The sequence below is a fragment of the Sciurus vulgaris genome, assembly GCF_902686455.1.
Source record: "Sciurus vulgaris genome assembly, chromosome: 8".
Classification (NCBI taxonomy): domain Eukaryota; kingdom Metazoa; phylum Chordata; class Mammalia; order Rodentia; family Sciuridae; genus Sciurus; species Sciurus vulgaris.
The window spans coordinates 16101192-16208170 of NC_136468.1; the positions used below are offsets into that span (position 1 = coordinate 16101192).

Genomic DNA, 106979 nt, shown 5'->3' on the forward strand with positions numbered 1-106979 from the left:
TAATTAGTACTTAGAATGGCATAATTTAGTTTCCTGTTCTCTCAAATTCATATTCCTGTCAAATAAAACAAACATTACACAGAAACAGTTCTTGAAAGGTGACCTTAATTATACTCACAGACACTAATTTTGGCTAATGTATTTTTTTAAATTATTTTTTATTTTTTGGCGGTACTCGGGATTGAACCCAGGGCCTTGTGCATGCAAGGCAAGCATTCCACCAACTGAGCTATATCCCCAGTCCTTGGCCAATGAATTTTGTTCCTCATACTTCCTTCTTTATTTCTTTTAAATTCTATCTTCCCTTAAACTATTTTTTATGTGGTGCCTCAGCCTCACATGTGCTAGGGAAGCCACAATCCCAGTCCCTGTGTTCCTCATACTTTCTAGAATTACAAGTGATACCTGGCAACTACTGTTTAAGTCACTAATGGGTACACTATTTATAGGCAGTGTTGGAGACTGAACCCAGGGCCTCACGTTAGGCAAGCACTCTACCATTGAGCTACATCCCCAGCCTTTAAAAAAAATAATAAAAAATACATATATATACATATTACTCTGAGACAGGCTCTAACTAAGTTGCCCAGGCTGCCTGAGACTTGGAGTGGTCCTGCCTCAGTCTCTTGAGTAGCTGGGTTTGAGGCATGCATCACCACACCTGGCAGTACACAGCTCTTTAATGCAGAAACTGTTGGTTTCATTATGTTGGTTACATACTGGTTTTATTCAGGTTTATTGAATAAGAAAAACAAGAAAACAAGAACTCCCCCATTGTGCCTGCAGGTCCAGTCCTTCTCTACAGCCCTGAGCAGTGCAATACAGTCAGCAGGGGCACAAGCAGGGTTTTCACACTTCCTCTGCAATCTTCGCAAATGTATATTGACTTCTTTTGGTTCCCTGCACAGTAAGGTCCTGTTAACCATGTAACAGAATAGAGGAAATACCCACAGCAAATAGTTCTAGTGACGATTTACTAGACAAGTTACAGTTTAATGAAGGTGGTGATGATTGTTTCTTTCATTTTATTATTAATATTTTTTACAATAAGGGTGTAGCCTTTATACTCCACACACACAAAATAAAACAAGTGCTTATTATGAAAGAGTCCCTGCCCCCACCCCCCTCAGAACATCCTGAACATAGCAATTTGATGGAACAGAAAAATCAAGACAAGTCTGATTTCAAAATTTCAATAAAAAAGCAAAAGTATGTAATGCAACAGCTGTTCAACTTCCAACTCTAAATAGGCACCATCCAACAAACCCCCGTATTTTAAATTTCTCCAGCACACATTCCAGTATAAAAGCTCTGAACTGTAATTAGCTAGTAATTAATAATGGGAGGAGAACCTTAGAACAGAAGTTATATTGCTTCCCTGACCCTTTCTCTTACAGTTGGAGGGTGCAGGTATTAGGGGATACAAAAGTCAGAGAAAGAAGAATTAAAAAGAAAAATTCCCAAAGCTGCTGCTTGCAGTAGAAAGGAAGACAGCGTCTTACAAATGTTCAAAAACTCCCAAGGCAAGTAACACAATTCATTCACTATCACTCCTACTTGAAAGAATAAAGAGATCAATGTCTTATTATATAAAACTGCACTCTCAGAACTGTATTACAGGTTCACCAGAAACTATGGATGTAGTTTTAGGCTTCCTCAAGGAAAACAGGTTCAGTTCAGATCAAGTTAGATGCTGTACATCTAGCCTGGCTGGATCAATGTCTGGAACTGCTCACTGTCGCCCTGAACAGCTGTAAACTAAACAATAGTGTGTGACTCCATAGGAAGCTTAAGGGTTGAAGGTATGTACACAGCTAATTAGATCTCCCCTGCTTCGCGCTCTTCAGAGCTCCTCCTGTCTTCTGATCTGCCATTAGCACTCTCATAGGACCGCTTCTTATCTTTTCGATCTCGGTCACGAGGTGATCTGTCTCTTGAACTCCTGTCTCTGTCACGTGATGCTAAGTCTTGGTCTCTGAATCTTTCTTTTGAGGATCTGAAAAATATTAATTTGAGGAGCAAAATATGTTGGGAAACCCAAAATCCAAATTAAAGAATAGGATAAATATAAAGCTGAAGAAATATATTAGAATACATCCAAGACACAGGAGTCAGTTTACTGACAGAAAAGAGCACTATGGTCATTGATAAGGGCTCTAAAACAAGACAGGTGGCAACAAAAGCTAGGGTCAAAAAGCATAAGCTAAAATGACAAGATATTCTCAGTATCTTGGAGACAACCATAAAGCATCTCCAATTCATAAAAAAGTATTTAATATAAAAATAATACATTGATAATAGCTTTAAAAAGTAAAAGGTATTACCAAATTTTAAAAAAATATATAAGAGAACATGATTCCAAACTGGATGGAAATCAGTAACTTGGTATGGGGGTCAGCAAATCTGTTTGTTTCCTGTCTGGCCAGACAGTAAATATCTGAGGTGTTGTTGTAGGTGACACACAGTCTCTGTGGTAGTAGTGTTCTTCCCCTTCTTTACATCTACCTTTAAAGAATGTAAAACCATCCATAGCTTGCTGGCTGTACAAAAACCAGGACACAGGCCTCATGTGGCCTGTAGGGAACAGTTTGCCGACACCTAGATAAGAGAACTACTCAATAATATGGCTTTTAAATAACCATCAGTTAACTTAAAAATCTGCTTTATTCCTCCTGAGTAAGCTCATTAAAACCAGAATGGAAGACATAAAAAGATGATCACACTATAATAAAGTTTCTTATTACCTTCTGCTTTCCCATCCCCATCCTCAGTTAGATATGTCACAAATATGTTCATATCAGAGATTCAGAAGAAAAATGGAAGGATATTATGGGATTGGAATAGTCTTCTATACTCTCAAAATCTAAAACAACCAGTAACAAATATTACTTATTTGGTCCTTTACAGATGATGCAGAACTTTTACATAATTACCTCACCTAATCCATATTCAAAATTAGGTTCTGAGGCATTGGCAAGATCTGGATAATACTTTTTTCAGGTGTGCCGGCATTTGAACCCAAGGCCTTGAGTATGCTTAGCTTGTGGTGCCAAGCTAAACCCCCAGCCCAAAGTAAGGAGACTTTCAGGAAGACATAAGGCAGGGAAAAACTACTACTATCCTCAGTTTTACACATACAGTAAAGAAGGGTTTAAACAAAAAGGTTGAAATATTCTATCATATCAACATTGAACATTCTACTTAAGAAGGTTTTAGTCAGCTGAATTTCAAAATGATGTGTTAAAAAAAAAATCGCAGAATGCAAATCAAGTGATTGCAAATTTAAGTCTTATCCATAGTCTCTGGGGAGAATGAAATATGAAAAGAGATGATAGAAATGATACCTAAGAATAAGGACACTAGATGTTGATAAATCCCAGAGGTCAGTGATAATAACTGAAGGTAAGCATCAACTAAGGCTTTCTGAGAGATCACAATGTCCCACACAGGAGCAATTTCCAAACACTACTTTATTCATACTACCAATAATCCTAATAAAGCAAATAAATACTTACTATCACTACTTAAGAGATGGGGAAAAACAGAAGGGATAATTAAGGTATTGGCCAAAGCCCCAGACCCAAGAGTCTGCCTCTGAAGTCTACATTGTTCATTTCTACAAAGCAAGAGCAGAAGGCTACAAATGGTCCTCGCTGACCCATGGGAAATGTTGCCAGGGAAAGATCACAAAGACAATCTACAGAGACCAGTGCTTCACAGCTTCACAGCAGGGCAAGGAAACAGCACAATGTCTAAGACTTTTAAAGGGAACTTTTACCTTCAAAAATTAAATCCACATTGGTAGTAATAAATTCATGTTGTAAGTAATAACAAGTAGGTTTAAGGGCAATTATCTGAAAATTTTGGGTTAAAACCAATAACTTTTTAAGAGTAACTTGAATTCAAAGATGAGAAGTTCTCTTGAGAAAAGCAAAACTTTTAATAGTTTTACAAAAATAAGCCTCTTTATGAACATGCTGAAAATCTTAGATGTGAGGGGTATCATGTAGTATGGGGAAAATTTCCTATACAACTTCACAAATGCAGGAAGCATCAGGGACTAAGATGACACAATCTCAGAGGAGGAGACTTCACACCCAACCCTCCCATCTCCACCACCAATAAGGACATTTAAGAGTTCACAAACACCAGAAACAATGACAGTTGGGCAGGTCAACACAAGAAATTATCTAGATCTTCCACTGCCTAGCTGCATGATTTTCAAAATTCCATGTGCAGGTTAAGACTTGTGGAGAAATGTTTTTTTTTAAAAGCCTATTTCTAGACACTGCACTGAGGGTGGCCTCCAAGAAATCCAGTTTCAAGAGTGTGAGAGAAGTGGCCTTATTATAAGTAACTTTCCTATCTGTTTAAATTACATCTGCTTTATTCAAGTTTGATTACCTGAAGCTGTTTATTACTTTGGCATTTTCCTCATCTAAACTTAGATGACTCACCCTATGATATCAAGGTTAGCACTTTTATAATCTGTGGTCAAAGATGTCAATCCTGTGTTGTCACACAGAAAACTTCTTAGAGCAACTTAAATATGGTTGCTCAACTATGTTATATTATTTTTTACTAAGCATAATGCAGTAGAAAGTATATAATAATTCTTACTAAAGTCACCTTAAGGATTACTTAGAACAAGGTCAGAAATATTATAAAAATATTGATTGAGAGCGGATTAATCACTCAACTTGTGAGTGACTTCAAGGAAGGGGTAGTTGAAACAAACAAACAAACAAAAAAAACCAAAGGGAAATATTTTTAACAGCTTTCCATGGTTCAGTATGGTTTTAATGAAGAGTACTCCATAGAAAACGTGAGATTAGTAAGTAAACTAGGAACACACAAAATATTCATCCTGTATATACTTAAGAATGGTTAAGTCAAAAAAAAAAAAAAAAAAAAAAAGAAAGAAAGAAAGAAAGAAAGAAAGACAGACACAAAGAAAGAAAAATTTTCAGTATAGATTACATTCCATAGAAATTACCTGGGTTGAGGGCTGCTGTATGACCTGAGGTTTTGGAAGTTTAGTCTATACAGATTGTGAGTGCTAAACTCCTCTACCACATTCTAATCCTTTGTCTGCTCTTGCTAAATATTCAGGTCCTTAAATATACCTTAAATATGCCTGCCCTTCTTGCACCTTTTGACTTGTTTTTATTTATACCAAGAAGTTAGCTTCCTTAAAATTCTAAATTTGCCCTGCACCAAGCAACAGTGTATACAACAATGTATTGCCTACACTTTAGATTAAACAAGAATATACTAGAATGTGTCTGCTCTGAAAAAGTATACCAGCTCAAATAAGTTTGGAAAACAGTAAGTCAAACAAAGCTAAACAACTCTTTTAATGAAAGGACTTCTCAGAGTCCCTAATTTGTTAATACATACTGAAAAAAATGAAGAGTATTAGTATCTAAAATTATTTGCCTGTAAAATACGTTTTTTTCAAGACATACTAAGCAGAGAAAAGCAATAACCTCTGCACATATCAGTTTCAATTTCTTACTCTGGCTCATATGTAAGTCTTTCTGAACTACCCATATAATCAGAAAAAAAATGTATACACCCACACACAAATGTGTACATATCACCAGGTGCAAGTTTCAAACCGATAATCTAAAGTCTAAACATAAGTAACATAAGTAAACAAAAGGCTAAACCATCAAGGTAGCTCCATATCCTCTGATCGGCACTTCAGTACCTCCTCTTGGATCGCTCTCTGCTCCTATCTCTAGAACTGTGACGACTTCTCTGGTGACTACGGCTCCGGCTGCGGCTGCTGGAGCGGGATCTGTGGCGATGGCGTTTCTCCCGGGACTTGGACCGAGTCCTCCTCTTGCGTTCTCTCGACATGGAGCGAGACCGGTGTCTGCGGTGTTCTCTGGACCTGGATCTACAAAAAGACAAGATTTTATTTCATTTTTAGTGTTGTCAGCAAATATTTAGCATTTACTAAAGTCTTTTTTTTTTTTTTTTAATTGTAGATGAACACAATACCTTTATTTGTTGATTTTTATGTGGTGCCCAGGATCGAACAAAGTGCCTCATGCATGCTAGGCAAGCACTCTACCACTGGGCCATACCCCCACCCGCCTAATGCCTTTTTTTTTTTTTTTTAATTTCTTAGTTTAGATGGACACAATATTTTTATTTATTTTTATGTGGTGCTGAGGATCAAACCCAGTACCTCAAATGTGTGAGGCAAGTGTTATACCACTAAGTCACAATGCCAGTCTCCAAAGCCCTTTCCTTTTTTCTTTTCTCTTTTTTTCCTCAGGGCTTAGGACCGAACTCAGGGCCTGCCACTGAGCTAAATCCCCAACCCTCTAAAACCTTTTCTTTAAAGAGAAATTATTCCTTAGTAGCCTGTCCTTACTGACAATTTCATTCCCAATCAACTCCATTTATACCAAAATTAATTGCCATATGTTAACAACTGCATATAAGAATTTCAAAATAAAATACTAATTTTGAGAGGTCAATCAGTATTGTGTAAATTTACATCAGGAATATTTAAAAAATGAAAGCTACAATCTTTACAACTATTACCTGCTAGGAATTATATTATCTAAATGCTTTAGGGACTTAATTTCATTTAGACTAAGAATTTTTGAAATATGTTAGAAATTAAATATGTACCTGATGGACATGGACAAAAGGAAGGAGAGGCATGGGAAAGAATACTATCCAGGATAAATTAGCCTCTCTGAATTAGAAAGGTTACAGAATCACAGAAATAAGTTTTAAATGCTCACAGTATACCAAATCTCAAGGTAATTAAAACAGTGAGACAGTTCTCTATTCAAGTAGCACATAACTGGGGAGGGAAAAAAACATGAAAAAAAAAAAAAAATCACTTTGAGAACTTTACCTAAATTGGGAGGAGAGGGCAGGGAGTGTTACTAAAAAGTATTTAAGAGTAGAAGGAAAACACTTCATATTCTCTAACAGGTCACTAATTTGTGTGGAAGGGTGGAGGTGGCATGCCCAGAACAGAAATACTTGAGGAAAACAAAGAGGAAAGAAAGGTGTGTGGTTTCATTTAAAATGTTGCTTTCAGAGTGATGGGGTTGTTCTAAACTAGCAGGATATAAAATCAACAAGCATCAATCTAAAGCATTTTTATTCATAAGTGATGAAACATCTGAAAGGGAAATGAGGAAAACAACTCCATTCACAGTAGCCCCGAAAAAAATAAAATACTTGGGAATCAATCTAACCAAAGAGGTGAAAGACCTCTACAACGAAAACTACAGAACATGAAAGAAAAATTGAAGAAGACCTTAGAAGATGGAAAGATCTCCCATGTTCTCCAACAGGCAGAATTAATATTATGAAAATGGTCATACTTCCAAAAGTGCTAAATAAGTTTAACACAATTCCAATTAAAATCCCAATGACATTTCTCATAGAAATAGAGAAAGCAATCAGAAAATTCATCTGGTAGAACAAAAGACCCAGAAGAGCCAAAGCAATCCTGGGCAGGAAGAGTGATGCAGGAGATAGCACAATACCAGACCTTAAACTCTACTATAGAGCTATAGTAACAAAAACGGCATGGTATTGGCACCAAAATAGACAGGTAGACCAATGGTAAAGGATAGAAAACATGGAGACATACCCACATAAGTACAGTTATCTCATACTAGACAAAGGTGCCAAAAATTTATAATGAAGAAAAGATAGCCTCTTCAACAAATGGTGCTGGCAAAACAAAATCCACACGCAACAAAATGAAATTAAACCCCTATCTCTCACCCTGTAAAAAACTCAACTCAAATGGGATCAAGGATCTAGGAATTAGTTCTGAGACCCTTCACCAAATAGAAGAAAAAGTAAGTAGGCCCAAATCTCCATCACGTTGGCTTAACCAGACTTCCTTAACAAGACCCCCACAGCGCAAGAAATCAAAGCAAAAATCATTAAGTAGGATAGATTCAAACTGAGAAGTTTTTTCTCAGCACAGGAAACAATAATGTGAAAAGAGAGCCTACAGAGTGGAAGAAAATCTTTCCCACACACACCTCAGACAGAGCACTCATCTCTAAAGTTTATAAAGAACTTAAAAAACTTCACACCCAAAAATACAAAGAACCCAATCAATAAATGGGCTAAGGAAATGGGCAGACACTTCACAGAAGAAGATATGCAGGTAATCTCAACAAATATATGAAAAAGTGCTCATCATCCCTAGTAATTAGAGAAATGCAAATTAAAACCACCCTAAGATTTCATCTAACTCCAATTAGGATGGCTATTCTCAAGAACACAAGCAATAATAAGTGTTGGTGTGGATGTGGGGAAAAAGGCATACTCATACATTGCTGGTGGAGTTGCAAATTGGTGCAGCCACTCTGGAAAGCAATATGGAGATTCCTCAGAAAACTTGGAATGGACCCATCATTTGACCCATTTATCCCACTCTTCGGTTTATACCCAAAGGACTTAAAATCAGCATACTACAGTGATGCAGCCACATCAATGTTCACAGCAGCTCAATTCACAATAGTTAGATTGTGGAACCAACCAAGATGCCCTTCAATTGATAAATGGATATAGAAACTGTGGCATATATAAACAATGGAATATTAGCCATAAATAAGAATAAAATTATGGCATTTAGTGGTAAATGAAGTTGGAAAATATCGTGCTAAGTGAAATAGGCTAAACCCAAAAAACCAAAGGCCAAATGTTTTCTCTGGTAAGAGGACGACGATATATTACAAGGTGGGGTGGTGGGGGGAAGAGAAGAATGAAGGATCTTTGGATGGTGTAGAGGAAAATGGGGCGGAAGGGAGTGGGAGAAGAAAGATAGTAGACTGAGACAGACAGAATTACCCTATATATATGTATATATATATATATGTATGATTACATGAATGGTGTGAATCTACATTGTACAACCATAGAAATGAAGTTATACTCCATTTGTGTACAATGACTCAAAATGCAGTCTGTAAAAATAAAAAAAATTTAAATAAAAAATAAATTTTAAAAAAAGTTGCTTTCAGAGTGATGAAGCTCTTCTAAATAGTATGTGGTGAAAGGTGCATAGTTTTAAATTTACTAAAAATCACTGACATGCAAATTTAAAATGGGTAATTCTTATGGTATATCAATGATACAGTGGTTTAAATTTTTAAAGTTGCCTTAAGAATGTGATGTTTTCTCCTATTTTGATACCACATTGAAAAGCACAAATTATTCAGATGATATACTTTACAGTGTTCCTTTTCAAATGATTATTTTTATATAACAAATGAAGTTCAAAAGCATTCCATTTCTGTCATTATAATCAAAGAACGGTAAATAATGTGGACCTAGCATTAACCACAGCTGAACAAAATATTCTCACAACTGAATATTGTATTTCCAAAAAGGAACATAGGGAAAGAATTATAAAATTCATTAAATAAAAGTTTTATCAAAGAACACTTTGTTTAACTACTCATTTGGAGGTACGACTCTTTTCTTCCAATGCATAATTTTATAAACTTTAAAATAAGTCCAGGTCAGAAGCAATAGCATATGACTATAAACCCAGCTACTCAGAAGGCTGAGACAGGTGGATTCCCAGTTTGAGGTCAGCCTGGCAACTTAAGTAGACCCTATCTCAAACAAAGTAAAAAGGGAGGCTGGGCATGGTAACACATGCAGGTAACTCCAGTGACTTGGAGGCTAAGGAAGAAGGCCCACAACTTTAAGGTTAGCCTCAGCACCTTGGTGAGGCCTTCAGTGATTTAGTGAGAACCTGTCTCAGAAAATAAAAAAGGGCCTGGCACAGTGGTACACGCCTGTAATCCCAGCAGCTCAGGGGTCTGAGTCAAGAGGATGGTGAGTTCAAAGCCAACCTCAGCAAAAGTGAGGCTTTTAAATTTTATTTTGAGACCCTCACGCTAAATAAAATACAAAATAGGGCCAGAGATGTGGCTCAGTGGCTGAGTGACCCTGAGTTCAATCCCCGGTACCCAATAAATAAATAAGTAAGGGTTGGGAATGTAACTCACTGGTAAAGCTCCCCTGAGTTCACCCCCTATTACTAAAAAAAAGGAAAGAAGGAAGGGGAAAGTGGGGGAGGGGAGAGGGGGAGGGGAGAGAGGGGGAGAGGGAGAGAGAGGGAGGGGAGAGGATAGGGGGGAGAGAGAGAGAGAAAGAGAGGGAGAGAGATGGATGGAGGGAGGGAAGGAAGGTAGATGGGGAGACAGAGAGGAAGAAAGGAAAGAGGGAAAAGGCAAAACGGGCTGAGGACATGGCTTAGCAGCAGAGCACCCTGGGATTCAATCCGGTACTGCAAAACATATTCACTCACACACACAAACACCCACACAACTCCCTCCCCGCAAGACCTTGACCTCTAAGAGTTTATACTCTAAAAAGAGTGCTATATAGATCTCTGTCTAGTATAAAGAAAGTAGGGTAAAGGTGGGTAGAGAAATGGGGTAGTAATATTTTATTTTATAAAGAAAAGGCAGATGGGCTGGGGTGTAGCTCAGAGGCAGAACACTTGCCCGGCCTGGGTTAGATCTCCAGTACTATTAAACAAGCAAAAACAAAACAAAAAGAATATGGAGAGGCTTTTCTGATAGGATGGCACTTAAGAAAGACTGAAAGAAGGGAATAAGCACATCAGTCATCTCAGAGAAGAGCACACAGATGCAAAGACCCTAAGGTGGCAGAAGGCTTGGCATACTGCAGGAACCAGAAAAGACCTGTTTGGCTGGAATGAAGTAAAGCAAGGGTAACTTCAGGGTCTTACAAGCACGATGACCAAATACTTTATCATTTAAACCAGGAGACCCTGAATGCAACTATATAAAGGGGGTTATTAATAGATATCTTGAGACATAACTATTCACAGTCACCCTAACTTAAAGGCTGTAGTAAAAACTTTTACTTCTGTGAATGAGATGGAAAATCTTTAGATGATCTTATGTCATCTACCCATCTACCCACCTACCCACCTACCCACCCACCTACCTACCTACCTACCTACCTACTAACCAACCAACCACTGAGCTACACCTCCAAGCCTCTGGAAAATTTGACAGATTTCTTTTTAAAAGGCTCATTCTGGCTGATGTCTGAAAAACAAACTCAGGTGGAGAAGGGGTTCTGAGCAAATTCAGAAGTGAGGCAACCACTTAAGGGACTCCTGTAATACTAAGGTTAGAGGAGGCTTGGACTACAGTGGTGGAAATTAAGTTTACAGCCCAAATATCTAAAGATGTTCTGTGTATAAATAAACACTTTAGATAGCTTTTCAACAAAGGGATTAGTTTTTATCAATCAACCAGTAACAAGAGCATGATCATAACTTAATGTTTCTACTTATCATCTTGCATCTGGGAAATCATAAATTAGCTAATACAAATGATTCCTTTATTAATATCTTTTGACTTTCTGTGCATTGTTTGTTTGTTTGTTTAGTGTTGGGTCCCCACCCCACCCCCAGCATGTTAAGGCTAGTAATTATCCACACTGTCCACTGAGTTACATCCTTGGCCCCACCCCCAACCTTTTTGAGACAAAAAACGGCCAGCTGACCTTGAATTTGTGATCCTTCCACTTCACTACCAAGTAGCTGGGATGGACAACTATTCCTGGATTGTTTTAGGGTTTTAAGGAAAAATACCACTAAAAGGCTCTAAAAAGTACTAAAGGGTAACTAATAGAAACATAAGGTTTTTATTTCACAGCAACAAATGCTTCACTTCTTTAGGAAAAAGTTCTTGGAAAATAGTTACTCTCTGAAGTTTAAGACTTTGCAGGTTTCCAAAAGGTGATGCAATATGAATATACAACCAGTGTAACTCTACATCACGTACAACCACAAGAATGGGAAGTTATGCTCCATGTATGTAAGATATGCCAAAATACATTCTATTGTCAGGTATAAAAAGAACAAATAACAATTTAAAAAAAAGTTGATGTAATCTGAATAAGAAAAATGGTGGGATCTGGGAAAGAATGAGAAAGGGCACTATAGGTGGGAAAGGTTCAAAGACAAAATGAGCATGGCAAGAACCAAGAGAGAATGAAGAAGTAAAGCACATTTCTCCACCTTTCTCAGACAAAATATTTTTCTGTTAACTAAAAAATTATAGACTTTTAAAAAACACCCCAAATATCACCACAGAAAATCAAAGTAAGTATTAACTGTTCCCTTCCTCCTTAGGGCTGTTAAGTGTCCCTCTCAAATTTTTTTGTGCTCACAGTTCAAAGGGGAGAACAATAAACTTACAAGAGACCAAAATGGGGCACGGGGTACAGACTGAACAGTTTATTTTCCCTTCTAGGGATCTCATTCAAAAATTTATCTAATCGACTTATTTCTATTTTCAACAGGTACAACCTCTTAAAATGCGGTTTCTTAAATGTACCACTCGCACTGATTTTTTTCAAAAAAATTTTTTTAGTTGTAGTTGGACACAATACTTTTATTTATTTTTATGTGGTGCTGAGGATCAAACCCAGTGCCTCACATGTGCTAGGCAAGCACTCTACCACTGAGTAAAACCCCAGCTCCACTCAAACTGATATTTAAAAAGTTATATATTTACTTAGCATGAAAAACATTTTAAAGATATATTTAGGAATATTTTTAGCTTTCCCCTATAATTCCAGAGTACTATATATAATTCTACTCTGATAAACTTTATGATTCCTGAGTATTTTTTTTTTGAATTTTTTTTTAGTTGTAGATGGACACAATATCTTCATTTATTTTTTTAATGTGGTGCTGAGGATGGAACCCAGTGCCTCACATGTGCAAAGAAAGTGTGCTACCACTGAGATACAACCCCAGCCCTCATGAGTATCTTTTGACCAGTTTCTCCTAAAATGAAAATGTTCAAAACTGAACCCAAGAAACAGTAATAATTTAACAACTCTCATTAACTTTTATAAGATAGTTAATTTATAAAACTACCTTTGAAAAACACAGCTTCGCTACTTATATCTATACCTATTCTTGTATAAATACCTACCTTTTAGGATTCTTGCTATGTGATCGGGACCTAAAAAAAGAATATCTATTTTTAGAAAAGTGACTATAAATTAACAAACAGAGCGATGTGCTGTTAAATTAATTATTCTTCTTGATTCCTAAATTTTTTTAGTTTAAAAACATAAAAGTGTGTACTTATGCACACACATTTTTTCCAAAATGCACCACCAACTATAGATTTCCCCATCTTGCCATACAGGATCTCTTAACTGGATGGCTCTTAAAAAAAGAATATGTTCCTGGAGACTAAAACAATAGTATATTACAACTCCTTAATTCCTAGGTAACCATTTGCTAACCTAGGAAAAATTATGTTATTTATACCTCTGTCATTTTGTTTCTCCCTTCTGGGAACAGAATAAAACTTCTATGATTTAAATACATACCTTTGGGGGCTACAACTCATATTATAATCCCTAAAACACCCAGCTCCTTTTTATATATCTTCACATGACCCAGCATACTGTTAACACACAATGTGAGCAACTGTGTGTGTGTGTCTCTATGTGTTTTGTGGTGCTAAGGACTGAACTCATGGCCTCACACATGCTTATTAGGCACTCACCCAATTTGCTACATCCCTGACCTATATTTTTATTATTATTATTTTTATTATTTTTTTTTTTGCAACTTAAACATTTATTATTCCACATACTTTCTATGGGTCAGGAATTTAAGATTGGTCTAGTTGGGTGGTCCCCTTTTTTTTTTTTTTTTTTTTTAAACTTTGAGATAGGGTCTCACTCAGTAAGTTGCCCAGGCTGGCATCAAACTTGCAATCCTCCTGCCTCAGCCTCCCAAATCACTGGGATTATAGATGTGTACCACTGTCCAGCAGACATGAGTTTTAATTCTGGCTCTACCACTCACCAACTATATAAGCTGGGTAAGTTATATATCCTCCCTTAACTTAGTCTGTCAGTGAGAAAAGAGGGATAATAAAAATTTCATTGGGAGGTGTATATGAGGATTAGGCAAACCAATTTAAGCAAATTTCTTAGTACAGTCAATTTCTGCAAGCCTCCCTTTTATTTTTTGTAGTGCTGGGGATTTGGGCATGCTAGGCAGGTGCTCTACCTCTGAGCCACAGCCCTGGACCCAGTATAGTGAATTTCTTGGTACAGTACGTGGCATACAGTAAGGACCCAGTAAATGATAAGGACTTTTTTTTTTTTTTTAGTTGTCCTTTTAGTACCAGTCAGAATCTCATCTTGTATAATTTTTACACTAGCATTTAATTTCATCTTCCATACTTAATTACAATACTTCTCTCAAAGTCATAGAGAAAAATATTCTTAACATTTCTGAAAGAGAGGTACTTTTTTTTTTTTTTTATTTTTTGTTACTGGGAATTGAACCCCAGGGTACCTTCCCATTGAGCTACATCCCCAACCCTTTTTATCTTTTATTTTGAGACAGGGTCTTGGTAAGTTGCTTAGGGCCTCACTAAGTTGCTAAGGCTGGCCTCAAACTGCAATCTTTCTGGCTTGGCCTCCCAGATCACTGGGATCACAGGTGTGCATCACTGCACCCAGCTGAAAGAGGGGTATATTTTATAGTCAAAGGAGGAAAAAAAAAAAAAAAAAAAAAAAAAACACCCAGCAACCAAAGGAGTTGGTGATAGTTTCTCATTATTTACAAATGTGCAGGCACATTCTTGCAAAAAATTTTTGTTCTTTACTATCGTCTTGGTTGAATCTTGAGAATTCCAATGTTACATAAAATGCTATTTATAACATCCTAAATATTATAATACTTGGTAATATCTCCATTAGAACTTAATGTACACCAAAGAACAAAGATATAAAGGTCTGAGGTAAAATTTACGGTAAATGAAAAAAATACATATCCTTAGCTGTGTGTTTGTGTGTATATATATATACATACACACAGAGAAAGAGAGAAATGGGAAGACTGACAGCACTTCCCCTAAAGAAACAACATCCACACAGCTCCATTCCATTTTGTCCTTAAAAATGCAAAAAGGTTACCTGGTAAAAGACATTTAACACAAATGAAGTCGGTTTAAAACTTCTTTAATTTTAATATGCTCAAAGCTTAGAAGCAGTGAGCATGATCTACTCACATACTATAAAGTGTCTTAATTAAGTCAGGTACATCTACTAACTCTGAGGGTGTTAAAATTTCAGAGATATCATACTCATTATGACTAAGGAAACATCACATATTACAACAATAAGTAAATCACTTGTGGCATGCCTGTGCATCCCAAATTCATTGAAAGAAACTAAGAACACAACTCACAAAACAGTTGCCACAATGATGCTATGCAATTTTAGTTGCCAATGACTCAGAAGAATGTTTAAACACTCTAAATATGAAGAATTATAGATGTCACCAATTAATGAATATTAATTTAAATAGAGCTGTACATATGTAACTTACTATTAAACTAATGGAAATTTATCATTTATGGCTCTTAAAATTGTGAAAAAAAAAATCAAAGCTTAACATAAAATAATCAATGAAACAAAAAAACTTTTGGACTGGGATGGAGCTCAGTGGCAAAGCATCTAGCTCACATTCACAAAGCTCAAACCCCCAGTTAAAAAAACAAAAACAAAAACAAAAATAAAACAAACAAAAACAATATGAAAAACTAAAGAGCTAGAAAAGGATTTTGTTATAAATCTTACAAGACCTAAAGACACAGAGCATATTTTATTCACTCTTCTAAACATTCTGGAAATCATCTTCAGTTTAGTGGCTAAAAGTTAATACAGATTGAGTGTCCCTAATCTGAAATTTGAAACTTTTTCAGCACAGATATGATTCTCACAAAGTTTAACATTTGGGAGCATTTCAGATCTGGAAGTAGGGATGTTCAACTGGTAAGGTTTATGCAGACATTTCAAATCCAAAAAAGAACTCCCACTCTCAAAGTCCCACAAGAACACTTCTTGTCCCAAGCACTTTGGAGAAAGGGTACTCAAGTCTGTATGTGTGCATAGAAACTGCCTTTCATGTCTAACAGTTCTTAAAAGTAAACAGTAATTTCCATGTCCCAGAACAGATTTAATGTCATCTAAAAACATGTATCAATCACGTTTCTTTTACAAGAAGATTTAACTTCAAATATTTGGATTACTTATCAGGCCACCATACCTCCTCAGCTTCTCCCTTTCTTCCCTCTCCCTTTCTTCTCTTCGTTTCAGGCGCTCCTGGTTTCTTTTCTCTTGCTTCTCAGCTACAACTCTCTTAAAAACAATAAAGACTATATTTACTAGGTCAATTTTTAATTATCTTTACCATATCTGGTTCCCAATATAGTACAATTAACTTCACAATCTGTTGAAAAAAAAAAAACAATAAAATTTGACATTCCATCAGATATAATTATTAAGCTCATGAGTGTCCCTTCCATAATTTTTACCCCTTTTGTGGAAAATGTGCGATACCTCAAACTTTTCCAGTCACCAATCAAAGGAGTTTATAGATATGTACCACCAGACCCAGTTTGCCTGGGTGTTTTCTGATTCCACATTATTGGAAAAGTCAAGCTATGGATCTTGGGTCAGTTCCAGTTGATACAACTACATGGAAAGTAACTCCCCAGTGCTGCTAATATTTGGGCCAGTCCTCAACTTGAAACAAAAGGCTACAGTACTGTAAATCTTAAAAAATCAGCCACATCAGACCACTGAAAGGCAAACTGATGACATTTATCAACTCTGCCTTTTACCACTTCAAAATACCCCACTTCTTTGTGTGTGCATTTGTTTATTCCCTCAAAAGCACTGAGGAGAAGAGTAAGAACTATGCTGCCTTTTTTTTAACAGCACATATATTTAACTAATAGTGGCTGTCCTTCCTTCATAGGTTGTCCTAATTCCTTCCTGAAATGGAGGAAGGTACACAAAACTAGAGGTTCTCTAAGCCTGTATTCAGTAAAGAACTTCAAAATATTTCAATACATACTGGGCTCATTTTCTCAATCTTCCTGTAAATATTATATTAATATATAATTATTGATTTTACTGAAAAGGACAACAACACACATTTTAGGGGATTTTGTAGGAAAGAGTTAGTTTAAAAACCAGTTTAAAATGACTAATTCAACTAAAATATCTCCCAGAATAATGGGATAATATTGTAAAACCTGTTTCTCAGACATCATCCATTAAACCAGCCTGAATTTCCATTTATAATTCTATACTATTCAGTGTGAACTGCTGATACTAACTATGAATAAATCACAATCAAGAATACTGTTCAAAAGACAACTAATAGCAGATAAAAAGAATAAGTAGCAAAATAGGATAAAGTCAGGAATATTAATTTACCAAAGTACCTTTAATTCTTCAAGCTTCTCTCTTATTTCAATAAATCCCAGGTGCAGTTTACCCCCAAAATGATCAGCCAGTCGTCTGTCATTATCATGAAGACCTAAATAGGCAGAGCAGACTTCACAGACTCGAAGTTTCTGCTGTTGGAAACTGGAAGCTGGCATAGAATTCCGATAAACTTCCTAAACAAAAAGTGAGGGGAAAAAAAAACAGTCACATAAACTTCATTAGAAGGCAAACAAAATACCATAGAACACTCTGGGGGTCCTGAGGCCTTGCCAGATGTGTCTTCTTCAACAGCTGCCACCCACCCTCTCCTCACACCTCAGGGAAGGGCCTGAATACCAAGAAAGGGATTCCTTCTGAGCTAAGCAACCGGCTGAAACTGGTTCGGTGTACACTGGCTCAAGGTGAGCAAGACTCTTATCTACACTGACCAGGAAAGGAAGGCACAGTGGTCCAGGCCTCGGAGAGGACGGCTGCTGGGCAACAGCCCTTGCCCTGAAGCCTCTCTTTTTTTTTTTTTAATCTGCCTTTTTAAAAATCTTTGGAACATCAATTTTATTACACAGTGTGTTGAGAAACAGAAATTTATTAAGAACCATCTCTGTTCTCCTAGACATATGGGAAAAAGTACAGAGAAGAGCAGGGCAGGGTGAAGTGTCCCAGGGAAAAGAGCCTCTAATGTCCCTTGCAGGTGGAGACAGAGGAGACTTCTGGTGGAACTGAGCTCCAGGATGGAATCCACGCAGAGAAGCCTAAGTCAGCTTGCATGCACAACACATTCCCACAGCTGCTGGAGTCCACGCCTCAGTGGTGCCCACACCATGATGTCAGAATACACAGATCTCAGGGTCTTCTCGCTATCCACTGATTTGTCTGTCCCAGCTCTGTATTTTCACTGGAGCCACTGTGCTTCTAAACATAGTACGATTCTGCCCTCTTCTCATTGAAGCCACTTTTTTTTTCTGAAAGCCAGCCCGCAGAAGCAAGACATGCAACAACACAGTTGCTGAATGTAGGTGGTGATCCTCCTAGTAACCCCCTTCCAGCCCTTGCTGTTGTCATGGATTGCCCTGAAGAGATACCTTGGGAGGATGTGCTGCTATCTGCTGGGACCCAGCTACTGAGGATCCTACAGGAGGTAGGAAAATACGTTGGAAGTCTTCATGTGCAGGAAAGAGAAGAATAGCAAGCACACTGGCATCTCCACCAACTTTCTGCCCTGAATGCTTGGCCTTCTCAGGCAGCTGATGCCCAAAGGGATAGGAGAGGGTAGGAAGGACAGGCTCACTGGCACTCCTCTTTAGGTGAACACTGAAAGGATCTACAGGACCTGGCAAGGTCCACCCTGCAACACACAGGGTTCACCTGGAATGTGTAGCCTGCCCCCTGGGTTATCTAGTGCTGGATATCAGGTATGTAGCCATTGCCTCATTGTATTTTCAATTTGCCAGGGGCACCCAGGTATTACAGGGCTCAAAACCCTCTTCAAGCATGACTGCCATATTGTTGGGTCCAGGCTTAATAGAATAGCTGAGTGAATATTCCTCAACCTTACTCAACCATGGGTGCCCCATTATTTATTTGTTCCACTGTGGGCCTCTGCATGGGTTCCACCATTAGTATTTGATTGATGAGGCTTTGTGCTTCCTTGGAAACGCATGGGGGATTGTCGTACCTTGCCTGTACCATCCGCTTCTTCAGTTGCTTAGCGGTGGTCGTCATAAATCAGCATCTCCTTGTAAGCATAAAATACAGAATAACACCCAGGCTCTAGACATCCACTGTGGGGCCCTCATATTCTTTTCACTGGATGACTTCAGGGATAAGGTACAGGAAGAGTGCCCTCAAACCTGTTCAGCTTCTGCCCAGGCATGAATCTGGTGCTGTGGCTGATGTCGATGAGTTTGAAATTGCCTCAAGCAAGCACCAGAATGTTCTCCTATTTAGGTCCAGGAGCACTGCCCTTCTTGTGGCATTACTGCAGGACACACCTGATCTGCCTGCACAGTCTTCAAGCCTCTTCCTCCAGCATACCACCAGACTCCAGGATGCAGGGCCATAGCTATCTCCCACGTCATGCTCCATGACAATGTAAATATTTTCGATGATCTCAAAGAGCTAGATTACATTTCAGTGGTCAGTGGTCCATGGCCATCATCACATCAAGTTCAGATAAGACAGGAATGTTCCACTCTATCTCTGGTATGACTCTCATTGCCATCTCTGTCTCAGTGAGGAGATGGCAGGCTAGTGTCACCTGGTTGAAGCTACCTTGCCCAATGGCCCTCAGAACCTGATCCCCTGCAGCACTATACCACTCTCACTACCTTTCCTACATAAAACCAGAACACCAAATAAGGATGCCAGTTTAAAAAACAACCAACCAAAACACCAAAAAAAAAAAAAAAAAAAAAAACCCAAATTAAAAATACAACACCAAAACACTACAACCACCAACCACGATATCTGGGAGTCTGACAGCTCACCACCACCAAAAGTTTTCTGTGCTTATGAATGAAAACAGTCAGTCTTTTATACAGCCAGTGTTTGAAATTCCCTCACAATAGCTCCCTGTGAGGTTACAGCAAGAAATGGCCCAGTCACCCCCGTGCCTGTCTCACTTTTTGGCCTCTGGGACCTTTTTGACTTTCATAATAAGAATAAGAAAGGACTAGGTGGGCACAGTGGCCCATGCCTGTAATCCAGCAACTCTGGAAGTTGAAGTAGGAAGATTACAAATTCAAGACCAGTCCTAGTAACTGAGCAAGGCCCTAAGCGACTTACCGAGACCTTGTCTCAAAATAAAAAGGATAGGGAATGTGGCTGAGTGGTTAAGCACCCTTGGGCTCAATTCCTGATACCAAAAAAAAAAGTAAGAATGGATGCAGAAGCCTTTTGCTTCTGTGGGTTATGGAGACTGATATTTACTTGTCTAGAAATTAAAACTGATATGATTTTAAGAAAAAAGTCAAACAAGAGTGCTAAGCAGGGCTGGGGATATAGCTCGGTTGGCAGAGTGCTTGCCTGTCAAGCACAAGGCCCTGGGTTCAATCCCCAGCACCACAAAAAAAAAAAAAAAAAAAAGAGTGCCAAGCATGTGGCTCAGTGGTGGAATGTTTTGTATACATGCACAAATCCCTGAGGTTGAATCCTAGCTCTGCAAAGAAAAGTCACGCAAGAAAATATACTACCAATCGTACTCAAAATGTTTGCTATAATATATAATACATAAAAGCATGACTGTTATGAAAAGTAAAGGTTTTCCTTTTTCTTCTTGTCCCCTGCATCCTGTCCCACACTACTTTGCTAGAGGTCAGAGATCACAGGCCCAAACACCTTCTGCCAAGAAACTACCCTAACAATTCTACCATGATATAGAATACAAGAGTCTAAAAAGATTTTCTCAGTGATCTTTTCTACAGTTTTTTTTTTTTTTTTAAAGCCATTTATTCAGCATCATGATCAGACTATTACATTTAGCATTCAACAGCACGGGTGCAAAAAAAAAAAAAAAAAAAAAAAAAACCCTTTGTTGGAACACTTTACACTTTCCACAGAATAGAAACTAAAATAACCTGTTATACAATTAGTCACAAATACAGTCCTAGAGTATTTTCTACCCATACACGAGTACTGTCTAAACCATGTCTTCTTTGTAGCCACTAGGCCTGCCACCACTGTACTTGGCTGAGCTCACAAATCTGTTGTAATCTGTCGCTTCCCTGTCATTTCTCTGAGTCTCCTCTTTTCGATAGTTTTTGTTAAAAATATGATATAGTCAGCCTCTAAACTGCCTATCAGTGAAGGGTCAAGGAAGCAGAAGTCACCTATGCACGCAAAGGAGTACATGTTTTCTACACTGTCACACCCTCCTTCCTAAAGATTGTTTTCCCTTCCTTGGAAATGTAGATATGGCCTACAAATGATAAGAATCCCCAAGAAAAGGAATAGTTCTATTAAGATAAGAGATAAAGTGTGGCCTGAAATTAACTTATCTTTTACTCACCCATTTCATCTGTATGAAGTTCACTCAAACAATAAAAATTGGTGAGTTTGCCTACATACTGTCCTCTTTTTCTTTACTAATAGGACTCTGGCTTTTATTTGCGGCAGCAACACACCCAGATAAAAATATTACATTTTCCAAGCTTCCACAGAACTTTGGCTAAGATATCAGTGGAAACTGATGGATAGAATCTATAGGAAAGTTCTCCAAAAGAGAATAAATAATTTCAGACAAAAAACACCAATGGCTGATGTAACCTGCAGATAAAAAGGAATGAGAAACAGAGTATTTATGCAGGTTTAAAACTGTCAATACCAAGATATTTACTAGTTACAAAAGGGAAATACAGTAACTTCCCAGGGGAAAAATATGTACCATCACCAAAAAAGGGGAAAAACCACTAACAAGTGTCTCAAAAGGATATATCACTACAGTGGTATTCCCATAAAAATCTAATCACGAGGGATTAGGCATGTGGTTCAGTGGTAGAGCACTTGCTCAGTATGTGCATAAGACCCTGTTTTTTCAACCCCCAGTACATGACAGAAAAAAGGAAGGGAAGGAGAGAGGGCAAGACAAGAAAAGCAAGAAAGGGAAGAAAAAAGAAATTTAACCATGAGGAAACGGTAAGACAAACTCAAACTAAAGGACATTTTCCAAAAATAACTATTTATCAAAACTATTAAGGCTGTATTCTTCGAAGAAAGACTAGAACAGTTCCAGGTTAAAGGAGACTAAAGAGGTCTAACAAGATGAGACATATGATCCTGGACTGGATCTAAGAAAAAAATTTTTCTTTCTTTAAGAATAAAGAATATTATTGGGACAATAAGTCTTTAATAGCCTTGTATAAATACTAATTCTTGATTTTCATAATTGTACTGTGCTTATATAATAAAGCATCCTTGTTTTTAGGAAATACACAGAGTATGTAGGGATAAAGAAGCACCTTTTCTCAGTACTGGGGATTGAACCCAGGGTCTCTTTACCATTCAGCCATATCTGCAGTCCTTTTTTAAAAAAATTATTTTATTATGAGACAGGGTCTCAACAAGTTGCCCACACTAGTCTTGAATTTGTGAGTAGCTGGAATTATAGGTGTGAGCCACTGGCCTGACAAGAGGCATCTTATCTGCAACATACTAAGACACGGTTTAACCACACACACGTATACACAGAAAGAAAATGATAAGCAAATGTGGTAAAATGTTAACATGGAGAATGTGGTTAAAGGATATAGGAGAATTCTTTGTACTATTTCTTACTTTTGTGAATATCAAAATACACATTTTTAAATTAAAACATACATGTACAGATAGATACACGAAGGTATGTCAACTCTGTTATTATGCCTTCATCTTTTTACTTATCTTTGAGGTAAGGTTTTAGGTTTAGTAGACCATACTGCTACCACAAATTGATAAGCATTTAGATAAGTCCACACAGGAAGGGTGGCTAAACACAGAACGAGAAATAGTCTATTTGTTGATGGCATTATGGGGTCAAATTATGTACCCATCTGTTTCCCTAATCCTAAATATTAGCTGAGAAAAAAAAAAAATCCTTCTTTTAAGTCACAAATTAGGTTTTTTATTATATGGAACTGAGCACATCTATAATAGACAAGTAAATTTTTTAAAGTGCTATCCTTAGTAAAAAACCAGTTGATGGTAACATATGCATAACAGGCTAAAGATGTTAAGTTACTGTGTAAAGCTATATTAAGATTCATGAAAACTGCAAACTATACTGAAGGAAAAGAAATAATGTTCACTGGCTTCATTAAGAGTCTTCAAGGAAATTAGTTATAAATCAGCTAATAAAGTACTTTTTCATTTAAAAGCTCGCTATTTTCTGGATTGACAAAATTACATTTACAGAAATCCTAAATATTAAGGAAACTAATTATAATTAATTATAAATTATAGAGAATGCTTACATGGTATATCTTCTTCCATCCTATTACTATTATTGAACTTGTCTTTATATTTAAAATGGTTATCAACAGCATATAACTGAGTCTTGCTTAAAATTTAAAAAAAAATCCAGTCTTACAACCTCTGCCTTTTAATCAGAATATTTAGACCATTTACATTTAATATAATTATTGATATACTAGTTCTAAATTTATCATCTTGTAATTTATTTTCTACTTGTCATTCGCATTATTTGTTCCTTTCCTCCTATTTTTTTAGAATGAGTATTTTTTTAGAATTCTATTTTATTACTACTATTAGCTATACCTCATTTTTTTACCTCTAATATTTGTCTCTAAGGCTTATTATATATATATATAACTAAGAGAAACTTAAACACCTGAAGTAGCTATATAAATATTAGACAAATAGATTTGAAAACAAGGAATGTTCCCATGGATAAGGGGGAATATTTGAAAATAATTAAGGGATCCATTCATCAAAAAGGCATAATTCTAAATGTATATTCACCTAATAATAGAGTTTCAAAACAGATTATGAAAAAACTGACAAAAGGGAAAAAACGATAGATCCACAATTACTATAGTTGGAAACTTACCCACTTCTCTCTCAATAAGCAACGGAAAAGCTGGGTGTATAGCGGCACACACCTGTAATCCCACCTACTCATGAGGCTGAAGAACAGGAGAATTTCAAGTTTCCTGGGTTACTTGGTGAGATCTTGTCTCAGAATGAAAAATAAAAAGGGCTGGGGACATACCCCTATGGTGTTCTACCCAGTGCACTACCACTGGGCTAAATCCCCAGTAACACACACACATGCGTGCGCGCAACAAACAAAAAACTCCTTCCACAAAGAAAACTCCAGTCCTAGATGGTTTGTGGTAAACTCTGCCCCAACATTTAAGGAAAAACTACCAATCCTAGAAAGAAAAAAAGCTTTTGGAAAAGAAAAAACATTTTCCAACTCATTTTATAAATTGTTACCAAACCAAAGACAAAGTGTTTACATTTAAGTGATTAAGACAGGCTAGAGGGGCCAGGGTGTAGCTCAGTGTTAAGAGTGCTTGCAATAAGGCCCTAAGTTTGATCCCCACAACAACACAAAACAAAACAAAAAAGACTGAAGACTAGTTGGGGAATAAGATACTGGGCATAGTAAGTTTTCCTTCAACTCTCTCCTTTCTATGGAAAATATCTAACACATATTAGTGCCTTCTCTTCCTCTAAGGAATATTTTTCTTATAAATAAGGAATAGTGAACGTAATATTTTCTTGATGCTCACTGTAATATGAGGAGCAATGATCATAGTTTTTCCTTTTCTCCTCCCTCCCCTCAATTCTTTCCTTCCTCCTTTGCTGAACAGCAACTAGGCAGGTTAAGGAAAGATGCTAAAGGAGGTAATAAAATAAAATAGCTTCCCTAGGGTTAGGGATATGGCTCAGTGGTAATCTGCCTAGGATGTGTGAGGCCTAGGTTCCATCCCCAGCACCACAAAAATTTTTTCAATTAATAAGTAAAATGGCTTACCTATATTCTGCCTTTCCTCTCCAGTCTGAAGACCATCAGTGATACCAGAACAGAAGGAAAGAAGGAAAAAGAGCAGGCACCCTAAAGCAGTTTGAGTGACAGGGCTTTCTTCATCATTTTTTATATTGCCACAAAAGACCCTGTCCTCTTTAACAACTAAAATATATTGGTGAAAAGTATAAGGGGAAAAAAAGATCGGGGTTGGGAGAAGATGCCCAAGGTTGATTAAAAAAACAAACAACAACAACAACAACAAAAAAACCTGCAAAGTAGGTAACAAGTCAGACTACCTATAGAAGCCATGCAGGTTACTATAAAGGAAACCAGATGTAATCAGTTAGGAGTAGTGAACACTATGACAAAAGAGTACAGTATAATCCCTACCAAAGACATGTGAATTCCTAAAATATATCAGATGTACCAATGAAAATAGAACTTTGCAGAATATCAGATTTTGACCTGTGCTGAGAAAGAAGAAAGAGGTCGGGGATGCAGCTCAGCAGCAGGGCATGTATAAAGCCTTAAGGTCCAACCCCCAGCACCACCAAGAAAAGAAGAAAAAAGAATGAGAGAAGGCTCCTAAGGCATTAGGAGATTAGACTGAGGTGGGAAAAGAACCAAGAATACTATAGCATGGGGGGTTATTGGGGGACAGGGTGTCAGAGCAACTAAGAATAGGCGAAGTGTATGTGTGTCTGTGTATAACTGTTGAGTGTGTGTGACTGGCTAATTTAATATACCTACAGTTATACACTTCAATAGATCCATGATTCCAAATTCCCCAAAACCATTAATTTTGAAGCAAAACCCAACAGCATAGCACAGACCACTTAAATACTTTTCAATTGGCTTAAATTCCTTTTAAAAACTTTGGAAAAATTTCTAGTCAAATATACAACATGAACAGACACTAAAGTTATACTACTATTAAGAACTCACCTCTGCTTCTCTTTTCTTTGCCCGTGCTTTTTCTACTTCATCCATTACTTTCTGGGATTCTTCCACATTGCCTTCAGCACCTAGTTGTTCCACCTTGGCTAACAATTTACCAATTTCTTCGTTTAATTCATGAACACGTTCTGCCTAAAAACAAACAGAAAAGAAAATCTGAAAAAACAACAGAATATTAAACTTCAAAGTATTTCAGAAATGTTCAGAAAAGATTTGTAATCTAAGGCAATATGATCACATCTACTGGGACACCAGGATGTTCTGAGCCTGCCTGCCTTTACCTCAGTGAAGGTCAAAGATACTAGCGATCAACAGAACTGCTACTTTCTAGCCTCTGCTGAGGTGTACTGAAAGTGAAAACACTTTTCCTCTCATGATCTGGACCTCCCTATGTTCCCAAATCATCTCTTGCTGTTTCCATTCCTCATAATATAATCTGTATTATCTTTAGTTTCCCTAACTTACCCTGTTACTGCTTATTTTTGCACAGACTGTTCCTCTTTCTGGGATGTCCACCTTACCTGCCTAGTGAATATTCATTCAACAAGATCTTTTTGGTGAAGCATTTCTGAAAAATCATCCCATCCCAGTCCCACTGAAACATGTAAGCATAAATGACCATATTCTCCTTTGTGTCACCTTTGTGTATTTTTTTTTTTCAGTGCTGGGGATTGAACCCAGGGCCTTGTGCTTGCAAGGCAGGCACTCTACCAACTGAGCTACATCCCCAGCCCCCTTTGTGTCATTTCTGACAATTACTTTTATACATATCATGACTCAAAGACAGCGGTCTGAATTTCCCATCTTTGTATCTATGACGCCCAACAAATACTACAAGTTCAAATATGAGTTAAAGATATGAACTAGTGAACACTTTGTAAAGCTATGGGTGACTATAGTTTAAAAGTGCCATAGATCTGAATTACTGCTAAACCAATTACTGACTGTGAAACTGTAGTCAGATACTTACACCTAAATCCATTTCCTCATCTGAGAGAATTAATACCTATCCCATGATGATGAGAAAAATGAAAAAACATGCTTCATATGTATACTGTAGTATTGACACCTGCAGGTCACCCTCTCTCTCAATAAGTCCATGTTTTTCTAGGGGGGTTCATTCTTGCCTTAGGGTTTGATATCATCATCACTCTCTCATATTGTTTTAATGGCACAGGATACAAAGTCTTTATTTTGAATCAAAATAAGTATTCCGTCTCCATGTGGCCAATCACATTAGCAAATAAGGTTTTTATTCGCTATGAACATCCAGTCTCAACAAACTAGATTGTCAGTAATCTTTACATCTCAAAGTTCCTTCAATCCAAGATGTTCCTTCCCTCAAAGAGATTCCCAATTCTTATCACTATGGTTCCTCTTTATCAAAGTAGTACTTTCCTTTAAATATCTGTTATTGTTTGACTGCATTAATGCACAAAGAGTCTCATCCTCCCCTGTATCCCTGCCCTCTGCCACGTTAACTAAGCACCACTGTTTTCTGACTCAACTTGGCCATGCAATTGCTTTGGTAATAGGGAAGATAGTAAACATGAGCCAAGGAAGTCTTGAAAAACACTTCTATAACTGGGTGTGATGCTTCTGCACATCTCTCATCATTATGAAAACATGGCCAGGCTAGGCTCAATAGTTTCCAGCTAACTATCAGACATGTGACAGGAAGTTTAGTCTACATTATTGACTACATACTAACACACTAAATAAATACTGACTTGTCTAAGACACTGTATTTTGAGGTGATTTTGTTTTATAGCACTTCTGTAGTATACAATGCTATGTAACCAATACAACTTGGACTCTACCTAACATTTGTCAATATCTTTTTTTTTTTTTTTTTTTTTTTTTTTGCGGTACTGGGGATAGAATTCAGGGCCTTGTGCTTTCGAGGCAAGCACTCTACCAGCTGAGCTATCACCCCAGCCCTGTCGATCTCTTTTATTTATGAGATACTATACCCTTTATAGTGCAGGATGCCTTTCTTAACAGTCCCTATCTTCCGAGAACTTTGCTGAAAAGGCTAGCTGAAAGTAACCCTTTTCTCAAACAAGGGAATCTATTTCCCTTTGTACATATTATCCAAATACCATATCTGAATCCTGTCACATGAACTTTATTTTGCGAACTCTCTCAAACTGCATATTTATAAAATGCATTGGATTATAAGAATGGTACATAAAGTATTAAATCATCAAATCAGCCAAATGTATTATACAGGACCTTGTTTGGTTCTGATTATTACAAACTGGCCCACAGGATAAACAAACATATTTGGATACCAGATAGGAATAAAGAATTAATGGATGTGATATTGTGGTTGTTCTATAGACAAAATGATAAGATATCTAGAATTTGCAATAATGAAACAATAACAGAAAATTGATGGCTTTGAAACTCATTAATGGTTTCACTGCAATTCATTATCCTTTTCTCCCTACTTTTTGTGTTTTTAAAGTAATGAGTCAATACTGTCATGTATAACTAAAAGGAGCAACAACAACAAAAAAGTAATGAGTCAGGTAAAACACAAAACTCAACACTAACAAGACCAGCAATCAGGTTGGGATTGTAGCTCTGTGGTACAGTGCTTGTCTAGCATAGGTGAGGGACTAGGTTTGATTCTCAGCATCACACATAAATAAAGCAAAAAATAAAGGTCCATCAACAACTAAGGGGAAAAAAACCTGGCTATCAAATTAGAAAATGGGCAAAAGACTAAAACAACACATTTTACTGAAAAGGGCATACAGATACCAAGCATGCATCTGAAAAAATACTCAACATCAGTCATTAGGGAAATGCAATAAAATATCAATACTATTACAAACAGATAAAATGAAATATGACATCAAATGCTGGCACAGATGTAAAGAAACTACAGCATTCATACATTGGTGGCAGGAAAATAAAATGGTATATTCACTCTAAGAAAGTTTGGCAGTTTTCAAAAACTAAACATGGATTTATATTATGACCCAGTAATTAAATTCTTGGGCATTTATTCCAGATAAATGAAAACGTGTGTCTATACAAATATCTATATACAAATGGGTACTGCAGATCTGCTATTAGCCAGTAAGTAAAAACAACCTAAACATTCTTCAATGTGTGAATGGTTCAACTGTGGTATGTTCATACCATGGAATACTTCTACAAAGGAATGAACTACTGATGCACAAAATGTGGATGAACTGCAAGGAAGTTGTAGTTAGTGAAAAAGCCAATCTCAAAAGAACCTAGTGCACAATTATGTAATTTCATTTACGTAATATTCATGAAATAACTAATTATAGAGATAAAGAACAGATTAGTGGTTGCCAAAGGTTAGGGATAGGAGGGACATATTTGTTATACAGAGGGTTATATAAAGAAGGCTTTTTCTGGGGGGTGGGAGATGGATAACAGATTGAATTCAGGGACACTTAACCACTAAGCCACATCCCCAGCCCTTTTTTATGTTTTATTTTGAGACAGAGTCTCGCAAAGTTGTTTAGGGCCTCGATAAGTTGCTGAGGCAGGCTTTGAACTTGTGATCCTCCTGCCTTAATCTCACATGTCACTGGGATTACATGCCTGCATCACTAAGTCCAGCTATAAGGAAGTCTTATAGTGATGCTGGAGTTAAGTATCTTAGTCATGGTGGTAGATGCACAAGTTTACATATGATACTGCAGAGCTGGACAGACACACATGCATACACAAAAACAAGTGGTTAAATATGAATAAAATGTAAGGTTTAAAGCAAGGCCCATTTCTTTAACTGTGTCAGATGTGAATACTGGGGAGGCAACAGAAAGAGTATATGGAATTCCTGTGTATGTGTCTTTGTACTCTCTTACAAATTTAATTATTTCAAAATACAAAGGTGAAACAAATAAGCAGTGGGTTGAAACCATACTTTGTACTAATGAAAGGACTGAAATTCTTACCTTTGCTGCCACTTCAGCACTAATCTCTTCTTGAGTTTCTGCTAATCTCTTCTTAGCCACTTCTGTTCTTCGATCACAATCTGCAATGAATGATTGCAGATGATCCATGGCCTAAAATGTTTAATCAAAAAATAATTACTGCCAGAAAGTTAATTTTATTCAGAAATATCTTTATTTAAAAACTATACTTTGTTTCTTAAAATGTTATTAAGTAGAAACCATGGAAATTTTAATAAATAACAAAAGCAGTTTCAATTATAAATCCAAAATACTATTTGTCTTCTACCAAACTGGCAAAGAATAAACATAAATAATTCCAGAAAAGATAATGCTATAAAAAACTTGCCACTTTCATACTCTGCTGAAGAAAGCAGATACAAACCAATACAGCCTTTTTATAAAAAGGCACAGTGATTTTTACTGAAAACCCTCTTTAAGGGACCAGGAGAAAAAAAGGGAAATATGGAGGAATGATACTGGCCAAATTATATGGTTATATTGCGTGCATGTGCAAATATGTTAATAAAGAATCCCATTCCATCAGTATGTGCAAGTACAGTGCACCAATAAAAAAATATGGAAAAAAACTTCAAAATATCCCCTAAGTAATTTCACTGCAAAAAACTTATTCTAAGAAATTAACAAAAAATACAGAGGAATAAATATTCAAAGACATTCTTTACATTATAAAAGCAGTATAAAGTTGTAAATACCCTAAGTATCTAGCCAACACTGAAATTTTGATCTTCCTTCATTAAAAAAAGTTTTTATAGGATACTTAAAAGACAGAAGAGTTCAAGATTCACTTACAAATAAAAGGCAAGTTATCAACGTAACATTCAATAAGACCCCACATTTATAATATAAAGCAGCATAGAAAAAAATGAGGGGCTAGGATTGTAGCTCAGTGGTAGAGTGCCTGCTTACCACGTGTGAGGGACTGAGTTCAATTCTCAGCACCACATGTAAATAAATGAATAAAATAAAGCTCTATCAACATCTGAAAAAAAATTTTTTTGAAGAAAAAAATGTAAAATAACCATATACAAAACATGGCAGTTTTCAGTAATTTTTGTTTGTTGTCTGTTTTTAAAATTTCCCAAAATAAAAATGTTACAATCAGGGAAAAAAACTTTCAAAGAATGAACCATTGGAAAATTTTTAACAATGTCTAATATAAAAAAATCTAGCTCACTGCTTACATAAAAGTCATTTAGCAAGCATATGTAATGTCAACAATTAAATAATAACTTAAGAGTATACTTTAAAGGGCAGGGTTGGTCGCTCAGTGGCAGAGTGCTCACTTAGCATGCATAAGACCCTGGGTTTGATCCTCAGCACCACATATAAATAAATATATAAAAGTATTGTGTCTGTCTACAACTAAAAAAAATTTTTTTAAGTATACTTTAAAAACAAACATTGAAAAAAATGTTTAATTTAAACACAAACAAATTTATTCTGCACAAATGAATGCCAAAAATAGTCTGATAACCCAAGAATTTCTTCAGAGTGAATAGGGACAAAGTGAATACTTCAAAGCAATAAGGATTATTTCAAGTTTTTTTTTTTTTATCTGTGACAATACAAAGATACTATTTAATTCTTTTAATGTCAAATTTATCTTTCAAATCATAACAGAAATCTATGTAAATTTTCTTATGTCAAGATAAAGGTAGATCCCAAAGCAATGACAGAAAAGACAGACCAATCAACAAATAAGTATTGGGTCGATTAAACAGTTACTAGGAGCTAAACATAGAGAATAAACTCTGAAGAGCGAATAAATTCAAGATGGATCAAGGATTTAAGTGTATAAAATGAAGTAAAAGAGTACTTAAAAAAAAAAAAAAGCTTCACCTCAGAATAGGGAAGGTCTTTCAAATTAATCAAATAGATTTTTTGAAAACTGATAAATTAAGACAACTATAAAAATATACAAAGCCAAAATGCACCAAATGAAAAATAAAATAGGAAAAAATACTTGCAATATATGAGAAAAAGGACTAATTTTTATAAAATGCAAATAGCACAAATCAAGGAAAAATGGCCAACATTCAAGATTAGTTAATAATAAAAATAAAATAGTTGTACACTGTTAGTTCACTAAAAAAGGAAATATAAAGCTGGGCAATGGCACACACCTGTAATCCCAGCAACTTGGGAGGCTGAAGGAGGAGGATCACAAGATAAAGATCAGCCTCCACAAATTAGCAAGATCCTGTCTCAAAATCAAGATCCTGTCTCAAAATCAAAAATGGACTCAGGAAGTAATTCAGTAGCGAAGTACACTGGGTTCAAGTCCCAGAACCAAAAACAAACCATAAAATTTGAGCACATCAGTTTGCTTTATTTAATGCCGACTGATAGGCCTTACAAAAGTGGGGAAAAAAAATTAGTTTCCCTATTTTTATACAAGCAATTCTCACATAAAAGCAACATCATAGGCTGAGAATTTAGCTCAGGATAGAGCATATGCCTAGCATACAGTGGCCCTGAGTTGGAGTCCTAGCTTTGCATATTAAACAAATAAATAAATTATAAAGCAAGCAACAATATACAAGTTACATTTGGAACCCATTCATATACCTAAATGGGTATATATTCTATTTCTTTTATTAGTTTTACATTTAAAATATTGTCCTAAGTAACCCCCAATATGTATATATATGTAGCTAATGAAAATCTGGATATGAATATAAAAATAATTAGCTGAGTTTACTTTATTAAAGACACTGATACATTTTCAAGATGTTTTGCTGCAAAAGACAATATAGTCCATTAACGCAAAATCACATACATCAAGTTCAAAGAAAAAGTCCTGTTCTTTGGATGCAATTTCATAATCTGCTCTTAAAGCCAGGTCATGGACTTTCAGACATTCTCCAAGATCCATTCTCTGGGGGAGAGAAAAAAAAAAAAAAAAGAATATTGAAATAGAAAACATTTTCTCACAAATTCATTTAACCAACACAGTTCTCTTCTGAATATATATATTGTCATACAGATGCTTCTTTATCTATGAAACTTTACATTACAAAATATTAGAAAAGCTGCACCAATTCTGTCTACAAAAGAGAACAGTGAACATTTGTAAACTTAGAACAAAAAGCTTTTCAGAATCTGAAAGTTTCTAAATTCTGTTATAGCCTATTTCATTCACTCACATAACAAAGATATTCAAAGTTAATTTAAAACAAAACTAAACAATTATGTAAACCAAACTAAATTACAATGTTCTTTGAAGAGAATTCTGTTTGTCAAATAAAAATAGAGTCCTCAAAAAACAGACTGGTAACCTTACAGATCCCAGACAAGACTCCATGTGAACTAATAGACAATTTATTAGTAAGACCCAGTATCAGGGAAATAAAACAAAGTACTCTTATTGAACTAGAACCCTTCTGTAAGTGGAATTTCTAATTAGTCATTATTTAAAACCAGGAGCTTTTCTCATAACTGAGACAAAATTCCTAAAAATCTATTCATTTTTACATGTATGTGGACAACTGACAAGAACTTTCATAAAATCCTTTTGGGGGAAAAAAAGGGGAAGATGCAAAGATAATTACATATGTGATTAATGGATGATCAAAGCAAAGCAGAGTGCTGGGTGTGGTGGTGCATGCCTGTAATCCCAGCTGCTCAGGAGGCTAAGACAGGAAGATCACAAGTTCAAAGTCATACGCAGCAACTTATCAAGACCCTGCCTCAAAATTTAAAAAAAATTTTTAAAAAGGCTGGAGATGTGGCACACTGGTTAAATGCCCCTGAGTTCAATCCCCAGTGTACGTACACACACACACACACACACACACAGGCAGAGATTTTCAAATCGGAGGTCTGTAACCCGTACCTCCAGAAAGTCTCACAGTCTCTGGACGGTTAATGAAAACGGAGTACAATGATCCAAAACAATATAGGAAATATTCCTTTTATTTCTGATACATAAAGTAAAATACAACAACACACTGATAGCAGTAAAGCCATTCCTTTATTTGAAAACTAAGCACCCACTTAGGGATATAGTCAGACATAGTTAATGACTTCATGGAGTCTGCATTCTAGAAGAGAGGGTTTCAAACAAATAATAAAATTTATACCTATGAACAAAATTAAGAAATCTAATAAAATAGTATAATGCTTCCCATTACTATGGGGGGACTACTTGGGATAAGGTGGTCAGAAGTTTTTCTGAAGAGGATACATTTAAACTATTTCATCACATAATGATCACCACTGCATAATCACCACACCATGTTTTCAATCCAAAAATCAGTTTATAACTTTCATCATGTAATCATCACATGGTATAATTCAGTTTGTCACACCACTTAAAAAAACATAGCAGCAATGTATTCACCAGTGGCGCCCAGATGTGCATTTGTCTTCTAGCATACTGCAAGGTGTGAGCCTAGACTTAACCAGCACACACGCACATTGTCAGTACACTGCCAAAAAACCAGCCAACGTGGTTTGCTCAGAGTAGCAGGACTATTGGCAAACCCATCTTACATGAGTGGCACTGATGACAGGTGCATCAGACAAAGAAACAAGTGAAAGTGGTGCAGAATTTTCATGGCTGTTTGAATTGTGTTGTCCGTATTTCAATACACTAGTAAATTTTTTAAAGGGTAATATTTAGGCTATGGTGCATGTGTAAATAACATTTTACTTCTGTTTTTCAGACTTGAAAAATATTCACTAAACTGTCATGAAGAACTGATGTGCATCAATTTAGACTATTCAAAAAAATTTTTTTTCTTTTGATTTATGAGGGGTTGAACCCATGGGTGCTTAACCACTGAGCCACATCCCCAGTCCAGGATCTCTACGTTGCTTAGGGCCTTGCCCAACCATCATGAGGTTGGCTTTGAACTCTCATGATGCTCCTGCCTCAGCCTCCTGAACAGCTGAGATTATAGGCATGCACCATAGACTAGTCAATTTTAACATATATTCATGAGTATTGCATGCATCCTAATCTTGCTCCATGGACAACTGAACAAAATTTAAAAAAAAAAAAATTTTTAGATGAACCTTTATTTTATTCATTTATTTATTTGTATGCAGTGCTGAAACAAACTCTGTACCTCACACATGCTAGCCAAGTGCTCTGACACTGAGCCACACCCTGAATCATGAATAATAATAATTATTATTTTTTGGATCAAATGATATTTATATTTTATGTGCACAAATATTTTTCATGTAAAGAAAAATTTAAAAAATTCAATTTTTAAAAATAAAAATCAATTCGTGATAGAGATCTTTTTTGAAAGAAATTATTGAGTAACACACAGTGGCACATACCACTAATTCCAGCTGTTTGGGAGAAGGCAGCAAGAGGATTCCAATTTCAATGCAACTCTATGCAACATAGCAAGACCCTAAGCAACTTAGTGAGACCCCTATTGCAAATAAAAACAAGAATTTAAAGTGCTGAGGATATGGATTCGTGGGTACAATCCATGGTCAAAATTAGTAAATAAATATACAAGTAAATAAACAATAAGGCTATATTGGTCAAAGGGACCCCTGAGGATGACGACAAATTTTCTCACACAATATTTTGTTTAAGGAGGTGCCAATACCCCATGAAGAAACAATATATCCTTAAAAGTGAAGTATAATAAATTATTTTTAAGTAACACCAACACAAGTAAAAAAAGAAAGCTTCACATAATGGTTGCACCTCACTTTTTTGCAAAAACAAATGGCACTAAATCTATGAAAATTGTGCAATGAATGAAATAAAGAGTAAGAAGCAAACTAACTTAGAAAACCCAAGAGTGTTTCAAGTTTTACAAAATATTTAGAAGGCAAATAAATCTTTATTATAATAGTTCTTTTTAGATATATATGACAGTAGAATATACTTTGACATATTATTCATACATGGAGTATAACTTCCCATTCTTATGGTTGAACATGATGTAGTTACACAAGACATGTATTCATATATGAACATAGGAAAGTTATGTCCAATTCATTCTATTTTTCCTATTCCCATGTCTGCTCCCTTTCCTTCATTCCCCTTTGCCTAATCCAACAAACTTCTATTCCCTGTGCCCACTTACTGTATATTAGCATCCACATATCAGAGAGAACATTCGTAGAAGGCAAATCAATCTTTTAATTATTTTTAAAAGAAATATGCTAGTATTAATCATCAAGTTATGCTAACAGATATCTACAGCACATAGGTCTGAGCCTTAGCATTACATATGGTATCTGGAAATGACACTGTCTACATAACTTTTTGCCAAAAATCTGGATATGCGTAAAACAGAAGATATGATCAATTTTGTACAATATCCCAACTAAAAAGGACAGTGAACTCACTGGATCAAGGTTCAAAAGAACAGGTCAATTAATTTTAAACTAAATAAATTGAATTTATATAGTTCTACAACTAAGAGAACAAATTTACAAGTAATTAGACATGAACAGAATATTAGACAAAAAATAACTAGTCAAAAGGTTACAGGATGGTGTGACTGAGATAAACCAATGTGATCTAAAACTAATTTTGAAAGGATATAGTATGAGTCAAATGAGAAGTCTACTGACAGCTGATTTTAAATGTAAACCCTTATCTTCCAAAAAACATTCTGTATATGAATGTACTTCAAAAGTGATATGGAGGTTGGGGGGATAGCTCAGTCGGTAGAGTGCTTGCCTTATAAGCACAAGGCCCTGGGTTCAATCCCCAGCATACCGCCCCCCAAAAAAGTGATATGAACAAATCAGACCAAATGTCTCAAAACCAAGCCATGCAGAAAAGCCAGATAAAAGAGGTAATTTGATAAAGAAGAGAAAAACCAAAATGTAAAGCTAATCATCAATCAACAGAAGAACTGCTGGTTAAGAAGCAAAAATAGGTTTTATCATGGCCCAAAGGGACTACAGAGTGTTTTTAACTCTTGATGCTAAAGATGGAACAAGCTTCCACAGTTAGTGAGTTACAGTTTTATCAATCATTATCTAATATACAGAGAAAACTCAACCAGGTAGCATATATTCTTCCCTCCAACCTTGGGACTTTATGACTATTTTTTAAAAATGGTGTTTTTCTGTAAAACTGTATTACACTCAGTTCTTAATTACATAAAAGGAAAGTATAAATAGTGCCCCCAAAGTTTTTCTATAAAAAATAATAAAGAATTCTCATTACTATTATGAAAGCCCCCATCATAAAGTGCTATAGTAAACATGCTGAAATTTTTCCAGTCCAATGTCTATAATTTAACAAACTTGAGTTTCCCAGTGATAATAAGCAGCGACTAAAGCCGTCAATGGATATGCAGAAATTAAAAGCTGCTTATTAGACAACATTGTTAAGAAAAAGCAGTAGAAAAAGTTAAATACTCTTAAAAAAAAACCTCCCAGGGCTGGGGGTGTAGCTCAGTGGTAGAGTGCTTGCCTAGCACGTGTGAGGCACTGCATTCAATCCTCAGCACTGCAAATTAAACAAAATAAAGGTACTGTGCACATTTAAAAAAAAAAAAAAATATATATATATATATATATATAAAACACTCCCAGAAAATAGGAATTAACGTTTGTCCTATCAGTCAACAGGTTGAATTAATCTCGTCAACATTGCTCTTCACATTATGTATTTTCACAAATTACAGTTGTTCATAGGATGCTGTAATTTACTATATTTCATAAAACCAGAGATGTCACAGTCTGATGTAGTTCTCAACCTATACCTGGAGAGCACTCACCTCATACTTATGGTTTCTAGAAACAGGCCCAAGCCATATCACCTGAACGCTGAACTGTAAAAATCACCAAGGTGTTTTTAGTGTGTGGTGCTGACAAAGACTCACTGACCTACCTTCATTCCCATTCCCTGCACAGAGAGAATGATTTGCTTGAGGGTACTTATTAGAACACCTGGTTAGACCAATTCTTCGTCTAACATTTCTTCCATTTTACCATGCAGGCTCCAATATTTTGGTACTGACTTCTCTTTTTTCAATAACAGTGATATCCCATACCATGAGAAAAAGATCTGCATAGCAGATCTCTGCCTTTTATCAGTTATCTCTCTGACTGTTTCTGATCTGTTCTCAACACAAAACGTAAAAATAACAAACCTGCTTCACTGTGTTTAACCTCTATGATACACAACCAACCAAAAGAACAAAAGCAATTATGTCATTCAAGAACAAAATAAACAAATAAAAAAACATAATTATTCCACTGTAGTATGCTAGAATTTCTGGTGAAAGTAGAGTTGGGGAGATCTGCCTTGGAGGAATGTATGGGCAGGGAAAAATTTTTAACTCACTGGAATGCGAGCTCCACAAAAAGGATTTTCATCTGCCTTATCTACTAGGTAACTTCACCTGGTAAACAGGAGTCCTTTGAAAGTATCTGTTGAATGAACCAACCTAGGAAGAGGGCAGAGAACATCTGACAGAGGAGCCATGGGCTTATTAACAAGCACAGGTGGTGAAGAAACATTCCAAGACAAAACTGTTATGAGCTTCTGATGGGGAAAGAGAGTACCTTACCTCTCCTTGGACTCTTTTCCTTCTTAAGTGGTTAGTCCTGTTTTATCTGCATTCCTCTCTTCCAAGAGGTAGACCATTTAGACTTACTACTTTCTTTAGTCATCTGATCTTGCAACTCTGTAGAGTCTAGTCTGGCTGCCCACAGTGGCTTGGGGGTCAAAACCCTAGGAACAAGAGTCTAGCTCTACTAAAGACGAAGTTTTGGTCTGGGATACCTTCTGTGCTTATCTCATCTCTTCAGGGACCTAGCAGGACAGTAAGTGTACCAAGCTAATTTTCAGAATTCTAGACACTGGTCATCTATTTTCTTCTGTCCATACCAAAACAACTAAGCATCTACTCTGGCACAGTGCCAAGCATAGGAGAAGTATCTAAAATTTTAAAAACAAGCCCCAAGAACCTTCCACAACTATCTGCCTCTGTAAAAGTGAGCACAAGGGAAAGCATGCCTTGATGAACATTCTTCATGATCCCAGTCATTTCATTAAAATAGTGATTACAGAGGGCACCTTGATAGAATCACTCCGTGATCAACTACACCACTCCCTCAGAGCCTCTGCTCCCCTGCCACATCAGTCCTGACTGCACTGCTAACAGTACGATGGTGCTTCCAAAAGCAAGGTCTCAGACATTTGCTGCTCCTACTTCTCTTTCTTAAGTAAGAAAATGTTTAATAAGTTTTTTGAATTTCAAAGGTCTATGACAAAAGTCGTAAAGTTTCAATTTTTAAAATTTTAAGTTTACTTTTTGGTGTACGTATATGTAGTTGTAGATGGACAGAATGCCTTTATTTGCTAAGGATGGAACCCAGTGCCTCACATATGCTAGGCAAGTGCTCAGGTACTGAGTTACAGTCCCAGCCCAGCAGTTTACTTTTTATTTCCAAAAGTTTATTCTTGGTATGTATGAATGTACATATGTACTTATTTATTTATTTTGGTAGTGCTGAGAATTGAACCCTGGGGCATTGTACCACTGAGCTACAACTCCAATCCTATGTTTACTTTGTGACAGAATCTCACCAAAGTGCTGAGACTGGCCTCCAACTTGCAATCCTCCTGCCTCAGCACCCACCGACCCCAGTCACTGGAATTATAGGTGTGCACCACTGTACCTGGCTCTATTCTTGATATTGATAGATCGTCTTCGATTTTAAATGGCAAAAATGATGTTTATTTTCAACTGAATGAATTCAGTTCTTCATTTTGTCTTCTCTATTTCAATTCCATTCCTCCATGAGGTCCTGGCCAAATAACTCTACTTGATCCTAGTAAGGTCTCTTAAAACCCCCTGCATTCTATGCTGCTTTGTTTAACAAATTTGAATCTGTTAAGTGTTTTCTTTTTAGTTCCTGAAAGTGAATTTTAGCTCTCCAAATGTACTCTAAGTTTCATGAGAAGAATGGTCGTTCTTTGTTTGTTTTTGTTTTGTTTTTGCAGTGCTGGGGACTGAATTCAGGGCCCTGTCCTTGCCAGGCAAGCACTCTACCGGCTGAGCTATCTCCCCAGCCCCAAATGGTCTTTTTTTTTTTTCCTCTATTTTGTCTCTACTGCAGAGCAGACCAGATTTTGCAGATCCCATGTTGCCTATACTACATGACTATTAAATGAACCTTGCGGGTTAGGGATATAGCTCAGTGGGTAGAGTGCTTGCCTTGCAAGCACAAGGCCCTGGGTTCAATCCCCACCACCGCAAAAAAAAAAAAATTAAATGAGCCTGGCTTTGGGCTGGGGATATAGCTCAGTTGGTAGAGTGCTTACCTTGCAAGCACAAGGTCCTGGGTTCAATCCCCAGTACCACATACATAAAAAAAGAAACTGGCTGAACTACAGAATTCTAAGAATTTAAGGAAACAATGATGTAAGTACACAAAGGCAAGTGGACAACAAAGTTTAACAGTGTTGCTTTACAAAAGAAAGAGATTATGAGCCTCAAACCTGAGTTTGATTCAACTATGGAATAGGTATACAATGATACATTATGTGATGATTAAAAAAAAGATGTTCCAGCAGATAATACGAGCTACTATGGTGGCTGAGGCAGGAGAATCAAGAGTTTGAGACCAGCCACAGTTACTTACAAAGACCCTATCTCAAAATAAAAAAGGAAAAGGGTTGGATATAGTTCAGTGATAAAGCGCCCTACTTCAATCCCCAGTACCAAAGAGAGATGTTCTTGTTAAGTAGGTAAAAAAGAAGGTGGCAAAGAGACACATAATAAAATGGCATTTCTGTGGTTCAGAAATACACACTGCCCCAAGGTTAGCTGATTTGAACTTTTTGGTATTGGCTAAATTACATGTAATGACTATGCATTAATCTTAAAATGAGAAAAACCAATGAAACGTTTTCCTTTTAGAGGAAAAATATTTAACAGGAACAGAAGCATGTGCAAATTATACATCAAAACTAATAAATAAAAATGACATTATAGTAGAGCACATCAAAGAGCACTGGTTTATACATTTGAGAGGACTACCAAGTGAAAATTAATGGCAGTAGTCTGTTAATGAACAGATCAGTGATATAAACCAGAAACAGTAGAAGTTCCAAGTTGATTGTAAAAATACTTGCTTTCATAGAAAAGGAAATAATCAAGAGCAATTAAGAGGAGAGCCTATAGAATTGGAGAAAATCTTTGCCACACACACCTCAGGTAAGGCATTAATTTTCAAGACATACAAAGAACTCAAAAACTGTAACACCCAAAACAAACACCAAAAAATAACCCAATCAATAAATGGGCAAAGGAACTAAACAAATACTTCTCAAAATAAATAGTCAACAAATATATGGGGCTGGGGAGATAGCTCAGCTGGTAGAGTGCTTGCCTCGCAAGCACAAGGCCCTGAGTTCGAGCCCCAGTACCGCAAAAAAAAAAAAAAAAAAAAAACCAAATATATGAAAAAAATGTTCAACATCTCTAGCAATGAGAGAAATGCAAATTAAAATTACACTGAGATTTCACCTCAATCCAACCAGAATGGCAATTCTCAAGAATACAAGTGACAATAAATGTCAGCGAGGATGTGGGGGAAAAGGGATACTCATACATTGGTGAGACTGCAAATTAATACAACCATCCTGGAAAGCAGTATGAGATTCCTCAAAAAAACTAGGAATGAAACTACCATTTGACCCAGTTATTCCAATCCTCAAGATATATTCAAAGGAGTTAGAATCAGCATATGACATTAAGCAGACACATCAATGTTTATAGCAGCACAATTCACAATATAGTTAAGCTATGGAGCCAACCTAGATGCCCACCAACAGACAAATGGATAAGGAAATTGTGATTGATATATATATATAAGTATATATGTACACACATACACACTGGAATATTAGCCATAAAGAAGAATGACTTTATGACATTCACCAGTAAACTGGATGGATATGGACTATCATGCTAAGTGAAATAAGCCAATCCCAAAAAACCAAAGGTCAAATGTTTTCTCTGATATATGGATGCTAACCCACAATAAGAGGGTAAGAGGTGAACAGAAATTCAGTGAATTAGACAAAGGGAAATGAATGCAGGGGAGATAGGAATAGGAAAGAGTGGAATGAATCTGACATAACTTTCCTATGTACATATATAAATACAACAGTAAATCTCACTATTGTGTACATGCACAAACTAGGATTCTAATAAGATATACTCCATGCTTCTATAAAGATATCAAAATAGATTCTGTCATGTATAACTAAAAAGAAAAAAAAATTGCTTTGCTATATTACTTTGCTGAGTTGTATGAGCTAGATCCTGAGAATTACAAAACAATATGAAAATTAAAATGCTGCAATCAAGGAATTTATATTGTGAATGAAGAACGAGACATTAAGGCATTAGCTATAAATGTACACAAAGAAGTACACAGGATTTTTTTTGCCATTCTGTACACCAAAAACAAATAAACATTATTAATGTATTAATAGTCACTGGTTAAATAAGATGCAGGAAAAAACAACATAAAATATTATGTAGGCTTTTTTTTAAATGTTGGCAACTGATATGGAAAACTCTAAATGACATTACAAGTGAAAAAATTCAAACCTAAGTGCCATCTGTTAAAACACTTGTAAACACACAGAAAGGAATGCGAAATAGGTACACTAAATTGTTTACAGGTCTAGGACTAGGAATGGGGATGAGGTTCAACAGGAAACATTCCTATTTTATGCTTTATCCTCTTGTACTTGAGTACTGTATCGTAAGGAATGAAATAAGATAGAATGGGCACGGGATTAAGTTAGAAAATTTCCTTTTACGTCTTATTATCTACCTGACCCTGAGGATACTCATTTAAATCCCTCTGAATTTCTTTACAAAAGTACTTCGAAATTGCTGTATGGATCAAATACAATTTTTATGCACTCTGTCAAATTACTTACTTTTGCTAATTGACACTGGGGATATAAGCTCTATGAGGAAAAGGACAGTCTTTCTTGATCACTGTTATATCCCCAAGACCCATACAGAGCTAACCACCACATGAGGTACTCCATATTTTGCTACATAATATCAGGTGCAACATGTTAAGAACTTATTTTCCTGCTGGGCCTGGTGGCACACACCTATAATCTCAGTGGCTTGGGAGCCAGTCTCAGGAAAAGTGAGGCACTAAGTAACTCAGTGAGACCTGGGGATGTGGCTCAGTGGTCAACTGCTCCCATGTTTAATCCCCGGTACCCCCCCCCCCCCCCCAAAAAAAAAAAAAACATGTTTTCTTGGCTCATATTTCCTAATACTTCCATTTTAAAGGAATTTATAACAGAGGGCTACTCTATTTTGTAGCCACATATATGGAAGGTTTCTAGGAAAAGCAAACTTGATTTACATAGAAAAAGAAAAACGGGAAATAGCCTGAGCAAATGTTTTGAGGGAAAATGATTTTTTTCCTACGTGGAGGATGAACAGCAATGATTTAAATGAAACCAGGTGGTTACTAATAGAAGAGAGGGGATGCTAATATTGAAAAATTAAGATACAGGATTATTCTGGCCTACAGGCCACCTGATTGCAACCTCTGACTATATTATTAAAGAATCTGAAAATGATCCAATGGTAAAATTTACTCTGTAGGCAAGTAAGAAGTAAGAATGCTTAACTACTTGGAAAAAATACGACATAATAAAACCTATGTTTTCGAAGCATCACACTACTGGATGGGTCAACAAGAAGAAAGAGAACAAGGGCAAGAAAGGGCAAAAAGAAAGGAGGTGATGGAGGTAAACTAGAGTGCTTAAAAAAAAAAAAAAAAGAATTTTAAAAATGAGAAAGATCTCTGAAATCATCAATTCCAATGCTACCTTCCTACAGATATGGAAAATGAAGGCTCAGAGAGGTCAAATGACTAGAGATAAGTCAAATGACTAGAGATAAATTTGAAGATTTTAGTATAGCTCAACATTCTTTCAATAAGTGACTCTCAACAGGTTTTTAACTAAGAAGAAATGAAGTATGGAGAGGAAATCAAGGGAACTTTTTTTCAAGGTTTCAATTATTTCAAGTTTGAGAACAATGTTGCCACTATGAGAACTAACTGAGGTGAGTGGAAGAATTGATTTGTGAAGGAAAATGTCTTGTTTTGAACATGCCAAATTTGACATAACTGCAGGAAATCAAAGTAGCAGTCAGTTGTCTGGTATGATAACAGATTAACATTAACTGCAGGCACTCTGTATCAAAATGTTTTCCAAGTTCATATTTTCCTCCTTGGAGTTACAGCATGTATTTTTCTAGGAGACCCTCATTTAAAAAATTACATTAAAACATGAGGTCTGGGCTGGGGATGTAGTTCAGTGGTAGAGCACTGGGTTCCATCCTCAGCACCATATAAAAATAAACAAAATAAAGTGGTATTGTGTCCATCTACAACTAAAAAATATTTTAAAACATGGAGTCTGGGCTGGGGATGCAGCTCAATGGTAGAGTGTTTGCCTAGCAAGCATGAGGTTCAATCCTCAGCACCACAAAAAAAAAAAAAAAAAAAAAAAAAAAAGAAAGGAGTCTGATCTCCATAAGTCAATTCATCAACAATAGAAATACTGAAAAGTATCTGTAAGGAGTAGCAGTACTACAAAGTCAGAGTAGATTACACTGGAGAAGGCAAGGAAGAATGCTTGTGATATAAACTCCTGTAACATGTAACTAAAGCTGGGCACACAGTGGCACATACCTGTCGTTCCAATGAGTCAGGAGGCTAAGGCTGGAGGAACACAAATTCCAGGCCAGCCTGGGCAACTTCGCTTCTCTTAATGCGTGAATTCATCCACCACTTACTATCTATCCTTTCATCCTTTTTTTTGGTACTGGGGTTGAACCCAGGGACACTCTACCACTTAGCTATATCCCCAGTCCCCCCCACCCCCAATTTTTTGGTTGTCAATGAACTTTTATTTAATTTATATATATTTTTTTAATGTGGTGCTGAGAACTGAACCCAGTGTCTCACACATACTAGGCAAGCGCTCTACCACCAAGCCACAACCCCAGCCCTCCTCCATTCTTTTTATTTTTTCTTTTGAGACAGGGTCTCATTAAATTGCCCAGGTTGGCCATGAACTTGAAATCTTCCTAACTCAGTCTCCCCAGCAGCTAAAATTACAGGTATGGGCCACCATGACCAGTTCTTAGTATATTTTAAAGAACATAGCTAGAAAAACATTCAAAGCCATTTCTGACCCTAGGTAAGCAAAAATAACTAGAAAAAAATGAGGAGTTGTCCCCAAAAGATTATACTATCATCAGGTACAGTAACATACACCTGTGATCCCAGTTACCTGGGAGGCTGAGGGAGAACATACTTTGAGGCCAGCCTGGCTCAGCAAGAACCTGACTCTGAATGAAAATGGCTGGGGATGAACCTCAGTTGTACATCACCTTCCTAGCATGCTCAAGGCCCTGGGATCAAGTTCCAGTACCAAAACAAAACCAGTACCAAAAAAAACCAAAACAAAACCATACTATCTAACTTGGGATAGACAAAACACATATACAAACAAGATAAATAATAAGTGCCTATTCTGAAGTACAGAGATGTCACACTAGGGTTCAGAGGCTAAACTGCTATAAGCTAAAGCAATCATGTGTAGTAGGCCAGGTAGAATTTAAATAGAGAAAGATATTCCAGGCAGAGAAATAGAGGATGTTTTCAGCAGAGAAAAAGAGGTAAATGAAAATGAGAATCATGCTGGGGAAATAAAGTAATGAAACAACAAAAGAGGAACAAAGTGATTTATTCAAATGAGAGACAGGGCTGCAGAATTTTGTTTTTGGAATATGTACAACAGGAAACCAGAGTTTTTGTGTAGGAACAACATATGGAAAGTTGATTCCCCCTTGAAAATAAGTACTTTCTTCTCAACATCAGAGTTCTTCATGTCACTTCAAAGAGGTTTTCTCCAACTATCCTGCCAGAGAAGCCCACTGCCTAGGTCTCTTCCTGGGCCAGATCAGAGACACACTGAATTACCTAACCATGCTATTCTGTACGGCACTTACCAATGACTGAAGTCACATTATTTCTTATAATGGCGTGTTTCCTCCATTAGAATTTACATTCCCACCTCTAAAGCAGAAACCATGTCTATTCTAATATTCCTACAACCTAGCATAACCCACAGCACACATAAGTACTCAAGTAAGTACTCCTTAACGAATGAATGCTGATCTTGGCAATCTGCACCACTCTCCGAGATGGGGGGAAAAAAATCACTTCTTAAAACTTGTAACTTTTACATTTAAACTTATTAATTTTTTAAATTAGTAAATTAAATTTAAATTAAAGTTCTTCTTTTTTGCACTGTGGTACTAGATGTTGAATCAGGGATGGCACTCTACTACTAAGTCACATTCCCTGTTCCTTTTATATTATTTTTGCTGGTCTCAAACTTGCCATCTTCCTCCCTTAGCCTCCTATGTTGCTGGGAATACAGGCATGCACCACAGCACCCTACTCAAAAGAACCTATTGGTTTTTTATTTCGTTTTGTTTTTGTTTTTATTATTATTATTGTTTTGGTACCGGCGATTGAACCCAGGCACACTTAACCGCTGAGTCACATCCCCTGTCCTTTTTGTATTTAAAGAGAGGGTCTTGCTAACCTGTGTAGCCTCAACTAAGCTGCTGAGGTTGTCTTTGAATTTGCAATCCTCCTATCTCAGCCTCCCGAACTGCTGAGATTACAGACATGTGCCACCACACCTGGCTCACACTGGTTTTGACTTCAGAAATAACATTTCTGAGGAGGACTCAGGGAGCAGAGCATGATGGTCCATGTCTGTATTCCCCAGCTACTTGAGAGGCAAAAGCAAGAATATCACAAGTTTGAGGTCAGTCTCAGTAACTTAATGAGATTCTTCTCAAAATTAAATATAAAAAGGGCTGACGACATAGCTCAGTGGTAAAGTACTCAAGGATTCAATCCATAGTACCACACACAAAATTTTTTTTCTAAAAACAGTAGTGAATTCTCATTAACTTTCTCCACTCAGCACTCACTGATCTGATCCCTCTCACCTCTATTTCTTCCACTACTTAATTCCAATAAACATCATCACTCCAACACTATTATAATAAGAGGGAAACAACACATCTAAACTTGGACATTTTACAGATTATATTATTTTTACACTACAGACAAAAAAGCTTATAGGATAACACATTTCCAAAATGTTTTATTCTGTATGTCAGAGTAAAACACTTAAAATTTCCCTTAATGAGTAGGATCATCAAACTAAAAAGGATTTACTAAGTCATCTGGTTTTGCTTCCTAGACTCATTACATTTTAAAAAGTAAATGTGCTTGGTATTTGTGGTTAATCACCTGGTTCACAATTTTTGAATTGTTGTTGTTCCAAGATTTTATTTATTACCATGTGTTTGCTCTATGTTCAGGAATCCCTATCTTCCAAAGGACACATTTATAACTCCATTACCTCAGAGAACACATTAGTTTCCTCAGACTTGTCGAAGTGGAATTTATAAAACTGGATAAATCTCTTTAAAAGATCTGTAGAGAACAGCCTTCTAATCCCATCTACTCAGGAGCCTGAGACAGGAAGATGACTAGTTCAAAGCCAGCCTGGTCAATTTAGTGAGACCCTGACTCAAAAAACAGACTAGGGTGTCAGGGAAAACTGAAAGAATGATTCCTATTTATTAGGTAATAAGTATTAATTGAGAATCGCTGTTCAGAATAAGAAACATGATCATGAAACAGGTGAACCACATATTAGACTTCCAGACCTCCTGCTTGTTTGGAGTAATTGGTCACTGTTACAATCTATATTCTATCAACAGTCAACCTAAACAATAGGCCCAAGATTTGAAATGTGCAAAAGAAAGGAGGAAGGGGGGTGGGAAGGGTGAGGAGAAAGGGGAAAAAAAACAAAACAAAACAACAAAATGAATCAAACACCATTACCCTATGTAAATGTATGATTACACAAATGGTATACCTCTACTTTATGTACAAACAGAAAAACAAAATGTACCCCATTTGTTTACAATAAAATAATTTTTAAAAAAAAGGAAGGGAAGAGAACAAAAAGTGATTATAAATTAAATAAGGTAGGTCATGAGTAAAGTATTTAATGAAGATGTCTGATGAGTACATGGAAGTTCATTACACAGCCCTCTACTTGTGTTTATGTTTGAAAAAATAAATGTTTTTCTCTGAGACTGGGGATTAAATTCAGGAGTACTTTACCACTGAAGGACCTTCCCAGCCCTTTTTACTTACTTTTTTTTTTTATTTTGAGACAGGGTCTCGCTAAACTACAAAGGAGGGCTTCACACAATCCTCCTCAGCTTCTTGAGTAGATGGGATTAAAGGTATGTGCCACCATGCCCAGCTGCAAATTTTTATTAAATAAGTTAAAAATGATTTCTCTCTCAGATTGACTTCCTAATATAGAGTAAGAATTTAAAATAAATAATTTTGATTGTAAAAGAGTGGACATCTTGACAAATGGATAAAGAAACTGTGAGATATATATATATATATATATATAAACAGAATATTACTCAGCTATAAAGAATAATAAAATTATGGCATTTTGCAGGCAAATGGATGAAATTGGAGAATATCATGCTAAGTGAGATAAGCCAATCTCAAAAAACCAAAGGACGAATGATCTCCCTGATAAGCGGATGATGACACATAATCGGGGGTGGGAGGGGGTTAAGAATGGAGGAAAGAGGAACTGTATAGAGGGAAAAGAGGGGTGGGAGAGGTGGAGGGGAAGGAAAAAAATAACAATGAATCAAACATCATTCCCTATTAAATGTATGATTACACAAATGGTATGCTGTTACTCCATGTACAAACAGAAACAACATGTATCCCATTTGTTTATAATAAAAATAAATTTAAAAAAAAAGAGTAGACATCAACACTACCATTTATTCATGTAACAGACAGATCCTGCTGACCAAACTCAACCAGAGACAAAGGCTAAATCAAAACAAGATCACAAAACGGGTGGTGACTCTAGGTCACCTTAAAAAAAAAAAAAAAAAAAAATCACTTCAATAAGAGTGAAGTATTTTACTTTAAGTATATACTACGAATAAGATTATTCAAAATGACAGAAAAGGGTTACTTCAGAGGGCATAAATAGCTGGACACAGTGGCACACACCTGTATTCCCATAGACTCAGGAAGCTAAGGCAGGAGGATTACAAATTTGAGGACAGCCTCAGCAACTTAGTGAGATACTGTCTTAAAATAAAAAATAAAAAGAGTTGGGGATGTAGCTCATTAGTAAAGTGCCTCTCAGTTCAATCCCCAGTACCAAAAAAACCCCAAAAAAATCAATAAAGGACATAAATACTTCAGGTTGAATAGCTCATAGTATTCATGTGCCTATTTGCTAACAACACTCCACTATTCAGGACTTGGTTTTTTAAGTTTAATAGTAAAGCTTGAATTATTCATTGGGAAGCTTTTAATGTATCTCTAATTTCCTAGATGCCAAACACATTTTTGGTTTAGGCGATCTCTAAAAATATTGTTGTAGAAGGCATATTTTTGTAATAGATTGGAAAAAATAAAACATAACAAATCTGCTTAACAGGACACAATATACTTCAAACCAAATGTGGTAAAACCTGGGGTATTTGGCATATCTATAAGTAATTTCTAGAAATTGATTGTCATAAATTAAAAAAAAAAAAATTCAAGCCAATAAACTTGGTTAATGCCAAAAAAATCTGTTAAATATGAAGGTATTCCAAAACAAACATTTTTAGGGAAAAGATTATTTAAGTCTAAAGAATCTGCAAGTTAATTTCTCACATTTGCATGTATAATCATTACTGTCATATTTTAATAAGCATTCAACACCAAGATACTCTCCAACTCCTTATTAAGTGAAAAGAGGTTTGCCATTAGTAATTGTTAATTTTTTAAATGAAGCTGATTTTTGAAACAGTTATTTAGTGTTCTACTTTTGAATGGATCAATCATTCATTCACTACAATGAAGAGACCCTGTGTTAGATGCTGAGGATATAGCACTGAATAAAACACTACTAGCCTTACTCTTAAGAGACTTACATTTTAGTAGCTGGCTGAAAAACTTTTGTGCAGATCTGCTCCTTTTTGGGGGGAGGGACAGGGAAGGTAACTGGGACTGAACCCTGGAGCACTTAACCACCGAGTCACATTGCTAGCTTTTTGAGACAGATATCACCAAGTTACTGAGGCTACCTTTAAATTTGCAATTCTTCTGCCTCAGTCTTCTGAGTTGCTGAGATTATAGAAGTGTGCCATCATGCCCAACAGACCTACTTCTTAATACTTCTTCTGCTTCTGTATATTTTCATGGCTCTTTTACATACTTATTACCCAACAGATAGTAGTTTTAAAATTCAGGTTTGTAGGGGGCTGGGGTTGTGGCTCAGTGGTAGAGCACTCACATAGCATGTGTGAGGCCCTCAGCTCAATCCTCAGCACCACATAAAAGTAAAATAAAGGTATTGTGTACACCTACAACTAAAACAAAATATTTTTTTTTTTTTAAATTCAGGTTTGTATGTATCCAGACAACTTACAGATCATGCCTTAGAGGAAAGTGTCAGGGAACAATAAAAGGAGTTTCAATTAATAAAAGTTGCAATTTGCATAAAACTCAGAACCTACTGGGGCACTATAAAACCAATTCAGAATTTTGACAACTGCTACTCCCACATTTAATCACCTGAAAAATACAGATAAACTTTTAATAATGACATTGAAATGTCAAAGTCCCTAAGTATTTTCTAATCAGTTCTTTTAAAACTCTGCTATTGCTGGGCAACAGAATCTGTAAAATAAAACTTCATGGAAAATACCTTTATTTAAAATATGTGAAATTCTAGTTAAATAGGAGAAACTGACCTATTCCCAAGTTCTTAGAGCATGAAAAAAATGTTTAAGTATGTGGATTTAAGGAAGATACCTTTGGGTATAAAATACTGGGATTTTTCTGACTGTGAGACATTTGACAAGTTCAATTTATCTGAGTCTTAATTTCTGCTGAAACCAAATTCTGCTGGAAGTGACAGATTCAAGAAATAAAGTTAAGAAAGCTATCAAGTATCCTTTAGTTATAGAAATAAAGTCAAGTGCAGTGGCTCACTCCTGTAATTTCAGTGAGTTGGGAGGCTGAGGCAGGAAGATAACAAATTGAGGATAACCTTAGATACTTTAGAAAGACTGTCTCAAAATAAAAAGGACCGGGGATGCAGCTCAATGGTGAAACACCACTTTACAGTGGTAACGTGGTTAAAAACAAAAAAGAAGAAAAAGCATTGTGTAATCAACTATTAGAATTCCTTTCAATTAAATATATGGGGCTGGGGTTGTGACTCAGTGGTAGAGTACTTGCCTAGCATTTGTGAGGCACTGGGTTCGAATCTTAGCACCACATGTAAATAAATAAATTAAATAAAGGTTCATCAATAACTTTTTAAAAAAATTTTTAATAAATAAATATATAAGTTTCTTTTATTCTTTATCTAACATGTAAAAAGAAAAAAAACAAGGCTGGGGATACAGCTGAGTGGTAGAATACTTGCCTAGTGTATACAAGGCCTTGGTTTGATTCCCAGTACGACCAAAAAAAAAAAAAGGAAAGTTGTATCTTCAATTCAAAGAGGTGTGAACTATTAGACTATTTCCCAGAAAAGCATTTTTCTATAGGATTTGGTTGCTAAAGAAGCAATAGTTCTGTAATTGTAAGCCATTACTACAGAAGACGAAATGTTATTAACAGCCCCTTTCAGTAATAAGATCACAAGGAATCACACCATCAATGATTTTCAAATTCTTCCAGACACCACTCTACAACTCCAAAGTCTCACAAAGCATTCTTTAGCTGGCCCTCAAAACTCTCTTCCTAAATTCTGAAAGAGGGTCACAACTACTTAGTTCCAACCTTACATATCTGTCTGACAGGCTGGCAAAAGTGTGTTTATTCTGCAGGTGCCTTTAAAGAGCTTTTTCTTTTCTTTCTTCTTTTTTTTTTTTTTTTGAAGTGCTGGGGCTTGAACCCAGGGCCTCACACATGCTAGGCAATCATCTTACCACTCAGCTGCATCCCACCCATAAGAACTTTTCTTAACTGTTTATCATGTAATACAGGACACCTCAATTTTAAGCCTAATTTCCATATTCGATGCCATAAGAAAAATGTTTCCAATTAAGACAGCTTTTTTTTAATCATGAAATTTCTTTTTTAAAAATATTTTTAGTTGTAGATGTACATAATACCTTTAATTATCTTTAAGTGGTGCTGAGGATCAAACCCAGTACCTTCCATGTGTTAGGCAAGCACTCTACCACTGGGCTACAACCCCAGTCCTTAGTCAAGGAATTTAAGATGCATATGTCAGAGACATTAAAAATCTAAAAAAATGTATACTTTATAATCCATTGATAAGTTTTATAAGAAGGAAAAGTTGGGCTGGGGAGATAGCTCAGCTGGTAGAGTGCTTGCCTTGCAAGCTCAAGGCCCTGAGTTTGATCCCTAGTATCGCAAAAAAAAAAAAAAAAAGAAGGAAAAGTCCAAGAACAAGCATTTATCCTCTTGAATGATTAAGAATTCCCTACAAAGAAGGAAACATGCTGGAAGAAACTCAGATCAGAAAATTTGAGTTTGAAGAAAGACAAATGCCACCAGTTATTAAAGCTAATTGATAAGTACTAGGTTCATGAGTGCTCATTATAGTATTCTATCTGCTTATGTATTTGAAATGTCTCAAATTTTAAAAAAAATTGAAAATGTTAAAAAAAAATTAGGGTTTGGTTCTAGTTTCACTTTACATCAACAGAGTTGAGTAATTTAAGTTACTTAATTATCATCAGGGCTGATTTCTCATCTGTAAACTGTGAATGATATACCTCACAGAAATATTGTAAGAAATAAATGAGTGCTGGCAGTACAACTTAGTAGTAGTAGCTTGCCTAATATATATGAGGCCCTGGCTTCAATCTCAAGTGACATACACACACAAAAGAGGTACATAACTGCATTATGTACATTTTGAGATGTAAAGCTAACAGATTTTTTTTTAATTACTAATGCCATACTTGAAGAATAAAATAGCTATGGTTGATTTTAGAATATAAAAAAAAAACAACAACTAATTCTGACATTTTGTTAATCTTGTTCTTTAAATTATCTGAAGAGATGATTAAGATATTAAACAAAATTACTTTGTTAAATTTTATACAACAGTAAGTATGAAGAATCCCAGAATATACAGATAATTATAGATTTTCAAATGTATTATAACACAGTAGAAAATATTTTAATTTTGAAAACTCAAGAGGGTAGATAAAGTTTTTTTTATCTGGGTTACTATTTGTCACAGTTCTTATACAAATGATCAGAAACTGGATTTCTTACTCTGTAGTATTGTACTTTTAAAAATGTTAGGTTCTTTTAACATAGTTTCAATTGTCTTTCCAACTAGAAAATGACAGAAGTGTTTCTTTTGCATATGCTTTCATACTTTTCTGTTTGGAGTATGTCCTTAATTTAACTCTTCCTCCGAAAGAAGAAATCACTCACTTAGACATCTTTAGCTAAGAGAACTCACTACTTCTGAAAAGGTAAGCTGGAAATCTTTTCTTCATTTCAGTCTTTTCTGGCAAATGAGAAATAAAGCGAGTTCAAGTTTAGCCCCGACTAGCTCCCCACTATCATTGAGTGCATCTGTAAAAGAAAGCAACTCATAATCACTCAACCAAATCCAGAAGTTAAGCAATCAATTCTTATTCCATTTAAAAAGATCCATTATTATATGCTTTATATTCTTGAATTAAAATGATGATACACTTAGCTGGGCAGAGTGGTGCAAGGCCTATAATATACCCAGCAGCTCAAGAGACTTGAAGCAGGAGGATGGAGAGTTCAAGCCAGGCTCCGCAACTTAAGCAAGGCCCTAAGCAACTCAGCGAGACCCTGTCTCGAAATACAAAAAAAGGAAGGGCTGGGGATGTGACTCAGTGGATAAGTGCCCCTGGGTTCAATCCCTGATACCAAGAAGAAGAAGAAGAAAAAGATAATACTCTTAAGACCAATCATAGAATTTAAACTGAGCTTTATATTAGGAGTCAACAATACAGATGAATTGTGACAACACTGCTCTCAAACTGACTCCACAATATAAATGGGCACAAATATTACTTTTCAGTACAGGGGATCAAACCCATGTACATGTTAGCCAAGCACTCTATCATTGAGCTGCAATGCCAGTCCTTTCTTAATTTAATTTTGAGACAGGATCTTACTAAGTTGCCTAGGGCGACCTTGAACTTGTGATCCTGCTTCAGTCTCCCAGGCATGCATCATAACACCCCACTATAAATTTGCACAAATCTAAACAAAAATGTACACTATTCTGGGTAAAAGTCTACTCTGTTTGCCAGGCATGTTCTTTCAGCAACTCAAAAGGTTGAAGCAGGAGGATTGAGAGTTCAAACCCAGCCTCAGAAACTTAATGAGGCCCTAAGCAACTCAGCAACACCCTGTCTCTAATAAAATAAGGACTGGGGATGTGGCTCGGTGGTTTAGAGTCCCTGGGTTCAATTCCTGGTACCAAAAAAAAAAAATTATTGCCTAGTAATTTGACGCTCCCCCCCACAAATGAGAGTTTTATCAAGTAGTTTGTAACACACCCATAATCAAATAATAGATTTAATACATACGGTGCCAGAAAGGACATCATGGGGGCAACAGTTGAGAAGGTGACTCTTGCATACTCTGTCATCACTGAATTTGATTCGTTGACGAGTAGTATCTCCTGTAATATAGAAAAGTTAATAACATTCAAGGTTAGACAACTAGAAAGTATTTATTTTCTGAGAGCCCTGGTATCACTAACTTTTTATGTGTGGCCATAGTCACACACATTTATAAATCAGCTCAAGAAGGATTAGTTTTTTATGTAACATCCTATAGAAAAACTATTTTAGACAACATGCAGTTGCAATATGTGTACTGCACATGTAATTCAAATAGTCAAAGTGGGAAAGCAATGCATTCTGTTAAATAGAGGATCTCAGAAAAGCATAGGATTTTAGAGCAGGAATGGACCTTCAAGATTATCAAGTCCAACTCCTTCATATTGCAGGTGAGGAAACTGAGGCTCCAAGAGGTTAAGCAACTTGCAGCAGAACCACTAAGAGAGTTTCTACTGGTATACAATGTTCCCTTCTTCACAGTAAGCATTGATTTATTTTGTAATTATTTACATTAATTGAAAAACATAAAAAGTAATCTTGCAAACATTGCATACACACTGCGAATCCCCACTGAACCCCAGACGCCATTTCTTCCACTATTTTGTTCCAGATGAAGTGTCTCCCTTTTGCTGCCGGGAGGAGTTAGAGAGGGTAGAATAACGCGTTTAAGAGCGTACAAACCTGGAAGAAGGACTTACACACCAGTCAAACAAAGGCACATTCCCTAACTGAAATGTTAACTTTAATGCCTCCAAAGGTTCCATACCTCCAAGTTTTATGTAATCTGTGCTATATACTGCCAAACTGGGTATACTTAAATTCATTCTGTCTTCATATAAAACAATACACCTCCTAAGCAACAGAAGCATCCAACCTGCTTACTGATACGGCTATCTACTCAAAACTTTAAAGAATCTAAAAAAAGAAAGGTAACTAGCTCTAATAACAAAATACAGATGTTAGTTACAATATTTTTTTTTTTTTTTTTTTTTGCTTAGAATCTCTTTGGAAAAACAAAAGAAAAATACATAAGGATGTTTCCTCTTTCTATATAGAATGATAAGCCCTAAGAAATGTAATTGTTTTATTTTAGCCTTAAGTTGATATCATCATTGATGAATGAAAACCTACTGGTGAATTACTGAAGCAAAAACTGTTGGTATCAAAAGAGACTGTAAATACCTAGGTAGTTCACATGTTGCCTGGAGCACTTCATTTTCATCTAGGAAGTGATTCAATCATTTAACTTCTGTATTTTCACATGTGAAATAACAAGGTTAAAACTCCACCCTTCAAATGGTCTTACATTGAAGAGTTTAACTTAAATTCAACACTATGGGATAAGATTTTGTTCAAATTGTTTTAATGTGGTTAAAAAGATTTAAAGACCATTCTAATCTGCAACCAGGGTATATATATATTTTTTAAGAACAATAATTTTGTAGTTAAGATAGTAGCTTCAGAGCAGTTCAATAGTAGGTTTTCTAGAGGCTAGTTTCTAGTAGGTTATTTCTGACACAATTTGGAATAATCCATTTAGTGTTTACGCCTGCTACTATAAAAAAGGTTATTTTGATGGTCTGCTTTTCCTTTTAAACACAACTGCTTTTGTTCCACATTCATTAACACATCTGAAAAGTTAGTGATAACTCACGGCTCGGCGATTGCGGGGCCTTTCTGACACTCCCTTGCAGATTGAAGTAGGCAGGCATAGATACATTGAACCTTTACAAATGAAACAAGGGGCCAGATTGTTCAGTTTGTATAGAATAGACTCTGCCAGCAATTTCAATACAGCATCTAGAAGTACATGTTGACTGTAGAGATTCTTGTATATGAAAACAAAAGTGAACAAAATCAGGGTGTTTTATAGTTTTGTGTTATTTTGTTTTTTACAATACTGACTTCACAAGTATGACCCCAGAGAAGAATACGACTGAATAAAATAAAAGTCCAAATCTACAGTTTTGAAGTGGCCTTTGGGCCAACTGGGGTTTTCAAAAAATGTGTCTCTAAAAAGTATTTCATCAAGATTGGCAAGTGCCTGCCTTAAGCTCATGTTGGAATGACACTATGATAAACTCACACTAGAATGTCAAGGCTTTTTGCTCCCTGGCATGAAAGGAAAAAGAACTTTTTGTCTTAAATCGTATCCTAATTAGGTTAAGGATTTTAAAGTTGATAAATTTTTTAAAGGGGGAGGGGGGCCAGAAACCCTTACATATCTAGGAGTCTCCATGCTACAAGTCTCTAAGCTTTTTGGTAACACATCATTTCTGTACTTTGCTCAACCTACAGCTCAAGGATATAACCTAGGCCTAGAATAAAGTTAACATTCACAGAAGTATTACTAATCAAACATTTCATCTAGTACAGTGACTGTTTTTGTGTAAGAAACCACATTAAATCTAATAATAAGATATATGTTCCTTAAAGATACTCTATCAGATAAAATATCAACAATTTCAAATATAAATATAGCAAATGGTAGCCCTGGTGAGTTTAAGAAAAAAAAAAAAAAATCAGTCTTTCTGAATGACAAAAGGCATTTTAAAATAAATCCTCACTGCAAATGAATAAGTACTATCATTTGATAGCAAATAATTTGTTGTAGCTAATACAACAAATACAGTTATCGAATATTAGCCATTACAGAAATCTCTAAAACAAAGAAATCATAAAACTCTTAATAAACTGAGATACAGATATACTCTGAGGACAACTAGCAAGTGAGGATTTGTGTAATGATATTTTTAAAGTTCTATTTAAAGGACTTTTAATGCTAACATTTTTAAATAATTTGGCTATATAACTGCTGTATTTAATAACTTCATTTGGGCTTATGCAATGGAAGTAATTTGATTAAATCAACAAAGGATTTTAAAATAAAAATACTGATAATTTGGGTTTCTGTCATAGTATCTGGCCCAAACCATGTTTTTCAAAAAGAAAACTAGGTACAACAGCATCCATTATTACAAAAAAAAAAAAAAAAAAAAAAAGACTACAAATATGAACCAAATCTTCTTATAAAATAAGGGATTAATTTTATAAATTTGATGTACTTCATCTTGGGGTTTTCTGGGCATACAGTCGTAAAAATAATCTAAATTGTCTGAGTCAATTCTCCCAATAAATTTCCTTTCAAATATTCAAAAGATAATAAATAAATAAATGGGAAAAATTGCTCTGTCACACTGACATTAGATCTAAATCACAGAATCAACCTAAGTGACCCTATCCTCTGTGCTAGGCAAGAGAATTACAAACAGCTTAAGAAAAGCACCCTATCCCTAAAGAGCCCATCATTTTGCTAGAAAAACAGTATATATAAATAACAAGTAATAACACAAGGTAGCATGATTCAACTGCCAAATGAGTATTTCCAACAGGTGATAGAAACCTTGAAGAAATTTTAAGACTAGAATGAGCACCAAGGACCTAATCAAGTTGGGAAAGGCTTCATGTATTAAGTAGAAGCCAATATTTGAAAGATAGGACTTAAAGCAAAGGAAAGAAGAAAGAACGTTCCATGCCGAACTAATATCCTTGACAAAGCTTAGAGGCATGAAGGTTTGGGAAATAGCAAGTAAACAAAGTTCGGTGTTGGCAAACAGCTTCATGTAGGGAAATAATAGGGCCAGAACATTTGGGAGGAGGGGGATAAAATTTGATGCCCTCTAATTTTTTTCAATCCAAATTTTTAGTGTACAGTTAATTTTTTAAAAATAATGAAACAAAAATTAGATCAAGTTATTTGAGTCAACAAGACTGCCTATAAGAACATGGAGGTTTTTCTGTCTTATAACCACGATAATTCAGTAGGCTTTGTGTATAACTATGATGCCAAGTTTTTCAAATTATAAATCTGATTTAGAACTTTGGCACATGAAGTTTTCCATTCGAAAAGAAACACCAAAAGTTCTATTAATATTTCCTACCAAGCAACTATCTTCAAAATTACAATTCTCTTACATCCTTTTTGTTTAATCCCTTCATGGGTATCATAAACTATAATCTTGATTTGAGAACACCTGAGTCACAGGTATACAATAAAAACTGGAATGCATATTATTCCTCTCCTTCACTAATGTAACAGAGAGCAAGGTGGACTGAGGCAGTTGGTTTCACTCAGGGAATATGGAATATGGTTTCACTCTGGATAGACAGCATCTGTCCAAACTGTACTTGATATTGCTATTATTTGGAGGGCAAAATAACCACATTTTAATTTCCAACATTGCCTTTTATGGTCCTGCCTTTTCTGAAACTGACTTATACTTAAATTCTTATACTTAGTAATTCTGAAACCTCAGCCTATGTGGTATCTCACATTGTACACGATGCATGCTATTATCCCAATATCCACCCCTTCCCCGCCAGTCCCACCCACCTTTTCCCTCCCAAACAATAAACCAAATCAACTTTCATAGATTTATGTGCTATTTTAAAAACATCAAAATTTTACTTTACCCATTCTGTCCGATGCTCCCTGTATTTTTTTAAGCTGTGAGTGGATGACCATGCTATGTGATCAACAACTGTGAAGGCTAAGCAAAAGTGAACTGAGTTTAGTATTATAATTTCAAAAGAACCTTAAAGTTTGTAATATTTGACATATTTAATGGTATGCAGAATCCTATCTTACTGCATATTATCAGGCATTAATGGCAAGCAATTTATAAAAGCAATCCTTTTTTTGGTGCAGAATTAGCTTAGAGCTCAGCTTACCGAAAACAAAGAGGGAAGAGAAAAGGCAACAGCACACAAAGCAATGGATGCATCCCCATGTGTATAAATGGGGGCAGGAAGGGGGAAGCCCTCCCGCATTTTCCAATGTGGCAACCAAAGCCCTCCCCAACAGGTAAACTTATTAGGGGCCACATGTCACAGCTGGCTTGGGACAGGGCAGGTCCCTTCTCTCTAAATTAAGATCTATAACCCTCAGTGACAGGAAAGCTACAGCTAGAAAGTACAGAATTGAAAATTTAAAGCTACTGTTTCCCCAACCCCTTGAATCCCCAAATCCCTTCTCTTATTACCTTTTCATCCAATATAATCTGCAGAGTCCACATAATAATATGGGAACTACATAGAGATCAATAGACAGTTTCTAATCTACTCCAGGGTAGAAGTGACCCTAAGAAGTACACAAATAAACCCTGTGTCTTCATGTGGAGTCAAGGTAAAAGTAGGTGACTACTGCTGCATGGTGACTACTATACTCAGGAACCAACTGGATCACTTTTGCACTCTCCTCACGCTTTCTCACCAACTCTAACTTCTCCCACCTACCTTTGTTGTTCCTTTAGAATTCACCTACACAAACACTGTTGTAATTAGTCTTTGTTTAAAAAAAAAAAAAAAGAAAAAAACTTATTACTCCCTTACTCCCAAGTTTCCTTGTTAAGAAACAGTTTAACCCACTGCATATGTAAGCAGTTCTAAGTATAGGATTCATTTTATAAAAGGACTCACTGCTATGTTTTAACCTAATATAATCACAGATGCTTTGAAAACATTTAATATGGCTTGATATGTTACACTTTCCAGATATATATTATTAAATAAGAAAATAAAGTTTTAACAGTCTGCCTTCCAACTGGAGTATCAAGTCAATTCTTTATGAATTTATAAAGTTATACTGTACTTAGTAGCAGCTTTCCTTTCCTCCAGAAAATGCAAACACAAGGGGTACTATTGTAAGCTCAGAAAGGTTATCCCTCTTAATCCTTTGATTCATATGGTTTATAATTACAAACAGGTACTAACAATAACAATACCCCATCGAAATCCTTTTTAAGTTAAAAAAAATTTTAATGCAATGTCCACTTAAAAAAAATTTTCCCAAACAAGTTCACACTTGATGAAGGTCAAAGATTAACATTTGAAAAGTTAGCCCACCCATCTATGAAAATTCATGTAACAAAATTTATAAAAGAATGAGACTGGGAAACATTCTTGGTAGGAGGAGAAAAAGGAGGTCTTTAAGAACTAACAGAATGGTAATGATAGAAATGTGAGAACAAATATTAATATAGCTATATTTCAAGGTTTAATTTCACCCCCAACCCCAAATCTATCTTCTGTCATTATACAAGCAGAGTTGTGGCAGCTGGCAGGGATCACTGTCTTCATATTGGAGGTGGGAAGAGTGTAAGAGGAAGAGTTGCTTTAGGAAAGCTATCAGCATATTTCTATTCTTAGATTTAAGAGACACTATAAAAGCCTGAAAAGTTGCTGAAGAATTAAGTTATAAAAGTAGATTATACAAAATTTAAGATATACGTAATAAAAAGTTGCAGCCTGCTAAATTTTATATTTTGATACTTACTTACAGAGCTGCAATTCTGATACAGTAACACTCGTACTCTGGATATCTGGTGCCTTCTATCATCCAGAATTTTCTACACACAAAATTAGAAGTAATGAAAGCTATCTTTGGCTACGAAGAAATAGCTGAAAAGAATCAAAGAAAAAGTGATTGGCTGGCTTATCTATTAAAAAAGACAAGTCCTCATTGGTTGGTGATAGCTATAAATACCAACAAAAGCATCCCCAAATCTAAAACCAACAAAGAAATAAGGGAAAAGAAATGAAAATATCAAATACACACACACACACACACACACAAAGATAACAGACAACCTAATGATAAAGGAAGTTAAAATGAAAAACAGAGATTGCCATGAAGGAGACGTGAGCCTTAAAACTAGAGAAACAACACAGCAGAAATACTGTGTTGCACTGGATACACACCAAATTCACAACAGGTACTTCCTCTGGGAAAAGAATAAGACCATGAAGGAGAACATAAGGGACTGCATTTGTAATGCTTTATTCACTTTTCTAAATCTCACAAAAATAGTCAAAGTAACATCTGTTTATTCACGTAGGTGTTTATTTCATTGTCCTTTGTACTTTGTATAGTACTTTTTCAAAATCAGATATCTACAACCAGTATCACAGAATGTGTCACTTAAAAATAAACATAACTATTCCTCATTAGATTTTGTGTTCCCTCTAGGACTAGGAGATCGAAGCAAATACTTCCATAATTTCAAGAGGAAAGAGATGACTAAAAGCAACTCAGCAACTTGGGTATACTAAGGGAAGAGTCTACTGCTATCAATAATTACTATACCCCAAAGCACATCAGCCAATATATAAAACACCACTGTGGGGTAGTATTCGCTCTAAGACCATAAGGCAAATTAAAGTATAACACAAAAATTTCTCACAATGCTAATTAATACATGATTGGTGGACTCTGAGGTGAGTCAACTGTGTTTCATCCTGCTCTGTTCCCCGTGTTCAAAATGCAGTTTCTAGGGTTCTTTTCATATTCCCTTGTGGTTGGCGAAATCCTCCAGAACTGGTGACAAAACAAGTAATTCCCATGGACCAAAACACTAAAAGAGAGGTGAGAAATCAAGCTAAAAGAGGCAATTTCACTTTGGAGGTCAAGAAGGACCTCTCTAGAAGTCTCCTAGATCTCTCCATCTCACAGGTTTGTACTTCCAGCCAATCATTTCTATTTATGGGCATGAGTATATACAGCTCAACAGTTTCTTCTCACATGAATAACTAGATAGTACTTTCCAAAGTACGGAATTTGCAAAAAAAAAAAAGATGATTTTGTGTGTTTTATGACTAAGCTAATCAACATTTTAAACATCTTGATTAAGTGTAGAAAGAAGCTTCTATTTAGCAAGTTTGTATTTAATAAACCTGACAAATTCTTTTTTTTTTCTTTTTTTCTTTTTTGCAGTACTGAGTACTTTACCATCAAGCTATGTCCCTATCTCTTCTTTTTATTATGAGATAGGATCTTGCTAAATTGTGGAGACTGGCCTTGAACTTGCATCTCCTACCTTAGCCTCCTGAGTTTGTGGGATTACAGGCATGTACCACCAAATCCAGCAACAAATTCTAATTTTTAGCACAGGAAACAATAAATGACAACAGTCTACCTGTATGTCTATAATACACCATTTTGTTTTCACTATAAATTATTTTAGGGTAATTTAAGCTTCATTTTAAATTAACTTGAATTTTTAGAGAGTGAGATGACAAAGAAACAACATTAAACAAATAGGAAACAGTAAAAAATAGTAAGGGTGAGGTGTGACCAACATTTGGGAAATATTTACCTAGAAAAAGGCTTTTCAAACTTTTAATATGCATCAGAATCACTTAGACATCTTTTTTTTTTTTTTTTCCTTCCATACTAGGGATTGAACCAGGAGCACTCTACCACTGAGCTATATCCCCAATCCTTTTTTATTTTTTGAGACAGTCTTGTTAAATTGCTGAGGCTCATCTGTGATCCTCTTGCCTCCAATACCCAGAATTTCTGAAATAAGTGGGTGGGCCCCAAATTTGCATTTCTAATGACTTCACAAGTAATGCTAAGGGTTCTGGTCTAGGGACCACAGTAAGCAACACTAGTAACTAGAAAGTTTTATGATAGCTTTAATTATTATAGCGGTGGTACACTCCTATAATCCCAGCATCTCAGGAGGCTGAGGCAGGAAGACTGCAAATTCAAGGTCAATCTAAGCCATTCAGAGGACCTAAGCAACTTAGGGAGACCCTGTATCAAAATAAAAAATAATATAAAATAAGAGCAGGGGGGTGTGGCTCAGTGGTCAAATGCCTTGGGTTCAATCCCTAGTACCACAAAAAAAAAAAAAAGAAAAGCCTTATTATAAAAGACCAGATAGTAAATATTTAAGGCTTGCCTGCCATAAGACTACTGCGACTATTCAACTGGATTGCTGTAAGGCAAAGCTGTCAGGTGCTATATGTATATGAATGGGCATGAATTGTGGAAAACTATTTAGGAAAAGCAGGGAAGAGCCACATCAGCCCCATATCTAAAACATACCCTCAAGCAACTATAAAGGGCATATTGTGTAAACTATCGCCAGGGTAGAATACAGTATAGAACTAGGTACACGATACATACTATCCAATAAATATCCAACCTCTTCTAATGAAAAGCAAAGCTTTGGAATATTTAACTCTAAAAGAGAAAATTAAGGTGTGCAGAAATCTGAGGTCTCAAGAAAATAAAAAGCAAAACGATTTACCATATTCAGAAGGCATGACAAAAGATTCAGCAAGGGCAGCTGGTTAATTCTTTTCACGTTGAATCAAATAGGTCAAACATCAGTTGTACATGGTTCACAACTAAATTAGAACATATGGGTCAATATTGAGTGAGTGTTTTTTAGAAAAGTTTTAAAGATTCCTTTCTCTGACCAATGTTAAATAGCATATTATAACATTCAGATGACTAAACTACACATTACTTTCTGATGCCTTTTACCTCTCAAAGCCATAAATTATTCAGTTAAAACAAATCATGAAGCTGTAGACCATTTCAGAGTTCTCACAAACTACTTTTCTCTATATCCTTGATCTTATAAAATACATCTATTTTAGCCATGCCTTCCAATTTCTACCCTAATGGTTTCTAGTACTTGAGAATTTAAACCAAAAAGACAATGATTTTTCTGTAGGTGCTGAAGTTACAAGATTCCTGTAAGAAACTTATCCTCTTTCATTCTCTAATTCCATCACCAGGAAGATGTTTCAACTTCCTTCATCTTCTCAGTCTACAATTTCTTGGTAAACTTATTAAGTTGGGTAGAACTATTTATGTTTCCTCAAGAGCTATACTATAGCACTGAGCTTTAAGGATTCAGTCCATTCCAAGGACCTTTCTGGAATCCCATTCTTGAGAAGCATCTGGTTCACTTATCTAGTCTTGCCCAGACTTACTGATCTTCAGTTTCAAGATACCTGCCTACCTTCTCAGTCCCTCTGCTTACCTGAAGCTTTTGCAACTTCAAGCTTCACTGACTAAACACTAACTCACTAAACCTGATCTTGACCCACGTCACCTACTTGCCTTTGAATTCCCTGTCTTGAACTAGCAGCTCACTGCCCTTTATCTTCACATGACATCACACCTAAACTAAATCATTTACTTCTTGCTTATACAGCTTACACAAAAATAAATATTTTTTTGTTTCAATTAATTTTTTTTTATCTGAAATAATGACTCAAACATAGGCTTACTGGAAGAGAGCTAAACAAGTGTGGAAAATCCAAGGACAACACAAGGTTCTTTGAGGTGATATTTCTACTGTTTTCTGGGCTGCTCTGTAGATAAAAATATTATTCAAAATGAGGGGAAAAATTTAACTGATTTACTACACAGGTGCTAAAAGAGCTTTAATGTCACAGATATGCCTGACACCATGAAGTCAAAGTTACTGAAATTCAGAGATACTACTATTTAGCCTTAGGTTTGCTAAAGGTTTTTATGTTAAAAAAATTTACAAAATCTAGGCTAATACATATGCATTATGTAAAAAATATGGGCTTGTACATTAAAGGCTACGCCTCCTTCACTTAAAATGAATGATCCAAGTGGAAAAAAAGAATGGCTTACAGCTGACCAAAAAATAAATATGGTTCATTACATTAATGAGGAAAAATTAAGAGAAAATGTGTTCAATGTTAATGACAAGTCAAGAAACACAGATTAAAGATGATTTTATAAAGAAGAAAATCCACTGAAGAAAACACTGCTGCAATCTCTGATTCAGTAATTTTGCAGAAAGGCAGTAATGTTATACTGTCCTACAGATTATAAAGTTAGACATCACTAAATATATCAGGAGCAGGTAAATTACTTTCTGAATTGTATCTTCTTGGGTATTTCCTAAGATGAGTGTCCTTACAATTTTATATTGTATAAACTATAACATACAATATAACTGATGAAGAATATTATGACTAACATCCTCTATTAACCAAGGAAGGATGGTATCATACAGTTCAGTAAGATTAACACCAAAAATAGCTAAAATTTTCTGAAAGCTTTAACATGCCAAATACAATCCCTGGTCATGGACAACAGATGATGCCACAGAAGTCTATTACAGTCTACATTCTCAATCTATAGGTTGTTTTTAGGGCATACTTTCATTCCTGGTCTGCTTTAACCTTAAAGTGGATCTCTGCTCCCACTTAATGCAACTAAGAAATCTGGAACCCTCAGAACAACCCGACTTCTGTAACCTACCTAATTTCTAAATTTAGGATATAATCTAAATTCACACCCTCACACCCTGTTTAATTCCTATTCCCTGCATCTTCCCAAGTTTTTCAGTGATCAGGGCCAGAGACTTATTATAACCAAACTATATGCACACAAAAGGGTTTTTGCTAAGGGATATCCTTACAACTGATTCAACCCAGTAAAAATGACCATAGTAAAAATGCTGTATGAGGGCACAGAATAGTCACACAGACAATTCTCAAAATGCTTCTCAAACTGTTTCTTGAGTTTTCCTATGTGGCTTCTCCCTGCTATCAAATGGAATATCCCTCTCCCTCCTATTAATTCTAATAACTAAAATAGAAAGGTATTCACAAAATGTAATGACTCTTGAACCTGGGATGAAAAAAAAATACACTAATACTATCTACTTATGGTCCTCCCTTCTTAAAAACTTTAAATTTATTTATTTTTCAACATTTTTTGAGGTTAACAGGAAATTGTTTGGTTTCCCATAGAACAAATTACAGATTTAACTTGAGGCAAAAAAGGTTAAGTGACTTACCCAAGGTTACAATTAGAGACCAGGTCTCCTGAGTCTCAGCTCAGTGCTCTTTTCCTTAGCCCATGATGCCTTATCAGAAAAATCCAAATACAGTCAGACCCCCAGTTACATGGGTATGAGTTACACTGATTCACATATACAAACTTTATATAGTGTGACCAATGTTTCAACTCACGCGGTACCCTGCTTCCATTTATGCAGTATGCCAGGCATCGGCACGATTTTCAGTGGCACACAGGCGGTTGCCACCACCAGGGCCCTAGGCAAAATTGCAAAGAAGGCAAAGTTTGTCTTTGGCCCTCCCACCTCCATTATGCATTCCTCTCCCACCTCCTGATCATCCCCCTGCCCAGCCTCCCAGCACCATCATGCTGCCCTCTAATTGTTCAAAGCCCCCCTTCCACACTCACCCAGGACTGTCCTTTCTTGAAGTGCCCAGTGATCCAAAAATTACCTCTCCATTTCCCTCACACCAAAATTCCTATTCCTGAGGATTCCAGTGAAGTTTAGGTAATCTAAATGATTAATTCATTTAATTCAAGATAAGGTACATTTAACTTACAGACTTAAATCTCCAAGGAATTTTAATAAGAATTAAAAACTGTTGAAAAGGGGAGAGGGATGAAATATTCTGGAAGGGAAACTAATGTTCTGCCAGAGCACCAGGACTCCTGTGCCACTTGAGCCGTTTTCAAGGATAGGACACTAAAGATTGAGGTGTACTGTGGCTGGCTAACTTGAGCCTTACTACCCAAAAAGAAAATGGTTGCTTTATACTTAGTCCCCAGGATTTAAAAAAAAAAAAAAAAAAAAAAAGGACCAAGCTGCCTCAAATGCCTCCTCCTACCTACCTTTTCCACCTCTCTCCCACCTCTGGATCCCCATTTCCACATTTCCGCTTCCAAAGACACCCAACATCATTCCCCAGAAACACTGTGTCTAATACAAGGCTTCCCGATATATGGTTTCAAATTACATGATGTTATTCAGTGATGTCTCCAGGTTCCCCTATCCCTGGATAACTCAAAGTTGACAGTACACTAAAAAAGAATAATCTAATTATTTAAATATCCTGAATTATAAAATCAAATGTGTAAATTCACTAAATATCTAGTTAGAAGGAAAATAATCTTCTGATTATCTCAAATACATAAAAAATTAATTTGAATATACAAAAAACAATTTTTTTCCTTGAAAGTGGTATATCTCTTACTTCTGACCCAACGTAGGAGTGAAAGTCCATTATTTCAGTTAAATATTATTGTGGACTGGTAAACATGAATTCATTCACAAATCCTCTAAGTCTGGAGGCAAAAACAAAACAAAAAAAGGCCAGTGACAGACACATAAAAAATATAAATTTGTATACAAAGCAGAATGGATTTTAAGAAATTGAGCTTTCTGCTGGGACTACACACAAATATATAAGTATGTATGTGTTACTATAATTTGCAGTACTAGATTAGCTGCCTAGTTCAGAAATTTCTCAGATGATGGTTACCTTCATCCAACTACCTTGCCAATAACATGAGAAAATCTAATTTATGCAGAAAATACCACATTGGTATCTGTCAGGGATTAAAAGGATCATGTAAAGCCTTAAGTGATTTCTATGAATTTATTACAAAGACTGATTATTCTGTTAGTTAAGATCCTGGATGAAACTCTTTCCAATACCCTCTCTCATGCTGGAAAAGGAGAAATGTTAAGACATGCTGCAGTTATAACCATTCTTATCTACACATGGAAAATAACAATTAAAATCTTCTCCAATGGCATATTTATTTAATGTTAATTTTCAAGAGTTACTGCACAAAGAACCTATTTTCTTCTCAATGTTTCCCTTCTCTTTATACAACCACAGTTTGTCTTCTACACCTGTTTACCTTTATGTTCTATGAAGAAAGTTTCCAGTATGGATTTTTAATTAAAACTGAACCGTTAACGCTGAAATGCCACTCTAAATATGCGTTGCTAAAAATATTTTAATGCAATTGTTTTTTCCTACTCACATACTTTGCTGCAAATCACTCAAGTAAATCATAAGAGCATAAGAGCAACTACCATAAATTAAATTCAAGGGCCTTTTCTCACAAGTCAAGCAATTTGAATAACTTGTCAAGAAAAAGCATTTAAATGGCTAAGAAACTATCTGACAAAACAAGCAACATATAAAAACAATGATTTTGGTATTTTTTAAAGAAAGTATTCAACTAGACCTTTCCTCCACGTTGTCGTGTATTTAAGTTGAATATGAGTGTATTACTAATTATTATCAACAAAAAAGCAACAGGATTTCATTATTTTACTTAGAAATTCCCTATGACAAAAGATAATCCAGTATGTAGTGGCTTTTTGTTCAGAATCTAACTTAAGTGCCTAAAAATCTCTTTGTTTCCCTCGATTCTGCTTCACTGGGCATCAAATTTCCAAAATGGTCCTATTTGGGACGCATGCAAGATTTGTCAATATTTACTGAACAAAGCCTCTTAAATTGTCTAACAAAATGGAGGTCTCTCGGAAAAACAGGCCATAACATTTTTTCTTTTCACAAAATGGGGCCAAACACACCCACTTCAAGAAACCATGGTTTGGGTCAGATTTTCCATAAAAATGGTTGATTCTGTGGGGATGGACGGTGCATCTCTGGGACGGGGTAAGGTTTCCCTTCACACCCGGAGCGGGGGGCGGGGGCTGCTTCTCTCTGGACTCTGAAGGGCGGCGACGAGGGGTTAAGGAACTAGAACAGGGGGCGGCGGCCTTAGCGGTCCGCAGGTACCTAATCAGCAACAAAACGGGCCGCCCGACTACGCAAGAGAGACGTGGGCTCTCCCATCCCAGCCAAGTCAACATTAAAAGCACAAACTCTCCTTTCTGCCCCCAGGCCCCGCCTAGTCCCATTGGCAGCAGTTCCCGCCAATCCGCACGGTCACCGCCCCCCAAGCCCGCCTGCCAAGCCCTGATTGGATGGGACGGGAGCCGGGGACCTCGTGTTACCAATCTGGGAGCCCCTTACTCAGCCACACGCGCGCGCCCAGGTGCGCCCTCGGACCCCTTCCCGTCGTCGGCCCCATCCCCTCCCCCACCCCCAGGGCTCTGGCAGACACTTACCGTCCCTGGAGGTGCCCATCAACTGGTCCAGCATCGCGCGCATCTGGGCCTGCGCCGACATGGCGGCGGCGTAGCGGACGGACGGGCGGGGGTGGGGCGCAGACAGAGCCCTTTCGGGCGGGGGGATGAGGGGAAGGGGTGGGGGGAGGTGCGATGCTGTCTCGGTGGCCGCCGCCGCCTCGAGGCGTGCGGAAGGAGAGCCGGAGGGGTCCCGGGAGAGTCCGGGCTGCGCTCCTCACGACGACGTGTACGTGGAAGACAGCAGCTCCCGAAAGCGACCCTCGTGCCCTCACTCTCCGTCCGGTTCCGGGAACAGAAGCGACACGGGCTAAGCAAGCTCTCGCCTCCAACACCGCCACCCGCCAGAAGCCGTCAACCCCCCCCCTAAGCTGTGACGCTGCTCGCCGCCACCGTCGTCGCGACGGGAGCGCGCACGCTCCTCGCGCTGAGTCGTTTCCCGCGGGGGCTCCACCAACTGGCGTCCAACTGTCTTCGCTCCGCCCGCCCGGCCTCCGGCGGGTGTTCCACCCTAACGGCTCGCGGGCGCGTGCACGCGCGCTGCCCCCGCCCCCCCTACCTCTAGATCTCGCGAGACTGGTTCTTTAACCGACTCTCCAGCCGGATCTGCCCCGAGGCGCCAAACCCGGACCTCACACAGCAGGCTGGCTAGGGCCGAGCTGGCGGGCCAGATCCCAGTTAGCAAAATGTGCCAAGGTTAGCTCGACGAAGTAAGTAGAGACGGTGCCCACCAGTTCGACGGAGTCTCCCCGTCCTAACAGCTAGCGTGGGCGTTTTCCTGGTGGAACATCCCAGTTTCAGGGCCCGCCCGAGCCGAGTGGACGCGGCCTTTCCTCCGCGGCGGAGCCCTAGACTGCAGAAGCTGGGTCACTGTCCCTCATCCTGCCCCAGTACCCTGGGAAGCCGGCTCTCCTACCCATTCGGATCAAGCGGGCAACTGTTAGGCTGCATTTGAAGCTATAATAATTAGCCGGTATTGTGAGAATTTATGAGAAGGCGATCTTGCAGAACGGCACATCAGCGACTGTGAACACGGGAGAGCGCAGGGGCTCCATGGTTTCCTGTTGCCCTGCACTCCGGGCTTTACTAACCTTTAGTAATGGTCGGAACTGTGACAATTTTGTTTTTTTATTTTTATTCATTTATTTATTTTGGTACCAGGGATTGACCCCAAGGCGTTCAAGCACTGAGACACATCCCCAGCCCTTTTTTTTATTTTTGAGACAGGGTCTCGCCAGCTTGCTTACATTCTCACAGAATTGCTGAGGCTAGCTTCCAACCTGCGATCCTCCTGCCTCAGCCTCCTGAGCCGTAGGGATTACAGGCATGCGTCACCACGCAGGGCTCAGCAAATGATTTCTTAATCGTGGGTGGCGAGTGAAGATAACCACACAACTCTTGCAGTTTTGGTCTGAGGACAAAGTGAGCCAACGCAAAATACCTAAACCAAACCTTTTGCCTGGTGTTTTTAAAACCTTTGACAAAATACTAATTCTTTGAGACGTTAATATTGTTTCACTATAAGTGTATGAGCATTGCCTTGAGATGTACAATTAATCCTGGCTAATGCATTATCGATTAAAAAAATTAACACGAAATAGCAAGCACAGTTCCAAGACCCCTTTAATTGTATAATAGGCCAATAAATATTTTAGAGTCATCTTTAATAATTAACAAAAAGTTTCCCTCCAGTGAGTTAGAAAACCCCAAATTCTAAACTAGTCCAAATACTAGAAATGTCATTATCCTTCGAAAACTGATCTACAATAGTAGAAAAATGTACAAATTAGTATGTCCTAGAGGGATGCACTATTATATATAAACATAAACGTAAGAAAGTACACTAAAATGTTGAACCCGCCATGGTGGTGCACACTTGTAATCCTAGTGACAAGAGGTTAAAGCAAGTTTGAGGGCAGCCTCAGCAATTTAGTGAAACCCTGTCTCACTAGCTCAGTGGTAAAGTACCTCTGCATTCAATCCCCAGTACCAAAAAATAAAATGTAGGGGGCTGGGGAGATAGCTCAGTTGGTAGAGTGCTTGCCTTGTAAGCACAAGGCCCTGGGTTCGATCCCCAGCACCCAAAAAAATAAATGAGTAAATAAAATGTAGAATAATTGTTTTATTTTGCTATACAGGGACTTGAACCCAGGAGCACTCTACCACTTAGCTACGTCCCCAGCCCTTTTTATTTTTTTCTTTTTAAACGGTCTCACTGAGTTGCAGAGAGCCTTGCTAAGATGGTGAGGCCTGCCCAGTCTTTGTACTAATACATCTGGCTCTTTTTATTGAATTTTTTGGCCCAGGCTAGCCTTGAACTTGGGAACCTCTTGCTTCACCCTCCAGAGTAGCTGGGATTAAAGGCTTGGGCCACCTTGCCCAACTTGAATAATTATGTTTCAGTGAAGAGATTTTAGTTATCTTTTTTTATTTTCTACCTTCCTGATTACATTAACCTTTTTGACCTACATTTTGGATGTATTTAGTATAAACAGCATAGCTGGGTTTTTAAAATAGTTTGGTATTTACTGCCTGTATTTTTGCTAGGAATAGAATCCAAGGCATTGTGCATGTTACTACCACTGAGCTCCATCCCCAGCCCACACACTTTTAATTGAAGCAAACTGAAGCATTTAATCATTTATATTCATGTATTACTCATATGCTTGGGTTTAAAGTTATTTTGCACATGCCTATAATCCCAGCAACTCTGAAGGCTGAGACAGGAGAATTGCAAGTTCCAGACCAGTCTCAGCAATTTAGTGAGGCCCTGTGTCAAAAGAAGAAATAAAAAGGGCTAGGGATGAGCCAGGCATGATGGTGCACCGCAGTAATCCCAGTGACTGGGGAGACTGAGGCAGGAAGATCGAGAATTCAAAGCCAGCCTCAGCAACTTAGCAAGGTCCTGAGCAACTCGGTGAGAATCTGTCTCTAATAAAATATACGAAGGGCTGGGGATGTGGCTTGGTGGTTGAGTGCCCCTGGGTTAAATAAATCCCCAGTACAAGAAAAGAAAAGCTTATTATTTTTATCATTTGTCTCACTGTATTAATTTTCTTTCCTTTTTGATTGCTTTTTAATCATTCTATTTTTTCTCCTCTATTGGTTTATCATTTTTACCTTTATTCTTTTAGTGGTTATCCTGGAAGTTATAACATAGGTATCCAAGTCTAATTCAATCTCATTATACTTCTCAGAAAGAATACAAGGAGGGCTGGGGCTGTAGCTCAGTGGCAGAGTGCTTGCCTGGCATGTGTGAGGCACTGGGTTTGATCCTTAGCACCACATAAAAATAAAGGCATGCTGTCCAACTACAAAAAAAAAAAAATATATATATATATATATATATAAATATACAAAGAAGCTAGAACACATAAACATTCCATTTACATTCTTCACAGTTTATATTCTATTGTTACCAAGTGTTCTGTTGTTTATTATTTAGATTTATTATTTTGATTGAATCCAGGGACTTGAGCACATTGAATATGCTCTCTGCCACTAAGCTATATCCAAAGCCCCTGAATACAGGTGTTTTAGTTCTTTATTTTTTGGTACTAGGAATGAAACCAGGGGTACTTTACCACTGAGCTAAATCATCAGTCCTTTTTATTTTTTATTTTGAGACAGGGTCTCACTACATTGCTTAGTTGCTGAGACTGGCCTCAAATTCATGATCCTCCTGCCTCAGCCTCATGAGTTCCTGGGATTACAGAAGTATGCCACTCTACCCAGCCAGGTGTTTTAGTACTATGTTTCTTAACACCAAGTTTCATATAACCAGTGTTCATTATTTAGCACTTACTTTGCTCTTCGTTTCCTCTGAAATCTTTGCCTTTCCCTCTGAGATTATTTCCTTTTGTTTGAAGTTTATCCTTTAGGACAAGCGTCAACAAATTATAGTCCAGGCTAAATCCAGCCCACTGCCTAAAGTTTCTTTGGAATACTGCCAGACTCATTTATTTACATATTATCTATAGTTGCTTCTGCCCAACAGCAGTTGTGTGGTTGTGAGATACTCTACTGTATGTTCTGCAAGACTGAAATATGTAGTCTCTGGGTCTTACAGAAGTTTGCTTGCCCTGCTTTAGAGTTTGCTTTTGTGTTGGTCTGCTATTGGGAAAATTGTCCATCTGTTTTCATCTGAAAAGATCTGTTTTTTGCCTTAAATCTAGGTGGATATTTTATCAGAATATAATTATACAATATCATAGAATTCTAGGTCAAAAATTATTTTCATTTGATACATCTGACCTTTTTCTTTCCACTGCTCCTGAGAAATGAATTCAGTCTATTGCTCCTTGAATGTAGTTGGCTACCTAAAAATTGTATTCTTTTTGCTTTTGATTTGCTGCAATTTTACTTACTATCATATACATGAGTGTGAATTTATTTGTATTTTTTTGTAAGACTCCATGAGCTGGGCGCAGTGGCACACACCTATAATCCCAGCAGCTCAGGAGGCTGAGGCAGGAGGATCTCAAGTTCAAGGCCAGCCTCAGCAACTTAGTGAGGCCCTCAGCAACTTAGGAGACCCCATCTCTAAATAAAATATAAAAAAGGGTTGGGGATGTGGCTAAGTGGTTAAGCAACCCTGGGTTCAATCCCTGGAAAAAAAAAAAAAAAAAAAAGTCTCCAAAACTTCAACTTGAGAAGGTTTTTTTTTTTTCCTTTGGTACCAGGGATTGAACCCAGGGCACTCATCCATTGAGCCACATCCCCAGCCCTTTTTGTATTTTATTTTCTATAGCTTTATTGGGGTGGTTATCACACAGGTGCATTCATGTGTCAAATTCAATGATTTAACATGGGTATATGTAAATATGTAAATTATACCTTGGTATGACTTGTTTTGTTAAGTTGTAAAAACGTAGCCAATGAGCTGGCACAGTGGTGCACACCTATAATCCCAGCAACTTGAGAGACTGAGGCCAGATGATTATAAGTTTGAGGCCAGCCTGAGCTATTTAGCAAGGCCCTAAACAACTTACCAAGACCCTGTCTGAAAAATAAAAAGGGCTGGGGATGTAGCTTAGTGGATGAGTACCCCTGGGTTCAATCCCCAGTACCCACCCACCCCATCAAAAAAAATGTAGTCATTGGCCAGACACAATGGTGCAAACCTATAATCTCAGCAGTGTGGGAGGCTGAGGCAGAAGGATCACTAAGAAGGCCAGCCTCAGCAACTTAATGAGATCCTAAGCCACTTAGTGTCTCAAAATAAAAAATAACAAGAAGTAGGGATGTGCCTCGGTGGCAAAGCATCCACTGAACACATTGTGACGAGGAACAAGAAAAGGTGGTAATAGGTGAAAAAGCAGTTAAAATAAGCCAAACTCAGTGTCAGTCCTATAATCGCAGCTACTCCAGAGGCTGAGGCAGATGGATTACCAATTCCCAGCAAGCCTGGGCACATCAGTGAGATCCTGTCTTAAGATAAATGATTGGGTATGTAGCTCAGTGGTAAAGCCCCACTGGATTCAATCCCCTATACTACCAAAACAATAAATTTTAAAATTTTAATAAAACATTTGAGATAAAGACAACATAAAAGGAAGAGCCTTCAGCATGTTTAAGTGCTAATGGGAGTATCCAGTGAAGAAGCAGTTGGCATTCCAGTGGGGAAGGAAAAGAAACAGCAAAGTAAAGGAATATAATAAAGCATGTATCACGTGCAAAACTAGTGGAAGGCACTATCCTGCTAAAACCTCAGGCTTCCCTAGTCCAGAGACCCTGCCAGTATAGAAAGTTCACTGCTAATATAATCTGTGTTTCAAAATCAGTTCTAACACTGAGTTGAGCTATTTGCTCCCTGCCCCATACTAGGGATTGAACCCAGGGGTGCTTTGCCACTGGGTATCCCCAGTCTTTTTCTATTTTTTGAGACAGGGTCTCATCAAGTTGCCCAGGCTGGCATCAAATAGGTGATACTCCAGCCTCAACTGTCTGTGTAGCTATGATTACAGGTATGCCCTGGGTTCAATCACTACACAGCAAAAACAGCAGGGGAAAGAAAAGCAGTTTTATTATACTGTCTGGACAGAAATGGCCTGAGGAAATTAACCCATAACATTTGATATGTGTGTGCTGAAAACTTGCAGTCCTCCTGCTGCAACCTCCCAAGTAGCTGGTGTTACTGGCATGTGCCACCATGCCTAGTTCAGACCCCATTATACATATTTCTTAAAATTAGGCAATTATGCCTCGTCTCTTTTTTTAAATGTAATTTATTGTATGTACAGTATCATAACAACAAAGGAAACCAAAACATCTTCATAGGGCTGGTATTATGGCTCAGTGGTAGAAAGCTTGCCTGGCATGTCTAAGGCAATGGATTGGATCCTTAGCACCGCATATAAATAAATTAAAATAAAGGTCCATCAACAACTAAAAAAATTTATGAAAAAAAAATGATGATTTTTGTTCTCTTCACTTTTCACCCAAATAAAATACCTTCAGATAATATTAATAACAAATCTATACCCATGACATGAGGTAGGGAACAAAAAGTATGTTAAACATTTGTGTTTCTTTGATCCAGCCATTTGAATAAATGTATGACCTCTTAATACTATTATGTTAATGTTACTCTCTTAGGAAAAGGAAGGAGTTTTTTGTTAGCAAGGATTGAACCCAGGGGTGCAAAACCACTAAGCCACATCCCCAGCCCCAGCCCCTTTTTATTTTTTTGAGAGAGAGTCTCCGTAAATTGCTTAGGGCCTCAGTTGCTGAGGCTGGCTTTGAATTTAGGATCCTCTTGCGTCTCAGCCTCCTGTGTCTTACCATGCCCAGCAGAAAGAGTATTTTGAAATGCTTTGATCAGTTCTGATGTTTAAATTGTACTATTAAACTGAGTAGAACTGAGCAATGTATTCAAAAACACTGATTTAATATATGCTATGTGGGTTGAAGTTACTCTGGAGACTACAAAAATGAATGAGACGTGATCCTTAGTCTTAAAAAGATTATGCTGTGTCTTCTTTTACCAGAAAAAACTCACATATGCCATAAAAGGGGCACAAATAAAGAACCAGTGCCAGATCAGTGACGCATGTCTATAATCCCAGCAGCTCAGGAGGCCAAGGAAGGAGGAATGCAAGTTCAAAGCCAGCCTTAGCAACTCAGCAAGGCCCTATCTCAAAATAAGGGTGGGGAGGGTTAGGGTCATAGCTCAGGGGTACAGCACTTGCCTAACACATGTGAGGTACTGGGTGTGAGCCTTAGCACCACATTAAAAAAATAAATAAATAAAGGTATTGTGTTCATCTACAATTAAAAAAAAATGGAGGGGTGGGGATATACCAGAGCGGTATAGCCTCTCTGGGTTCAATCCCTGGTAGCAAGCAAAATATTAATAATAAATAAAATAGAAAGGAGCCAGGCACGGTGGCTCAACCCTGTAATCCCACCAACTCATGAAGCTGAGACAGGAGAATACCAAGCTCAAGGTGAGCCTCAGCTATTTACCAAGACCGTCTCAAAATTAAAAAAAAATAAAAGCTGGTCATGGAGCCCTGTGGTAAAACACCCTGGGTTTGATCCCCAGGATTAAAACAAGTTTTTGTGGTTTTGTTTTTCTGGTGGTACTGGGAATAAAACGCAGGGGCACTTTACCCCTACTCTATCCCCAGCCTTGAGGGGTGTACCAGGGATTGAACTCACGGACCCTCAACCACTGAGCCAAATCCCCAGTCCTATTTTGTATTTTACTTAGAGACAGGGTCTCACTGAGTTGCTGAAGGCCTGGCCATTGCTAAGGCTGCCTTTGAATTTGTGATCCTCCTGCCTCAGGGCTGGGATTACAGGCATGTGCCATTGTGCCCAGTTCAGAATAATAATTTTAATTGAGGAATTAAGGATACTCAAAAAAAGGGACCATTTTAATAGTTCAGCCAAAAGATTACTGGTGTCTGAATTACAGGAGAGACAGTGAAGAGAAGAGGAGGTGAATGGAGCTATTATAGAAGCAGAATTGCTGGGTGATTCAATGTCGAAAGTAAGAAGAATAACAAATGAAGCCCAAGTTTTTACTTGATTAGCCAAATATGTGGTAGAACTATTCACCCAAATGGATCAAGGGAAGAGCAATTTGAGGTGATTAGGAGGTATAAATGTTAACATGCTCACTCCATTGCCTGGACTTCACTCTCCCTGGGCTTCATCCCTTGGGCTGCTCTTTTTTTTTTTTTTTGCGGTGCTGGGGATCAAACCCAGGGCCTTGAGCTTACAAGGCAAGCGCTCTACCAACTGAGCTATCTCCCTAGCCCCCTTGGGGTGCTCTTGATCTGTGCCTGTGTTCCTCTACCTAAGGACCAGTACTTTCAGGCCTAAGGGAGGTAATAGCTCCCACTGCTGCCAGCCCCTAAAAGATTCACCACTTACCTTACTTTTTTGAACTGACCTACATCCCCAATTCTTTATTGCCTAGGCTGACCTCAAACTTGAAATCACCCTGCCTCAGCCTCCCAAATCACTGGGATTACAGGCATGTGACACCACACCTACCTCAATTTGTCATTACTTGGTTCAGCTCACATCCCTTTAACTCTCAATAACCCTATTTGAGTGTACCATCTGTTTCCTGCCAGGACCTTAACACATCATATTTGTGTACTTTTTAATAATGTATATATAATTTTGTATGTATATGCATTGGAAATATGTGGGAAGATGCACATCAAACTTAAATAGTGGTCACCATCTGGTAATGGGAATTGACAGAGAAGGACAAGGGGGAAAAATGGGCTTTTATTTGAATTCATTAAAACAACAAGCTTATGTTACTTTTAGCTTGCTTTTTTTTTTTCTTTTAGTGGTACTGGGAGCCAAACTCAGGGTCTCATGCATGCTAGGCAAATGCTCTACCACTGAGTTACATCCCCTGTCCCCCCAACTTTTTTTTTTTCTTTCTTTTGGCACCCGGGATTGAAACCAGGGGTGCTTAACCACTGAGCCACATCCCTAGCCCTATTTTTTTTTTGGTTTTTTTTTTTTTTGTTTTTGAGACAGGGTGTCACTAAGCTGCTTAGGGCCTCACTAAGTTACTGAGACTGGCTTTGAACTTTGAATCCTCCTGCCTCAATCTCCCAAGTAATTGGGATTACATGTGTGCACCATCATGCCCAGAACCTTGTATTACTTGAAAATTAAAAAAAAAAAAAAAAAAAAAAAAACTCTTAAAGGTAGATCAAGAAGGTGGCAGTGCCTATATAAGAAGTTCAATAAATTCACTGACAGTAAAGATGAAACCTCCAGTTTATTCCCTTAATTATTCAGTCAACAAAATTGCAGAGAAAAACCCTACACTTTAAGAAAATTTAATGATAAATACATATTGGTAGAAATGATTAAATTATCATATGAAGACAGCATTCAAAGGAATTGCTCCATGTTCACGGCTCCCAGCCCTTCCCTCCAGGCTGATGGGGCAACTGGAGACCCACCAAACCAGCAGACTCCTCCACTGAGCGCTCACCCCTGCCATGAAATTCCTGATGAAGCGCCACATGTTCTCGGATGCTGCGCAAGAGGCAGAGATAGGTGGCAGCTTGGAAATGAAGCTCATGTTGGGCTCTGCACAACTTCTCACTGGTGACCTAGAGAAGCAGAAAGGTCAAGGTTAATACCCTGATACAGATAAAGGTGTACAGAGAAAGGTCTAATAAACAAGTTTTCTTCTTTTTTTTGGCACTGGGGATTGAACCCAGGGGTACTTTACCACTGCTACACCTCAGCCTTTATTTTTTATCTTGAGACAGGGTCCCACTAAATTGCTAAGGCTAACCTTGAATTTGTGATCCTCCTACATCAACCTCCCAAATTGCTGGAATTACAGGCTGCACCACTACATAGGTTTACATATATGCACATTTCTATGTGTGGAATTTACTCTCTAGAGAAAGCCTGTTTAAGCCAAGCACAATGATGGTGCACATCTGTAATCCCAGGGGCTGGGGATATGGCTCAGTGGTACAAGGTCTCTGCTCTTTGGGAGATGTGGCTCAGTATGTAAAGCCCTTCTGGGTTCAATATTCAATACAAAAGAAAACAAAAAAACTTGGCTCTTACAATTTATCCATATGAAAAATCTGGGTTCTAAAGACTTTTAAGAGGCTGGATACTTCCTGGGAGTGGCAAGGCATATCTGTAATCCCAGGGATTCAGGAGGCTTTGGCAAGAGGATTGCAAATTTAAAGTCAGCCTCAGCAATTTAGCAAGGCCTTAGCAATTTAGCAAGAAAAACCATGTTTCAAAATTTTTTTAAAAGCGGGGGGAGGGGAGCGCTGGGGATGTGGCTTAGTGGTGCCCCTGGTGTTTAAATCCTTGGTACAAAAAAAAAAAAAAAAAGCTGAAAACTCCATATCCATTTCAAAGTCTCAATGAAATGTAGTATGCTGTCCTCTGCTTAAATATTTTTTGTGTTCTAAGGTTATGAGAATGGGGCAGGAACAGAGGGGATGTGTACATACATGGGGATGTGTGGATTGGTCCCTGGTCACCACTTTCTTCCTAATGCCATTTCTCTGAATAGGGTTAGAATCTGAAAACTAGAATATGTGCTATCACATGTGTGCAAATAGCAGTTATTAGTTACGCTAATCAAAATGAACATTTGTGGGATTTTTTTTGGTCTTGGGGATTGAAACCAAAGGTGTTTTACCACTCAGCTACATCTTCAACCCTTATTTATGTTTTATTTTGAGACAGGGATGATGTTGGCCTCAAACTTAGAATTTTCCTGCCTCAGCCTCCTGAGTTGCTAGGATTACAGGTATACACTGCTACACCTAAACTTTTTTTTTTTTGTATGTTGTTGGGTATTGAAGCTAGAGCCTTAGGCATACTAGGCAAACACTGTACCACTGAGCTACATCTCCAGCCCTAGAATTTTAGGCATGATTTTCAAATATCTTTTAGCGCAGTTTCAGAGCTCCTGCCAAACTTCATTCAAGAGCAGTAATGTTACCTCCATAAGGTACAACTATAATCATGTCGCCTCTTAAAACTCTTAGAATGTCCTCCCATTATACAATAAAATTAGCTTGTTTATTTTGCAGTAGCAGGGATTGAACCCAGGTGCACTCCACCACCAACTTACATCCCCAATCCTTTTCATTTTTTTTTTTTTTTTATTTTGGAAGAGTATCTCACTAAATTGCCCAGGCTGGCCTCAAACTTGTGATCCTCCTGCCTCATCCACCTGAGTAGCTGGGATTACAGGTTTGTACCTCCAAACCCAGCTACACCTATAATACAGTTTAAATTCCTACCTACCATCTACCTCATCTTCCTCCACTTCACCTACTGCACTCTAAGTTTCAGTCATTCTCAATGTCAGTTCTAGACTTCTCCGCTTTCAAATAAAGTTTCTTTAGTTGGACCCTCCCTCTCCCTGACCCCCATTTACTTGCTAACTCCAATTTTTTCAGATCCCTACTTAATGTGCTCCTGAAAGCCTTCTCTAACTACCCTTTTTTTTTTTTTTTTTTTTTGGGTGCTGGGGATCGAACCCAGGGCCTTGTGCTTACAAGGCAAGCACTGTACCGACTGAGCTATCTCCCCAACCCCTAACTACCCTTTCTTTATACCAAAGCCCCAATTGCCTACACCCTTATACTTGGAAGTGTTTCATTGTATGGTTCCTAAGGTGGACTATAAGCTTAAAATACAAGATTCATGTGCATCTTATTCTTGGTATTTGGCCCAAGTTCCTAGCACCAGTGCCTAATATTGTGACCTTTTAAGAATTAGGTTAAATTTAATTCTAAGATTTTGTATTCTAAATTTCATAGCTCAGAAATTCAACATTTAAAATCATAATTCTCTTTCCCATATTGCTCAAGGACAACAGGCTTCCTTCCCTGAAGCACAAACGACTCTACAATGTTCTGCTTCCGAGATTGCTTGCAACTTCTAAGTCAGACCCATAACTCCAAACGCAGCAATCGGAGGACTCTTTTCTAAATTCTAGTTGTTTTACTGATTCTTGCTCAAGTAAAAGTCCCTGAGCCTCTGGTGCTCCGGGTTGACAAGACTTCCACTCGCTTCCACTCGCTAAGGGGGCTGTATGTTGACACTTACTGGCCACAGAAGTGTTAAGTTACAGCAAGCCAGGCTGTAACTGTCAGTACGACCTCACCGCAGCACCGTTCCACAGGGCACCGTTCTCCCAAGCGGTGCGGGGATGGCACAAAGGAAAAACCCAGCTCCGACCCTTCAAGAAGCTCCCAGCATCCCCGCCTCACTGGTGCTCCTTCATGCCCAAAATCTGCTTCCCACGGTATGTCTGCCTGGGAAGGGTGAGGAGCGCTAGGCAGACGCTGCGCCCCTTAGTGTGGTGACACTACTCCTTCGCCAAGCCTCGTGCAGGCTGGGTCCGCCTGTCCCCCGCTCCCCTCCTTCCGACTTCCCTCCCCGACAAGCAACAGCAGCCAATGAACTCCTCCGGCCCGGCCCCACCCCTGCGGAGGGCCGCGACGCGGCCCTGCGCAGTCCCGGGCTGCGGCGGCCGCACGCACGCAGGCCCTGAGGCCCGGTGCTCCGCACACCCGCCCAGGCCCGTCTTTTCTTCTCTTCCCGGGACGCGGTGCTCCCGGGACATACTGTCCGTACCCGGTGTGCACGGAAAGCCTTCACAAGGTACCGATAGGCCGCGGTGTCGCGATAAGGCCGCCCGGTGGCCACGCTGAGGTAGCGCAACTCCCGCAGAAGGCCTCGCAAAGTGCGCGCCGGGGACCCTAAGGCCGCCATTTTCCCGTCCTTTCCAGAGGTGGCTTCTGCTGACGCCCTCTCCCTCACCCACCCCCGGCAAGACGCCTAGTGGTACGGTCGAACTCTCACTGCCGCTCCCCCTGCTGACGGCCCAGCGTGAAAGGTCTCACTTCCCTGTTCTGCGGAGCCATATTAATCGAACACCGAGCGGCGCCCTAACAAATCAAGAGAGAGCGAACGCGGAGTGCAACTGGGTACCGGGTCCTCCAGAAACCCTGCGGAAGGCCAAGCGAGGGAAAAGATCCTTTCTGGGCTGACTACTGAAGATGTCGTTAGTTGACCGACGGCCGAATCTCAGAAGTGGATCAGGCAGGAGTGGATGAGGATTTGATATGGAACAGTCTTTGAAGATATTTTTTAAGGAGTTCCAGAAGGGGTAAAAAATTAAACGTATTGAGACCTGCCCAGAGCTTTAAGGAATTTAGTACGGCTCAGCGGAAGGAGGTGAAATATCCTCATTACAAACTGTAGCCCATTTGCTAGTAAAACTACACATACACTACTCCCATTTTTCAAAAAAGTAAAATGAAAGTGGCATACTTGGCACAATCGTTCAAGAAAGAAAAAAAGCATCCTTAAAAAAACGAAAAAAAAAAAAAAGACAACCACCCCAGATGGGACTCGAACCCACAATCCCTGGCTTAGGAGGCCAATGCCTTATCCATTAGGCCACTGGGGCTTCTGCAAACGTGGTGCTCAAACAACATGTTCAGTTTTTTTCCTCCTTGGTACGTCATCATTTAAGTTTCTCATTACCCTATCCTGAGAAGCCACACCTAGTACCAATATGAGGGACGAGGCATGCTGGGAGTTGTAGTTTAGAAAACAAAAATCCGGTTACAGCTCCAGAGGATTTACCCTCGATATAGCACCCATTGAGCCGGACGCTGAGCGGGCGCGCGCACACGTTTGCGTTCGCGTTCGCAAAAGCACTGGCCCCGCGCCTGCGCAAAAGCGGACGTGCGACGTTGCGATCTGAGCGTTCTGCGCAAACTGATCCTTGAGACCCGCCCTTCTGAGGCTTTCCTCGGTCGCCCTCTTACAGGAAGCAGCCAGGCCCCTTCCGGCGTGGTGTTTTTTTTTTCTGGCTTGGTTTTGCTCGGTCGGCCGTTAGGCGGCGTCCTCTGAGGTCAGCTTCTGCTTCCGGTTGAAACGCTGAGTTCATTTCCGCCGAACTGGGAGCCTGTGGGAAACGTACACCATGTGTTTTGAATTGGTAGGTCAGCGATAAACATGGGACCGCGGGAACTTTGTAGTTGATTTCTTGGCAATTAGGGATATTTGGGAGTTAGTTTGTTTTCGGGCGCCGCCCTTAACTGTATAGTTTGGACCACTTTAGCCTCAGCGACGTGAGCCTTCCGATAAAATTTCTCAGTGGCTCTCCTCTGCCCCGCGGACGGCGTTGGGTTTCCTGAGTCGCCGTGCTGGACGTCGCCCTAGTCGGCCCTGCTCACGTCTCCGCCGTCGCTCTCGGTTCCCGGTCGCCCTCTGCTCCGGCTCCCAGCGCCTGCCCTCCCGCAGCTCCTTCCACGCGAGGCCCGCCTGCCCTCGGGTTCTGACCTACCCACGCCTCCAGCGGGTGGACCCCGCCTGCGGCCCTCGGACGGCGTGCAGCAGGGTTAACACGCACTCAGCTGCTCTGGCCTCCGTTTCCCCTTCCCGCGTCCTGCGGGAGTCGTCCCCGCGGGAGCCCTGTGCCCGATGGAGCCTGTGCCTTCAGGCCAGTTCTGGAAGGACAGCCGCGGCCGCTGAGGCGCCTTCAGGCAGGGCACCTGGTAGCCCTCATGGCGCCGTGACATTGGCTGTTGAGCAGAACCTTGAGCCCAGATGGAACAGACGGGGCCGGTGAGCACAGACCTGGACGCCCGCGGCCGAGCGCAGCCACCCTTCGCCTCCATGGTGGGTGCCATTTAGGAAAGTCACACTTTTTTGTCAAAAACGAAACCCGTTTTTAGAATGTCCTAGCTTTCCTTCTACACGCTACTAAGACTTTAAAAGTACAGCATGCCAAACAAGACACTTGGCGCACAGACGGCTGGTTCGAGAAGGAAGCGAGAAGCGGCTACGATAGAGGAAGATAAAATAGTCAGTGCGTCTGCCTCCTGGGAAAAGAAGTTGCTTTGGTCACCTGCCTTGCCTTTGGGAAGAGACTCGCCTCAAAGAAATGTGAACAGTACACTCATTTGTATTTATTTAACATGTGAGCGCCTGTAAAAACCCAGTCTCTTTTAAGTCTATGATCTTCCGTACCCTCAGGTAGTTACGGCGGAATTAAGGAATATTAAAGCACAACATCTTAAACAGTTTTCAGAAGTTTGTTTCCCAGTTTGGATGTTCCCCACCCTTAGTATATTTTCATACACTGAGGGTCTTCCATCACTTGGGCTATGCCCTGGCCTCTAATTAGTCTTCTTGTGGACTTCTAACAGTGGCCTACTTATACTTTGAATGTAGCCCTTGCTGCTCTGCCACTGCAACACATTATTGTTATTATTATTTTTTTTTTTTTTTTTGGCGGTGCTGGGGTTTGAACCCAGGTCCTTGTGCTTGCAAGGCAAGCACTCTACCAACTGAGCTTTTATCCCCAGCCCACAATATGTTTTTAAGAGGACGTTTCTTTCTCTTGCTCTCTCCCTGCTCCTCCATAATCTCTCCCACTCCCTAATCTGGGGGGAAACCGGATCACCTTTCTTCCCCATTTTGGGCAGATTTATCTGTCCTTGAGTACACACCCACCATAGGAACAAAGTACTCCCGACTTTGGGGATGGCACCAGATCATCTCAGAAATGACTGTCTCCCAAATTAACAAGTGGATTACAACTCCAACAAAACACTGGAGTGTAGCCTTTGAGTCACCTCTTTAAAAACCCCCTGTTCCTACTGATGGGCAGAATCACAGCCTTTGAGACAGGAGTGCCCTGCGTTTCTCCTTTGCTAGCAAAGCAATAAATCTTTTTCCTTTTTCTCAAAAGTGTGTCCTCATTATTGGATTGGCATTGGGAACAAGGGTGGAGCTTTTGGTCATAGACTAGGCACATAGGGAGCAGATACCATACTCACCTTGCTTTTGCTGTCTGTGTAAATAAACCATTTGAATCCAGTGCAGTCACCCTCCTCTTTTTTTGTGGGAAGAGAGGTACTGGAGATTTAACTCGGGGGAACTTTATCACTGAGCTACATCCCCAGCCCTTTTTTATTTTTTATTTTGAGACAGGGTCTCTCTAAGTTGCTGAGGCTGGCCCCAAACGTTGATTCGCCTGCCAATGCTTCCCAAATTGCTTGTATTACAGGCAGGTACCACTGTACCAGCCCATTTACTCCTTAATGACAAAGCTTGGCAACCCAGCACAACTGCATCAGTGTTAGGCAATGAGCTGTTGCTTAGGGACTGCTTAACCACTTGACAATGAGCATGAATATAAAAGAAATCACATCACATTTGGGGGGCATCCTGTATGTTCAAATAATAGAAATAAACTGGTCAAAATGTCCATCAACAGGAACAAATAAACAAAATGTGGCATATCCATGCAGTGCACTACTACTCTGCAATAAAAAGGGAAAACTGTTGATTCATGCAATAACGTAGATGAATCTCAAAATCAGTACTGTGTGTGAAGCAAGTCAAACACAAAGCCTACTTACTAGATGATCCCTTTATATATGCTGCAAATATGGTAACAAAACACCTCAATTTGTCTTTTTTCCCTTGGTGCTGGGGATGGAACCCAGGGCTTTATGTTTGCAAGGCAAGCACTCTACCGACTGAGCTATCTCACCAGCCCCAAAACATCTCAATTTGATGGTGATTTTATAGTTAAATAACTAGTAGAAATCAACAAGTGTATACTTTAAGACAGGCATGCTGGGCATTGTGGTACATGCCTGTAATCCCAGCGACTTGGGAGACTGAGGCAGGAGGATTGAAATTTTGAGACCAGCTGGGAAACCTACCCTGTTTAAAAAAAAAAAAAAAAAAAATTAAAAAGGATGAGATGAGCTCAGTGGTAGAGCACTGCTGGATTCAGTCCCTAGTACTTCAAAAATAAAAGGTTAATCTGCTGTAACAAAGAAACATCAAATACAGTGTCTTAAATAATGTAAAATATTCCTTCCCTCTTCTCTGATGGCCAATAAGTGGTCATTCCAGGTTAGTAGTGCAGCTCTGCTCTAAAATGTCACCCAGGGACCCAAATTTCTTTCATCTTCTTGACCTTGTTTCCCTACCTCTCCTAGAGGCTGGCCTCAAATTTGCAGTCCTCCTGCTTTGGCCTCCTGAGTCACTGGGATTACAGGCATGCCCCACTGTGCTTGGCTCACATAAACTTTCTAAGACCATTGGTTGTTTTTGTTTTGTAATTTGTAATCTCTATTAAAAAAAAAATACATGTTGATTTTCAAAGGAATTTTTTAAAACCTTATTTACAACGTCAAGCACTTGAATATTGTGGCTCTATCACACATTCATCTGTGTAAGATTTCTCTGCCACAAGCTACTATATAAAAAAACATGAAAATGAACAATGTTGGCCAAGATGTGAAGCTGCTGCAACCTCATGCATTGTTGGTGTAGTATGAGAAATAGTTGGTCTTTGTCTCTGGCTCCTGGCACAGAACTCCTAAAATCCTTGGAATTTCCTGGATGAGAAGGGCAAAAGGAGAATATTTTGTTTAAATGTGATTCTCGGTGGGAATCTAGATAGCTTCAGGATGGGATCTTGTCATCAGACTAAACCTTGATTAGAAGCTTGGAGCCTTCCGCCTCGCTTTACAACCTCTAGGGAATAGAGAGGGGCATCCACTTAATCAACTGTGACCAGTGACTTCATCATGTCTGTGTTCCTATATGTGACACTCCACAAAATAAAAACTCTAAACTCGATTTGGAGAGCTCCTGGGCTAGTGAACAGATTGAGGGGGCAGGAGGACAGGGTCCCCAGAGAGGGCATGGAAGCCACACAGCCCACCTCCCCAGGTCTTGCCGTAGGCATTTCCTCCATTTGGCTGCTGGTCCTGAGTTGTAACCTTTATAATAGACTAGTAATAGTAAGCAAATCACTTTCCTGAGTTCTGTGAGTCCTAAGAAATTATCAAACCTGTATCAAACAAAAATTATCAAATTTGTGTTTACTTACAGAAAAAAAATTGTGGTTAACCTACAGTCCTGGGGACTGGACCAGGTCTTGTGAGCCAGGGCAGTCGTGGGAGACCAAGCCCTTAAACCTGTGATGTCTGATGCTCATGCTGGCTAGTTGGTTTCAGAATGAATTGGATTGTAGGACACCCAATTAGTGTCTGGAGATTTGGAGAATTGGTTGGTGTCAGAAAGGAAAAAAACAAAAACAAACCCTCACTTAGTGTAAGAAGTGATATGAGGGGAAAAAACCCAACAATTAAGAAGTGTCACGGCTGGGTGTCCTGGCACACACCTGTAATCCAGTGGCCGGGAAGGCTGAGGCAGGAGGATCAGAGCAGCTTCAGCAACCTAGTGAGACCATCTCAAAATAAAAATATAAATAGGGCTGGGGCTGGGGCTGGGGAGATAGCTCAGTTGGTGGAGGACTTGCCTCACATGCCCAAGACCCTGGGTTCAATCCCTGGCATTTCCCTCTGAAAAGAAAAAGAAAGAATTTCCCTGCCACCTTTTAAAACCTAGTTCTGTCAGGTGGTGTTGAGGTCATCCGAGGTGATGTACATTTCAAACAAAAAAGTACTTTTTCACAATAAAGTCATTGAGGCTTTTTAAGATCATGACTGTGGGGTTTTGTTTGGAGGGGAGGGGAACCCCATCAGGTTTAATGGGAACCATCCAGGGGGCACAGCTCGAGGCCCTGTGGAGCCAGGAGGAGAGGCTAGACTGTCACCCGAAGCTGGACTTGCTGCTCATTGCACCCTGGTGCCTCTGTAGACAGTGGCACGGCCCCGTCGTCGAGTTCAACGACGGGAGAACGCTTTCCTGCTTTTCTTGTCAAGTGATGGTAGTTCCTCTGACCAAGTTCTCTATACATTGGTGCAGAAGACCGGCAGCCAACCAACCTGGGACAGGGTCGGAGTTCAGGAAGGGCCTGGCCCTCTTTCTGAAGAGCTAGACCCGTAGAGGCGTCTGGGGTCAAGGTGTGCCAGGCTTCCGGAAGCTCCTACGCCGTCGCCACATGGGGGCGCTCTCCTGGGGGTCTCTGCGGGCTCTCAGAGATAACCCAGGACTCCGCGGGCTCAGGTGGGCGCACAGCCCGGCGGGGCTCACCTCCCGCTGCCAATTAGAGTCACGCCGGGGACAGAAACGCCAATGGGCAGAGCCGTGGGCACTCGGGAGGCGGCGGCGGGCCCCCGGGCAGTTTAGCCAAACCCTGGCTCAGAATGCAAGACACCTGAAAAGGGCCGGGGATGCAGCTCGGTGGAGGAGCAGCTTCCCAGCACGCTGAGGCCCCAGCGCCACAACGAACAGACGAACACGGACGTCTGGAACTAACCCCCGGAGATTCTGACCCAGGCCTGGGGAAGGGGACGTTATGATTTGGTTTTTATTTATAATATATAGTCGGAGTTAAGAACCGGTGTCACAGACAGGAGCAATGGTTGACTTTGGGATCCATAATATTCTGATTTCCCCTTTACCCTCCTTATCAAGATGTGAATTATTCACAGATACCTCAAAGAATAGGTCCTATCTTTGAAAAAAATCTTGCTCACAGCAACTGGCCATACTGCCTTCCAAATTATTCTCCAATCTGATTTCACACCCATTTCTGCCCTTGACTTTAAAGTTTTGTTTTGTTTTTGGTACTGGGGATTAAACCCAGGGATGCTTTACCACTGAGCTACATTCCCAGCTCTTTTTATTTTTTGAAGCAGGGTCTCACTAACTTTTGGAGGCTGGCCTTACCCTTGTGATCCTCCTGCCTCAAGCCTCCCAGTCACTGAGATTACAGGTTTGCACCACCATGCCCAGCTTGTTTATTTTTTAGGACCAGGGATTGAACCCAGGGGCTCTTAACCACTGACCACAACTCTCCCTTTTATTTTGAATTAGGGTCTCACTAAATTGCTCAGAGCCTTGCCAAGTTGCTGAGGCTGGCTTTGAACTTGCTATCCTCCTGCCTCAGCCTCCCAAACTGCTGGGATTACAGGCTTATTTTAAATTGCTTTTAGAATCTCCAGCATTACTCTAAGCAAGGGGGTTCATGCCTGTTATCCCAGTGACTTGGCAAACTGAGGCAGGAGGATAGCAAGTTCAAAGCCAAGTTGAGCAACTTGGCAAGGTCCTAAGCTACTTAGCGAGACCCTGTCTCTAGTGGAAAATAAAAAGGGATGGGGATGTGGCCCAGTGATTAAGCACCCCTGGATTCAATCCCTGGTACCAGAAAACAGTCCAAACAACAACAAACTCCTGCATTACTTTGGAGTGTAGATTCATCTTTAGTTTGTACTCATGACTTCCTGACTTCTGATTCAATATATTTCTCAGTTCCATAATTGCTGGCCCTGGTTCATCTTTGATGTGACTCATCATTTATCCTTGTTATTTCCCCTGGACTCTCTCCCAGTACAACTAGATTACCTACATCTCAGCTCCATCGTCTTACATAAGAGCCAGGATCCAACTGCTTTGACTTGGGACTTCCCTCCCACCCAAACAGCTCCTCTGTCCTCGATCTCTCTCAAGGTCTACCGGTTCTAGCTGTGGTCATCTTTCATATAATCTGACATTTCCAGAATCAGAGGAATCTAGTATGACTTAATGAGCACAAATTAATCTTTCCCAGTTACACAAAATACTCACTTTTGTCAATCTCTAGTTCAGGAGTACCTGATTTTAAAAGGAAAATATACAGGAGGGATCAGGGAGACTGCTATCAGTTATTCTCTTAACAAAAATTTAAGCATTTTTTCTAATATTCAGCAGCTCAAAATCTGCCAGCCCTGAGAAATAAGATAATGTATTGGGAGTAGGTTTTCAATAACTGTTATGGTAAGGGATGATAAGTAATTCTGGAATTCCTGTTTAATGAACTGCTAAAATATTCTTATCCTCTAAAGAAACTGTGGTATCTATATACAATGGAATATTACTCAGCCATAAAGAAGTATAAAATTATGGCATTTGCTGGTAAATGGATGAAGTTGGAAAATATCATGCTAAGGGAAATAGGCCGAGCTCAAAACACCAAAGGCTGAATGTTTTCTCTGATAAGTGGATGACGATACATAACGAGGGGGGTGGCGGTGAGGGGAAGGGAGGGAAGAGAAGAATGAAGGAACTTTGTATGGTATAGAGGAAAATGGGGCTGGAGGGGTGGAGGATGGAAAGATAGTAGGATGAAACAGATAGACTCACCCCATGTATGCTTCCACTGAGGCCACAATGGACTTAAGTCATTCTCTAAGTGTCGTGCTCTTGGTGGGTGTTTCTGATTGACATGGCCTAGGTGACGACCCTGTGTCTTGGCGTCAGGGCAAGGGGAAAGCAAATACTGAGCCCCACTATGAACCAGGCCAGAAACAAAAGCCAGCGAGTGGGTGCAGCCACCTCTAGTCCCGCAGCTTCCATTCCAGACCCGGGAGACAGTTAACCATCAGATACACAGTGAAACAGAAAGCTTGGCGAGCGGTGTTTGTGCTGTGGAGGAAGATAAAGTTGACCTGTGTGAGGTGTTCAGGGGGGTCTTAATTGACAGGGTGACATTTGAACAGTGTCAAAGGATGTGCATGCAAATGCTGGGTGGGGCAAGGCCCATGTTTTTGACGAGAGAGACCCCCCCCCCCAGCCGCTGTGAGGTGGGTTTCTGCTGCGCTTCCAGCCCTGGGAGGGTCAGTGTGGAGTTCTGGGACCACAGTCCCCAAACCCAGTCAAACTGGGGAAACGGACCTCCTACGGCCCGATTCTTCCTCTGTGCAGTGACAGCAGTGACTGGCTGTCTGACCATGCATGTAGGAATGGGGGACAGGGAATTTGGGGGAGAGGTGGTCAGGACGAGTGGAAGAGGGTGCAGACAAGCGCGTGTCACGTAAAGACACACGTTTCCATGGACTGTGGAACCGTATGTGGGGATCTAGGGCAGAGATATCGAGACGTTTTGACTGTGCACCCACATCAGTCAAAATACCGTATCTGCCCTATAGGTCTCTGTGTTTATTTTAATATGATATACATGTGCTGCAAACCAATACACTGCATGCATTATAGAGCATGCACAAAATAGAAATGAAGAATATTTTTAAAGAAACAATATTTTGAAAATATTTCATTTATTAACATTAAAAAAGTCCTAATTTCTCTCATTAAAGAAAGATCATTGTTCATTTTATTGAAAACAATGTATTTCAATGTTAGTATTTTGAGAAATCCTTGTTTAATACATTATTTGGGGCAACAAATCACATAGTGATAAACATCTCTAAACATCCATTTTCAAACTTCTCTCTTCATAACATGAGTTTCTTTCAAAATGGTAGTTAATGTCTCACAGTTACAAAAAAAAAAAAAAAAAAATCACTTTCAACTTTAAGAGACCTAATAAGTATGTTCAGTTCTTTCCAAATATCAGTAAAGCAGCTATGTCAGTCAGGGTTCCTTAAGAAAATGAGAACCCACTGTAGGTCTTTCAAGCAGGAAGGAATCCAGTGCAGGGCATTTAGATGCCTAGGACACTATCAAAGGGCTGTGGGAGGTGGGAGTTAGGACCGGTTTACAGCCACACGGTAGTTGAAAGCACAGGAGTTTGGTTGTTGGTATCACCCAGATCAGCAAATGCAAGAAACCCAGTAATTGATCTCAGTGGCCCGGTGTTCTGAGATAGGGGCTGACAGATCATTTGCAGACTACTGCGGAACTTTCGAGTCTACCACAGCCTCCACATTCCCTAGGTACTGCCAAAGTTACAAGATTACCACTTTGTCCTTCTACCCATGAGACCCGCGTGAATATGCTGGCAGCAAGAACTCACATCCAGAACCTTGAAGGCAAGGGAGTTTGTAAAATTTTTTTTTTTTTTTAAGTTGTAGATGGACACAATATCTTTATTTATTTACTTGTTTATTTATTTATTTTTTATGTGGTGCCTCACACATGCGAGGCAAGCGCTCTACCACTGAGCCCCAGCCCATGAAATGTAAACTCTATAGTTCTAGTCCCTGCAATAAGGAGAGAAACCTATGAGGACGTGGGAATGAAGGCTGGTTGCAAAAACCACACTACAGCACACTCCTGATGGCCTCTTGTCATCAAAGGAAAGGTCAGCGAATGAGCAATGCTCTCTCTTTTCTGAAAGACTAGGTGATTAACGTTTACCTTGGACAGTCTGATGCAGGAGAATTTCACGGCCACTTCCCATTACATAGCAGCTTCTGCTATTCAAAGGTCTTACTTTTAATCAAATCAACTCCACTGATAACACGCTGAAGCATATCAATTGCAGAACATCATGGTACTCAGAGAAAGCAAACTGGACCTGCTAGAAGCAAGTGGAGACAAGCTGTCTCTCCCCACCACAGCCAACTGGGTGACTTCTTCCTTTCCTGCAGGAAATCGAGGGTGGTTCGCACAACTTTTCCAGAAAATGTCAGGACAATCTTCTTTGGTTTTATAAAAATCCAGTCAGCATAACATTTAAACACCAAACTTCATTTCATGGAACTTTTCCCGCTGAGTGCCAGTTCAGGCTGCCGCCCGCTGAGTCCCGGGCGTGAGGGCGGGAGTCGCAGCCAGGCTGACTGCTGCCTCGGGTGCAGCCTCGCTCAGCAAGCTCAGGTACAGAGAGCACACTCGGCGGGATCCTCACCAGGGCGCCTGCAAATCAGCGGCCATCATACCTTCTTTCCTTGGCCTGGATGACATCGACAGCTTCTCCAGTCCCTTTTCGGTAATACACAGGTTAAGAGATCTGTGATTTTCAGTCTTATCATTACTCTAAAAATAAAGTAAAGATCTTTTTCTAGGTATCAGCAAGTCCCATCCAGTGTCAAATGAACACTTCAAGTGTCATTTAATTTAAAACGTCTCTCCTCCTCCAGCCGGGCGCTCTGTGGAGGAAGGATCACACGTGCTGGCTGTGGTTCTAGGCCTGTTCCCAGGGAGGCAGGGGAAGGACGCAGAGGACAGGTCTCCCTTGACCCTGGAGTGTCCTCTGGGAGTGGCGGGTCTGCAGTGTTGTTGCCTCTCCCGTGGAGCTTTCTCGTGGGTTCCTGAGACTTCTCCATCTCTTGGAGCTCGTTTCCCGGGGTCAGGCCCTCTCTGGCTGGACCCTGGGGCTCCTGCCCCCATGCTTTAGTTTCCACAGTCCTCTCCTCCGCGGAGGCCATCCCGTCCCTCCGAGCACGTTCCCTTCAGTCAGATAGCTTCTTAAAATGGCCGAACAGGCCTTCCTTCTGGAGGACCACATGGGGCCTGCAGGGACTCGGCAGCACAGCCCAGTCCTCAGGCAGCCACTCTGCCTCCCCAGGAGACTCCCAGTCCCCAGGCTCCTCATACTCCAGGAGACGCGCCTCCCTGTCCACACGGTCCTCCTGAAGGACCCCCTCATGGGGCGTGAGGCGAAGAGAAAGCACCCCCGTCCCTCTCCTGCTTGGATGTCCAGGACCCAGACAACCGCTTCCAGAGGAGTCCTCTCCCACTCCGACGGCCTGGAGGTGGGTGCCCAGCGGTCCTTCCCCACAGAGCTAGCGGCCTGCTGCGCGGCCTCTTAGCGTGGGTGCAGGTGGTCTAGCGCCTCTTCCCTTTAGAATGTAGAACTCGGCACCTACTGTTTTGTTCTCAGCCTTTGGGGTCTCTGGTGAAACTGACACAGAAAGTCATTTAGTTAATTAAGTTACCATGGTTAATCTCTCTTCCTTAAGAAAGCTCTGTTCTTCCCCCCCCCCCCACAATTTTTATTGGTGCATTATAGTTGTACATAATAATGGGGTTTGCTGTTTCATATTTGTACTTGTACACAATATAATATTGGTCAATGTCACTTCAAGACCAGGTCTTACATTAGGATACCTGATGGTTACACATGACAGTCTGTTTTATGAAACAAGCTACGTGAAGATAAATATGGAATTACTGAATATTTATTATATTCTTATATTAACGACTATCTTTATACGAAATACATATGGGATGTTTGTTTTTGACATTATGGACAATTAGATGTGCGGAGAAATCTCTGTCAATATAGAAAACCTTAAAGTGTTAACTGAAACTTAAATGAACAAATGAAAATATTTTTCAAAGCATGACAGAGTTGACAAGTGAGGAAAGGAGCCAGGACTGCTTTGGGTCAGGTGGAGGAGGAATGGGCAGGAGACCACTCCATCAGCATTCACCGAGGGCACATGCTGGTCCCTGGGGATCTGGATTATGCATTGCAATTTGCCTCAAGCTGTCAAAAGGAAAGAAATCCCACCAGCAGGGTGAGAGGTCAGATTCTAGACTCTGGCATAAGGCAGGGTTCCCAAGAGTGACCTCCTACTGGGAATGAAAAAAAACCCGATTATCCCTGACCTTGCTAAGAAGAGATTTTTCTGTCTCAATCACAACCTAGGCTAGGTGGTAGGAGGGAAGGTCCTCCAAACTTTCTTAACCCTCAGCACTAACCACTCATGTGCATTTGTGGCTGAAATTCATTCTGACTGTGTGGCCCTGAAATTCTGAGCTGAAAACTGAGTTTGAAGATGTCTTGCGTTGGTAATGTCCCTAGGAGCCTGGAAGAAGCAAACTCTTTAAAGGAACATATTTTAGAATCAGTTGTCAAAGATGCCCATAGCTGAAGTTCCATGGTTCAGCGACAGATAACTAAAAAATCACCAACCACACACAGAAACACACCACTGTGATCAAGTTAGTAGAAAACAAACTGCAGATTCAGATCCACAGTTGATTCAAGGTGTGATTTTGGTGCCTAGGACTCTGCTTTGGGAAAAAACACTGGTGCTCCCAACCCACTTGTTCAAGCAAAACTGAGTCCCAGACCTCTACCCTGCCCCTTTGCAAGACATCACCAGTTAAGAAAACTGATAAACCCAGGGAAAAACAAGCATACAGGTTAAAATAATCAGACATTTTAAGAGTACAATCACAATAAGAGACAATAAGCTGAACAAACTCTACTAGACAAACCATAATGGAACAAGACAGATTAAGACTCTAAAATAAGCACATAAAATCTTCAGAGAGATAAGAGGATAATAACAAGGAGCAGGCAGTTATATAGGACCAAAGGAAAACAACAACAGACATTATCAGATATGGAAAATGAAAAAAACCCCAAACAGTGGGGCCTGAGAAAAGGGAGTGAAAAAGGAAGCCATACACTGGTAGCTTTCCCAGTGATAGTACAATGGGACCCTGAAGGGAAGGAGATAAACACTGAATGCTGACCCCAGACCCTCCATTCTTCTCCAAGTAAAAATACTGCCCAGTAAAAACAAATTTTAAAATTCTCACAAACCTGTTTCCTGAGTGCCCAAACTGATATGCTCACTAGACCACCCCTCAAAATAACCTGTCTAAACCCAGTCCCTTTCCTTGTTCAGTGGCTCATTTTCCACCGGGAAAGTGGGTCCACCGATCCATTTCATCCTGGTATCCCTGGTTCCTGTGTGGAACTTCATTCCTGAATAAGCAGCTGAGATGATTCATGAGGTCTGCATCCAACCGGTCTTTTTGTGCTAACAGGTATGACAGAAAGGGTAGCTGACCAAACTCAATAGAGTGGATATAAACAAGAATGGCTATATTGCTAAAAAATGAATTATAATTTAAATGTGTTGAGGGAATTTCCTCAGAAAGTATTGGGAAATAATGAGATGGAAAATACTAAGGAACTGGGCATGGTGGCACGTGTCTGTAATCCCATTAACTTGAGACTCTGAGGCAGGAGGATTGAAAGTTCAAGGTCAGGCTGGGTAATTTAGCAAGACCCTCAGCAACTTAGTGAGAACCAATCTCAAGAAGAAAAAACAAATATAAGAAATATAGAGAATAGTAGTATCAATATATTAGTTCTGGAAAGAGAAAATGAATGTAGGAAAAGAGCATTTTAAAAAAATCACAAATGAGAATGTTTAAAAATTCAAGACAAAAAGGACTCCACTTCAAAGGTTTCATGGAGAAACCAAAGGAATAGACAAGAAAAAACCTAAACTTCCACACATTAAAGTGAAATTTAAGAACATCAAAGACAAAAGAATAAGAAGTAGATTGGCACTAGTTTCCCCAACAAAGACACTGGAGACAAAAAAAAAAAAAAAAAAAAAAAAAAAAAAAAAAAATGCAATTAAGTTATATTTCTAAGTGACAAAGGAAAAAACAATTACATCCAACTAAAACATTATTTAAAATAGTGAGGAAGTGAAGATGAAACTTTCAGACATACAAGGCCTTAGAAAGTTCACAGCACAAAAGACCTCTCTGGAAACTCCTGGAATAAATTATAATAATAAATTAATAACATACTATTAATGTAAGTATATTATACTTAATAGAGTAAGTACCTAATAAGTACATGGAAAGACATTTAACAGTACTAGTTAATAAGGAAATGTGTGTCAAGAGAATGAGAAACCACTTTTTTTTTTTTTTTTTCATTTTAAAAATGGAAAATAGGTGCTGTGAGGATGTGGAGAAATCGGAACTCTTACACATTGCTGTAGCAATGTGAAACAGCTCAGTTTCAGTTATGTGGGAAAAAACTTCGGTGATTCCTTCCTTAAAAAAATAAGCATAGTTACCATAAGGCCCCAGTAAGTTCACTTCTAGTTATATACAAGATAATTAAAACCTACCTCCACACAAAAGCTTATACACAAATGTTAATAAGCATTATTCATAAGAGCCAAAAAGTGGAAACAGGCTAGGTGTCTACTGACCGAGGAACTGGTAACTAAATACATTGGCATATTATTTGGGAGCTAGATATCTGACTATAAAATTTAATATTAGGCCAAACATATCAAAGAAAAATGAGGGACATTATATAATAAAAAGAATATTATATCAAAAAGATACAACTGTATTGAACATATATGCACCCAGTAACATTCACAGTTCTTAGAAAAATTAATGAATAGGAATGGGAAGTTTGAATAATAAGAAAAAGAGGAAAAAGGCATACACAGACAAAACAGAGTGGGAAAACCAGGAAACAAGCACAGAGATAAGAGACAGTAAGAATAAAAAATGAATACATTGCTAAGAAATTTTCTGCAAGTGTTGATAGGTGCTATGGGAAAAGCACTTGAACTAATTCAGCTCATGCATATGACCAACATTCTCAAACAAGGAACAGAACTTTAATTTCATAAAAACTATATAACCAGAAACCTAGATAGCCAGGCAGAGTGGCGCACACTCGTAACCCCAGCAACTTGGGAGGCTGGGCGGGAAGGCTGCAAGTTTAAGGACAGCTTGAGCAATTTAGTGAGAACCTGTATCAAAATGAGTAAAAAATAAATAGAAAGGGCTGGCAATGTAGCTCAGTGGTAGAGTATCCTGGGGTTCGATCCCCAGTTCTGAGGGGGAGAAACTAGAATAAACCCATACTTAACAGAGAAACATAAATAAGAATAGATTTAATGTTCCCATTAAGGAAGAAAGGTATCACTTTTGCCACCACCGTCTATCCTACTATTAAAGAATGAGTCTAGTGGTCTAAGACAAAGAATAAAAAGTGAAAGAATTAGGAGAGGAGATAAAGCTGTCATTTTGGGTAGATCTGATCATCCCCATTGAAAAGTTAATGAAATAATCAGAGGAGTTATCAGACTAAGAAAGTTTAGTAAAAATACTGGATGGAAAATCAACTTTTAAGGATCAACAGCAGGACTGGGCTGGGGCTGGGCTGGGCTGGGGCTGGGGCTGGGGCTGAGTGGCAGAGTGCTAGCATGTGTGAGGCACCAGGTTCGATCCTCAGCACCACATAAAAATAAATAAATAAAATAATAAAAAATAAAAGTCCATCGACAACTAAGAAAATATTGGCTAGGTTGCCGGGGAGAATCAACAGCAGCCAGGTGCAATGGAGCACACCTATAATCCCAGCAACTCAGGAGGCTGACCTCATGTCTGAGGCCAGTTTCAGCAATTTAGTGAAGCCCTAAGCAACTTAATGAGACTCTGTCTCAAAATAAAAATTAGAAAGGGCTGAGAATGTAGCTCAGTGGTAAACTTCCCCTAGGTTCAATCCCCAGTAACTCCCTCCTCCCCCCAGAAAAAGAATCACTAGCAAAGCCAGGTCCTATTGCAGTGGTGCACATCTGTGATCCAATGATGTGGGAGTCTGAGGCAAGAGGATTGCAAATTCAAGGACAGCCTCAGCAATTTAGTGAGATCCATCTAAATGAATGAATGAATGAATGAATGAATGAACAAATAAATGAGTTGGGGATGTAGCTCAGTGGTAACTTGGGTTCAATTTCTAGTACCAAAAATGGGTGCTGTGGTGCATGCCAGTAGTCTGAGGTATTCAGGAAGATGAGGCAGGAGGATCACTTGAACACAGGGATTTGAGGCCAGCCTAAGCAACATAGTGAGACCTAGGACCCCATTTCTTTTTCATTTTGATACTCAGGATTGAACCCAGGAAGACTTTATCACTGAGCTATATCCCTAACCTTTTACTTTTTCTTTTGAAACAGGGTCTCCCTAAGTTGCTTGAGGGTGGCCTCAAACTTGTGATCCTCCTGTCTCAGCATCCAGAGTTGCTGGGATGGCAGGCATGTGAGCACCTCCATTTCAAAGAAAAAGAATCAAGAGCAAGATGGGCACTCCTATAGTCTCAGCAATTCGGGAGGCTGAGGCAGGAGAATCACAAGTCTGAAGCCAGCCTCAGCAACTTAGCAAGACCTTAGCAACTTAGTGAGACCCTGTCTCAGAATAAAAAGGACTGGGGATGTAGCTCAGTGGTACAGTATCTCTGTAATCCAGAGTAGCTGGGATTATAGGTGTGCACCACCAAACCCGGTTTTGGCTGGATTTTTAAAGAGAACTTAACATTTTTATTCTACAATTTATATAGGAGAATAAAAATTCACAATTATCTGAGTCAACCGAGAAGGGTAAAGAGGGAGACTCTCTTTTCTGAATATTAAGGCATACTATAAATCCACAGTAATGACAGAGTACAATACTGGTACAGAAATGAAAAGCACAACAGAACAAAACAGACCTCAGAAACAGACACTTTCCTATCTAAGAACAGGACAGGCAGCCAGGTGTGGTGGTGCACACCTGTAATCCCAGCAGCTGGGAGGAGGAGGGAGCTGAAGTAGGAGGATCGCAATTTTAAAGCCAACCTCAGCAACTTAGCAAGGCCTGTCTCAAAAGAAAAAAAGGGCTAGGGATGTGGCTTAGTGGTTCAGCCCTCTTGGGTTCAATCCCTTGTACCCAAACCCAAACCAAACCAAACCAAACAAAAAAACCCTGACATGTGACAAAAATGGTACCACAACACACATTTATGGGAAAGGATTTACTAGATGGAGTTGCCCGAATAACAGAAGAAAAATAAAGCTGCACCTCTACATTACACAATATATCAAGCTGGAAACAGATGGATTAGAAGTGAAAAGTTGAAAGATGAACTGTAAAGCTAATAGAAGAAAACAGAAGGAAATCCGGGGCCCAGGAATAGGGAGTATTTTATTAACAACCCCCCAAAACACAAACATAAGACAAAATACAGTCAATTTGACTATTAAGAAAGAGGGTGCCACAGACACAGTTAAAAGGTCACAGACTGAAGTATCTGACACATCTGAAGCGCACAGATTAATATCTATAAGATAAAGAGGGAAAATGCAATTGAACAATAGCAAAGGGAACAAGCAAGCAATTCACAGAGAGGAAGACGAGCCACAGCCTTGTTTGTTCCACCCTCGGGGGAACAGAAATTTAAAATGTGGTTGCTGCACACTAGGAAGTCCTCTGCAGCAAGAAGCAGCCACACTCAAGATGTACATGTATCAACATGGATGAATTCAAGGCAGTGAAAAAAGTAGTAAAGCAGGAAAGTTACAGCAGGGTCATTTGTATAAGCTTTTACATACACAAAATAACCCTGCTTAATTTGAAAGGATGTATACGTAACAGAAGTCACATACCAAAGAAGTAAGAGTGCTGGGCATGGCGGTGCACGCCTGTAATCCAGCAATTTGGGAGGCTGAGGCAAGATTATAAGTAAGTTCGCAGCCAGCCTCCACAATTTAGGGGGACCCTGCCTCAAAAAATAAAAAGAGTCACAGGGGATGGTGGGGCACGCCTGTAATCCCAGTGGCTCAGGAGACTGAGGCAAAGCCTGAGTTCAAAAGCCTGTTCAAGTTCAAAGCCTGTCTCAGCAAAAGCAAGGCACTAAGCAACTCAGTGAGCCCAGTACTCTAAATAAAATACAAAATAGGGCTTGGGATGTGGCTCAGTGGTTGGGTGCCCCTGAGTTCAATCCCTGGTACCCACCCCCCACCCCCCCCAAAAAAAAGGGGCTGCAGATATGGCTCTGTGGATCAGGACCCCTGGGTTCAATCTGTAGTACAAAAAAAAAAAAAAAAAAAAAAGTTGGGTGTGTGTACTAGGGATGTAGCTCAGTGGCAGAGTGGCCCAGGGTTCAATTCACAGTACCTCACCCCCAAAAAAGGTAAGAGTGGGTGCCTATGGGATGGAGCAGTGTGGGGACTAAGGAAGAATGGGGAAGCCTGATATATCATAAAGTGAGGGAATGAGTTTTTGTACTGACAACATGCTATATATGAATCAGGGCATATGACTTTTTATTGTAGTACTGAGGATTTAATGCAGGGGACTTTACCACTGAGCTACATCAATAAACACCTCTGCCTTTTTTTTTTTTTTTTTTTTAATTTGAGACAGTCTTGTCAAGTTTCTGAGGCTGGCCTCCAACTTGGGATCCTCCTGCCTTAGCCTCCTATAACTAGGATCACAGACATGCATCTGGCAAGTCATGTAATTAATGCATTGCTTTGCATTTGAGGTACAATAAAGTAAAACTAAATTATGTGCAACACATGCTCACATATAGTTTGTAACTGCAGAAGCCATTTGCCTGTGATGGAGAACCTGAGGCCATCAGGGGGCCACCTGTGGAGTCTGCCTGACAGTTTGAATGGCAGATGGGGACAGAGAGCTGGATCTCAGTGACATGGAATCACTGGATAATGCTCCACCTATACCAGGGTTAATTCTAAGATTATGTAGTTATGTGAATCAAGATACTGTTTACTTTTTTTTAACTAAAATATTTTTTATTTTTACAGACACATCTTGATTCATTGTACACAAATGGGATACAACTTTTCATTTCTATGGTTGTATACAATGTAGATTCACACCATTCAGGTACTCATACATATATATATATATATATATATATATATATTACAATACTGTCTGTTTCATTCTACTGTCTGTTTACTTCAAAAAAATTTTTTTGGCAGTGCTGGGGATGGAACCCAGGAACTCAAGTAAACTGGGCTCATGTTCTACCCTGAGCCACATCCCCAGCCAATTCTCTTTTATTTTTTTGGTATCAGGGGTGCTTTGCCACTGAGTCATTTCCCCAGACCCTCACACCTCTGCTTTTTTTTTTTCTTTCTTTTTTCAACTTTGAGATAGGGTCTCCCTGAGTTGCTTAGGGCCTCGCTAAATTGCTGAGGCTGGCTTTGAACTTGCAATCCTCCTGCCTCAGCCTCCTGAGTTGCTGGGATCACAGGCATGCGCCATCCCACCCGGCTTCCCTTTACTTTTTAAACTAGGGGTTTCTCACACCTGGAATGAAAGAACTTTAGCTGACTTTTATCTTTGCCTGTATGTTAAATAGTTAACTATGTCAGATTTTAAAAACACCGAGGCTTTACATCTGTATTTTGGAAAAATAAGAGAGCAAGAGGAAGCATGAGTTTCAAAAGCAAAAAGACCAAGGATCCCAGTAGCCTCCCTGGCTGTTCTACGTGCTAGGCACATGCTAGGAGCTTTGCGGATCTTGCCTCTAATTCAAACACGCCTGCCAGGCCTCCATCACCCTGTGGATGAGGAAACAGGCCAGAGGAGCTCAGCATCTTGTCTACAGTGGCCCAGCTGTGTAGAGGGGCCAGGGAAGCCACGTCTGTCTAACGCCAACTTCTTCTGCTTCAAGTCTTGTCACCCTACTCAGAAAGAGAGAGAGTGGGGAAACGCTGAGGGGACATACATGGGGACACAGAAGAGGTAAATGCACAGGAAGAGAGAAAGACAAGTCACATCAAGGCACATGTTAATGAGGCACAGTCTGTCTGAGGTAAGGACACTCATCACCTGTCAGAGGCTGTCACTTGTCCTTTGAAAAGCACACGGTCTCGCAACATGACCACCCTTGGTGTACCCAGAATTTGCTCTTCTGCTTCCATTTCCAATTTTTAAGGTTCTTTTAAACAAAAGATTTTCTCATTTCTCAAGGCTTTTTATGTACAGGAAACAAGGTCATCATTTCAGACACTGACTTTCAGATCTAGAGTGTGAGATTACTTTCCACCCCAAAATAAAGTTCTGATGATCCATTTGCTAAACATGCAGACTGCAAATATATAAAAGAGCCTGTGATTTTCCATGTGATAGTAATCTGATTGCCACTGATAAGAAATATCATAACTCTGGATTTCTATGCAACTGTAAAAAGAATAAGGCAGACTGCTATGGATCGATGTGGAATAATTTCCAAGGTAACAGAAAAAATGCTTCAGTACAGTGGGTATGTGTGCTAAATTCAGGATCAAAAGTCACATCCATACTTCTGCTTATACCTGGAGAAACTGGTGGCAGCGGTTGCTCTGGGGAAGGAAAATGGGCACTCAGTGTACATCCAATTTATTACTATTTTTAGTATTTGTATTTTTTTCACCCACTGCAAGGGTAATCCCTTCAAAAACATTTTTACTTTATATCAAACTTTCCATTGTGTCTTTCCTGCAAAGCAAATCCATTTTTGAGATCTAGCAGTGTATGAGTGGAAGAAACATATTATCTTTTCCCTTCTTCCAGTAGTGAGATGGAAGAACCTCCTTCCCATTTCTTTCTCTTCAACCAAGTTCATGTATTGTAGTTCATGGTTTTTTTTTTTGGTACCAGGGATTGAACCCAGGGGTGCTTAACCACTGGGCCACATCCCCAGCCCTTTTTAGTTTTTAGTTTTGAGACAGGTCTTGCTAATTTGCTGAGGGCCTTGCTAAATTGCTGAGGCTGACTTTGATCTTGAGATCCCCCTGCCTCAACCTCCCAAGCCACTGGGATCACAGGTATGAATCGCTGTACCCAGCCATTTATTTGTTTCTTAAAGAAAAAAAACCAAAAGACCCCAACTTACTTATATTATCCATGTTCATTGAAAATACATCCAAGTAAATGGAAAAATAAACACACCATCAGTCTATTTTGGAGTGTATGTTCAGCTATGTAGTTTTCTACACATATGTACTTATACTTAACTGCTCTTTCACATAACATATGGATATCTCGATCACTTTTGAATTTTTCAGTGTTAACTTTATTGATGTAATCGATCAGCATTGTGATGTGCACAAACCTTTGACAAACCTGTTTCCCCTAGAATAAGTCTGTAAGGACGAAGTCTGTTAAATCTAGCTTCCACCTCCATCTAGAGCTGCTTCTCCACACACCCTTTTAACTGGTCATGTGTTCCTATGCCCAATCCGAGATGCTTCCGTCCCTTTGGAGAAGAGTAAAGTGGGCCTCCCGTCAGCTGGGACTGCAGTGTGTAGCACTGCACCTGGCTCCACCTGGACTTCTAAGATCCAATTCTTCCCCTTTCACCTTAATGACACTTTTCTTAGAAGTTTATACAAATAAGGCTTTAAAAAGGTGGTTACTTCTGTGGCTGTTTCCCCTAAGAATAATTCAAACCCTGACTCTGGTAGCAGCAACTCACAAGCACTCACCCTATTACCCAAAGGAACCTGCATTCAAGACACCCACCATGGCCCCCCTCTCCTCATTCACATATACACCTCGCACTGGACTGGGCTCCCAGCTTCTTCCTGGCGCTGACGCACCCCCTCTGCTTGGAGACCTGCCTCAGGCACCATCTACCACACTACAGCTTCTCCCGGGCCTGGAACTCGAACATATGTGGCAGTGGACCACACTTGTGCGACACACGGATCATCTTTTAGTTTGTCAAGTGGCTGCAACTGTGAATATGCTGAGGGTGGGGACCATGTCCTTCACGTCTGTACCCCAGAGTGCCTTGCACAGTGTGACACGACAACGTTCAATCACTGCTGAAAGAATGTAGTATTAAAATTCAAGTTAACCAATAACACGACAGACACAAGAGTAATATGTACATTCCTTTTTATTTAATACAACAAACACGTAACACTTACAAAAAGAAAAAAAACCCACACTCATGTAAAAGGCCCTGTCACAAAGGATAGACAGGCAACATCTACACTGAATCAAATAAGGCTCTTGCTTCAAAACAGGGTTTTGCTAGCTATACCTGGAATATGAGCAAGGCTGTTGCAAAAAATTAAAATAAAATAAAAATAAACAAAAATCCCTGCACTGAAGGAGTATATCCATGGGTTAATTTACTAAATTCACAGATCTGTATTTAGGAATGTTTTTGCTCTTTCACAGATCCAAAATTCATCTGGGTTTTATGAAATGTGCGAATTATTTTGGTTAAAGAAATTTACCTGCCCTTCTTTTTTCTTAGGAAAGAGTGACAAGAACTCCCAAAAAACTGGAGAGCAGCAAAGTCTGGAAGGCTCACCATTAGGGCATGGGGAACTGGGAGTGCAAAGGCAAGACGGCAGTGGGAACAATAACTGATCACTACGTCATTTCCTGGTAGCTAGCATTTAATCAACCACCGGCAAGACAGAGTGGAAATACCTCGGCTCAGTGCAGGGTCAGTAGCAGCAGTTTGTCCATATTCCTGCTCCGAGCTGAGCCAGAAATTAAACAAGCACCAGTTCATCTCAAAAGAGCCTTATACAAACACACACACACACACACACCCACACCCATTCACATATCATCACCACCCCCTTTTATTTAAATTTATTATTTTTTTTTACTAAAATAATACAAAAAAGGGAGACAGGTATATTTACAAAAATCCATGGCTGGTACAGTACATAATTTTTAAGACACACTAAATGCTACAATCTTTCAGGTCCTGAGATTATTACAAATATCAACTCAAAGCTTGTGTTCAGGTCCAGTTTTTAAAGGAGGAAAAAAAATCCCAAGATATTAAGTCACACACTTATTTGAAATACAGCATATCCCTTCAAGTGAGCAAAAATGTGCCTCCCACCAGCAGGTGCGACACGGAAGGCCGCGCCCTTCCCCTATAGGACCGGCTCTCCCGACTGCTTCTGAAAAACGGTGGCATCTGTTAAGTGTGAAGGTGGCTAAAGAGGGACCATTTAACTGGAGGGAAGCCCCTCTGTAGAGTGGACATTTACTGTATAAATAAGTTCTATTTTTTCCTTCTGCTACAAACAAAAGTCTTTCCCTTATCAAAATTCATACTGTAAGAATTGGAAATATGTGCTTGCTCAGACTAAAAAATCAGACTCATGATTTCTAATCAATCATAGCAAATAGGTCTGCAGTTCCATACTAATTCTTACAACCTCAAATAGATCTTCTTGCTCATAATTAAAGAGAGAAAACACTCATCACTAAGTTACCTTGGTAAACTTTAATATATTATTTGGGGCATAAAATTTGCAACCAGCCAGAGATTTATTTTCCTCTTCTTTAAAGTTTGACAGTGTTTAGCAAGTGACATGGGAGAGCCTCAGATTTACATACTTTCTTCAAAGAACAATTTTCTATTTCTGATACTTTATAATTTTTCCATGGCAGTTGGCAAAAGGACAGTTCAAAGCTTGGATCTTTTCTCTGGAGGCTAGCCATGGATCAGAGGCAATTATTTGTAGGCTAAGAACCAACCTATACTGGCGGAAGGCCCCCTGATCACCTGAAGGTGTCAGAAGGTGTATGTAACTCATTGTGCAGGCAAAACCAAAAACAGAACAAACAAAAACCCGACCAAGGTTGGCCAAATTTTCCAACTAACTATGAAACAGCAACATCTTTGTCAACTGAGAATAACTGCTTTTCCTTTTGATGTGCTAAAATAAGCAAAATTGAGGAAATCCTTAGTAATTTTGTAGGTAAGGGAAAGAAAACCTAATTTTTCAGACAGAGGGCACACTACTCCTACAAACTGCAGAGATCAGCCAAAAAGGAGGAAAGTTTATGAATGTAAGCACAGAAAACAGGATAGCTAAGGTCTGATGATTTAAGGACAGGCTGTCAGACAGAAAAACATGTCAACCGGCTGGTCTTGGTTGCTGCTAATTCCTAAATGTGCTCTGTAATTAGAAATATTGCCAAGTCATTATATTTCCAAATCTGTATGTCAATCAGGCTTCTACTAGTGCTCTATTATAAAATATCTAAAAACCAGATTTAAGACAGAATTCTATTACTAATAGCAAATAGGAGAAAATACTGTATACAGAGTTTTCTGAGGAACATAAAATTGGTACTAACAGCCTGCTTGATTCAGATTTTACAAAGTAGATTAGTTCTACGGCAAGTATGAAGACAAGCCAGTTAGACCGTTAGAAAAACAAGAGCCCCTGGAAAAGGTCTGCAATAACCGTGAAAGTTACTAGCAGGAAGCCACGAAATATACTATTACCACATTACATAGTCACAAAATCTTTTTTTTTTTTTTTTTTTTGTGGTGCTGGGGATCCAACTCAGTCTTGCACATGCTAGGCATGTACTATACCACTGAGCTGTAACTTCAGTCCACGAAATTTATCATTTTAATTCAAAGGAGAAAAAAATTCTAGTCATCAAGTCCTGGACACAAAGACCCTTAATGATATAACCGAAATTTCAAAAAGCATTCTTGATCTGTCTGGATAACAGTTTGAAAAAGTGTCCAGAGTTT

At 38.8% G+C, this 106979-nt stretch overlaps 2 protein-coding genes across 8 annotated transcripts; both read right to left on the minus strand.

The window, feature by feature from the left end:
- Positions 1-1010: 1010 nt before the first annotated feature.
- LOC306667477 (putative RNA-binding protein Luc7-like 2) lies at positions 1011-69729 on the minus strand. 7 transcript variants are annotated; one of them, XM_079150133.1, is made up of 15 exons: positions 69224-69359; positions 66288-66371; positions 63566-63665; positions 60805-60929; positions 58944-59020; positions 56125-56195; positions 54435-54529; positions 32501-32599; positions 29701-29811; positions 25745-25888; positions 17331-17507; positions 16145-16236; positions 12999-13028; positions 5714-5905; positions 1011-1996 (listed from the first exon to the last, which is right to left on the minus strand). In XM_079150133.1, exons 6-15 carry the CDS (start codon positions 56180-56182, stop codon positions 1819-1821), a joined length of 1176 nt encoding a protein of 391 aa, XP_079006259.1. In that variant the 5' UTR covers positions 56183-56195; positions 58944-59020; positions 60805-60929; positions 63566-63665; positions 66288-66371; positions 69224-69359; the 3' UTR covers positions 1011-1818. The 7 variants fall into 7 exon arrangements, with proteins under 7 accessions (XP_079006259.1, XP_079006263.1, XP_079006260.1 ...); XM_079150137.1 differs by lacking the exons at positions 56125-56195; positions 58944-59020; positions 60805-60929; XM_079150134.1 differs by lacking the exons at positions 63566-63665; positions 66288-66371; positions 69224-69359 and having other exon boundaries at positions 60805-63537.
- Positions 69730-78478: 8749 nt separating this feature from the next.
- FMC1 (formation of mitochondrial complex V assembly factor 1 homolog) lies at positions 78479-82102 on the minus strand. The gene is made up of 2 exons (XM_079150151.1): positions 81854-82102; positions 78479-78837 (listed from the first exon to the last, which is right to left on the minus strand). The coding sequence occupies exons 1-2, from the start codon at positions 81989-81991 to the stop codon at positions 78634-78636; spliced, it is 342 nt and encodes a 113-aa protein (XP_079006277.1). The 5' UTR covers positions 81992-82102; the 3' UTR covers positions 78479-78633.
- Between the last annotated feature and the right edge of the window lie 24877 nt (positions 82103-106979).

Bases quoted from the DNA above. Each gene is read 5' to 3' on its own strand.
- FMC1 (XM_079150151.1), bottom strand. From the start codon at position 81,991: ATGGCGGCCTTAGGGTCCCCGGCGCGCACTTTGCGAGGCCTTCTGCGG. The intron at 78,838-81,853 runs GTACGGACAGTA...CTGCTTCTCTAG, and splicing joins AGGCTTTCCGTGCACACCGG to GTCACCAGTGAGAAGTTGTG.
- LOC306667477 (XM_079150132.1), bottom strand. From the start codon at position 69,284: ATGTCGGCGCAGGCCCAGATGCGCGCGATGCTGGACCAGTTGATGGGC. The intron at 29,812-32,500 runs GTATGTGATTTT...TAAACATTTTAG, and splicing joins ACTTTTTCTTTGAACTTGAT to GCCATGGATCATCTGCAATC. The intron at 13,029-16,144 runs GTATGGTGGCCT...TTCTTTTTTTAG, and splicing joins GAAAGGGAGAAGCTGAGGAG to GTCCCGATCACATAGCAAGA.